The following is a 133,508-nucleotide window of genomic DNA, read 5'->3' on the forward strand; positions in this document are numbered from 1 at the left end:
TGTTTTAACAGCAGGTAATGAGTTTCTCACGGCAAGTGTACCGGAGTGGTTTGCCATTCTCTCCTCCAGTGGATCACGTGTTGTCAGAGCTCTCCGGTGTGACCCGTTCATGTTGGGTGGCGCGGCTCACAGCTTCAGTGAGTCACGCAAGTCCCTTCGCCACGACAAGGCAGTGATCCTTGAAGGGGGATTATCATTACAGATACGGATCCCTGTGTGTATGTTATTCGGGACCTCTGATTTTATCCCTGCCCATTTACTGTTACTTTTCTGAGACTGACTGATTGTGACTGAATTCTCAGCGAGTATTTTGTGTTTTAAATGAGTTCCTATTGATTATGACTGAATTCTCAGCAGGTACTTTGTGTTTTAAATGAGTTCCTTTGTATATTTTTAAAATTTTGCCTGTAAGAGATTTCATGTTATTTTGTCTTCCTCTGTCTCTAGCTGACTTCACTTAGTGTACGATGCTCCAAGGTCCATTCTTTCAGTGCCTGATGGCATAATCTCATAATTTCATTGGTAGCTTTTCATGGATGAGGAATAGCCCACTATATATGTTGCCACATTTTCTTTAATCTTTAATCTGTCGGTGGACATTTTCTCATGTCTGTGTCTCAGCTGCTGTAAGCAGTGCTGCAGTGAACGTTGGGGAGCATGTGTCTTTTGGAATCATGTTTCTCATGGGATATATGACCAGGTGTGGGTATGTCAGATCCTAGGCTTGACTCCTTTGCAAGTTTTTTCCCTTGCATGGGGATGCTATCCTTTCAGTGGCTGTTGCCAATGTCAATCCCACCAACAGAGTCAGGCGGGGAGCAGGGGTGTTACATCTCTTGCCAGCCCACTACTGCATTTATTTGTATCCTTCTTAGTATGACCATTCTGACTAGTGTGATTAGATTTCTTGTTGTTATTTTGATTGGTATTCTTCATGTAATAATTAGGGATGCTGAGCATCTCATCCTGTGTCTTTTGGGGATTATTTATCTTCTTTATTTTTCCTTAAAGTGTGAGAAGAAAATGTACCTGTTGCAGTTGGCTTCTTGAAAGTCAGTTGTGTTTGGACTTGATTTCTGCAATAACTGCCCAAGGACCTTTCCAGAGGGCAGTTGTCATTAGCAACCCCACAGTCCTTGTGAAAGGAGGTACCAGTAAGCAAGGTGTTTAAGCTGTAGTTACAGGAAATGTCCACAAGGCGGCCGCACTATTCCATGTCCAACCTGGTGCTTAGTCCCTCAGTCTTGTCCCACTCTTGGCAACGTCATGGACTGTAGCCCGCCAGGCTACCCTTTCCATGGGGATTCTTCAGGCAAGAATACTGGAGTGGGTTGCCATGCCCTCCTCCAGGGGATTAGCTCAACCCAGGGATCAAACCCAGGCCTCTCGCATTGCAGGAGGAATCTTTACCAGCTGAGCCACCAGGGAAGCCCAAGAATACTGGAGTGGGTAGCCTTTCCCTTCTCCAGGGGATCTTCCTGACCGAGGAATCAAACAGGGGTCTCCTGCATTGCAGGCAGATTCTTTACCAGCTGAGCTACCAGGGACGCCCCCAGTCCAACTCTGGTTCTTCAGACAAACTGAGACTTCAGGAAAGTCGGCTTCCTGGCCTGTGAATAAGAGTAGAATGTGCCTGAAAAACACCACGGCCTTGTGTCTCACTGCTTCTTCCCCTTAAGGCTTCACCCTTCCTTTCAGACTCATCCCGACCTGGGACACTGCTTTCTGCTTAGGTGCCTAGGAGGCTGCACTCTGGAAAGAGATTTCAGCTGGGGACCCCAGAACCAGCAGACCTGGAGGCTAGGTGACCTTTCCAAGATCCTTGTGGCCAGAGCGTCAGGCCACCATCCTTTGGGTGCACTAGGGTCTATGGTCCCAGCCAGAGCAAACCAGATGGTCAGGTTAAGAGGGGCTCATTTCAGGGCACCCACCCTGACTGTGTCAACCCCTCTCCAGTCCAATCCTGGGGACCCAAGCCTGGTCGGATTCCAGGGATTAGAAAGCAGCCCAAGTCAGGGAGATCAGAGGGGATAAAATAGTCAATAGTCTTCTCTTTTTTAAATCTCATGGTGATACAGTATTGACCTATATTTGCTTTTCAGTTTTGTGCTTATTGTCAGTATACAGGCTCCTGATTCAGTTATGACATATCCATACAGCATATCTGTTCTTTTTCAATTTTTTGCCAGAAAGATTATTGAACAAAGTTGAGCAAGCTCCCTGTGCTGAAAATTATGTCCTTCTGAAGTATCCGTTCTGACTGTATGTGACACCAAGGACTGTAACCCTCTGGGTTCCTCTTTCCATGGATTCTCCAGGTATGGAAACTGGAGAATTCCAAGCATGGAAACTGGAGTGGGTAGCCATTCCCTTCTGGAGATCTTTTGGATCCAGGAGTTGAATGCAGGCTCCCACATTCCCGTCATATTATTTACCTTTGAGCCACCAAGGAACCCCTAGTATCTATTAGAGATACAGATTTTTTGTATAGGTAGAAGAAAGGAGGAAGAAGATAATCCTTTGAATTACCTATATTTTGTTGTTCAGTCACTCAGTCATGTCTGACTCTGTGACACCAGGGACTGCAGCATACCGGGCTTCCCTGTCCTTCACCATCTCCCAGAGCTTCCTCCGTCTCACGCCCGTTAAGTTGGTGATGCCATCCAACCATCTCATCAGGTACAGATTTGTGTATATGTGGAAGGAAGGAAGGAGATATTCATTGTGGATCATCTATTACAGATACGATTTTGGGTATATATGTTAGAGATGCAGATTTAAGTGAATATGTGGAAGGAAGGAGGGAAGGGAAGGAAGGAGATAATCCTTGTAAAATATGTCTTACAGATACAGATTTCTGTATATACATTAGTCCTTAATTCATAATTCATCCCTGGCTATTTATTCTTTTTTTTTTTCCGGTAATTCCTTATTTCTCTTTAAATTTTTAGAGTCTCCTTTGTGTTGTAAATTAGTTTGTATATATCACTTTATTTGCCTAGAAGGAACATCATATGCTATTCTCTTCCTGCCTGGCTGAATACAGTTAGTGTATGACCCTCCAAGGTCCATGCTTGTGGTGCATAATTTCATAATCTTCGTGCTGCTTTTGTGTGTCTGACTAATACGAATGCATTTATGTACCACATCTGCAATAAGCTTTATTCTGTCAGAGGACATCTTGTGGTTCTGTGTCTTGGCTTCTGTAAGGAAGACAACAGTGAATGTTGGGGTGCATGTGTCTTTTTGAACGATGGTTTTCTCGGGGATATAGGCCCAGGCATGGATGTCAGATACGAGGCTTTGCTCTCTTCAGTGGTTTATCTTCTGGCATGCTGAGGCTGTCTTCTCTAGGGGTGGTGGCAATGTCCATCCCCACCAACTGTGTAGTGGGGTTCAATGATGTCCTGGCTCTCTCCTGCTTTTACTGTCTGTAGACCTTTGAGGATATCCATTCTGACTGGTGGGATTTGATTTCTTGATATTGTTTTGATTGTCATCCCTCCTGTAATAATTACAATGCTGAACATCTTGTTCTGTGGCTATTTGGTCTTCTTTCTTTTCCATAAAGGGTTTGAAGAAATTTACATGTCCCGATTGACTTCTTGAAAGTTGAATGTGTTTGGAAATTTTTCTGCAGTACCCACCATAGGACATTTCCTGAGGGCAGCTCTCATTAAAAGTCCCTCAATCTTGTGAACTGGACTTGCAATTAAGCACTGCTGGTCAAGTTGTATTTATAGGAAATGTACACAAGACAGCAGCATTTCTTCATGCCCAACTGTTGTTCCTGGAGCACACAGATCCTTAGGAAAGACTGGCTTCCTGGGCTGTGAATTGTAGTGGAAAGTGTGAGCAAACACTCAAGGGCTTGTGTCTCACTACTTCTTCCCCCTAAAGCTCCACCCTCCCCTTTAGACACCTCCTCACCTGGGCCACAGCACCCTGCTGAGGTGCCTAGGAGGCTGAAACTCAGGAAGAAAGCTAGAATTGGGGGCCCCACCATGAAGAGACCAAGAAGTGAGGTGAATTTTCCACGGTCCTGGAGGTCAGAGGACTGAGCCACCATCTTTGGGGTGCCATGGGGACTTTGTTCCCAGCCAACCAATTCAGATAGTAGGGGTTCAAAAGGGAAGTCAATTAAGGACACCCTGCCCAGATGTCTCATCCCCATCTAGTCCAGCCATGGGACCCAAGCCTACTCGGGCTCCAGGGATGGGTTAGCAGGCCAAGATGGGAGTTCGGAGGGAAGAAAATAGGCATTCCTTTTCTTTCTTTCACTTTTCTTTAATCTCTAGTGTTTTGCTTCAGGTTAGTGTACAGCCACCTGATTCAGTTATGACATACACAAACAGCATATCTCTTGTCATGGGACCTCTCAGCAAATGCTGACCACATGTTTGACTATAAGGCTTCTAGGCAGATGCTCAGCTCGTGTTTATCTAGAGACCTCAATGCTCTTGCTCAATTTGTGTGTGTCTATGAGGCCTCAAGGCAGACACTCACCTCATTTGTGACTATGAAGCATCTAGAAAGGCTCTCAGCTCATGTCCTCATCTTGTCGTGTAGGCATTTGGGGTTTTTTTTTTTCCTTTCCTGAAAGGGTGCAAGGAAAGTTAGCTTCTTGAAATTAGCTTCTTGAAAGTCAGTTGTGTTTGGAATTCATTTCAGCAATACCTGCCCCAGGACCTTTCCTGAGGGCAACTGTCATTAGCAACCTCACAGGCCTTTTGAATTGGAGGTGTCAGTCAGTACTGGTGGGCAAGTTGTTGTTACACGATACGTCCACAAGGCGGCAGCACTTCTTCATGCCAACTCTGGTTCTACCTGCAACCAGAGCCTTAGGGAAGGTCGACTTCCTGGGCTGTGAATTAGAGTAGAAGGTGCCTGAGCAAACACCCAAGCCCTTCTATCTCACTTCTTCTCCCTGAAGCTTCACCCCTCCCCCTGGCCTCATGCCTACCTGGGGCACTGCCCCCTGCTGAAGTGCCTAGGAGACTGCACTCTCAGGAAGGAGTGTTGAGCTGGGGACCCAAGCACCAGGAGACTGGGGTCTGGGTGATTTTCCATGTTTCTCAAAGTCAGAGGGTTGGGCCAGTAGGATTTGGGTTCACTAGGGATTCTGGTCCAAGACAGGACAAACCAAACTGTAGAGGCTCAAGAGGAGTGTCTATGATGGGCACCCTGCTGTGCTGGCTCTACCCATCCCCCGCCCAGCCCTAGGACTCAAGCCCGCTCCGGGTCCAGGGATGGGATAACAGCCCAAGTCTTGGAGGAGGCAGGGAATAAAGTAGGCATTACGTTTCCTTCCTTTTCCTTAGTCTCATGCTGATGCTCTGTTGAAGTCTAGTCCATTTTCAGTTTTGTGCTTGTCCTCAGTGTACAGTGAGCTGATTCAGTTATGACAGATATATTCAGCATATGTGTAGTGTTTATTTGTTTTGATTTTTTTGCCATACAGTTTATTGAACAAGGTTCAGTAAAGTTCTCCATTCTGATCTTCAGGTCCCTGTGGTGTATTTATTAGAGATACAGAGTTTTTGCACATGCGCAAAGAGCCAAGGAAGTGGTCCTTGTAGACTATCTATCCCAGCGACAGATTTCTGTGTCTGTGTTAGAGACAGATGCTTCTGTGTATATGTGCACAGACGTGAAAAGTTGCCACTATGAGCCAGGAACGACGTCAGGATTCTTGGCCTCCGGAGGAGAGGAATGCAATCCGGGGCCAGAGACGAGGCTTGATCGCGCAGAGCCTTCGTGTGATAAAGTTTTATTAAAGTATAAAAGAGATAGAGAAAGCATCTGACATAGACATCAGAAGGGGGCAGAAAGAGTGCCCCCTTGCTAGTTTTCAGCAAGAAGTTATATACCTATTAGCTAGCTGCTAATTAAAGAAAGGAAATGTCTCAAAACTCAGAAAGTGGCACCAGGCCCCTCACCCACAACATGCATTCTGAGATAACATTGGCACAAGGTGAGTCATCCAGGGCCATAAAACAACTGATGTGAATCTTGATGAAAGGCAGTTTTCTGAGCAAATACACAGTTTAGTTAACATAGGTTAAGAGAACATTTCCACGAGTAAAACATACTGGTTTGCTGAGCCATTATTGGTTCTGAGTCTCAGGCAGAACTGACTTGAAGAAAGACAGAGTCTGATGTAAATACATAGTACATTAACACATTAACGTAGCTTAAGAAAAGCATTTCCATAAGAAAAAGGCATTGGTTAGCTCCAGGTTTGAGAAAAGTTAAGTTCGGGTGGAACCAGGTGTCGTCATGGCAACACAGAATTTTAAAATAAACCTCTTAATCTTGTAGCGCCAAGGGGAAAACAAAGCCTGACACTTGTGGTTTGTTTCCTCCTGCCACTTAAAAGAGAGAAAAAATGTCTGACACTTGCAGCCCATTTCCTCAGTTTGGTGACCCTAGCCTTCCTGCCTGTAACCCTCTCAGAAGGTAGAAAGCAAGCAAGGAGAGAAGGCAGGAGATAATCCTTGTGGATTGGCTCATACAGATACAGATTTCTGGAGGTAGGTTAGGTACACAGATTTCAGCGCCTATGTGAAAGGAAGCAAGGGTGGAAGGAAAGAGGAAATAATCCTTGCGGATTATCTACTACAGACGCAGATTTCTTTGTATACATTAATACCAACCTCCCAATTCATGCCTGGCCCTTTCCTGTTTTTTGTTTTTATTTTTTTAAACTCTGTGTTTGCAACTGAGAGTTTCTTCTTATGTTGTAAATTACTTCCTCCATATCTCATTCTTTCAGTTTTACCCTCAAGGGACATCATCTGGTATTTGCTTTCTCTGTTGCTAACTTAAGTGTATTTTTCTCCAAGGCCCAGCCTTGTTGGGACTGTTGGCCTAATTTCATAATTTCAGAAGTGGGGTTTCAAGTCTGAGTAATAGCCCTTTATATATATGTACCATATATATATATATATATATATATACACCATATATATCATATATGTATATAAGATTCCATCTGTCAGAGGGCCTGTTCTTGGGTCTATGTCTCGGCAATGGGAGGAACCACTGCTGTGAACGTTGGGTGTGTGTGTCACTTTCAATGGCGGTTTTTCGTGACATAGGCCGAGGCGTGGGTATGAGAATCCCAGGTTTAGCTCTCCTGAGATGTTTCACTCTGGCCTGTGGCTCTCCTTGGGGCTGTTGCCAGTGTGTGTTCGCAGGGAACATGAAGGGGTCCCATCATCCCCCGGCTCTCTCCTCCACGCACTGTTTGCGGACAGTTAGGATGGCCATCCTGTCAGACAGGATTGGATTTCTTGTCATTTTGATCCGCACTGCTTCTGTAATAATTCAGGATGCTGAATTTATAAGTACTTATAAATGTCATTAAAGGTTTTGAAAATATGATTTTAATATCCACACAGTATTGCTTAATATATCATATATAAATAATGAAATTTCAGTCTCAACATAGAAACATAATACCAAAAAAGGTTTCCATTCTAAACTAAAGCTTGCATTTTAATTCAGCTTAATGAGAATTCCTCTGAAGATCTAAAATTCTTATGAAAAGTAAATTATGTGGAGTTCTCTTTGCTTTCATCTGTTATGCCTTATTGTCATTTATTTCTGCGGGGGACCGCCCGTGAAGGGTTAAGTCTTGGGAGCTGCTCGGCAGGTATGCAGAGCCTTAGGCAGTGTTCCTAAGCTCCCTGTCCCGCCACCCTTGAAGAATTTTTATAGCCCTTAAGGTCAGGATGTCTTGCAACATGTCATAGAAGATAGATTACTTAGTATACTCTGTACACAATGGTAAGGGTCTAGTGATTGTATCCTGAGGTTAAAAAATAATCTTGTACATGTCTTAAGTCATGTACATTATCCTATAAATATAGCCTAATAAAAAAAGGCATCAGCCAATTGTGGTCTGATCCTCTCAACCCCATCTTTTGTCTCTCTCTTATTTTTCTTAGCGGGGACGCTCCGTTCTCTCCCTGTGCAGGTGCAACTCTTGCTTGTGCTGGCCGCAGCATATTTCTAAGGACTCTTAGACTTTTGACATTTTGCATTTGACTGTAATTTTTGACTGAGATAAAATCTTAAATTTAGATATTACGAATGTCAAGAAGTAGTCTTGTAAGTGTGAATCATTCAGTCATGTTCAGTTATTTGTGACCCATGGACTGTAGCCCACCAGGTCCTCTGTCCAGAGAATTTTCCAGGCAAGAATATTGGAGTGGGTAGCCATTCCTTTCTCGAGGGGATCTTCCTGACCTAGGGGTCAAACCTAGGTCTCCTGGATTGCAGGCAGATTCTTTACCATATGAACCACCAGAAAACCCTGACTCTGCTGTACATGGATGTAAAAATCCTTAAAAGAATATTAGCAATCCAAATTGATGAATACATTAAAAGAATCATACACTATGATCAAATGTAAGTTATTCTGTGCCTGCAAGCATGATTTATGATCTGCACATCAATCACTGTGATACACAATATCACCAAAATTAAGAATAAAATCACATGGTCTTCTCAATAATTGCAGAAAAAGCTTTTGACAAAGGGTAACATCAATTTGGATACAATCTCTCAGTACAGTGGCTATACATGGAACATACTAAAGGGTATATAAGACAAGCCCACGGCTAACATCCAACTCAGTGGTAAAGAGGTGAAAAGTGACAGTGAAGTCTGTCGGTTGTGCCCGACTCTTGGTGACCCCAGGGACTGTAGCCTACCAGGCTGCTCTGTCTATGGGATTTTCCAGGCAAGCGTACTGGAGTAGGTTCCCATTTCCTTCTCCAGGGGATCTTCTCAGCCCAGGGATCCAACCTGGGTCTCCCACACTGTAGGCAGATGCTTTACCATCTGAGCCACCAGAGGTTTTCCTAAAAGATCAGGAAAGAACAAGGATGTCCACTCTCACCTGTCTTGCTCATCATAGTAGTGGAAGTGTCCTTCCCAGAGTAACTAGGCAAGAAAAGGAAATTAAAGGCATCCCCATCAGAACAGATGAAGTTACACTGTCACTATTCGATAACAACAGGATTTATATGTAACCTTAAAAACTCCACCAAGTAACAACTATTAAAACTAATAAACTCAGCAACATAGCAAGATATGAACCATCAGAGAGAGAACAGAACAGTCCCATATACAAATGCATCCCCCCCCCAAAAAAAAAAACCTAAAATGTATTTCACCGAGGGGCAGAAATACCTGTACAGTCACAAGCTCCAAGACCTAGAGTCTGGGTTCAAATCCCAGCTCACCTACTGACCTGTAGAGTGACCCAGGGCAAATCACACAATGATTTGAGGCTCAACATATTCAACTGTAAAATGAACACAAAACCAGTGTCTCCTCCCAGGGCTGTGAAACTCCAAGGAAATGGTTATTTAGGCCGAGGGGTTGGAGTGTCTCCAGGAGCCTCTCCTTGTATGAAACTCCTCTAGAACTGGGCTCTCCTGATCCTGTGGGCGAGGGTCAAGGGTAGAGCCTGGGAGCGGAATGGGACTGGACAAGGACGAGGACAAACAAATACTAGTTCTGTGTCAATGAGGGAAGCCACCTCCTTTCCAGATCTCAGAGTGGGGCCTACACCAGGGCCATGCACAATCAGAAGTGATAACTCCGAACCCCCCACAGCAGGGATGGAGCCTTCCTGGCAAGAACCTTCTCTCTGGTCCAGGCTCCAGTGTGATGTAGTGTTGCTCCCTGAGTTCTCCATGTCTCCACCAGGCAAAGAGCTCTTGGGAGCTGGAGGTCTATTAAACCACAGGGGCCTGAGGGTCAGAATGACACAAGGACGGACAACATTGAAAACTAGCTAAATTTTTAAAAAATGACAGAAGTACAGACGAGGCAGGGGATGAGAAGCAGAAGGACTGACGACCTCTCAAGCCTTTAGCAGAAATATCTCCACACCAGCTCAGCAGAGCCTACAGGAGGAAAATATAATGGAAAAGCAGGCTATGGATATATCTCTACACTGCTGGACCCAGAGATCCAAGTCCCAATCCACCGACATCGTTCTGCATATCCAGACACCAAGAGAACGAAACACAGACCTTGCCTTAGGAGGTCTCAGCCAGACTTAATATTGGGGTTGCTGAGCATGGTCACATGGTCACTATGGACTCAGACCCTCCTCCATGCTCACATCCTCTGTTCTCACAGAAACATACACGGTTCACTACAGAGAACCCTCTGAGGGTACTTGTGTATACTAGAAACTGGCAATGGTGAAATGCAAAGAAAAGACACAGAAATGGAAACATGCCTCTGGGGAGCTCTACAAATTAAAAAAGATCTGAAGCGCTTGATACTTGGCATTTTTTAAAAAAGCTTTTTAATATGCAAACCCAGAAAGGACATTTCCAGGAGAAAGGACAAAAGAATCATCCCATGGGGGCAATTTGGTATCCATATGGGAAAGTAAGTTGGATCCCTACCTCACAAAACACCACCAAACCAATTAGAAACATACTAACAACCAAATAGATTTAAGGGACTAGATCTGATAGATAGAGTGCCTGATGAACTCTGGACTGAGGTTCGTGACATTGTAGAGGAGACAGGGCTCAAGACCATCCCCATGGAAAAGAAGTGCAAAAAAGCAAAATGGCTGTCTGGCGAGGACTCAGAAATAGCTGTGAAAAGAAGAGAAGCGAAAAGCAAAGGAGAAAAGGAAAGATATAAGCATCTGAATGCAGAGTTCCAAAGAATAGCAAAAAGAGATAAGAAAGCCTTCCTCAGTGATCAATGCAAAGAAATAGAGGAAAACAACAGAATGGGAAAGACTAGAGATCTCTTCAAAAAAATTAGAGACACCAAGGGAATATTTCATGCAAAGATGGGCTCGAAAAAGGACAGAAATTGTATGGACCTAACAGAAGCAGAAGATATTAAGAAGAGGTGGCAGGAATACACAGAAGAAGTGTACAAAAAAGAGTTTCACGACCAAGATAATCACGATGGTGTGATCACTCACCTAGAGCCAAACATCCTGGAATGTGAAGTCAAGTGGGCCTTAGAAAGCATCATTATGAACAAAGCTAGTGGAGGCGATGGAATTCCAGTTGAGCTATCTCAAATCCTGAAAGACAATGCTGTGAAAGTGCTGCACTCAATTTGCCAGCAAATTTGGAAAACTCAGCAGTGGCCACAGGACTGGAAAAGGTTAGTTTCCATTCCAGTCCCAAAGAAAGGCAAGGAAAAGAATGCTCAAACTACCACACAATTGCACTCATCTCACACACTACTTAAGCAATGCTCAAAATTCTCCAAGCGAGGCTTCAGCACTACGTGAACCGTGAACTTCCAGATGTTCAAGCTGGTTTTAGAAAAGGCAGAGGAACCAGAGGTCAAATTGCCAACATCGGCTGAATCTTCCAAAAAGAAGAGTTCCAAAATAACCCATCTATTTCTGCTTTATTGACTATGCCAAAGCCTTTGACTGTGTGGACCACAATGAACTGTGGAAAATTCTTCAAGAGATGAGAATACCAGACCACCTGACCTGCCTCTTGAGAAACCTATATGCAGGTCAGGAAGCAACAGACTGGACAGGGACAACACACTGGTTCCAAATAGGAAAAGGAGAACGTCAAGGCTGTATATTGACACCCTGCTTATTTAACTTCTATGCAGAGTACATCATGAGAAACGCTGGGCTGGAAGAAGCACAAGCTGGAATCAAGATTGCTGGGAGAAATATCATAACCTCAGATATGCAGATGACACCACCCTTATGGCAGAAAGTGAAGAGGAACTAGAAAGCCTCTTGATGAAAGTGAAAGAGGAGAGTGAAAAAGTTGGCATAAAGCTCAACATTCAGAAAACAAAGATCATGGCATCTCGTCCCATCACTTCATGGGAAATAGATGGGGAAACAGTTTCAGACTTTATTTTTCGGGTTCCAAAATCACTGCAGATGTTGACTGCAGCCATGAAATTAAAAGACGCTTACACCCTGGAAGAAAATTTACGAGCAACGCAGATATCATATTCAAAAGCAGAGACATTACTTAGCCAACAAAGGTCCGTCTAGTCAAGGCTATGGTTTTTCCAGTAGTCATGTATTGGTGAGAGAGTTGGACTGTAAAGAAAGCTGAGCACCGAAGAATTGATGCTTTTGAACTGTGGTGTTGGAGAAGACTCTTGAGAGTCCCTTGGACTGCAAGGAGATCCAACTAGTCCATTCCAAAGGAGATCAGCCCTGGGTGTTCTTTGGAAGGAATGATGCTAAAGCTGAAGCTCCAGTATTTTGGCCACCTCATGCAAAGAGTTGATTCTTTGGAAAAGACCCTTATACTGGGAGGGATTGGGGGCAGGAGGAGAAGGGGACGACGGAGGATGAGATGGTTGGATGGCATCACCGACTAGATGGATGTGAGTTTGAGTGAACTCCGGGAGATGGTGATGGACAGGGAGGCCTGGCGTGCTGCAGTTCATGGGGTCGCAGAGTTGGACACGACTGAGCGACTGAACTGAAATGAACTGAACTGAACTGAACTGAACTGAATTGAACTGAAGAACCAACGACTGAAAGAAAAACCTTACAGAATTTCGAACAATTTTGGATGAAGGAATATCTTTTAAGTTCAGGTATTGTTAATTTACAATAATTTGTTTGTTTAAGGTGTATAGCAAAGTGATTCAGTGATTCAGCCTCTCAGGTGCTTCCTTGGACAAAATTCATTCCCTCTGGGAGGCCCGTGGGCCATGCCCTCAACTCAGAACAGCTAAGAATCCTGAATACGCAAAGCAGCATGTGGTGGTGCTTGTGGGGGGTTTTAGACTGAATAAATTATTCTAACATGATGCAAGTACCAAGCCCAGAGGTCAAGAGAGGATCTCATAACCTATCTTCAAACAGAAGGCCCTGCTCCCTTGAATGTGGGTGCGTGAAACAGCGCTTGGGAAAGAAAGAGGTGTGTCATGAATATTTTGCCTGCAGAGGACAAAGTGGTGTGTAGAGAGGATGCGCAGGCACGTCCCAGGACACTGAGCACACGGACACAGTGACTGGACTCTCAGCCCTGCTCTTGGGCATCGCACTGTCCCCACCGCTGACACGGGGAGCAACTCACCCGTGTCCTGGAGAGTATGGTCACATGACCTGAACCTGGCCAATCGGTGTGTTCTATCCCTCCTGGCCACCGTGATTGGCTCAGGACTGGAAGCAAGGGAAGAGGAGCTCGCCTTCTGCCAGAAGGGGTGGGGCTGGGTGAGGTCAGGCTCCAGCAGTGGGAGGGGCGTGAGGTCAGCCTGGGGCAGTTGGTGACCTTCCTGAGCCCATGAGGGCAGAGCTGCTGGCCTGAGAATGAGGGCATTGCTGAGCCCGGGGGTTGAGAGCGCCGGTTCCTGCTGTGGTCCCGGAGCTCCACCTGAAACCGGAGGGAAGCGGTCTGCCTGTGAGTCCTCTCCTGCTTGCCTGTCAGCTTGTTTGAACCATGTTGGGTTTTCTGTCCAGCTGGCTAAGTGGAGACCCTGGAAATGCAGCTGTGTGGGTTTTGGCTGGCTTCAGGGAAGAAATGCCAGATGACACTTGGAGACACCAGTTTAATCTGGATTCAGGTCATATCTCTTGAAAATGAAGTGAAAGTCCCTCATTGGTGTATGATTCTTGTGACCCCATAGGCTATACAGTTCATGGAATTCTCCAGGCCAGAACACTGGAGTGGGTAGCCTTTCCCTTCTCCAGGGGATCTTCCCAGTCCAGGGATTGAACCCAGGTCTCCTGCATTGCAGGCAGATTCTTTACCAGCTGAGCCACAAGAGAAGCCCATGAATACTGGAGTGGGTAGCCTGTCCCTTCTGCAGTGGATCAGGATTCCCAGCCCAGGAATCAGACCTGGGACTCCTGCATGGCAAGAGGATTCTTTACCAGCTGAGCTATCAGGGAAGCGCAGTATCTCTTAAGGCCAGCTATTCATTGATATCTCTTAAGGCCAGCTATTAATTGTAGGATTACCCTAATTAGTCTTCACAGGATTAAGGTAGCAACCTGCTAAGGTAGCAATCGATGTCTTTTTTCTAGAGGACAAAACTGGGGCTCAGAGAAGCGGCTAACAGGTAACACAGCTACAGCAAGGAAGTGTGCACCTAGACAAACTCCCCAGATCCTGCTGTGAGAACCCAGGGCAGCCATATGGTGTGGCTTGTCCATGTGACAGGGGCTAAGGCACCCAGCCCACACTGGATACTGTGGGGACCTGACTCGGTAACTGCCGTCTGGAAGCTCTGAGACTCACAAAAGCAATTTGCACTGAAGAGAGGAAGGACACCTCCCTTCATCCACCCCACCACACCCTCCGGGTTCTGCCATACCCTGCCCCCTTTCTCTTGCTTTGTGAGGGAATAAGAGTCACACTCATGTGACCACATTGGCTGTCCACTGTTCACGAGCTACCAAGTGGAGCTGCTACAGGAGAGGCCACGAGCCTTTGCCCCTGAGTACCTCTCCTTCCTTTGCACCGTGGGAGCCCTCCTCCACACCTGCACACCAGAGGCCTTTTCTGAGACACGTAGGGACCCTCCCTCAGTTTGCAACAGGTTGCATCCATCGCTGTCCTTTCAACGCCTCCCTTGAAACTCAGCTCATGAGCTCCTTTGTCTGCATCGCGGCCCACCTGGCTGCCACGGGAGGGACAGAGCTGACAATGAATCCAAAGCTCGAATCTCACAGCCAGGAATCTGTGTATAAAGGACCTGATCATTCACGCTGTAGAGGCTGTAGTAGGTTGCAGGGATCCGTAACCAGGGCTTAGGCCAAAGTGACTCCACAGCTGTTTTAATGCCTGGCGAGGGTTCTGGCTATAGTGTGGGTGGGGTGAGTCTCCTGAGGTTCTGAAGGCCCCCTGTGTGCAGGTTCATGGTGCAGAGAGAAGAGAAGGTGGAGTCCTTCCCTGGAGGTGGTCACAGCTCATGGACGAGCCAGACAGGCAGGCAGGGCTCGATAGCACCTGAGCTGCCTTCATGAGTGAATGGTGTGGGGGCAGAGGAAGAGAATCAGGTCTGCTCCCTTATGTGGTGCCCAGGGCAGGTTGTCACCAGAGTAAACACTTACTATGGTGATGACCATCACTGCTGTCTGCAGAGGGTTTACATTGGTGTGTGTCTACATCTGAGCAGTCAGGCCGTTGCTAAACCACACTGGCCATGGGCATTGCCTCTCCTTAGAACTTGATATGTTTCGTCTCTTCCTTACTGAACATTCATTGCCAAGAGGGTTTTGGGGCCACAAGGATATTGGCTTTTTCCCTAGCTTTGTCTCATGAGGGATGAGTTTCTGGTTGTTGGTGTGGTTTGTTTTTCCAGCTCCCTTTCTTGGCTTATTTTGTGAATTTGTTTCTGCCAGAGGAAGGGCTTAGGATCTGGCTTCTGGCTGAGATGTGACACTTACCACAGCAATGCCGACCTGGAGATCATGACCACATTTGCCAAAAGGGCTTTGTTTTGCAGAATACATCTCGAAAGTACCTACACTGTCCTTTCAGATACGCAAAGGCTATTTGAAATGAAATAAAAAACAAGAATTCTCAAGTTGACTCTTACAATATGCGGGGAATCAGAAAAATCCCCTGGAGAAGGGAACCACTACCCACTCCAGTATTCTGGCCTAGACAGTTCCTTGGAGTGTATAGTCCATGGGGTCACAAAGAATCAGACAAAATCGGATGACTGAACAACAACAGCAATGATGTCTCACCATTTGTCAAACAGAGATACCAACAGTATTTGCACGACTGTGTGCATGTGCAGGTGCTCATTCGTGTCCAACTCTTTGCAGCCCTGTGGCACCCAAGATCCTCTATCCGTGGAATTTTTCAGGCAAGAATACGGAAATGGATTGCCATTTCCACCTCCAGGGGATCTTCCCCACCCAGGGACTGAACCCAGGTCTCCTGCATTTCACAATCTACCCTGGCTGGCGGGTTCTTTTCTGCTGAACCGTCTGGGAAACAACTCATTACATCACTGGGTTATTCTAAAGTACTTCACTTAGAGTCTGGCACTCGGGAAGTTCTCATTGGTGATGTGAATATTCAGTCATGTATCATTATTGCTCATATGATAATGGAATGGCCACACTCACAAAGGAGAAAGAAGAGCCTTTCCAAGTCCAGTTAAATCCTTCACCACACATATCTTCTTTAAATCTTCTGACTTTGAAATAAACATCAAGCATAAAGACATTGGTTATGGCCACCAGGAAAGATCGAGTTCTGCTAGTAAGTGACGAGGCTTCTTCCAGTTCCAACATGCATGTGTTGTTTCCCCGGCATCACCCAGCACTTCTGTGACAGCAGCTGGGGGTCCTGCAACTTAACTCAGTGTGGACCCTGCCTATCTGGGGGTAGTTCCAGACCCCACAGGTTAAAGGCCCAGCCCTACAAGACTCTCCCCCCACTCCAGCCATCATTTGCAAGCCCAGATTGTCACCTGCGCTCCGACCCACTGGCTACCCGTTCAGAGGTTCTAATGACTTTGGGTTCTATTAATTTTTTGAGTGGTCGCGGAACTCAGAGAAACATGTTGCCTAGTAGATCACAGCCTTATTGTAAAAGGTCATAAACTCAGGAACAGCAGATGCAGGGGGATACATAGGACAGGGCGTGTGGGGGGTGGGGGGAGGCACGGAACTTCACGCTCTCCGAGCCTCACTTTCCCCAAATCTGCATGTGTTCCTCAACCCAGAAGCTGTCCAGACCCTGTTTGGGGATTTTTATGGAGGAGTCATCACACAAGCACAATTGATTAAATCAGTGGCTGTTGGTGATTGCTTCAACCAGAAGCCCTTTTGGCTTTCCCAGACATGGTCAGGGGAGGAGCGGGGCAGAGGAGGGATCGGAAATTCCAATCCTTAACCATGTGCTTAGTTGCCCTGGCAAGCAGCGCCCCCCCTTTGGAAAGGAGGCACTCTCCGGAAAAGCCACCTCATTCACCTAACAAGAGACACCTTGACTGCTCTCCCCACTTCGGTAATTGCCAGAGTTTTAGGAGCTCTGTGCCAGGACCGGGGGCAAAGACCAAAAATGTATTTCTTATTATTAATACAAATCACAAGGTCACGGTGACCCCAAACATCAGTGATAATTTGGTTCTATAGCCTTAAAAGTTTTTCAGCAGTTGAGTGGGCTTTTTTAAACAAAGTTTGGGGGCCACCCCTCGAGGCATGCGGTGATCTTAGTTCCCCAACCAGGGATTGAACCCACTCTCCCTGCATTGGAAGGCAGAGTGTTAACCGCTGGACCACCAGGGAAGTCTCTGATTGGGCCCTTTTTAGGTGAAACTGTTATTGGCATAAACTAAATGGTTCAAGATTTCAAAAAAGCTGGAGCTGAGCATGAGCCATCTTCCTGTGGTGTCTTCATATCATTACCGACTTTTCCATGGCCCCTGCAACCCTCAGCTTTCCCCTGAGATGAATCAGTCCCCAGGAAGCCTGTTGCCTGCCCCTGCTCGAGACCAGAGTCTATTCAGCGGCCACTGGGCACAGGCAGCGTGCGGGGTGTGTGCGGGTCCACACCAACCTGAGTCGTGGAGAGATGTCAGGGAAGACTCATTCCCGGGTGTGCTCTGATTACAAGAAGTGAGAAGGTTTGGGGAACCAAATAGCCTCGGAGAGAGCCCAGTCACACTACCTTGCCCACTGTGAAACAAAATTGGGGCTTCTGCATGCTTCCCCAGGGAGAAAGAAATCCATGGACTCCATTGGATACTCAAACAATGACCTCCAAAAGATGAAGAGTCTTAAAGTGGGATTTCTCAGCCTTGGTGTTGTTGGCATTTAATATCTTGCAGCATTCATAAATGCAACTGAAAATGTCCCCAGATGTCACCAGTGTCCCCCGGGCCCAAACATGAGGGCCAGCTGGACAGGCTGGACCAGGAGCAAGGATGAAGGAAATGAAAGTCGCTCAGTCATGTCTAACTCTTGGCGACCCCATGGGCTATACAGTCGATGAAATTCTCCAGGCCAGAACACTGGACTGGGTAGCCTTTCCCAGGAGACCGAACCCAGGTCTCCTGCATTGCAGGCAGATTCTTTACCCGCTGAGCTCCAAGGGAGGCCCAAGGGAAGCCCAGAAGCAGGGGTGGGGGGATGCAAAAGGACAGGGAAGCAAGAGCAGTGGGGGCAGATAAGCAAGTCTGCCCTCCTGAAATGTCTGCGGGCCCGGTCGTCTGCAGTTATGACTGGGCAGGGTGTGGAGGGCACAGGGGCTCAGAGGTGTGTGACCCCCTTTGCTCCCCCTGGGCCAGCAGGTGTGTGAGGCTGAGCCGCTCTGAGGCAACATGGGCTTTGAGCCCCACACAGATGGGGCCCCTGTGTGCAGCGTGAGCCTTTCTCCCGAGTCAGGAGGTTTATTGTTGAGAAGACATCCCGTGATGACCGGGGGAAGACTGGCCTGGCTGAGGTAGCGGTCGATTGGTGGATCTTAGGGACACAGAACATTGAGTGTCCCAGGTGGGGCTTCTGATACCGACGACCACAAACTGGGGTGGTGGGGAGGCTTAAAACAATACTAATCGACAATCTCCCAGTTCTGGGGGCCAGAAGTCTAAAGTCAAGGGTCAGCAGGACCAGGCCCCCCGACCTGGGCTCTGGAGGAGCGTCACTCCCAGCTCTTCCAGTTTCTGGGGCTCCAGGTGTTCCTGGGTTTGTGGCCACATCCCCTCAGCCTCTGCTTCCTCCTCACATGGCCTCCTCCTCTCTCTGTGTCTCTTCTCTTCTTATAAAGACACCCATCATTCTGCATAAGGCCCACCTAATCCACTGTAACCTTATCTAACTTGATTTCCTCTGCAATGACCCGATTTACGAATAAAGGCCCCCTGGCAAATATGGGGAGTTGGGATGTGGGTGTCTCTTTTGGAGGGCACCATTCACCCCGCTACAAAGCTGAGTCTTGACACACAAGCAGTCATCCCAGGAATGGGGGGAGCTCATGCAGGACCCCTCGAGTACAGCCATGGATGGGTGTGGTTGGAGAGCTGAGCAGGGCAGGTGGTCTGGTGGGGACCAAGCCTTGGCCTGGCTGCCTCGGTGCAGGGTCCCGGGGTGTGCACGGAAGCCCCTGAGGTCGTCAAGATGCAGGTTCTGACTTTTAGCAGGTCTAGGAGTGCCCCACAGTGCGCTTCTCAGCTGGTCCCAGGGTGTATAAACTGCTGACCCTGGTCCATGCTTAGAGGTGCGAGGAGCGTGCAGGCCTGTTTCCCAGGAACTGTCAGAAACTTCCCCAAGGAAGGCCCCCGACTCCAGTGTCTATGCAAGTCCCCAATCCCCTGTCCAGTGCCCCAGATGTACCCCAGACAGAGACCCATACACAGCACTGGGTGCCTGGGTCAGGAACCCAGTGGAGGGGGAAGTGGTGGGTCTGGAAGAAACATGCTCATAACTTTGCGTATAGGATGGATGGAGGCTGAGCCTGGCCAACTGGCTGTGACCACAGGTGACCCACTTGCCCCCCGACCCTCCGCCAGGCACCGTGGGCCCAGAGGACCTCAGCTTAAAAGTTGCTTCCCCAGCCACCAACGAGAGGGGCCCTCATTGTCAAATCAGGATCTGACCCCTTAATCCAGAGACGACCCCCGAAGTCAGTTTCACACATGAGGGTCCAGGAGGGATGTCATGTCAGAGACCCCTGGGACAGCAGACAGGATGGAAATGGGAGGAAAAGGTCCTGGAGGCAGGTGGCCCAGGCCTGCCTTCTGCAGGAGCGCCTCTTCCGCCCGTTCCCCACTGCTCTGTCCCTCCGATGGCTGTGGGGTTAGTGGCCAGGGTTCCCAGGAAATGGACAAGAGCAGCTTGTGGGCCAACATGTTTCCTTGTAACTGAAACCCATCAGCATTTTTCAAGGGCAGACTCAAAGCCAGGGCATTATGTATGTCCACTGGTAATTGCTGAAAAGCCACACAGGAAAATCCCGACTATGTACTGGGGGTGACCGAGGCCCACACCTCCCTGATGTTGAACTTGACTCCGGATTTGGCCAGTTGTTAAGGCCGCGGACATGTGAACCCTACAAGGTCAGTTTGCTTTCAAGCTGCCGTTCAGGGCTCGCCACCGCACCCCACGGCTGGCAGGCTGTAGTTTCTCCTCATTCCTTCCCGGAGTTGGTGTGGGCCGTGGCGGTATCTGTTTCCCGTCTTTTGGATATTGCTTTTTTGAAAAGCAAGCGAGCAACTGCCTACTGGAGGGCGGGAGCCACCTCCACACCAGACTCCAGGATGGCTGGTCAGGCGGTAAGGGTACCTGAGCTCCCAGAGAGGCTCAGACCCCACACAGCCCGTGTGGCCATGTGTGCAGGTCCGGACCCAGCCCGGCCACTTCATGAAGGCTGAGCAGCCTCAGGCAAGTGGCTTCCCCACTCGGGACCTTGGTTTTTCCACCTTAGAATGGAGGGGCTTTCACCTGCTGGGGAGGTGGGCAGGGTTGCCATGGACACGGGACAGGGGAGAGGGGCATGTTTCTTGCAGTTTCCAGCTGAGGCTTTGTGGGCATGAGCTGGTGTCTGAGACAGTTCCCAGACTTGGCTAAGTGTGGTGATGAGCATGGAGTTGGGGGGTGGGGGTCCGTCCCCATAGCCTGGACATTGGAGTGGGGGTTCTCGACTTAGGGGCACCTCAGGTCTAATTTCAACAACTCCATATGTAAGGATAATGCAGCAACAGATGTTCTCAGGGACTTGTCAGCCTGGATGCAAAGCCCCATCCCCACCCCACCTTCTGTGGGCATCCTGACCTGGCTTGTGGTAAAAGGGTCAGATCCCTTTACCCAAGGAAGGAACTGAGGCTCTGAGAGGTGGGGCAAGGAGATCAAGGCCACTGGGCCCAACAGGGGCAGTTGAACGTGGGTGCTGTGTTCTCACATCAGACTCTTTGCCCTGAACCGTGAGAACTGGACTGTCGGGAGGGCTGAGTGCCAAAGAATTGATGCTTTTGAACTGTGGAGTTGGAGAAGACTCTTAAGAGTCCCTTGGACTGCAAGGACATCAAACCAGTCAATCCTAAAGGAAATCAACCCTGAATATTCATTGGAAGGACTCATGCTGAAGCTGAAGCTCCAATACTTTGGCCAACCCGTGTGAAGAGCTGACTCATTGGAAAAGATCCTGATGCTGGGAAAGATTGAGGGCAAGAGGAAAAGGGGGCATCAGAGGGTGAGATGGTTTGATGGCATCACGGAGCCAATGGACATGAGTTTGAGTAAGCTCTGGGAGGTGGTGAAGGACAGGGAAGCCTGGTGTGTTGCAGTCCATGGGATCTCAAAGAGTCGGACGTGACTTAGTGACTGAACAACAACAAAATGTGGTCTTCAGCCTCCATCTCACTCCTACCCCCAGGCTTAGTGCCTATGCCATGAGCCTCTCCGACAGTGAGGCGTCAGGGGCCATTGTCTAGTCCCGAAGCTATTCATGTCTCTATTCATAATTCCACCATTACACATTCATTTCTTTGGTTGTAAAGTTTTTATGTCTTTAGAGTCTTAAGTGCTGAGGCTTTTCTACACCCCACCTGGCTCCCTTTGAGCCTCTCTTGGTTTTGTGGAAGCGTACTTGTTCTAAACTGGAGAAGGAAATGGCAAAGTTATTAAGTGAATTCTGGACATGTTTTAAGAGTCTTGTCTTTAAAGTTCCCCAAGGATGGCTCTTCCCTGGTCCCAGGTAGTCGGGCTGAAATCTGTGCCCCTCTGGTTGCGGTTTTGATGTCCTCCCATGTCTCTAGGCCGGTTGTGTGCTCTCTCTGGCTCATCGGGAATTCTGCCAGCCAGGTGTTAACCCTTTGGTACATGAAACAGGCCACGGCGGGAGTATTTACACCACAGAAATTGGCAAATGATGCAGCTACAGATCAGGGTTTCTTCCTGGAGAGCAGGGGGTTGGGCAGGGGCCTGCATACATTATCAGCATGCCCCTGCTGTGTGGCCACGTGTCTCCTTTTCCTGAAGAGGCCAAGTGTCTTCAAACGCGTCTGTTGTATTTTCGCTTCTCGTTATGACACTGTTTTATTTCTGCTCGTTCTGTTTGGTTCTTTTCCAAGTTGGCTGTGTCATTTTCTTTAATTGTTTCCTGTCCTTTGCAGGACCTTTCTATCTTGAGGTTCATTTCTCTAAATGAGATGAGCTTAGCTGATTTATTAGATTTATTACCCATCAAATCCTTTCAGAATCCCAAAGCTGAGGGGGTCACTTCTGCTGGTTCTCCTCCAGCTGTCCTTCATCCTGGTGTGCCTGGCGCTCTTCCATAACGGCCACCACTCTTCCATAACCCGTGGGGCAGTTCCGAAGCCTGGGAAGAAGGTGTCCTTATCTGGAAAGACTTGGCACTTGCATTCTCCACTCATCTGAGGGTGTTATGGATAGGGTCACCTTGAACCAAGGTCACGGGCTGACATGCCTGGACCCACTGGGGTCCTCACCTGCTCCTTCTCCTGCTCGGCACCAGAACCACCTTCCTTGTCATTCCCGAGGCTGGAGGAGGGAGGTCCTTTCTGGGTCACCTGAAAATGTCGTCTCCTGGGAGTCCAGCTCCATGGGGAGAGAGGGGTCTTCTGTTGGACTCCTCCTCTTGGGCAGTTGCTCCTCTGGGTCTTCTCGGGTCTTCAGCAACTTTAAGGTATGACACGTTTTGATTGTTTTTGTTTTCTATGAGGGTGGATCTGAGTAACCTACCCACCAATCATCAAAGCAGAACTGTGAATGAATACATGTCTTTTATTCCTTCAAGAAGCCAGGCCTTAGGAGCCAGACCCTATGCCGAAGCTGAGGGGTAAATCTGCCCCAGCCGGTCCTGCAGCCCCAGCTCCCTGAGAGACTGCATTCTGGGTCCTGGCTCACTGGAGACAGTCAAGGGTACCATGTCCAGGATGTGGAGAAAGCATGCTTATGCCAGCACCCCATGTGACTGCTCCTCCTGGCGGTGCAGACGTGGTCAGCAGGAACCACAGAGCAGAAATGCCTCCCTGCAGGCCCTTTCCCAGGGACTGAGCACTTTGCTGTCCGCTTCGGGAGCCGTCCAGGTAGAGGGCAGGCGTGAGCAAGTCAGGGTCAGCCCCCAGGGCAGTCCCAGCCTGCCCCCTTGTCCACTGCTACCAATGGATGGCTTCCCCCCGCACAGGTAACACTGGAGTATTGTGACCCCGGACAGAATGGATGGATGGACAAATGCTGTGGAGGAGAAACAATGTCCCCAAAGACCTGCCCTTTACCCAGACCCACCAAGGACACCTATTCTTCATGTCACTGCCAGTAAAAATTTCCAACCTGCAACCTCAATCCAGTTCAGTTAGAATCTGTGGGGGTATGGCCAGCTTTAGGTATTGTTTAAAAGTCCCCAGGTGCTTCTAATGTGTAACCAGGGTTAAGAACTACCAGTCTAGTCCAACCTCCCCATTGCAGAGATAAAAACACACAGCGGGGAGAAAAAAGTAATCTCAGAAGAGTTAAAAGTAATAAAATATTTAAAGGGACAGGCAGAATTTAGTATAAAGTAGGACCCCAAAAATCCAGCACATTCGTACTTAGTCATGTCTGACTCTTTGCGACCCCATGAACTGTATGTAGCCCATCAGGCTCCTCTGTCCACAGAATCTTCCAGGCAAGAATACTGAAGTGGGTTGCCATTTCCTCCTCCAGGGAATCTTCCTTACCCAGGGACTGAACCCTCGTCTCTTACAGCGGGGTTTTGTTTTTTTTTTCCACCACTAGTGCCACTTGGGAAGCCCACCCCAAAGAGGGAACCAATTATTATTTCATTATTTCTATTATTGCTCTAGATAGAGCTGGCATCAGGGACAAATGACTTGCAAAATCACACAGGCCCTCATGCTTAGAAGGGTCCTGTGTTGGTTTAATGCTCTGTTGTTGCTGTTTTGAATTAAAAAAATTTTTTTAAAGGGGTCCCACATTTTTGCACTTTGCACTGACCCTGGCCCAAGATCATACAGCTCTTAAAAGCAGAGTGGATTATCACCCCATTAAATAAAGAGGAGGAACACACTTGAAGCAAAGAGGCTTGTTGGTGTGGGGCTGGTCTGGGTCCACTGCCCAGGGAGGTTCCTTCTCTTGTTCTTTCCATCACAGGGAGGAGGCTGGCCTTGACCCTCTTGGAGGAAGTAGGGTAAGAGCTTCAGAACTTCCTCTTACTAGCTGTGAGAGGCCTTCTGAGCCTCAGTTTCTTCATCTATAAAAGGGAGGGAATAATGCCTGTGAAATATTGCGAGGCGTGTCCCTCTAGATGCATGACCGTCCCTCTCAGTTCAGTCGCTCAGTCGTGTACGACTCTTTGGGACCCCATGGACTACAGCACACCAGGCTTCCCTGTCCATCACCAATTCCTGGAGCTTACTCAAACTCATGTTCTTCAAGTCAGTGATGCCATCCAATCATCTCTTCCTCTGTCATCCCCTTCTCCTTCCTTCAATCATTCCCAGCATCAGGGGGTTTACCAATGAGTCAGTTCTTCGAATCAGGTGGCCAAAGTATTGGAGTTTCAGTTTCAACATCAGTCTTTCCAATGAATATTCAGGACTGATTTCCTTTAGGATGGACTGGTTGGATCTCCTTGCCGTCCAAGGGACTCTCAAGACTCTTCTCCAACACCACAGTTTAAAAGCATCAATTCTTCAGTGCTCAGCATTCTTTATAGTACAACTCTTACATCCATACATGACTACTGGAAAAACTATAGCTTTGACTAGTTGGACCTTTGTTGGCAAGGTAAGGTCTCTGCTTTTTAATATGTTGTCTAGGTTTGGCATAGCTTTTCTTCCAAGAGCAAGTGTCTTTTAATTTCATGGCTGCAGTCACCATCTGCAGTGATTTTGGAGCCCAAGAAAATAAAGTCTGCTTCTGTTTCCATTGTTTCCCCATCTATTTGCCATGAAATGATGGGACCAGGTGCCATGATCTTAGCTTTTTGAATGTTGAGTTTTAAGCCAGCTTTTCGACTCTCCTTTTTCACTTTCATCAAGAGGCTCTTTAGTTCCTCTTCACTTTCTGTCAACTCTAGATGCTGGAAATATATAACTCCTCCCCATGTGCTCCAAGTGCAGCTTTGTCAGGTCCTTTTCTTTCCCCCTGCGAGGCCCAAGCACATTAAGGTCCCAGACTTCAGCTTTTCTCACACAAACTAAGACAGAAGCAATTGTGGGGAAAGTTTTCATTCTGGAGCAGGGTGTGTAGGCTTCAGAGCCCTTAATGAAGTGTTGCTGCTACTGCCCTCTGGTGGTAATATATCTGTATCTGCACAAATTCGTAACATCCTTTGGGGAAGTACAAAGATGCTGATAACATACTGCTGCTGCTGCTGCTGCTGCTGCTAAGTTGCTTCAGTCGTGTCCAACTCTGTGCGACCCCATAGATGGCAGCCCACCAGGCTCCTCCGTCCCTAGGATTCTCCTAGCAAGAATACTGGAGTGGATTGCCACTTCCTTCTCCAATGCATGAAAGTGAGAAGTGAAAGTGAAGTCGCTCAGTCGTGCCCGGCTCTTAGCGACCCCATGGACTGCAGCCCACCAGGCTGCAAACTCTGTTTCCATCCACAATTCCATGAAAAAAAAATTGATGTTGATGTTTGGTAGAAACCAACACAATGCTATAAAGCAATAATCCATTAAAAATAAATAAATTTGAAAAATAAAAGGGAATAGCACAGTAAAAAAATAACTGATTGCTACTCTTCTAGACACTAGGGATGCAAAGACAAATAAAACACAGTTCTTGCCCTCACCGTGGATGTGAAACAAACTCTGAAAGAGATAGCTTAAATACAGTACAACAGGGCTTCCCTGGTGGCTCAGTGGTAAAGAATCTGCCTGCGATGTGGGAGGCCTGGAGTCAATCCCTGGGTCGGGATGATCCCCTGAAGAAGGGAACGGCAAGCCACTCCAGTTTTCTTGTCTGGAGAATTCCATGGATAGAGGAGCCCAGCTGGTTGCAGTCCATGGGGTCAAAAGGGGTCAGACACAACTGATAGACTACCACTTTCGCTTTTCAAATACAGTGCAATGTGATGTTTTAATAAAAACAATGACTCCTGACTTCTGGTTCCAGACAAAATGGAGTAGACATATTTATTCCTAGTCTCTGACTAGTAAAAGCTCAAGTTCCCCTGGACATTCTATATAAACAAACAAGAATATCCTGAGAGTTTGCAAGAAGAGGCAGACTGGCCAGACCTCTTGAGACCCAAAAAATGACATAGCAGTGTGTACTCTGGGTTTCCTTTATGCCTTTCATATCTAACTGGGTACTGGAGAAGTGGCAATCTAATAGACCAAAGGATGTAGGCCAAAAAACCCCAACAGCAACAAAACCAGCTCTCTCTAGTCAAAAGACCAGGAAAGGGGCAGGCTAGTAAGAGAGAAAACTTTTAGGCAATAATAAATCACTTCCGTCTGGCCAGAATTTAAAAAAAACAACCACAAAGTGATGGCTTAGCCCCGTAAGAAAAGGCTGAGTGGGAGTCTACAACTCCAGACTTGGACATGATGAGGTGGCCCCCTCCTTGGTCAGAGTAGCATCAGAGAAGGCCAAGTGGGGAGTGGAATTTTTTTTTTAAGGGTATGAGAGGATGTTTCTTTACTTATTTACTTAGGGCTGCACTGGGTCTTTGTCACTGCATGCAGGCTTTCTCTATCTGCAGCGAGTGGGGACTACTCTGTGTGTGTGGTGCTCAGGCTTCCCATTGTGGTGCACTCTCTAAATATGTGGGCTTCTCTTGCTGCCATATTGTCTTACTATAGAGAGAGGTTGTCTCCCTCCACTCTTAGGTCGATATTCAATGCATGTATTACACTCCTCCTGCTTTAAATACCTAGCATGGTTTCTGAGTCCTGCACTGAACCCTCAGCCCTTCTTTTTCCAGGCTTCCCAGGTTAACCTTCATCACCTGGGTTTTAACCCCTTACAGCTCCGTATTTCCCCTAAGACCCCATCTTCCACCCTTCCTTGACCCCCTATAGTGTTTGCTGGAATGGCAGTGTACCGTGAACAAACTTATCTATGTCCTCAGATCTTCACCTTCCTGCTGTTTTGGAAACCCGGCTAATGCCTGCTGATACTATTTCCAATGTAGTTTCCCCAGGTACAGGCCGTTTTCCCTCTCACACCACTCATTCACCTGGCTTGCAGGTGGGGGGAAGCTGTCCTACTCTTCCCTTCTCCATAAAACCCCAGGCTTTCTGACGTTAAACCATACCCTACCTCCTTGTCACAGTCATCTGTAGATCCTTATCTCGTTCACTGAGCATTTGGGCCACAGGCTCTGTCTCTCTCTACCACTGCCCCTGTCATCATTCTTGGTAACTTCAGCATCTGTGAAAATGATCCATCCAACACAGACCTCTCAGTTGGTCTTCCCAAGTTCCCCAGGCTCCCTCGCAGCTAGAGGTAGTGGTGTGTGACCCACTGAGACTGAAGTCAAAATCTGATGGTGGGATGGATTCTGTGAAAGCTCTGCTTTCTTGCCTTGAGATCTGCTCTCTTCTTCCGACCTTGAATACAAATGGGGTATATTGGCCAACCCAATAAAAGAGTAGAAGACAGGGAGAGAAAGAGAAACAAATATTAAATAAAGAAACTTTAAGGGGGATTGTTGAGTGCAGCGGGGAGAAGAAATGCAGAATAGCCAGATCCCTGTCATTGTTTTAAATGAAGCCCTAACCAATCAACTTTACTCTTAAAAGTATTCTGTAATAAGCCCCTCCTTATGAAGCTGATTTTTCAATCTAGGTTGCAAGTATTGTACCCTGGGAACCTGCTTTTTGGAATCTGAATTTGATCCCATTTGTGATTCTGCTGTGTATAAAATCACAGAGACTCTTCAATTGCTCTGAGCTTCAGTTTCCTATTTGTCAAAGCAAGAGTCTAATAATAACTCTTTAGAAATTAGCTTGGTGAATAGGGAGCAAAATTCTGTCCCAGGACCTTTACACCTGCTCTTCCCTCTTCCTGAAACACTCTGTTCCCCGGTGTTCACAGGGCCTCTCTCCCTTTGTGTCCAAGTGGCTTCCCTGACTGCCCCATTTGAAACTGCATACTGCTACCTACTCAGGTTACTTTTTCCACCTAATTCGACTAGTTTTTATCACCACCTAACATATATGTTACTTCCTTCTTTGGCTCTCCCTACTGGAATGTAAGCTTCCCAGGGCAAGGACAGTTAGCTCTTTTGTTCCCTGCAATGATTATTTACTGAATGAATAATGAACAGGTGTGCGTACTTTTAGTAAGCAAGATCCTCTACAGAAGCGTTTGGCTACCCACTCCAGTATTCTTGCTTGGAGAATTCCATGGACAGAGGAGCCTGACAGTCTACAGTCCATCGGGCCCCAAAGAGTCAGACAGGACTGACTGACTTTCACTTGACACATTAACAGTAAAAAAATGTTTGTTGCTCTGACAGTTGATGGATCGGGAAATGTCCAGGAATGTATCTACAAAGCATCATTGGTGGTCTTTCTTGAGGCAATTGGCTCAGAGACTCTCAGGATTGGAAGACTATTTAAGGTAGCCCAGTTCTAGCTAGAAAGTTTAGATTCTCCTCTGCTGTTAGAACCAACAATAAGAATCTCTAGGATCTAGAGCCACAACTTTGTCTACAATTGAGGATTCTGCTATTTGGAACAGAAGAATCCTTTTAAGAATATTCTCCCTGAGAAGGGACATATGTATACCTATGGCCGACTCATGCTGATGTATGGCAGAAACCAACACAGTATTGTAAAGCAATTATCCTTCAATTTAAAACAAATATATTTAAAAAAGAATATTTTCCTAGAATGTAAAGGCAAAATAAAAAATATAGAATTGTAGAAAACTTGGAAAATGCAACAAAAAAAAGCCAAAACAAATCATTAAAACCATCACCATCTTATTACCAGATACACTTAAATTCTCCCTACACAGTATTAACAGTTTAAAAATATATATGCAGGTAGACAGAAAATTTTGGGATCTCATTGCATGTGTGGTTTTGCGGTCTTTTTCTCCATTTAACATTACGTATAAAAACATTAAAATTTGCATGATGTTCCCCTTGGAACTGTACCATAACTTAATTAATCATTCTCAAGCTGTTTCCTTTTTTTCCCTCAAGTTAAACTTTTATTCCAATCTTCAATTACCTTCTTCAACAGAAACGCCTAGAAACTAGGGCAAAGAGACTGAACTTTTAATTTATAATATTTTTTTCTGAAATTAGAGAAAGCTTGTTTTCGTCTTCAAATCCCACTCCATAGAAAGTCTAGGTGGCTTACAAATCAGTTCAAACTACCCCAAATTGTCTTCTCCTACTATTTTCAAGGTGTTAGTAAATACCTCCCGCACAAGCACTGCTGCTGCTGCTGCTGCTAAGCCGCTTCAGTCGTGTCCGACTCTGTGCGACGCCATAGACGGCAGCCCACCAGGCTCCCCCGTTCCTGGGATTATGCAGGTAAGAATACTGGAGTGGGTTGCCATTTCCTTCTCCAATGCATGAAAGTGAAAAGTGAAAGTGAAGTCGCTCAGTCGTGTCCGACTCTCAGCTGCCCCATGGACTGCAGCCTACCAGGCTCCTCCATCCATGGGATTTTCCAGGCAAGAGTACTGCAGTAAGGTGCCACCGCCTTCTCCGCCCGTACAAGCACAGTGCTCCAGAAAATGGAAACGTAAAGACACAGGCCGCAGGCACCACCTCTTTAAATTTTAAAACGGAGGCTCAGGCCAATGAACGTTAAGTTTTTCCCGGAACAAAGCGTCCAGCCCATAGTCCCGCCCTCCACCAATCAAGCCGAGTTCTTCTCCATCGCTCTTCCAATCAACGCCAAGGATGAAAGTTACTCACGTAACTTACGTAAGACAAGCGACCAATTGGAGCTGAGTTTGGGAGTTAGCTCCACCAATGCCAGCGGCCCTTGGAGAGCGCGGGAGCTTTTCGACCAGAGTCCCTGAGAGAAGCGGAGGATGGCGCTGGTTCCCTGAAGCAAGGGCCTAGGAGAGAGCGGCGCAGGTCCTGTCTCGAACCCTGAGGCAGTGGGGCGGGAGACATGGCCTGCTGCCACAACGTAATGCTGCTGCTGGACACCGCGGAAGGCGTCGCTGGTGAGAGCCTGGTCCGGCGAGCCGCCCTGCGCCTTCTCACTTACCTGAGTTGCCGGTTCGGCCTGGCCAGGGTCCGCTGGGCCTTCAGATTCTTTGACTCTCACGGGGCGCGGAGCCGGCCTTCCCGCGTCTCTGACTTCCGAGAGCTGGGGGTCCGCTCCTGGGAGGACTTTGAGGAGGAGCTGGAGGCCCGGCTCGGGGATGGCGCCCAGGGCGCCCACCTGCCCGGCCCGGCGCCCAGGGCCAGCCACACTCACAGCGCGCTCATGGAGACGCTGCTAGACTATCAGTGGGACCGGCCCGAGATCACGTCGCCCACCAAGCCGATTCTGCGTAACAGCGGGAGGAGACTGCTGGACGTGGAGGGCGAGGCCAGGGAGGCCGAGTCTGCGCTCGGGGGCTTTGTGAACGCCGTCTTCCTCCTGGCCCCCTGTCCTCACTCTCAGAGAGAGCTGCTGCAGTTCGTGTCCGGTTCCGAGGCCCATGCCCAGCGCCTGCCGCCTACTCCTAAGCAGGTGATGGAGAAGTTGCTGCCCAGGAAAGTCCAGGAAGTCATGAGAACCCGAAAAGTCACCCTCTACTGGGTGGATACCACCGACTGGCCAAAGGTAAGATTAAACGGTGAGCTGGTTCTAATGAACCAGAACTTGGCAGTGTCTGCCGAGCAGCCCCTGAACCCAGAAGGAGACTAACATGACCAACAGGTATCCCTTCCGAAGGAAAGTCCTGGAGTCACCACACATCCCTACAGTCATCACACCGGGATACGTAGGCCCTGAATACCTACCGAGTCAACTCATTTGAGGACCTGCACTATTTAGGTCCTGTCTGTCTTTCTAAACTTCATTTTTTTCTACACAGGACTCATGTTCCAGCCTGTCTGAAATATAATCTAGTTGCCCAACAGATCTTCACAGCTTGTTCTGTCTTAGTCACTTGAAATGCCACTGCTCTTTTGTGTCAGTTTAAAGACCCAGGTTCCATCCCTGGGTCAGGAAGATCCCCTGGAGAAGGAAATAGTAACCTACTTCAGTGTTTTTTCCGGGAGAATCTGATGGACAGAGGAACCTGGTGGGTTACTGTCTGCTGCTGCTGCTGCTAAGTCGCTTCTGTTGTGTCCGACTCTGTGCGACCCCATAGACGGCAGCCCACCAGGCTCCGCCGTCCCTGGGATTTTCCAGGCAAGAACTCTGGAGTGGGCTGCCATTTCCTTCTCCAATGCATGAAAGTGAGAAGTGAAAGTGAAGTCGCTTAGTTGGGTCCGACTCTTCGCGACCCCATGGACAGCAGCCCTGGACCAGGCTCCTCCATCCATGGGACTTTCCAGGCAAGAGGACTGGAGTGGGGTGCCACTGCCTTCTGTCTGTGGGGCATCAATAAGTTGGACACGACTGAGCGACTAACAGTTTCAGTCTTTCATTCTTTAGGGCCTTTGCCACATGGCAGCTTACTCAATCTCAACTTCTGAATTTCCAAACACTTTTGTGGCACTTACCCTTTCTCTATTATATGTTCCAGGTGTGCAGTCACCCACCTTCCATCAAGTTTAAAAATAACCTCAGAGGCAGGCACACATCTCTCTCTTGTCTCCTGTGTTAGAGGTGTTCAGGAAATATTTGTTGGCCAAAGGAACAAATTCTTACCTACTTACAGTCCTAAATGGCTAATTTGAATTTTCGGTGAGGCAGTGGATCCCCTGCTGTAGTTAAGTGCTATGATAAGTATATATTTATATGTCCATCATTTTCTTCCGATCACTTCATGTTGTCAATTAATAATTTAATTTGAGGAGTCCCTACATTGTGTACCCACTACATTGTTCTAGCTGCTGGGCAGGTGGTGGTCAGCCAAGTGGAGTTTACCTTCTAGGGGAAGAAATATTACACAGGGAAGGTTAACAGATGAGCAAGTAAGTGATAGGGTTTCAAATTATGCTCTCCAGAGAATAAAGCTGAGTAAGAGGCTGAGGTAGAAGCTGGAGGCAGTGGTACATAGGTGAGTAGTCAGGGAAGACTTTTTTGAACAGAGAATGGAATGGTGAAGGAGGAGGAATGTGATGTTGGGAAAAAACATTCCTGGCAAAGAGAACATTCCAGTGTAAAGATCTGAGTGGAAAACGAGCGTCTTTTGTTTTAGAAACAGGGAATGCCGAAACCTGGTAGGCAAGGGGCAAGCACCAGAGTAGAGGGAGTTAGAAGGTAGCAGAGGCCTATCTGTAGGGCCAAGGTAATAAATTCAGATTTTGTTCTGATTGGGAAAGTGGCTTAACCAGATGAAAGATGTGATTGCATCTATTGGAAACATGTCACTGAGGTAGAAGTGCAAGGCTTCAAATGGGAAATGAGGAGATACTTAACACAAATAATAATATAGTGGGTTAAAATTTCTGAATTACTTTCACATACAAAGCCCAAGAAAGATGAAGCAAATGCCAAATAAGCCAGCAGTGGCTTGTCAAAGAAAAGAAAAAGGCAAAAGTGTTTAAGGGGATGGTAAACATTGATAGAGAAGATGGAATCCTAAAAGTGTTTGTTAAGACAGCAAATTAAGTGTTGGACACAGTACACAACACATTAGTGTGTGATTTGGGATAATTGATACTAAATCACATCAGAGATGAAATTGTATTATATCAGATGTTGGCTAGAAAGAAGTCTTAGCAGAAAGGGCTTGAAGATTCTTTTTCTTTTTTCAGAAATATATTAAAATAAGTAGGTTGACAGTGTCTAAATATTTTTCCAGGTTTTACATCCCATCACCTGCAGAGGTGGATCTTCTCTGAGCCTTCTTGCATTTGTTGTTTCCTGTGAGAAAAAGTCCATCAAACAATCTTAAGCTTTTCTGGAATTTTTTTTCTAGTGTAGATTTAGTTTTTCTTATTCAGAAGCCTCTGCTTCGCCATACTGCAGAGGTGAAAGGGAGACTTGCGTTCTGTCCTTGGGGAGCTCGCACAATGAGAGTAGAAAGAAGAGAAATTCCAGGGCCTGCCTTGTGGAGTTTACAGTCTGGGAAGTAAAACTGGGAGAAACAGACTCAGGGAGAAGGGAATCCAAGCACACAGAATCTTGCAAAGACATCAGTTTGAAGGGAGCATGAGAGGCCCTTATCACATTTTTAACGTTATGCTTCTGATTTACTTAACGCATACCATGCTGGACACAGGAGCCTGGAGGGCTACAGTCCACAGGGTCAGAAGAGTCGGATACAACTCAGTGGCTAAACCATACCACCACCGTATGCTGATATGCTGAATACTGAGTGTACCATTTGTGAACCAGACAGATGTAGTCCCTGCTGTCTTGGAGCTTATAGTCTTGTGCACATTTATAAATTTCTAAGTCTGAAACTGCCACTAGGACTTGTCTATTACTTAGTCCATAATATGCTTAAAAATAAAAACATTGCATATTCTATATGTATACTGGTTGTGTTTTTTCTTTAGTCACGTACATCAGTTCAGTTCAGTTGCTCAGTCATGTCCGACTCTTTGCGACCCCATGAATTGCAGCATGCCAGGCCTCCCTGTCCATCACCAACTCCTAGAGTCTACTCAAACTCACATCCATTGAGTCGGTGATGCCATCCAGACATCTCATCCTCTGTCATTCCCTTCTCCTCCTGCCCTCAATCCCTCCCAGCATCAGGGTCTTTTCCAGTGAGTCAGCTCTTCGCATGAGGTGGCCAAAGTATTGGAGTTTCAGCTTTAGCATCAGTCCTTCCAAGGAACACCAGGACTGATCTCCTTTAGGATGGACTGGTTGAACCTCCTTGCAGTCCAAGGGACTCTCGAGTCTTCTCCAACACCACAGTTCAAAAGCATCAATTCTTTGGCGCTCAGCTTTCTTCACAGTCCAACTCTCACATCCATACATGACCACTGGAAAAACCATAGCCTTGACTAGACGGTCCTTTGTTGGCAAAGTAATGTCTCTGCTTTTGAATATGCTATTTAGGTTGGTCATAACTTTGCTTCCAAGGAGTAAGTGTCTTTTAATTTCATGGTTGCGGTCACTATCTGCAGTGATTTTGGAGCCCAAAAAAATAAAGTCAGCCACTGTTTCCCCTGTTTCCCCATCTATTTGCCATAAAGTGATAGGACCAGATGCCATGATCTTTGTTTTCTGAATGTTGAGCTTCAAGCCAACTTTTTCACTCTCCTCTTTCACTTTCATCATTCAGGTATGATCTAAATCAAATCCCTTATGATTATACGGTGGAAGTAACAAATAGATTTAAGGGACTAGATCTGATAGACAGAGTGCCTGATGAACTATGGACGGAGGTTCATGACATTGTACAGGAGACAAGGATCAAGACTATCCCCATGGAAAAGAAATGCAAAAAAGCAAAATGGCTGTCTGAGGAGGCCTTACAAATAGCTGTGAAAAGAAGAGATATTCCCATTTAAATGCAGAGTTCCAAAGAGTAGCAAGGAGAGATAAGAAAACCTTTCTCAGCGATCAATGCAAACAAATAGGAAAACAACAGAATGGGAAAGACGAGAGATCTCAAGAAAATTAGAGATACCAAGGGAACATTTCATGCAAAGATGGGCTCGATAAAGGACAGAAATGGTACGGACCTAACGGAAGCAGAAGATATTAAGAAGAGGTGGCAAGAATACACAGAAGAACTGTAGAAAAAAGATCTTCACGACCCAGATAATCACGATGGTGTGATCACTCACCTAGAGCCAGACATCCTGGAATGTGAAGTCAAATGGGTTTTAGAAAGCATCACTACGAACAAAGCTAGTGGAAGTGATGGAATTGCAGTTGAGCTATTTCAAATCCTGAAAGATGATGCTGTGAAAGTGCTACACTCAATCTGCCAGCAAATTTGGAAAACTCGGCAGTGACCACAGGACTGGAAAAGGTCAGTTTTCATTCCAATCCCAAAGAAAGACAATGCCAAAGAATGCTCAGACTAAGCACAATTACACTCATCTCACACACTAGTAAAGTAATGCTCTAAATTCTCCAAGCCAGGCTTCAGGAATACGTAAACCGTGAACTTCCAGATGTTCAAGCTGGTTTTAGAAAAGGCAGAGGAACCAGAGATCAAATTGCCAACATCTGGATCATCAAAAAAGCAAGAGAGTTCCAGAAAAACATCTAGTTCTGCTTTATGAACTATGCCAAAGCCTTTAACTGTGTGGATCACAATAAATTGTGGAAAATTCTGAAAGAGATGGGAATACCAGACCACTTGAACCTGCCTCTTGAGAAATCTATATGCATGTCAGGAAGCAACAGTTAGATCTGGACATGGAACAACAGACTGGTTCCAAATAGGAAAAGGAGTACGTCAAGGCTGTGTATTGTCACCCTGCTTATTTAACTTATATGCAGAGGACATCATGAGAAACACTGGGCTGGAAGAAGCAGAGCTGGAATCAAGATTGCTGGGAGAAATATCAATAACCTCAAATATGCAGATGACACCACCTTTATGGCAGAAAGTGAAGAGGAACTAAAAAGCCTCTTCAAAGTCATGTACATATATGTGTATATTTTTAGTATTTCTCTATTAATTTTACTGCACATGGTCTTAGTTGTGACATGCAAACTCTTAGCTGTGGCCTGTGGGATCTAAGCTGTGGCCTGTGGGATCTAGTTCCCTGTCCAAAGATCAAACCTAGGCTCCCTGCTCTGGAAGTGTGGAGTCTTACCCACTGTACCATTGGGGAAGGCCCCATGTACATATATTTTTAACCAAAGCTAATGTCCTTCTGAGCTCCTTTTTAAAGTTTTACTTACTAAGAAAGTTTTCATTTGCTAAGAAAAAAATTTTTTTTCCTGGCTGGTCTTCTGGCTGAAACAGTTTCAACACATTTTTTGTTTCCCTTTGGCAGAAAATCCTAATCAGAATCTATGATACCTGAACTAGCTAGCACTCTCCCCCTTAGCCAGTGAGCAAGGGTGTGGGTGCCTTGGTGGTAACATTAAATAACAATTGATTAGTCTGTCGCAGCATTTTCCAAAGTGACAGGCACAACCAGAGCAAAACATTTGCAGTACATTGCTTAGCTTCACTATATGTGATGTGTTCTGTTATGCTCTGATTATTTTCTTTCATGGTTTTTTCCCTTTAACTACTGATCCTAAACCGTTCAATTGATTCGTCCAAGTCCATCAGGGCCATGACTCCTACGTTAAGAGCGCTGTCAGGAGAGTCCTGGGTTCTTGGACTGGAGTGTCGTTGCCTTGCTGTGAACCTGGGTGCCCTTATGCCCCTCTTTGAACTTTGATATAATGGAAAGTGTGTAGATGACCTGGAAGGCCCTTCTGGTTTTAATTTTTCACATTCACATAGCAATTTATGGTTTACAGTTGTTAGCTCATCTGTGGAGTAGGCAAACCAGCATGATCAGTGTATTCTAGGGGAGGTGCTCTTTCATGTAACAATGTGTGTGCGAAGTCGTGTCTGACTCTTTGTGACCCCATGAACTGTAGCCTGCCAGCCTCCTCTGTCCATGGGATTCTCCAGGCAAGAATACTGGAGTGGGTTGCCATTTCCTCCTCCCGGGGATCTTCCTGACCGAGGGATTGAACTTGCATCCTCTGCATTGCCAGACAGCGGATTCTTGCCACCTGGGAAACCTCATAGTGCCTGAATATTGTACGGTATATTGTAGTTCTGAGTTAAATTTTACATGTTATTGCTGTTTTACTCACCCCATGCTTGGCTTTAAGATCAACAAAGATAGGATGTTTTGCTAATTCATGGAGTTATCGACCTGGGTCCTTGGACTCTGTAATCACCAGAAATTGGTGAGAGGCCAGATGAGAAATTCAGTCTAGGTTTTGTTGGGACTCGTACTGCTCAAAGGAGCAAGAACAAGAAACAGGTGCCCTTAGGAGACAGGCAGGGATCTGGTTTCTTACATGGGGTGCTGTGGGAGCAGGTGGGTGGGTTGGGTGGAGGTATAGCTTGGGTGGACTGTCCACCCCTGCCAGGTGGCACTGTGTATGGGATCATGGTCAGTACCCTGCTTTTGCTCTCAACACCTCAGAAATGGCAGTTGATTTGTGGCCTTTTTGTATCGTGTTGTTCATAGTTGCCCTGGCTGCATACAGCTCCTTTTAGTCCCTCATAATTTCTCTGAATTCGTCTGTCCAGGTGCACTCACTCTAATAAAGGGTCCCAAGTCCTAGCCGGTCTCAGTGGCACATATGGTGGCTCAGTAGAAGTTTGTTAAAGTTGGATGAAGAGTCAGCTATGTGTGATGGAGAAAGGAATGCTTTTACAGCGACAGCGGGGTTTGAGCTAGATAATGAAGTATAATGAGCATCCAGTTGGTGAAAATGGAAGGGGAAGACACAGCAAACAGAAAACATGGAAGCGTTATAAAATATGGCATGTTCAAGAAACAGCAAATGGTTCAGTGTGCCTGGGATGTAGGGACGAGGGAGGGAAGGATAGTGTCTTTGCAAAGGTTGTTTAGAGCTGGGTTTAAAGGGCTCTATCACCATTACCATAGGGCAGTGGGAAGTCTTGACAGAAGTAGCATGATCGAGTACATAGTGTTTAGAATACTTCTTAAAGGAGGAAAGATTGGAGGCAGAGTACAGACTCTAGGCTACAGTAAGAGTCCCAGACTTAAGTGAAAACACTGAAGATAGGACTGAGAAGACCTGTTTGTTCTCCACGCAGACCTGTGGGTGGTAACCCTCTAAGGGAGGTGCTCCTGCCTCACTCTGGTGACACTTGGCTGTGGTTGTGTGGTGGAGGACATGATTGTTCTCTTTTATTAATGTGTAATGGTTTTGTATTCCTTCTAACATTTTATGATTTGTCCCTAGTGATTTGCATCACTTCTATTCCTTGATAGAAGATAGAACTTGAAGTGCTGTTTTCACTGAATAGGTGCTTTCTTAAAGGCCTATTATACTGCAGTTATTCCTGGGCTGTGTACTAATGGGATGTGTGTGTGTTAGTCGCTCAGACATGTCCAGCTCTTTGCGACTCCCATGGACTATAGCCCGCCAGGCTCCTCTGTCCATGGGATTCTCCAGCCAAGAATACTGGAGTGGGTTGCCATTTCTTTCTCCAGGGATCTTCCCAACCCAGGGAGCAAACTTGCATCTCCTGCATTGCAGGCAGATTCTTTACCAGCTGAGCCACAAAGGAAGCCATGGTAATGGGATGCTGGCCATTATTTATGTTTGGTTCAACCAATACATGAATCATATAATTTGATCCTTTAATGTACGTATCTACTTTCTCCCAATTTCCCTTACTTTCATGAATGCCTTTTGTTGTTCAGTCACTCAGTCGTGTCTGACTCTTTGTGACCCCATAGACTGCAGCACGCCAGGCTTCCCTGTCCTCCACCATCTCCCAGAGTTTGCTCAAACTCACATCCATTGAGTTGGTGATGCCATCCAACCATCTTATACTCTGTCATCCCCCTCTCCTGCCTCCAATCTTTCCCAGCATCAGGGTTTTTTTCCAGTGAGTTGGCTCTTTCCATCAGATGACCAAAGTATTGGAGTGTCTGCTGTAGCATCTGTCCTTCCAATGAATATTCAGGGCTGATTTCCTTTAGGAAATTGGTTTGATCTCCTTGCTGTCCAAGGGACTCTCAAGAGTCTTCTCCAATACCACAATGAATACCTAATTTACAATAACCCAACATTCTTTGTAATTTTCATTTTAGCTCTGGGAATCCCCAGACCACCTTGGCTACTGGACAGTGTGTGAACTGTTCTACCATGTGGGAGGCACCATCTTGCCATTTGAAAGTTTCAGCCGGGATTTTACCAAAGCTGGGGAAACACTGCTCAGTGGTGAAAGAAAGCTGTCAAGGAAACCTCACCTCTCTTCATGGATTTCAACTCTGCCAACTGATTCCACTTTAAACTGTTTGCTCTATAATTCTCCTGAGTATGAAGCCTCATTTCCACGGATGGAAGGAACATTATTTTTCCCTGTCGAAGGTAAGCAAATACTGTTTGGGGCAGGGGTAGCGTGGGGATGGAGTGGTTGGTCTGGGTGTCATTCATTTCTTCAAGGCAGGCTGATGAATTCTTTAGAATTTAGAATTTCTAGCAGCCTAGGCCCTCTGTTAATGCTTGTAATTAAAAGATGTCTAAGCCAAATCAGAGATACCACAGGAAAGGACTGAAGTCTGGTATACTGTAAGCCCATGCAAAAAGGACAACTGAGTGATTTTAAAGAGTTCCAACTTTTTGCAGAGTTGTCAGGTGCCCAAGCAAATGAGTGGTAAGGTTTCACTGTCTCATAGATGAGATTGATAAATTGAAGACCCTAGAAAATCAATGATTGACTAAGAAGACATAACAAATTAGTTGAAGTAGGAAATGGTGTTTATTACCATAAAGAGCCAGCATACAGGAATCTTCATAAATTTGCTTTATTATATGATTTGCTATATAGTGAATTGTAATTTCTGAATCATTATATATTCAAGCAATATTATATAGAGATATACATAAACTGTATTTTACATGATGGGCAATTTAAGGAAATTTCAAGAGTATTTAAGCGGGTTTGTCTTACATGGTCTTTAGAATTTAACTTCATAAGATAGGATGTGCTGTGTTTTATGGATTTAAAAAGCAGCAGATTTCGTGTGTGTGTATTGGTTGAATACTTATTTCTAAGTCATAATTATTGAGTTCTGACATTAATCACACCCTTATAATTCCTGTCACATACAGCTTTTCCTTACAGAATTTACTATGATAGCCTGTTGACGGTAGAGTGGGGGTTGAAGTGTGAACTAAGTGATAATACTGGTACCTTAGCTGGCAGTGTAATTTTTTTCTTCTTAACCTTGAATCTCTTTTTAGGAACTACTTCTTTTATTAGAATTTCAATATCCTTTATTCTTCACAGGCAAAGAGCTTCAGGAAACATGGACAGTCACGCTAGAGCCCTTGGCCATGCATCAGAGACATTTTCAGAAGCCAGTCAGAATTTTTCTAAAGGGCACAGTGACCCAGTGGACCCTCCCAACAAGTGAAACTTTGGGCACTGATAGCTGGATGCTGCAAAGTCCCGATGGAGACAGATCAACTCAGAGGATGTTATTTCAGCAGCTGGTAAATAGGCTGACTGCCGAAGAGTTACATCTGGTAGGTATCTTCCAGGTGGTAAGTTATTCTGGTCTAATAACACGGGTAAAGTGAAATGAGTGCATTTATAAAATGCCGGGGAGCCCCCTACGTAATACAGTATCAATGAAACAGATGCTATTTTTTGCAAGTAATATAGAATCATGACAGTGCTTATTATTAAAGAAACAGCATATAGAACTGCATATAACCTTGAATCCAATTAAACTAAATTATATTCACATAGGGAAAAGGTGGTGGGCCAGATGGAATAATTACATTAGGGAAGTGAAATGATAGGTGGTTTCTCATTGTTTTTAATACATTGTATTATGTATTTATTACTTTTACATAAATTCATTTTTTAAAAAAACTCTACATTGTAAAATTAGATATAATAGTGTCCAGTAGTTATGCAGACTTATTAATGTCTTCTGAAGTGTAATTCATGTATACCCAGATTTGATAGAAAGGTGATGGAATTTTTTAACTCTAGCAAATTCCTTACTTTACTTCATGTTTTGCCTTTGTAAGCTCAGAAGGTTTCTATCTTCTGGATTCCATTGTGAAACATTCCAGAGGAAAACTGGGTAGTCGTTTGGACGGGTGGTGTTCTAAGAGTTGTGTGCTCTGACAGAGCACTGGGGTCAGAGTCAGGTGACCTGGATTAGATCTCAGCTCAGCTGCCCACCATATGATCTGAATAAATCCCCTCAAGTAATAGGACTGATTTCTGGTTAAGAGCATGAATTTTGAATTCAAACACGCTTGACTTCTGCCTTCTATTAACTGGGTGACCTTAAGCAGGTTGCTTATTCTTCAACCGGAATTCCTCCTCTATAAAATGGGGATTAGTTTGTTTTTTTTTTTTTGACCACACTGTGCAGCATGTGGGATCTTAATTCCCGGCCCGGGGATGGAACCCAGGCCGCCTGCAGTAGAGGCTTGGAGGCTTAACCACTAGACCACCAGGGAAGTCCCAATAATCATTTTTACTTCAGTGGTTATGAGGATTCTGTGAGTTGCAGTAAGTACATAGTAAGTGCTTAGTAAATACTCCTGATAACCTAGGTTTTTGTCTGTAAATTGAGGGACTGGGATTATAGGATCAGTAAGTTCAGCTCCAGCACCAGTATCCCCCAAGTCCCTTTCAGTTTTCTCCTTTATGTTACTCATTGGATGACACGGTCATCCTTTTACTAAACCACATGCTTCTTTAGACACTTGTTAACAGTATTCTCAACTAATTAGAACGTCTCACGTAGGTTGCCAGTGTGGACCCTGGCGAAGGCTGGCCCCCCATCACTGGAGTTATTTCTCCCTTCTCCGTCAGTGCTACAGTTCTCACCTTGTTCCGCACCAGGGAGACCGAATCTCAAAGACATCTTCTCCAGATGGTTGTGGCAGAGAGCCCCCAGGATTCAGCTTCCCTTTTTTCTGAGGTTGTGGATGGTGTACTGAAACAGATTGACAGTTCTCTTGAAGTTCCTGCTACCTCAGGTAAGCTTCTGAACCGGTAACTACCCTACTCCAGGTCAGTGGTTCACCATCATTTCTAGCATCATAACCTTTTTTTCAGTATGCTCTTAGTAGAACTTAGCATCCGTTATAGAACAGGTAAAAGTCAGCTACAGTATTTCTGGCAATTTTAAATCATCATTTATAAAAATCCTGAAGCACTTCTGAGGAGGCCAACGGCTCTGTAAAACCTTTTTGAAATTGAAAGTATAAGAGGAAACCTAGTTTTTAGTATGTTTAATAAAGTGCATGTAAATCTTAGGGTTCTGTCTGCCTTCTACTTTATTGCATTGTTACTAATAGGGCATAAACCTTATTTATGCCAAATAGATATAAAGAGAATCAGTTTGGTATTTCTTCCATTCATATTTACTCAGTAGATATTTATTGAGTGCCTGCATGTCAGGCTCTGTTCCAGGTGCTAGGAGAACATCAGAGAACAAAGTAAAGCTCTCTGTTCTCATGAAGCTTACCTAGTCAGGGGAGACAAGGCAGTAAACGCCGTAAGGAAATTATGTAGTGTGTTTGAAAGAGTTAAGTGCTTTAGTAATAAAGCAGAGAAAAAGGAATGGGGAGTCTTAAGGGATGGGAAGAGTTACAGTTTTAAACAGGCCTTGTTGAAAAAATGATATCTGAGCAAAGGCGTTGAAGGAGGTAATAGCAGCAAAAGTCAGTCCTGAGGCTTGTGTGTCCAGTGTGTTTGAGGAAGAGTGAGAAAGCCTGTATTTGCACATTGATCATAGACAACAAAGGCCTGTTGGGATCGGTTGTGCAGTTGAAGGAACGTCATTAATGCTGCTGCTTTGGAATTCCTCTGGAAGAATGCAGTCAGTTGAGAGGAGGAGCAAGCGCTTGGGAGTCTCTGCTTTCTTCTAATGCCTCTTCTGTTCCATCTGCTCGTTTCTATAGACCTGCCTGTCCCAGAATGGGCCCAGCAGGAGCTTAGCCGCAGTGCTCCCTGGACTTCGGCTGTTGTGGAGAAGTGGTTTCCTTGCTCTAACCTCAGTGGAGCCAGTTCAAGTTTGATGGAGTCATTCTGGTAAAACTTATTTATTTCTCTGGGTTTTGATAATCGAAATCAGCTCTCAGTTGTCTGCATGTGAGTTTGTTGTTGTTTATAACAAGCCACATTGCCTGATTATAGTCCAGTAATTTTAAAAACTAGTTACAGATGGAGAATGTTGTTTACCGGGTACAGAGTTTCAGTTTTACAAGGTGAATTCTGGAGCTGGATGGAGTTGATGGTAGCACATTAGGAATATCCTTAATACCACTGATCTAGGTGGTGATTAAAAGTGATGAAGATGATAAGTTTATGTCGTGTATTTTACCAGAATTAAAAATTTAGAGAAGGTTAATTACAAAAATAAAATACTCTCATAGATGTCAGAAAATATTTAGTATTAAATCTCAACAAAAAAGAAAAACAGCAAACTGGTGTGATGCAGCTAAATTTATACGTAAAGGAAAATTTACAGATTTAAAGCATCTTCTGAAGAAGTAAAAACTAGTTAGATGAGACACAAAGTCGAGAGCACACCAAAAATTTAAAAAGCAATACTGAAAATAAATAAAACCCTAGCCATAGACTTGGGTGCCTCTGGGAGAAAGGAATGGGGAGAAGTTGGGTTAGGCTTTCTCTGTGTCTGTCATGATTGATCTTCATTTAAAAAGTAATCTGAAGCTCTGGTAAATTAACAGGGAGAAAAAAAGCAAACCTTTCTCACTATTAAGGAAATACCAACACACTTAGGGAGAATTAGGCTTTTTCGGGCCTGCTGCTTGTATGAACTAATTCAACTAATGACCATAACTTTCTCCTACTTTTAAATCAGATGATATTAGATAATAGAAGATAATGAAATAGAAATTATACATTTCAAAAGTTGTGCTATTTTCATTATTTCCTTAGTGACTATAATTTAGCTCTTGGTGGTAAAGCAGTTAATAGCTAATCTCCGTGCTCTACTTCCTTCCCTGCTCATCAGTCCCAAATTAGTTTACTAGAGTGTGAAAGACTTATTCAAAAGTTACTCTGATACTCACTACACGGTATTATATCATCGTGTACTTTAATGTATGGACACTGGGTAAGGACTATGGAAGCCCAGAAGTGAGTGAATTAGTTGCCATAATTAGACATGAACTCTAGGATATGAAGAATCTTATTAATGAAAGTCAGTATTGGGGCTTCCCAGGTGGCTCAGTGGTAAAGAATCCACTTGCCAATGCAGGAAACATGGGTTTGAACCCTGGTTGGGGAAGATCCCTTATGCCATGGAGCAGCTAAGCCTGTGTGCCCGCAACTACTGAGCCTGTGCTCTAGAGCCTGGGAGCTGCAACTACTGAGCCTGTGTGCTGGAACCACTGCAAGCCCAAGCGCCTAGAGCCTGTGCTTCACAGCAAGAGAAGCCACCGCAATGAGAAGCCTGCGTACACAAGTAGAAAAGAACCCACGCAACAACGAAGACCCAGCACAGCCAAAAATAAATAAATAAATTGTGTGTGTGTGTGTGTGTGTGTGTGTGTGTGTGTGTGTGTGTATAAAGTCAATACTGGATGCCCTAATACATTAATGGTTTTGTGAACAGGTAATTTCTGTCCTTGAATTTACTCAAATCATAAATGATAAGAGGTCCCTTGTGGGGACCTCTTTTGAGTAGCTTTTAAAAGGATAATGAATATTGTCGCTTTGTTTTTAAAGCATTTTGGAAAATCAGAATGTTGCCTTTATGCTTGACATCTTAACTTACTCACAGGTTACTACAGGCTGCCTCATCTACTAAGGAAGAGCCTTCCAAAACTGAGAGTGACTTGACACGGGGTCTCTCTGAGCTGTACCAAAGAAAGTCTCGTGAAGAATACAGTGTATCCAATCAGGAAGACAGCAGAAAGAAACGTAAGCATGTAGATAGGCTGTTTCACAGTCTTTTTTGACACTGTATATTGTAAATATTATTTATTTGTCCGAACCGGCTCTTAGTTGTGGCATGTGGGATCTAGTTCCCTGATCAGGGATGGAACCCGGGCCCCCTGCATTGGGAGTGCCAAGTCTTAGCCACTGGATCACCAGGCAGGTCCCAACACTATATGTTTTAAAAGATTGATATTCCCTAAAATGAAGTTGAAATGGTAACTGAATAAAGGTCAAGTTCTTCTATTTAACATCTGAAAATAATTACATTAGTGCAACAGTGATTTTAAAAGTCACCCACAATCCTACCTTCTTAAGGAGTAAACCATTTTTGGTTTTAGTTGTAACAGAAATTTAAATGCAACTTTGTGTGCTGTATAGATACTTGCTCGTCTGTTCCTTTGGTTTTTTTAGTTACTGTTCTATCTCATTGCTTTAAAAAGTGGCAAATTCCTTATGTTGCTGAACATGTAGATTGTTTTCAGGTTTTACCATTGTAAATACTATAGTGTATATCATGCATGTGATTTATCCTCTGAGTGATTTCCTTGGCATACATTTCCATGAACAAGTTACTGTATGAAAAAGTGTGGAAAAGGGAGCTCTGGGTGTAGACTGCTGGATTGCCTTTCAAAAGAGTTTCATTGCAACTCTGTGACTATTGGGTAACACCAAAATGAGTCTGTTTGGCATTAGAGGTAAAAATCATCCAATTATGTTGAGATATTTAGCTCCTAAACTTCAAAGAGAGCTTTCCACCCTATGTTGTAGCAAGAATTACCCAATTCAGATCATTCTGAAGGGATATACTTCATCTCAGTATTCTTTTGCAGAATATTTAATCTGAATTAAAGTAGTTCTTGATCCCACGGAAGTAAAAGTTATTTTACTTTTCTTCCCATGATTATGTTTTGGTAGGAGGTGTCCCTCGCACTCCAGTGAGGAAGAAAATGAATACCATGTGCCGTTCTTTAAAGATGCTGAATGTTGCAAGACTGAATGTAAAGGCTCAGAAATTACATCCGGATGGCAGTCCAGACACAGCTGGGGAGAAAGGGATCCAAAAGACAGCCAATGGGAGAACAGCGGATAGATTGGAAAACAGAGGAAGAACACTGAGAAGTTCTAAACCTAAAGGTATTGCTTAATTCCATTGGATTTTGATGCCTAAACTCATGTTTACTCTTCCATACACTCATATTTTTAAGCTGTAATCATATTCTTCACTTAATGAACATTTATTAGATTTCTGCTACATGTCCACAAGTGTGTTATGGGGAGTAGAGTAAATTCTTCTCCTTAGATTTATGATCCTGTTACAAAGAATAATAACGAATTTATATATATGTGTGTGTGTATACATATACACGTCTCTCTACACAATGAATTGGTAAAATGAATATAAGAACTAAGAGTCTGCAACTGAAAATACTTGTTCATTTTAGAAGTAAAGGCATACTAGGAGTTGATAAAGGGAAGGTCATTGTAGGGAAGAACAGGTTGAAAAGTCTTTTAAAAACCCAGTGGAGCCCAGGTTAGACTTTGAAGAATAAGCAGAGATTAGAAGGCAGAAAGATAAAAAAAGAAGTGTGTGCCCGATGAAGGATTAGTATAAGCAAAGTCACAAAGGAGGTCTGTGGCCTGGCCATAGGACAAGTGGTTAAATAAGTTTTATATTTGTGAATAAAGAGAAAGGGAAAAGTTTTGTGAATAATCTAGGGTTGGACTATTGGGGTCTTTCAAAGTTGAGCAGAAGAACTTTGGGCAATAATTGCATGATGTCACCTCTGAGTTCTTTCGAAAATTCTGGGATAAAAGTTACCTGCTTCTTTAAGCAATTTTTCCCCTATGAAATACTAGATCATAGATGATGGTCAGTTTGAGTGAGATAGAACATCCTTTGTGAGCTATTATGGTATACTGGAATGCAGATGGGAAAGCAAATTAATTGTAATGTAAGGCAATGTGGCATTAGCATAATTTCTGAACTAGATCTTTTTTCTGTAAATAGACTAGCACAGCAGTGCCCCAACAATTCAGCGGGACAAGGATAATCTTCAGTGGGTTTGGAGGTAGTATAGTTTATTTCTTCTCTGTTACTGGTTACCCTTGAATTTATAACATGTACACTTGATGTGCAAACCCTTAAAATTAATCACTATCTCTGTACTACTTCAGCCTTTGCATTTTTGACAATTTGGACTGGATAATCCTCTGTGAACCATAATATGTTTAACAGCATCCCTGGCCTCCATCCATGAGATGCCAGTGGTATCCTTACTCTCCCCACTAGTCACGGCAGCCCAGACAGAACCAGATCTTCCCTGAGCAGCAAAACCTCCCGGTTGACAACCACTGGCTTAAATAAAAGACAACGCCTTCCACTGGGTCTGGTGATCAGTTTCACTTTTCCCCCCCCACAGATTTTAAAACTGAGGAAGAGCTACTATCTCACATACACGAAAATTACCAAAAGACTGTGGCCGCAGGAAACACCATGCTGTATTCATGTGCTCGGAACACTGTCTCAAACATTAAAGCGTTCCTGAAGTCCAAGGGGACCAAGGAAGTAGAAGAAGCCAGTCTGGAGGTTGTCGTTTGTCATAACTATGTTGGTTACTTGTTGTTGGGTCTGGCTCACGTGTCTTGGAAAATGTCTCTTATGCAGTGTACATTTTAGAAATGATGAGGGAGAAGGGTGAGTCCAGTCAGTTCTAGGTCTTGGAAGGTGGATATGGTCCACTGGGAAGGCGAAAATCAAGGAAAGGGGCCAATTAGGAATAATTACATGTACTTCTCTTCAAATGGAAGCTTTGTCCTCATCCGAGCTGCATGTTAGCTGCATGAATTAAACCAGTAGCTGTTAACCCTGACTGCACTTTAGAGTCACCTGGAACATTTCTTTAAAATGTTGATGTATTTTGCTTAGACTTCTCAGTCACTACTTAATGAAATCTTCATTTTATGGAAGTTCAAACATGCAGACTTGCTGTATCCATGCCCACTTGCTCTCAAATGCTTTCAACATTTTAAAAAAATGTTCTTTTAAAATATATAAAAGAAGAATAGTATACTATTTTTCACTCAAATGAAAGAAAGAACATGTACTTCCCTTCTTAGGGCATTAGAAAATTGTGTGAAAATTAGAAATAATGATAAGCATTAATACTAATATTCTCCTATGTAATAATTTTATATTTTCAGATGAACTGCCTGTATCAAGTAAGAAATAACTTCTTGAAAACTAGCAAAAGTCTTCGACAGAACATAGGAAAACTGGATAAAGAAGGCAAAGTCAGAGAGTAATTAACTACCTTTTCTTTTAAACAATTACTCCAAAAACAGAGCTCTCAAGATTTGCTTGTATTGATTTTAATATTTTTTAAATTTTTAAAAATCTTTTCATTATAGGATATTGAATATAGTTCCCTGTGCTACACACTAGGACATAATTGTTTACCTATACATAATAGTTTGTATCTGCTAATCCCAAACTCTCAAATTATCCCTTCCCCACCTCCTCCTCTGGCAACCATGAGTTTTTTATATTTGTGAGTCTTCTCATAGGTAAGTTCATTTTGTGTCATATTTCAGTTTCTACATATATGAGTGATTATGGGATATTTGTTTCTATGGCTGAAAAAGTATCAGTTTAAAATAGATTGCCTATTGCTTGAAGAGGCTTTTGTGGCTGATTCTTTGTAATGTTCTCATGTGCAGTCTTGGAGAAGGAAATGGCAACCCACTCTAGTGTTCTTGCCTGGAGAATCTCATGAACAGAGGAGCCTGGAGGGCTACGATCCATTGGGTCGCAAAGAGTCAGACACGACTGAACGACTAAACCACCACCACGTGCAGTCTGCACCACCTATTTACCTAATAACCCTATCGCTATTTAGAAAGCCATGGCTCTTCTATTTTTTGGTTGTTTCTTCTATAAACAGATCTCTACGTAATGAAGGAGTTTTCATTTTAGTTAGGTGACACTCGAAGTAGATATGACCGAGTGTTTTTTTTCTCTCAAGGTGCCAACTTCAGGTGCTTCTTCGTTTGGAGCTGTGTCTGCAGTGCCCTTCAGTGCATGAACGTGGAGAGGATCTGGAGCAAGTAGTGGATGAGGCAAGTGTACTGCTTAGTGCCACTGGGACATGCTGTATACAGATTGTTTCAGCTTCCCTGAGGAGGCCATGTGGTAATTTTCTAAAATTTTCAGGTGACAGATTTGCTGCGCATGGTGTGTTTAACTGAAGATTCAGCATACCTAGCAAAGTTTCTGGAAGAAATTTTGGAATTGTAAGTTTGATGACTAATTTAAATTTTACATTACTTTACCAAGTACTATATAGGTATTGTCTCAGAGCTGTAGGATTGTAAGGGCTGTTTCTCATCCTAGGTGAGGGAGGTATTAGAGACGGTGGAATGGTGACTGACTGTTCCACATTTAACCAACCTCTTCCACAGGTATATTGACTCAATCCCAAAGATACTGGGAAATCTTTACGACAGCCTAGGATTTGTGATTCCTCAGAAGCTGGCTGGTGTCCTTCCTGCAGATTTTTTCAGCGATGACTCCATGACCCAGGAGAGCAAATCACCCCTTTCTGTGCCTCTTCCATCAAACGCTCATAAGTCATTGTCTGGCGGCACTGAATCTGACCAACTGGAGGAGCTTCGTACCAGATCAGCTAAGAAGAGAAGGTAGGAGTGCAAGGATTTAAAGGTATTTTCTTGCACTGTTACCGTCCTGGCATAGGGCATGTTTAAGCCCACAGTCCAGTTGTCTTTGTCTATAATTTATTGAATTAATAGTTACCTTTGTGTCTGAATCACAGAAGCCAATTATTAAGAGTTCTTAGCAAGGAGCATCTGATGCGCTTTATATTATCTTGGGAACATACAGTGCAATATGTATTGTGTAGCCATAGTCTTCTCTTGACTGTCCATATGAGGTCTTCAAGAACTAGGAGCCTTCCATGAGATAAGCTTAGGCTTTTAGCTTTTTATTTTCCATGATGCTATTCACTGTTCTTAACCACTTAAATTTGTAGTTGTTACTTTTAGAAATCGGGGGTTGACTTGTTTTGCTGTTAAGTTCAGGCCACCCTTAAGATAATTGACTTTTATTTAAATGTTTTATTTTAAACTCTAGTTCCATTCTAATCTAACTAGTTGTCACCTGTATTGAGTGTATATTGACTGTTACTTTCTATTTTTAAAAGGAAAAATGCAATCAGACATAAAAGCATCACAGAGGTTTCACAAAATCTGCGACAAATTGAAATTCCCAAAGTTGCCAAGAGAGCTACCAAAAATGTAAGTCATTTCCAGGAGATAGAAAGTGGTGCTATGCCAGAGTTGTTCCTTTGGGCATGAATTGATGCAATAAATAAGAATGAAAGGCAGTATCTTCACTTTTAAGAAATGAATGTTAGTGGATACAGAACTAAAATTAGGTATTTTTATGAATGTGTGGTCCACAACCGTGGTCTAAGGAATAAAGACATATAAATTTGTTAAAGATTAGTCATTTTTCCCAAAAGTGAGGTAATATTAAAGGGAGAAAAAAAAACACTAGTAAAAGTTAGGAATAAGTTAACTAAAAATCTTTAACGTAGTTAAGAAAACTCATGAAATGATAACTAACATAAGCAAAGAGGCCATTGAAAAAGTAATATGCAATCATATTAGGACTCTGTGTACCAGAAAGTACTTTTCAGTGAATATCTGTTACTTCAATAACAAGTTAAAAAAACAAAACATGTGAAGCCAGGTGGTAATTATTTTTCTGTGTCAGTAGATTTAGGACTTGTTGGTTACCAAAAAAAAAAAAAAAAAAAATTCAGCTGGAGTCTATTTACTAAATAGAATTAATGTCTAAGAAGAGAGAGACAAAGAATGCATTGAAACTTTTGAACTGCATGAATTATGAGGAGAGTTAGAATTCTAGGAGAACTAGCTCTGAAGCATTAGTTATTACAATAGTGGTTTGTTTGAGATTTATAGCTGTGCTTTAGAATAGGAGGTGGGGTTTCTTTTGAAGAGTTAATGGTGTTCACTTTGTTGTTGTTTAGGTGCTAAAAATTCATCTCTGACTCTATTGTGATGCCATGGACTATAGCCCTCCATGCTTCTCTGACAGTGGGATTTTCCCAGGCCAGAATCCTGGAGTGGGTTGCCATTTTTTCCTCCAAGGGATCTTCCCAACCCAGGGATTAAACTGGCGTCTCCTGCATTTGGCAGGCAGGTTTTTTACCACCAAGGAAGTCTGTTCACTTTCTTAGTATACCTTAATACATATAAGTGAGTAAGATTCAAATCTTAGATTTTGTTTGGAGAGTGTGAAGTCCAAAGTGTCAGAACATCTCTGTCAGAAGATTCTATATGATAGGTCTCCTTTCTGAAAACTTTTGTTTCAGATTGGCCTAGAAAGTGTATTTCTTTAAGGCCAGGTTTATGTGATCAGGATTTGATTTTGGTTAAAGAGTATCATTTGTTAAGTTTTTGCTTTACTATGACTTTCCATCTTCAGTGATTACAGTGGCATATTTGAGAAAAAGCAAGAAAATCTTTAAAAACATTTCTCTCATTTAGATGCCATTTGATCTTGGGTACTTGAATCCTCTACTGCAAATAAATAGCAAGAGTGTTTTTTGTTTTTTGGCAACACCACATGGCATGTGGGATCTTGGTTAATTCCCTGACCAGGGATGGAGCCCAAGCCCCCTGCAGTGGAGGCGAGGAGTTGTCTTAACCACTGGACCGCCAGAGAAGTCCTCAAATAGCAGTTTTATATGGAGACGTTCCTCAGAGTATAGCCATCCTCTAATGAGATTTCCCTTATATTTTAGTTATAAGAGATATACAGAAACATTGTTTAAAAATTGAAATTAGGGACTTCCCTGGTCCAGTTATTCAGACCCCAAACTTCCACCACAGGGACTGCAAGTTCAACTCCTGGTCAGACGGGTAAGATCCCATCTGCCGTGCGGCCAAAATACAAAATAAATGCATTTTTTTAAAAAAAAGAAATTATATGAAGTTAAATGCTAGTACTTCACCATCCATTCTTCGGAAGTAGTCACCGATGGCAGTTTGTTGTGTATATTCCCAGACTCTGTTTTTGTCCATTTTACAGCTGTTTCTGTTACAGATTCCTACAAGTGAAATTGCAAGGATCAATGGGTTTTTTTGTGGAATTCCTGTTCTTTTAAATGAGTACCTATTGAAGTTTTCTAATTGGATTTTCTCATCTTTCAGGAGAATTCTCACCCTACCCTTCAGCAGCAGCCTCCTCTCCCAGTGAAAGACACAGTACAAGGTATGCTTTGGTTTCCTTGTCATAGCCAATGACAAGTTTATTTTGATTATATATATTTAAGCAGCTGCATGTAGTATATATAGTTTTGTAGTATATATAGTATATAGTTTTGCAGTTGCATGTAGTATATATAGTTTTATAGTATGTATAAGTATATAGCTTTGTAGGTGCATGTTGCAACTACATGTTGCAGTATATGTAATACATAGTTTGGTATAATTATTAGCTAATGAAACATGTCTGTGTGCTAGGAGACTAAGATGTTCACATGGTCTCAGAATGCTGCATTTTGTAAAATAACTGGCTGAAATATACATATATTTTTAAATGCCATTCACATGAAAGCCCAAAAAGAAAAGAGGCATCAGAACTGGTTTAGATAAAAGTAGTTCAGGTGTGGCATTCGTGTACCACGTGACCCCTGCTTGGATCTTAAATTTAGGGCAGAAAAGCTGTGAAGGATGTTGCTGCATGATGAGAGAGGGTGGGTTAGATAGTGTGCCCTTGTTCTTCGGAGATACCTGCTGAAGCACAGGAAGCTTCAGAGTTGTAATGTCTGCAGGTCACCCCACAGCGTTTTGGGATGGACAATTGGATAAACGTAGAGAGAGAGGACGAGGGAGAAAACGAATGTCCACAGTCGATAAATTTTAGTGACGGTTCTGTTTGTTGTATTCCTTTTTGAAATTTTCTATCAATATTAAATTTTTCCAAAACTTGGGAAAAACAGAAAGTAATAGATCAAATTTGGCAGTCAGATCATAGATTAGTTTCATAGAACAGCCTAAGGCAGATAACAGAGGCTTTCATAATGGAGATAGAGAAACACTTTTTGGAAACTTTGTGTATTATTGATATTCTTAATGTTTATGTTGTTGATGGGTAAACAAAGAGGCTTCTTCCAGTTTGTGAATCCTCGTTTATTTGTTTTTTATTTAGATGACTTGCTCTTAGAAATTTTTTTTAAGATAATTTTATTTATTTTTATTTTTGGCTGTGCTGCATCTTCCTTGCTGTGCACGGGCTTCCTCTAGTTGTGGCGAGCAGCGTCTACTGTCTAGCTGCCGTGTGCAGGCTTCTCATTGCGGTGGCTTCTCTTGCGGAGCACGGGCTCTAGAGGGCACTTGGGCTTCAGTAGTTGCGGCTGGCAGGCTCTAGAGCACAGACTCAATAGTTGTGGCACAATGTTTTATTTGCTCTACCTCATGTGGGATCTTTGCAGATCAGGTATCAAACCTGTGTCTCCTACATTGGCAGGTGGATTTTTTACTGCTGAGCCACCAGGGAAACCTGGTCTTAGAATTTTTTTTACCCTGAGTGAATTTTTGAGTATAATCCACTAGGCCATCTTGCTTAAGTTTAAGATGCCATCCCACTCGCCTTGTCAAGTATTTCTTGACTCTTAAGCTTTTTTTTTTTTTTTTACTAACTTTGGGTTTAGGTGGTTGCAACTCTTATGCTCTGGAGTTAGGAAGAGGATTTCAAATACAGTAGTTCCCCCTTGTCCACCCTGATGGCTCAGACAGTAAAGAATCTGCCTGCAATGCAGGAGACCCAGGTTCGATGCCTGGGTCAGGGAGATCCCCTGGAGAAGGGCATGGCAACCCACTCTAGTATTCTTGCCTGGAGAATCCCTACAGTCCATGGGGTCACAAAGAATTGGACATAACTGAAGCAACTTAGCATGTACATAATACATGCCTAGGATAAAATTTAACTTATGAATTAGCCACGGTAGGAATTAATATCTTATAAACTAGAACAGTCATAACAAAAGTTAACATGCCTTTGGTCTCTTGCTGTCAGAATATCTTGTACAGGTTTAATGCCTCTTCGATCCTAACTAAACACTTTCATGCGTAATTTTTGCAGTTTGAGATGTGACAGCAAAACTAGCATGAATTTTTCCTTCACCATTTCACAGATGATTCATTCTTAATCATAAATCGTAGCAACCTCAGCATATAATTTTTTTTTCTTTCCTGAAGTAGAGAAACTTTTCATTTAAAGAAAGCACTTTGCAACTTCTTTTCGGCATATCCCAATTGCCAGCATCACTACTTTGTGCTTTGGGGCTCAAGAGATATTTGGGTAAAATAAGGGTTACTTGAATACAGCACTCCTATATATTGCGATAGTTGATCTGATAACCCAGATGGCTGCTAAGTGACTATCGGAATGATCTATGTTTTGTGTGGGACAGAGCAGAATGGCATGAGATTTTATCATGCTATTCAGAAAGGCACACAACTTTAATCTTATGAATTGTTTATTTCTAGGATTTTTCATTTGATATTTTCAGACCATAATTGGCTGTGGATAACTAGAAACTTGGAAAGTGAAACCGTGAATAGGGTGGGGCTACTGTTACCCAGCAAACTAGTACAATACTCAAAAGAAGAAAAATGAAATCTTTTCTAATTTAAGTGATGTGGGCCTTCCGTGTATTCCCAGAAGATTGGGTTTAAATTAAATTTATAAGAGTAAATAGTTTTGATATGCCATGTGAGTGTACTATTTAAGGAGATCCTATTACTAAATGTAAATATATAATAGCAGTCAGTCTGTAAAATAGTTTCCTCAAGCAGATTCTCTGTTTTGGATATCTTTCTTTTCTCATGTGTGGCATTTATTAATGATAATGTTTGACTTTTTCTTTTTTTAATGCTTTCAGAAGTAACCAAAGTTCGAAGAAATCTCTTCAACCAGGAAATGATTTCTCCTTCAAAGAGATCTGTAAAGAAGGGGCTGCCCAGAAGCCACTCGGTGTCAGCTGTGGAAGGTCTGGAGTATAAATATGACAACTTGAAGAGGACCAAAGGTACCGCGCTGCAGGGCAACCAAGAGAAGGGATTCTCGATCTCAAGCCAGTCTCCAGGCTCTGCGTTGCAGGAGCTCATTAATCTCATGTTTTCCTCTCCTCTGTGGTTACCGTCAGTTAATTTTCCACTTGGGATCTCTCTCCCTCCAAGCTTAGATGAAGAATTAATCCTGGTATTTTTCTCATTCCTCCCTTCAGAAAGACAACAGACAAATACCTATTTTATAAAACCAGTTAAACAGAAATGAAAGATGGTGACTAGCTGTTTTCTAATCTTGCGGTGTGTTTATTTTTGTTGTTGCTTGTTTGTTGTAATTGAGGTAATTCATGTATCATAAAATCAACATTTAGTGGTTTTCAGTATGTTCCCAGAGTTGTGAACATCATGACACATTCCAGAACATTTTCATCATTCCTGAAAGAAACCCTGAACCCGTTACTAACTAGTCACTCTCCATTTCTCCCAGTCCTTCCAGCTGAAGGCAACCACCAGTCTGCTTTGTATTTTTATAGATTTCTTATGGGTATTATAAGAGGAATCATATGGTCTTTGTAACTGGCTTCTTTTACTTTTGCATAATATTTCCAAGGTTTATACATGGTGTAGTGTGTCTCAGTATTTCATTTCTGTCTGTTGGCAATAATATACCATTGTATGGATAAGCTCCATTTTACTCATCCATTCATCAGTTGGTCATTTAAGTTGTTTCTACCTTTAGCTATTGTGAATGATGCTACTCTAAACATTCATGGACAAGATTTTGTGTAGACATGTTGTTAATTCTCAGGCATATGCCTAGAAATGAAATTTCCTGGGCCACATAATAGCTCTGTTTAACTTCTGAGCAATTAGCAGACTGTTTTCCAAAGTGGCTATATTCCCACTAACAACGTGTGAGGGTTTTGATTTCTCTACATCCTTACCACTGCCACCCATTGACCCTTTTTGATTCTACTCATCCATTGGGTGTAAAGTGGTGTGTAACTGTGATTATGAATTGCATTCCCTTGATGGCTAATATTATTAACCTTCTTTTCTTGTGCTCGCTGGCTACTTGTATAGCCTCTTTTTTTTTTGGTCTCACCACTGCACGGCATGCAGGATCTTCGTTTCCTGACCAGGGATCAAACCTGCACCTAGTGCAGTGACAACACAGATTCTTAACCAATGGGCGGCCAGGGAAGTCCCCGTATAGCTTCTTTGGAGAATCTTTGCCCATTTTTAAATTGGGTTGCTTTCCAGTCCTTTATAATGAAAAGGACATCTTTTTTAAGTGTTAGTTCAGGAGGTCTTGAAGGTCTTCATAGAACTGTTCAACTTCAGCTTCTTCAGCATTACTGGTTGGGGCATGCTGCTGCTGCTGCTAAGTCGCTTCAGTCGTGTCCGACTCTGTGGGACCCTGTAGATGGCAGCCCACCAGGCTCCCCCGTCCCTGGGATTCTCCAGGCAAGAACACTGGAGTGGATTGCTATTTCCTTCTCCAATGCATGAAAGGAAAAGTGAAAGTGAAGTCGCTCAGTCATGTCTGACTCTTAGCGAACCCATGGACTGCAGCCTACCAGGCTCCTCTGTCCATGGGATTTTCCAGGTGAGAGTACTGGAGTGGGTTGCCATTGCCTTCTCCAGGTTGGGGCATAGACTTGGATTATTGTGATATTGAATGGTTTGCCTTGGAAATGAACAGAGATCATTCTGTCATTTTTGAGATTGCATCCAAGTACAACATTTCAGACTCTTTTGTTGTCTATGATGGCTACTCCATTTCTTCTAAGGGATTCTTGCCCACAGTAGTACATAAAATGGTCATCTGAGTTAAATTCACCCATTCTAGTCCATTTTAATTCACTGATCCCTAAAATGTCAATGTTCACTCTTGCTGTCTCCTGTTTGACCACTTCCAGTTTGCTTTGATTCATGGACCTAATATTCCAGGTTCCTATGCAATATTGCTCTTTACAGCATCACACTTTACTTCCATCACCAGTCACATCCACAACTGGGTGTTGTTCTTGCTTTGGCTCCGTCTCTTCATTCTTTCTGGAGTTATTTCTCCACTGATCTCCAGTAGCATACTGGGCACCTACCAACCTGGGGAGTTAAAACTCAACATTCAGAAAACTAAGATTGTGGCATCCAGTCTCATCACTTGATGGCAAATAGATGGGGAAACAATGGAAACAGTGAGACTATCTTTTGGCCTCCAAAATCACTGCAGATGGTGACTGCAGCTCTGAAATTAAAAGATGCACTTGCTCCTTGGAAGAAAAGCTATGACCAACCTAGACAGCATATTAAAAAGCAGAGACATTACTTTGCCAACAAAGGTTCGTCTAGTCAAAGCTGTGTTTTTTCCAGTAGTCATATATGGGATGTGAGAGTTGGAGTATAAAGAAAGCTGAGCACTGAAGAATTGATACTTTTGAACTGTGGTATTGGAGAAGACTCTTCAGAGTCCCCTTGGACTGCAAGGACATCCAACCAGTCTACCCTAAAGGAAATCAGTCCCGAATATTCATTGGAAGGACTGATGCTGATGCTGAAACTCCAATACTTTGGCCACCTGATGCGAAGAACTGACTCATTAAAAAAGCCCCTGATGCTGGGAAAGATTGAAGGTGGGAGGAGAAGGGGACGACCACAGAAGATGAAATGGTTGGATGGCATCACCGACTCAATGGACGTGAGTTTGAGCAAACTCTCGGAGTTGGTGATGGGTAGGGAAGCCTGGCGTGCTGCAGTCTGAGTTCACAAAGAGTCAGATGAGACTGAGCGACTGAACAGAACTGAAATTGGATTGTGTGTCTTTTTACTATGAGTTGTAAGAGTTCTTTATATAATAGTCTAGATACTAATCTCTTATCAGATGTGATTTGCAAATATTTTTACCCCAATTTGTTGGGTTTGCTTTTTGTATTCTTTTTGTATTCTTGATAGTGTCCTTGATATATAAAGTATTTTTAATCTTGCTGCTATCCAGTTTAACTAACATATTTTTGTTGTTATTTGTGCTTTCGGTGGCATGTCTAAAAATCCATTATTCAACCCAAGTTTTATGGCTTAAAATCTTAAATTAGGTCTTTGACTCATTTCCAGTTAGTTTTTATGTATTGTGTGAGGTGAGCACAGTGTCATTCTTCAGCCTGTGGTTATCCAGCTGTACCAGCCTCATGCGTTGAAAAGACTGTTCTTTCCTCCTAGAGTTGTCTTAGGTGCTTTTTGAATTGCTTAGGTGTTGCTGCTGCTGCTGCTGCTGCTTCTAAGTCTCTTCAGTCGTGTCCGACTCTGTGCGACCCCATAGACCGCAGCCCCGCAGGCTCCCCGTCCCTGGGATTCTCCAGGCAAAAACACTGGAGTGGGTTGCCATTTCCTTCTCCAATGCAGGAAAGTGAAAAGTGAAAGTGAAGTCACTGAGTTGTGTCCAACTCTCAGCGACCCCATGGACTGCAACCTACCAGGCTCCTCCGTCCATGGGATTTTCCAGGCAAGAGTACTGGAGTGGGGTGCCATTGCCTTCTCCGGCTTAGGTGTTAGGATGTTAATTCTTGTTTTAATGTTAGATAGAATTCATCAATGAAGCCATCTAGTCCTTTTTTTCATTCTGCTCAGATTGGAGGATTTTGGTTGTCTTTAGCTTCAAGTTTATTGATTCTTCTGCCTGCTCAAATCTGAGGGTGAACCTCTCTAGTGAACTTTTCCAGTTATTATACTTTTCAGCTCTGAAGTTTCTGTTTGGTTCCTTTTTATAATTTTTGTTACGTTATTGATATTCTCACTGTGTTTATCCATTGTTTTCCTTATTTCTTTCAGTTCTGTGTTCATTTTTTTTCCTTGAGCTCATGTAACATTTTTAACCAGTGATTCCAATGTCTGGGATTTCTCAAGGGTACTTTCTGTCAAATTCTTTTCTTCCTTGACACACTTTCCTGTTTCTTTGTATGCTTTGTAATTCTTTGTTGAGAGTTAGGTATTCTGAATATTATAGTCTGTTGACTCTGAAGATAAGATTCTCCCACTCCTGTGAAATCACTGATCTTTGCTTATTGAGACCCTGTCCATTTGTGCCTTTTCCCAGCTCTTTTTACAAAGCATGCATTCCCTCTTGTGTGGTCCCTGAAGTTTCTGTTGTGTTGTTTCTGTGATTAGCTGGTAACCTGAGAAAGATTTCCTTAAATGTCTGGCTCCAAAAAGGGACAAACAAAAGGTGTTCCTGTCCCTTTAAGTCACCTGTTGGACGCAGTGGAGGAAAGCTGCTGGCGCCCCAGGGCAGAAATCAGGGCAGATGTCTGCTCCGGCCCAACAGAGCTCCACTCTCCAAGCACGCTGACTGAACCTTATAACCCAGAGTTAGAAGACAGGGTCCCCACTGTCTGCTCTGCCACCTGCCAGCTGCTCCTAGGACGTGGGCCACTCCCCCAACAGCTGCAGCAGGGCTGAGGAAAGAGGGCTGGTGGCTGTTCCAGGCACATCATCCCCTTACTAAATATCAGGGTCTCCATTAGGCTCTTTCCTGGTTGCCATTAGTGCCAGTTAGGTTCTAGAAATTCCAAAATAGTTTACTCTGATCATTTTTTTCCTAGTTTACTGGTTGTTTTAGGGGAGGGACCAAACCCTAGAGCTTCCTACTTCACTGTTTTGTATGGTATTTCTTTCCATGGGGGTTGCAATTAATTTCTTAATTTATCCAGTCGAGGTTAATATCAACTTAATTTCAGGAGTGCAACAAAAACTTTGCTCCTCTGTATAACTATTTTCTACCCCCTTTTGTGTGCTGTCTTGTCATACCAGTTACATCTTGATACATTGTATGCCCATCAGCACATTTGTAATCTTTGCTTTATCTTTAAACTCAAAGGAGAAAGATACAGAAATAACAATACTTTTATTCTGTTGTTGGCATTTACTTGTATGATTGCCTTTACCAGTGCCTTTAATTCTTCGTGTGGACTCATGTTACTCTTGCCCCTCCCTTTCCACCTAAAGGACTCCCTGTAGTATGGGTATTACTTTCAGGGCTAGTCTGCCAGTGTCAGATTCTCTCGGTGTTGCTTTTTGGGTGTATCTTTGAGGGTGGGGAGGATGTGCTCATTTCTCCTTCGCGTTTGAGTAATAGTTTACAGGATTTATTGGTGGTGGTGGTTTAGTCCCTAAGTCGTGTCTGACTCTTACAACCCATGGACAGTAGCCCTCCAGGCTCCTCTGTCCATGGGATTCTCCATGCAAGAATACTTAAGTGGGTTGCCATATCCTTCTCCAGGGGATCTTCCTGATCCAGATATCAAATCCCCATTTCCTGCTTTGCAGGCAGATTCTTTACTGCTGAGCCATCAGGGATTTCCTTACAGGGTATGTTGGGTGGGCCAAAATGTTCAGTCGGTTTTTTCTATAAGAGGTTATAATAGAATTCTTGATTAAATCTTTTTCTTTCATCCCTGTGCCTTTTATCACCCCGCATTTTTGTCATCCTGTGTTTCTGAGGAGAAATGGGCTGTTAATCTTATCGAGGACTGCTTGTACATGACAGATCGCTGCTTTCTTGATTCTTTCAAGAGTCTCTCTTTCCCTTTGACTTCTGATGATTTGATTGTGATTTGTCTGGTGCGGATCTCTTTATCCTACTTAGGTTTATTCAGCTATTTGGCTATGGAATGTCTTTTATCAGACATCGGAAGTTTTCAACCAGTATTTCTTCAGTTTTCCACCTCTTTCTCCCCTCTTTCTCTGGAACTCCCACTATGTCTTATGTTATTATGTTTGATTGTGTCCCATGGGTGTCTAAGACTTTGTTTTTCTTTCTGTCCCTCAGATTGGATAATCTCAATTACCTGTCTTCAACTTTGATTCTTTCTTTTGCCACCTCATATCAACTTCTAGGCCCCTCTAGTGAGTTTTTTATTTTAGGTAGTGTACTTTTCGATTTTAGAATTTCTACTTGGTTCTTTTTAACGACATCTCTCTTTATTGATATTCTGTACTTGGCAAGTCATCAGGCTTGTACATTCCTTTAGTTCTTTAGATATTATTTTTTTCTTTTTTAGTTCTTTGAACATATTGCAGATAGCTCATTTAAAGTCTTGTGCTAATGAATCCATGTCTGAACTTCTTCAGGAATGCTTTCTGTTGAATGGGTTCCCCCACCCCGCCCGTGTTTATGGGCCATACTTTCTTATTTCTTGTCTCATATTTTTTGTTGACAACTGGACGTGTTAAATATTGAGTCAGCTCTGACAATCAGAGTGCCACGGCTCCAGGGCCGAGTTTGTTTTTACTCTTAACTGCTTTTGTTTGTTTACTGAACTAGTTCTTTCAAGTCTGTATTCTGTCATGTGTAGCCACTAAAATCTCTGCTTGGTTAGCTTAGTGGTCAGCTAAGGGTTGGACAGATTTCCTGCCATGCCTGGAACTAGTAAGTTTCCCAGCTTTTGCTGAGGGGCCCTATGTGTGCATTGGCTCATGTCTTCAATACTCAGCCAGACATTTTACAACTCTTTCTGTTTTCTAGAGCCTTGGGGTCAGCCAAAGGTGACAGCCAAGAGGAAATGTAACCTACTCCAGTATTCTTGCCTGGTGAATTCCATGGACAGGGGAGCCTGAGGGCTGCAGTCTATGGGGTCACAGGGAGTTGGACACGACTGAGCACACTTGCAAGGGCTTTCTTGGGTCCATCCTGGGTGTGCACACAGCCCTCCCACACGTGGACTTGCAGGTTCCTGGGGCGTGCACACAGCCCTACCACACATGGACTTGCAGGTTCCCGGGAGTGTGTCAGAAGTTAGCAGAGGCCCTTGTGGAGGTCTCATGCCCCAGTTTTCACATCCAGACTTTTGGTTATCTTGTCTGCCCCAAGAGTTATCACCACCTCAGGCAGCTGATGTTTACAGTTGCTGCTGATTGTAGTAAATGGCTCCCCGGGAAAAAGTTGTTTGCATTGGATGAATTCTGAGTCAGGTCAGATAGAGACCGGCCAAGTGAGTGGGATTTTCCAGGGAACCACCAAATAGGCCAAATAGACCGTTATCTGGGAATGGGGCTGTGGAGGAGCTTAGGCACCATTTGTTCATCCAGGGGCCGCTGGGCTGTTGGTTCTCAATGCTGCTGTGGGGCCAGAGAAGTTAAAGTTGTGCAGGGCTTGCTATTCTTAATGAGATACAGCTGTTTTTGTTGAATAACTACTCCTTGGATTACTCCAAACTGGTTTATTTCCAGAGTTCTGGAGAAATTGATGTTCACTTTTGGTCAGTGTTCTCATTTCTTTTATGGGGGAGTTTTCGCAGAGGTCCTTACCCCACGTTCTTGCTGACATTAGTCCTCTTCCTAGTCATTTTTGTCTCACTTAAAACCATTCCTCCCATGAGTAACTTGTCTGCCCTACACTATTAAGAAAATTTATGCCAGAGCATAAATTAGATTTATCTTTGTATTAAATATCTTAACATTGCATGACAGATCAGCATTTTCACATGCCTTATTTAATCATAAATGCAATAATTTAATCATAAATAAAAGAACCACCAACTAGGTGGACAGAAGTATTAGCCCTAATAAGTAAGAACTTTTTTTTCAGGATCATTATTTTAAATTTTCATTATATTTTATATTGGATTATTTATTGTTAAACTCTAATAGTGCTGATAAACTGTAATGTTATGTTAAGTCAAATCTTATGATTAGACCTTGGTCCATGAGACCATTAAGAGTCACTCTGGCTAAATGTTAAACCGTATTTAAGTTCAAATTGCTTCCATTGCCTTGCTGTTCCTGCTTGATAAGATTATGTGAAATTTATCCTGTTTACATTTTAGGTTATCGCAAGCTGCTGACCAAGAGTGTGGCCGAGACGCCAGTACACAAGCAAATCTCCGGAAGGCTGCTTCATAGGCAGATCAAGGGCAGGTGAGCAACATCCTTGTCTAGCTTCTTCATGCTCCCACACAGCCCTCCTGATCTTATGGGCCATGCATACCTTCTCATGACATTTGTGACCCGGTCTCAACCTTGTTGCCTGTCACCAAAGAGCATTCTGAAAATTCTGGGAGGGCTGGAGAACCATACAGAATGCACTCTGGTGTCCAGCCTCTTTCATTTGGCACAGTTATTTTGAGATTTATCTGTGTTGTTGTATATATCAATAGTTCGTTCCATTTTATTGCTGAGTAGTATTCTATTGAATGGATATTGCCTCATTCTAAAATCTGTTCATGTGTTGACCTTGGGAAGGAGGGAGTCTCGCTGCCAGGCCTGGGATGATCCCAGCTGGGCCTGTTCAGGCGTGTGGTGAGGCCACAGGTTTCCATGGCAATTGGTTGGAGTAGGGCAGCTCTTGCTGAATGTTTCTGTCTTACTTGGCTACCCCTTTCCTGGTTCTTTGTCTAAAGAGAACTAACTTTGCTTAGGGCAGTTTTGTCTGCACCTCTTGGTGTACTGGGGTTGTCAGCTTGTTGAGCACCTGATCCAGGATCTATGAAGCACAACAGGGAGTTCCCAGAGCTCACTGCCCTGTGTCTCTTCAGGTCCTGAGGTCCTAAGTCTTCTCTCCACCTTTGAGAGCCTTCTGGTTGCTCTGTATGTAACACACCCAGGGTTCTTAACTGTACATGAGAGGATGAATGGCGAGAAGTATATCTACTCCTCCTTGTCAAGGCTATATCTGGACGTTATTTGTGTGTGGATTTTACACACTTGTTCTCATTTATCTACAGGATAAATTGTAAGAAGTGAAATTTGTGAATCAAATGGTATACAAATTTAACTTTGTCAAACTGCTTTCAAAAAAAAAGTTCTTACCCTTTCACTCTTGACAGTAATGTCTGAGAGTGCCTGCCTACAGTGATGTCATCAAGACCATTTGTGGTCTTTGTTACCTTGTGAGGTGAGAACCTGTAGGTCTGTGATGTGCATTATTTATGAGTGATGCTGAATAGTCCTTGTACCTGCTGTTCCTCAAGGTCCTCTGATCCTGGTCCTGATATTGACGTCGTTGAAGAGTCCCCAGAGAAAGGAGAAGATGGTATTACCTACTTTTGTTTGTCTTGGGGTTCTGGGCTTTTGTGTTTTCTCTACTTTCTATGAAAACTTTTCTGGACTTGTATTCTTGCTCAGCATATCCATTATGACAGCTCTGGGCCCACAGTGTGTATCAGTACATGTTAACTGGTGAATGATCTGTTACACAGAGTGTACTGAGAGTTTCTGGAGAAGAAATAGAAATGGGATTCAGAGTGAACGCTAAACAACTACGTTAATATAAGGTACTGTGGGGCTTCCCTGGTGGCTCAGTGGTAAAGAATGTTTACCGCAGGAGACATGGGTTCTATGCCTGATGGGGAAGATCCCACATGCTGCGGAGCAGCTAAGCCACATGCCACAACTACGAGCCTGTGCTCCAGAGCCCAGGAACCACAAGAGAAGCCTGTGCAGCGCAACTAGAGAGTGGCCCCCGCGTGCTGCAACTGGAGAAAAGCTCGTGAAGCAGCAAAGACCCAGCTCAGCCAAACATTTAAAAACAAACCAACCTGTGGCTTATTTTTAAAGTATACAGGAAGGAGGGGTTTCCAAAAACATATTTTTTTAAAATCAAGTAGTTTATTCTAGAAAAATTAGAAAACATAGAGAAGCCAAAAAATTAACCCTTGGTAATCCCACAAATCAGAAATACGTTTAGCTTTAATAATACTCTTTCAGGTGTTGTTTCTGTACAAATATTTGTAACATAAGTATGAAAACCGTGATTTAAAACTTTTTAATGAAAGTCACACTCTACAAACCTTTTTTATCACTCTACATAATGCTTCAAGGTGGCAGTTCATAATACTTATGCAGATTACAGTCTGGAGGGGTCTGGTTTGTTTGTTTTTTTGGGGGGGAACTTTGCTGGGGCCACATATGATAGCCCTCTTGGCTTTGTCACACTTAAAGGATCTCCAAACCAAGAGCTTGTTGGAAACCAAGTTTCCATCTTGTACGTGACAGTGTTAGTTGCTCAGTCATGTCCGACTCTCTGCAACCCCACAGACTGTGGCCCACCAGGCTTCTCTGTCCATGGAATTCTTCAGGCAAGAATACTGAAGTGGGTAGCTATTCCTTTCTCTAGGAGGATCTTCCCAACCCAGGGATGGAACCCAGGTCTCCTGCATTGCAGGTGGATTCTTTACCAACTGAGGCACCAGGGAAGCTCCTCTTGTACATGGTGTCCCATAGATCTTACCCATTTCATACGGGAAACACTGAGCTTGCATTTCTTCTTGGTTACTAACGGTGATTCTGGTCTTACAGTGGTGAGTTTGAGACGAAGTCCTCGAATCAGGCAGTTGGCACTCAGCAGGGCGAACTCTGCTTCCTTCTACTCTGTGTCTCAGCCAAAGTCTCGAAGCATACAGAGGGTCCACTCATTCCAGCAAGTGAAGTCAGGTAACACACTTTGCCTGCCTGTCTTCAGAGGTCCACACAAACTTGGTGGGAAAAGAATGAAGTTTCTTGGGAAAAGAATGAAAGTTGATATTGGAGAAACAGGCCAGGTACAGAAAGTTGCCTATGTGTGAACCTTCAGACTGTGAGCTTTCAAAGATGCTAACATGCGTTAGAATGTCCAATCATGTAAGTCCACGTGTCTGGTATACGTTGTCATGTGCGTGCATCTTCTACAAGTGGTTGTATTGTATGTACTTTACAATACTGTATAGGGTGTAATAGTACAGTATCTTTATTTCAAGCCCAGGATGTCTGGAAGCAAGCATAAAAACAGTGGTGATATAGCTGGTAGTTGTTGCTTGCTGCCAGCTGTTGTACTGTACTTTGCACGGTACTGTACTCCAAGGCTAAGAATATTTTAATTTTTGTGTGAAAAATATTACAAACCGATTATAATACAGTACCACATAGCCAATTGTGTTAGCTGGGTACCTCAGCTGACTTTGGACTTATGAACAAGTTGGACTTAACGAATGCGCTCTCAGAATGGAACTCATTTGTATGCGGGGCACTTAGAGCATAAGTAGTTGAGGTTCAGAGTGATGCCCAGATGAACAGGTGACTGCGGCCACCATATCAGAATCACCCCTTTGGCTTCCTCTGGCTGGCTGTCCACACTGTCCTTGTAGGTACTTCCATTCATTCAAGAGGAAATGACCTGTAATTTCCTCCATGCATTCAGATACTATGGGAAGGTATCCCCAGGTTGAAGGTACTGTATGACCTTCATTCTTCTATCCATTGTGAACTTAGCTCAGATGTATCTTTTTATACTTGTCTTTTCAAACTAGTTGCCCACACCTCCTCACATAGGGTCTGGGCTTGATGATGCAGTCTCACAATGCAATAAAGCAGCACTTGTTACCACTGCTGTCATAACTAGGTGGCATTTCCCCCCATTTGCTCCCAAATTGTCATCTTTCTTATAGAGACTGGCTGTTTTATGAGTATTGGGTGGGGGGTGAGAGGGCAGGAATTGAGAAAGAATTAAATATTGTCACTGTTTTTGACTTGCAGACCAAAGAGAAAATTCTCCAGTCCAAAGTATTCGGTCTCCCAAGAGACTTCTATTCGGAGCAATGTCTGAGATGATCAGTCCCTCAGAGAAGGGCTCAGCACGGATTAAAAGGCCTTCAGGAAACACTCTGGGTTCTGCAATACCTACAGCCTATCAGGTATAAAATTACTATGATGTTTAAAATAGTATAGTTTGGGGAACATGTAGACATGGGCAAGGAAAGCCGCTGAGGCCAGTAAGGAAGAGAAGATAATCATAGAGATTTGAGGTGGTTGAGGCTGACTTGATGAATGATTATCGGGTATATGGGGACTTAAGGTAGCAGCTGGACTGAGCAGATAGCTCTCACCTACCTCTTGGGTTATCTCCATTTACACTGGACACTAGGTCTGTCTCTGAAATGTGCAGCAGCATTCTCACCTGTTCCGTTGATTGCCCACTCGATCCAGCCACCCATGTTAGAAACCTGGAAGTCATCCTGGACTCCCTCTCCTCAGGCCTGGCTAAGCCGTCGGTCCTGCCCATTTTATTGGGAGCCTATCTGATACCCATTCCCTCCTCTCCATCCCTTCAGTTCCTACCCCAGTCCACTTCTGCCTGCAACACTTCCGTAGCCTCTTCCCTCTCAAATCCGTCCCACCCCCAGAGGTTGGCGGGACCTCTGTGACCCCATCGGGTGCTCCTCTGACTACCTCACTATGCTGGAAGATCTACAGACTTTGCCCCAAAACCACTTAGGGGATTGGGGAGACACAGGAAGCTGTGGGGAAGGGTCCATAGGACCGTGTTCCGTCTCCCCCCTGGACAGGCACGGACCTCCGTGATCTGATCCCTGCTTGCCCATCTCTGCTTCACACTCCACCTTCCCGGCTGCCTTAGGATGCACATAGCTGCTGTTTTTCACTTTCGTGCCTTTGCTTATACTGCTGTCTGTGCCTCAAGTTCCCTCTCCCGCACTATCCGCCTTGTCTTCACCTGCCGACACCCATTCTTTGAAGACCTGACTCACTGTCTGTTGCCTCCCCAAGCCCCAGCTGGGTTAGACAGCCAACCCTTCTGTGCTCCCAAGTGTCCCGTGCACGCCCCGTCATTACATCAGCCCAAGTGTATTATCATCCGTCTATGTGCTAAGTTGCTTCAGTCATGTCTCTTTGCGACCCTATTGACTGTAGCCCACCAGACTCCTCTGTCCATGAAATTCTCCAGAGAATACTGGAGTGGGTTGCCGTTTCCTCCTCCAGAGAATCTTCCCCTCATCTGTCTATACGCCACATGAAATGCCAACTGGACCAGGACTGTTGAGATAATAAGATTAACTGCAGTTTTTGCAAGAAGGGAAGTTTTTTTGTTGGGAAGGTTCCTCTCTGAGATGTTATCTTTGTTGCTGTGTATCCATAGGGTCCATGTTTCACCTCCTCCTCCTCCCCAACCCCGGCCTTCTGCACACATTTTACCTGACGCATATCAGGTACTTAAAAGCACATATTGAAGGCAGGTGAATAGCAGGTGACGTGGCTCGTAAAGGTTACTTCAGGCAAAGATCAGAAATAGTTTTCTCCTTAGAGGAAAAGACAGCTGTGAGTAGTGAGTGCAGTGATACAGAGGCAAAGCATATTTTCACTGTAGTGTGCAAATTATTAAAACAATTTGTCTTAGAAGAAATGAAGCTTGGATACAGTGCTTAGTGCTAGAAAAAGTTGACAAGTAAAATCTGGGTCATGTTTTGGAACTGGAAACATGTCACTGTATGAAATCCAACTTATCATTCCTTTGGCTGATAAGAAACCTCCCACTGGAGTTTTTAATCTTCTTAGAGATCATTAAAACATTTCCGAGACTATGGGTTATGATGTTCAAAGCACTGAAATAAGCATCTTTCTTTACAGACGCCTGAGAAGAGTTACTGGAAGTCTCCAAGTTCTTATAAAGCCACACCAAGAAAGGTCCCTCGGACACCACAGACTCCACTGCGCACCCCGGAAAGGCTGCAGAAATCCCCTGCGGAAATCACCCCTGCCAAACAGGTCATTTTTAAGGAATTCTCGAAAGACTTCTCTCCACATGGCTGGGATTCACCATCACAACCAAAAGTCACCCCTCGGAAAGGACACTCCCTGGCAGAAGGTGCCTCTCCTCTTGAAAAGGTACCGAGAACTCCCCAGAGACAAGGTGGTCAGCCCCCCAGATTTTTGCAGGATTCTTCTTGGCCACGCTTGGCGGACTCCAGTCTGGAAAGCACCTCCTGTCCAGCAGCCCTGGTTTCATCAACAGCCCAGACCAGGAGTGTCTGTCTGACCCCTGGCAGATCCTCTGCTCAAGCACCTCCCAGGACAGCAGCCTCGGGGCTCCAGAGACAAGCCGCTTCCGAGGGCACATCTCCAAGTCAGAAACACCAGCTCCCCCGAGGCTCTGGAGCACCCCAGGCAGAGAAGCTGCCGCAGCCTTGGAGTAACAAAGCTGTCAAAACCCCAGAGAGACCAGGGAACGCAGCTCTGACTTTTCCAAAAAAAGCTATTACCTCTCCTTCACGTGGTATTTCCAAGAAGAGTTCACTTGGGGAATTTCCCATGGCATCTCCTTCGTCTGGACAAGTGGGCTGGCAAGAGGTCCAGAAATCACCCAGCGTCACCACACCTCCCTCCTGTTCTGCTCCCTTGACACCCCCCAGTGCCTCACAGGTAGCTCCGTCTGACCTCTGGCCCCCTCCGCCCCCTTCCAAACATGGGAAACAGCATAAAAAGACCTCGGGAACAGAACGAGACTTCCTGGAGGGCCAGCCTGACAGCTTGGCTGCTCTGAGGGTTGCCATAACTGACAACCCAGCTGCCATCACAGATGCTGGAAAGAACCAGAAGGCAGCGACCCTCTCTTCTCCAGCTTCGCCTGAACTTCCACCTTACCCTGGAACTGGCTTTGGGAGTGACTGGCATACATCCTCTCCTTTGCTTATTGCAACAGACTCGGACTGTCTCACTCTCCTGGATGAAGCTGAGCACCATGGCCATGATAACTTAAAAAGCAGCATTTCACCCCTGGACGAAGGTGAGGGGTCAAGGACGGGTACGTGTGAGAAGCCGTCTCCGTGTGACCCCGGGATTCCTCCCACCTCTCCTTCCTCTGAGCCCCGCTCTCCCCTGATGCCCCACTACGACCCGCACTGCATGGCAGACACAAAGCAGCACCAGGTGGCCACGCAGCTAGAGGACCAGCAGGCGTCAACCTGGCCCTGTAGAGCCCCTGCCAGCTCGCAGGCCTATGAGGTTGAGCTGGAGATGCAAGCTTCTGGCCTTCCCAAGCTCCGAATTAAAAAGATAGACTCCAGCTCTTTGTCAGAAGCCGAGCCCCCGCCAAGGGAGGAGAGCTCCCTCCTGGGTCCCAGTGTGCCCAAGGCCAGCAAGTCCTCAGGCAAACCCGAAGCCACCTGCCTATCGGCCCCCTGCCTTCGTCCCTCGCACAGCACCCCAGGCAAGAGTGGGGGACAGACCTATATCTGCCAGTCATGCACCCCCACCCGCTGCCCCTGCGGTACCCCCTCTCCATTCCAGACAGAGGTTGGGGTTCCTTGGACCCCATCCCCCAAGCACAGTGGGAAGACGACTCCTGACACAATTAAAGACTGGCCCCGCAGAAAGAGGGCGGTGGACTGCAGCCTCGGCCCCTCTGCTGGGAGGAGCGAGGTCAGTGCTGACCTTCCTGGGCGACTGTCACCACTGGAGTCAGAGGGCAAGGAGCGAGGCCTGGAACTTGGCATCGGCAGGCCCCCCATCCTGGGGGATTTTGAGCTAGAGGGCGTGTGTCAGCTGCCAGACCAGTCGCCTCCCAGGGACAGCGTGCCCAAGGCTGAGGAGGCCTCCTGGGGACAGTTTGGGTTGGGGTCTAGGAAGAGATGCCTCTCTGCTAAGGAGGAAGCTGAACGACAAGTGAAGAGGGCCTGCGACCCACAGGGAGACTTGGAAGAGCGGTCTCCAGGCACAAGCATTCGCCAGTTGCACTCTGCGGCAGACGACGAGGCGTCCGTCCCAGGTGAGTTTGCTGTGTTGAGCTGTGTGGGCATGGCGGCACCAAGGGGACGCGGCGGGAAGGCTCGGGCTTCCTTGTCGGGGCCGTGGGCTGCACTGACCGTGCCATCGCTCCAGGTGCCACCCCGCCTCCCGGCTGTGCCATGTGGAGCTGCCTCTCTGCCAGCGGGCTGCAGGCGCTGACCCACTCTCCACTGCTGTTCCAGGGGAAGACACCCTCCTCTCAGCGTAAAGATGCCAGAGGTAATTTGTTGGAGGTCTGTCCTTTGGTTAGCTCGATCTCAAGTTACCTCCGGGGTTTTCAGGCAGTTGAATCTCGGAGGGGTCGTAGGGTTAGGGTGGTTTTATCCCCCGCGTTGTCATGGGCTCCCAGAGAAGTACCACTTTAGAACTTAACGTGCTTTGAAACCACCACCACCAAAAAAACAAACCCTCAAAATCCTACCAGATTACTTTAGCTTCTTGAAGACAGCGACAGAAGTGGGCACACAACCACTTTCTGCTTGTCTGGGTCCCTGGGGTCGGAGGGGCGAGCAGCCCAAGTGGCTGTGTGTCGAGCCAGCCAGCCGTTTCTCCTCAGAGGTTACACCCCTGGGTTTCTGTCCATTTGGTCTGAAAAAGGACTGGCTATTATAATCCCCCTTCAGACTCGAGGATTCCCCTCGACCCCACCTGGGAAGAATGGGATTGAACCTGCTAACTGCATCGCGTAGCTAGAATTGTTCAGGGGGGTGCAGGAGGCGGGGGTCTTCAATGGTTCTCCTCCCTCAAGACCATGATACAAATCATGCGAAATAGCAAAACCTCCACAATCTGAGACAAAAATAAGGTGCAGAAAATGGGAGCGCCACAGGTTTTCTGCATTTTCAGTTACTTGTTGCCATTTGCTCAGTGCTTACATTAAGAGTAGAGGGCCTGATAAACAATGTGGGTAATGAATGCTTCCACGGGTGAGAGCGCCTACAAGCAATGTTGGTTTTCTTAAGTCCATCTTCATGCGTAACCCTCTGCAGGTCAAGCCCACTTTCCTGTTGTGTTCTCGGTTACGTCCTGCATGCTAAGTCTTTCCACCTTTTTCTAGATGAGGATGTGGATGTATTTTCCCCCACGGCAGAAGACTCTCCTTTCAGCCGAGCATTCTCCAGGAGACGCCCTATCGGCAGAACTTACTCACGGAAGAAGCTGCTTAGCTAGTTAGGATGGAACCGTCTGGGGGACGTATAACTACAAACACTACCGACTTTGCCCAGAGCCACTGCACTTCCTCACAAAAGTGCTCTGAGAGCAGTTTTCTCTGGACACGCACGGAATTCCAGACGTGTAGAATAAACGCATTCTTAGTCATGTACCCAGAAACCTGGTCCATCTGAGCCAGGGCCCTGTGGTCCACTCCTCATATGTAACCCTCAGCTTGCTGCACAAAAACAGGAATAACCAGGGCTTAATGGAACAGAGGAAACGTAAAACATGAAGGTGAGGCCAGCCAGGTCCCCACAGGCAGAAAGAAACTGGTGGCCTGGTCCCAAGCCTCTTTTACCAGGATCAGCTTTCAGAGTCCCAGTAGAATGCCTTCAAGTTTTCAAATCCCCCCTTTGGAATCCATCCACCCCCAAGCCCAGCCCTAGTCCACCACACCTGCCTGGCCTTAGTGAGGTGGTATGCTGCTGCTAAGTCGCTTCAGTCATGTTCAACTGTGTGACCCCATAGATGGCAGCCCACCAGGCTCCCCCATCCCTGGGATTCTCCAGGCAAGAACACTGGAGTGGGTTGCCATTTCCTTCTCTAATGCATGAAAGTGAAAAGTGAAATTGAGGTCGCTCAGTCATGTCCGACTCTTAGCGACCTCATGGACTGCAGCCTACCAGGCTCCTCTGTCCATGGGATTTTCCAGGCAAGAGTACTGGAGTGGGGTGCCATTGCCTTCTCCATATGAGGTGGTATAGCTGGTAGTATAACTCAGTGGCAGCCTGGGTGTCCAGAATCAGACAAGGAACTGTAAGGCAGGATCCCATTCCAGCCCCATGTCAACAGTGACCATGGCGAATTCAGAACACTCTGTCACTTGCGAAATGGGAGAAGGACCCCTACGTCAGTCCCTCCAGTTGCTATAAGGCCAGGACCCCAAGACAGAGGCAGCACTTGGAAGCAGCATGCACAAAACAGAAGGCTGAGTTACAGGGGTAGAATAAAGGTTTACATTCCCTGTGTAACAATAAAATCATCTCTGGCTATTTAGCATTTGGTGCATTTCTGTGTAACATTCCAGCCTGAGGTTAAATTTAACCACAGTCCAGCTCTAGTGGTTTCCAGAGCAGCCATATCTCAAGGTCTGCCCTGGGAGCCGGCCAGTCCCCAGCACGGTTCCTGTCCTTCACAGGGAAACTCGCCTTAGTCATGGAGCTGTCCAGGGCACCCCACTGCCTAGCTGGCTGTCAAGTCCAGGCCAGGGCCTTGGCTAACAGAGCTGATTCAGAACCATTTCATGGTCTCTGAAAAGCTTTCAAGCCTGTTGTATTTCCAAATCTGAGTCCTACTATGATCTTATAAATAAAACCCATTGTTTATTCCCTCCAGAGATTATTTTCATTTATTATAAAATGATTTTCTGAAACTCAAGCCAAAAGGTGGCAGAGAGAGAGAGACAGGACGGTGGAGTAGAAGGACTTGAGCTCGTCTCCTCTCGAAAACACCAAAGTCACAACTGCTAAACAACCATCAACAAAAAAGGCTTGAACCTACCAAAAAAGATACTCTACACCCAAAGACCAAGAAAACCACAAGACAGGAGGGCCGCTTTCACGATGTAATCAAATCCCACACCTGCTCAAGTTCTCCCACAGGAGTGAGTTCTGAGCCCACGTTAGGCTCTCAGCCTGGGGGTCTGGCATCGGAGGGAGGAGCATTTGGCTTGAGTGCAGGAGCTCCACAGGGCTGGGGGAGACGGGGGAGACAGACCACTCTTGAGGGCACACACGAGGTTTCATGAGCACTGGTGCCCAGGGCAGAGCCATGACTCCATTAGAGCTTGAACCAGACCTACCTGCAGGTCTTGGAGGGTCTCCTGGGGAGGCAGGAATTGGCTGTGGCTCACCATGGGGACAAGGACACAGGTGGCAGACACCTCAGAAAATACTCACTGGTGTGGGTTCTGGAGGTCACCGCTTTTGCACCAAGACCTGGCCCCACCTGACAGCCTGCCAGCTCCAGTGCTGGCACGCCTCAGCCCAAACCAACAGAGTAGAAACAGTGCCTCCCCTCAGCACACAGGCTGCCTAAAACAGGAGCCAGCAGCCGCCTACAAACACCCCTCTACAGGCAGGGGGACAACCCCACTCCACCCACCAGTGGGCAGGCACCAGTCCCCCATGGGAAGCCTGCACAAGCCTCTTAGACTGGCCTCATCCACCAGGGGGCAGACACCAATTGCAATCCTGCAGCCTGAAGAACGGAGACCACAAACAAACACAAAATTAGACAAAAGGATATGGCACAGAAATAGTTCCAGATGAAGGAACAAGATAATAAAACTGCAGAAGAACAGCTAAGTGAAGCGGAGATGGGCAGAACAGTCGAGGTGATGGCCTGTGTTTTATAAAACTCTTAGAGGAAAGCACAGGCAGAACATTCTTCGACATAGATCACAGCAGTATCTTTTTAGATCCACCTCCCAGGATGATAAAAATAAATGGTACCTAATTAAAAACTTTTGCACAGCAAAGGAGACCACAAACAAAACAAAGACAACCCACAGAATGGGAGAAAATACTTGTAAATGAAGCAACTGACAAGGGCTTAATCTTCAAAATACACAAATAGCTCATGCAGCTCTGCATTAAAAAAAAAAAAGACAACCCAATCAAAAAATTGGGTTGGCAGAAAAACTAAATAGGCATTTCTCCAAAGAAGACATACAGGTGGCCAGAAAACACAAAAAGATGTTCAACATCGCTAGGTATTACAGAAATGCAAATCAAAACTATAAGGCATCACCTCACACCAGTCAGAATGGCCATCATCAGAAAGTCTGCAAACAGTAAATGCTGGCGAGGGTGTGGAGAGAAGAGAACCCTCTTGCACTGTCAGTGGGAATGTAAGCTGGTACAACCATTATGGAGAACAGTATGGAGGTTCCTTAAACTAAAAACAGAACTACCATATGATCCAGCAATCCTACCCCTAGGCATGTATCTGGGGAAAACTATAATTTGAAAAGATAAATACACGCATTCCAGTGTTCACTGCAGCACTATTTACGCTAGCTAAGACATGGAAGCCACCTAAATTTCCATCAGCAGAGAAACAGGTACAAACATGGTACATATACACACTGGAATATTACTCAGCTGTAGAAAATGAAAGCCATTTGCAGCAACACGGACCTAGAGATTATCCTACTGCGTGAAGTGAATCAGACAAATATGTGATGTCACTATATGTGGACTCTCAAAAAATACAGATGAACTTATTCACAGAAACAAACTCATAGACTCTGAAAACAAACTTACGGTTACCAAAGGGGAAAGGGAAGGGGAGGGATAAATCAGGAGTTTGGGATTAACATGTACACACTTGAGCTTCCCTTGTAGCTCAGTCGATGTACACACTATTTATATAAAATAGATAACCAACAAGGACCTACTGTATAGCAAAAGAGCTCTACTCAAAAACCTGTAGTAAGCTCCATGAGAAAAGAATCGGAAAAAGAGTGCACATACGCACATGTATAAACATTCTGCTTCCCATCTGAAACTAACAATGCTATAAATCACTATAAAATTTTAAAAACTGTATTAAAAAAAAAGCCAAAACATGGCAACTGGGTGCTGCATCCTAAAGGAAGCGACTGGTAGAAATGTTCACCTTTTTTAAACAAGTGATTCAAGTCCAGTTCTGGGCAGTGGCCCGAATTTGTTGACTAACAAGAAAGATCAGGACCTGATTTAGAGCTTGAGGTAAGGACTCCTTCACAGAAGGGAGCGTCAACACCACACCTTTGGGCAGGCCCTGAATCTCCCAGGTGTGCCTACAGGGGGTTTTTCCTGACGTCGATCATCCCTGGGCTGACCCTCCGCAGTTCCCGCCGGGGCTTGGCCAAGGGCCCGAGGTTCCAGGGCAGACCCGCCTCGCCCACAGGCAGCACCCGTCCCACTGGGGGCTCAGCGGCCTCCCGCTGCTGCAGCTCCTCAGGGGAGCCCTGCTCCTCACTGCACAGGCTCGAGCGTTTCCACGTCAACGGTAACGGGGCATGGACCAAGTCCCGCATCTCCTCCCGTGGGCGGGGGGCCCCCTCCGTGCCGGTGGGCTTCCAGAGAGGCTCAGGCGCTGGGTAGAGCTCATCCTCGCTTCCAGGGGCTTGTCTGTTCTCCAGGCACGGGGTCCTCTTCTCCCCACCCATCACTGGCAATAACAACATGCTTGTCAGAAATGGAGGTAGCCAGCCACCCCTTCCTGAAGCCCTAGCCTTCTTCCAACACCCCCGGTGCAATCAACAACATGTGAAATGACCCAAGAGCTGAAGGCAGAGTGGTTTCTAAGCTTTGCCCAGAACAAAGAAGACCTGGCATCAGGGCTGAGCCCCGGCCGGCCTGGTGACGGCACGCAATTACCCCTGCTCTGGCCGGCGGCACTCAGGCTACTAAGCTTCTGCTTCAGCTCCTGGTTCAGCCGCATGTGGCGGCCCAGCTCCTTCTCCAGAGCTTGGATTCTGGCCTCGTACTGCCTCCTGCTGTCCGCCAGCCCTTCGCCAAGATGGTCTGGAGGGAAAAAAGCAGGAGGAGGTGGTGAGGCGCTGCGGGGCAGGCGGCGGCCCCCGTGGCGGGCTCGGGCCCCACCTCGGCTCTGCTGCAGCAGCAGCTGCACGTGCTGCTCATGTCCCCTCTGCTGCAGGGTCAGCTGGCGGTCCATCTCCAGGCGCTGCCGCTCCAGGGCCGCCTCCAGCCAGTACACCAGCCTCTGCTGCTCCTCCAGCTGCAACTCGAGCTCCGAGAAGGCCACCTGCTGCTGGTGCTGCTCCTCGCGGAGCGTCACCACCTGTCCCCAACAGCCAGGCTCAGCCCCCAGCGCCAGCTCCCTTCACCCGGGACTGTTCACACAGGGGCAGCAGGCGTGTGGCCGGCCCACCACCCGCGCCGTCCACCTCCCCCGACCCCGGTGGAGGCGGTGGTCTGCAAGCTCCGTGACCCACCTTGTCGAAGTACTTGCAGAGCAGGGCTCGCGTCTCTGAGGATGAGAGGTAGCTGAGCTTGGCCATGAGGTTCATCTCGCACTGGGACAGCAAAGAGGCCGAGGCCCGCAGCACCCGCTGGCGGCACGTGATGGCCTCGTTCTTGTACTCGATGGCAGCGTCCAGGGCCTCAATGGCCTCATCCAGCTGGAACAGCGTCCGCTCCTCCTGCGGGAACACGGGGACGGGTGGAGGGGGACACCTGCCCCCTGAACACTGAGGTCCTGGGCAGGGTCATGATGGCCACATGCAGCCACAACCCAGCCCTTATGCGCCTGCTGTCCTCAGAGCCAGAGGCGCCCCGCCCACTGCAGCAGGAACAGGGGCACATCCATCTCAGCCTCAGCTCGGGTGGGAGAGGCCGGGGCTCCACTAGGAGGCTGCTCTCTGAAGCTCACAGCCTCTGGAGTGACCTGTGCTTGGGAGACCCTGCTCTAAAGGGAAGGCGTGGTGGGGCTGTAGAGGCACCCAGGGTCTGCTGGGGTCCATTTCCCCTTCTTTTAAATTTTAACTTTTTGGTTACACCATGCAACATGTGGGATCTTAGTTCCCCAACCAGGGATCAAACCTATGCCCCCTGCAATGGAAGCACAGTCTTAACCACTAGACTGCCAGGTAAGTCCCCGGGGCTCCGTTTCTCTAACACAAGCTCTCTCTGCTGGCAGGAGGGCAAACCTGGCTGTGAGGTGTGCTGACATGGTCCCGACTCGCGTCCCATGTTGGGAGTTGAGAGGTGTGAGCATGTGCTATACGCCTGAGGTCAACGTGATGCAGGACACAGGACGAGTCCCGAGTCCAGCTGGGGCAACCGAGGGCAGTGAGGCCCAGCTGTCTTTCCCAGGCCCGGGGGCTGGACCAGCGGCGGGAGGGCTAGTCCTGCACCTTCTGTGGGGACTGACACCCGGGAGGGATGTGTGTCCCGAAGCAGGGAGGCCCACACCCAGCGGAGAGCCGGGGCCAGGGGTGGAGGGGAGCAGGTGGCCGGGCTGGCCCGCAGGGCGCACCTCAGGCGAGAGCAGGCTGCCCTGCCTCAGCTTGCTGTCGATCTCCAGCCGCTGTTTCAGCAGCGAGTCCTTCTCCTGCCGCAGCGCGTCAATCTCCCCACGGATCTGCTGCTGGCTCTGGGCGCTGCCCTGCTGCAGCTGCCCGCTCTTCTCGGACAGCTCCTTCTCCAGATGCTCCAGCCGGCTGGACACTCGCACAATGTCCTCGTTGAGGGCCTGGGGGCGGCACCGCCGGCGATGAGGGAAGGGGCAGGCCCCACCCTCCCAGGGGCCACAGGACAGGCCAGCCCTGCCACGGAGGCTAAGGAGGTGTGCTGTCCAGCAGGAGGCCTGACTCGGTTCTGTACAAGCTGGGGAGTGGGGGCCTAGGGGACCCGAGCCTCTGAAGAGGGGCCCCCAGAGACGGCCCGGAAGGAGGACACAGAAAGGCTAAGGACAAGAGGAGCAACATGGGCAAAGGCAGAGCAGGGTGGTGGTGGCCTGTCACTGAGATGACCTGACTCCAGCTGGTGATGGGACGGATGGAGGGTTAGTGGCCAAACCCCAAAGGCCCTTGGGGAACCTAATGTGGAAGGAAGTGAGGGTTCTAATGGCCAAGGGACATTCCAGAAAATCCAGCTGAAACACTCTAGGACTCCATGACAGCAGAAGAGGGTCTGGAACCCTGCGGGCGTCTAGCCTAAGCACTGGCTCCTGGGACAGCTCTGGGCTCTGTGTGAAGTGACGGACTCCTTCTCTAATCCTCAGGGCAACACTGGTTCCATCTGAGAGGAGGGAATTTGGCTCTGAAACTTGCTACTCAAGAGGGAGGGAGCAACGAAGCCAAGTGGAGCTGGGTGGGTGGGGGCAGGCGCAACTGCCTCCAACCCCAGTGAAATCTCTTTTTCTCTGGCCAAACGACCTCTCTATACCTGTGGTTCCTCGTTCTGCCTGCACAGAGCAGGTGGTTAATGAGGTACAATGCATTGGGGGTAGATACCTGGAGAGGCTCTTCTACCCACACATCAGAGCCCGCATCACAGACACTCTGAAGATGCACAGGGTAGAGCCCAGGAGGACAGAGGCCTGGCTGGAACTCACCTGGCAGGGGCACCACCTAGAAGAGCCTCATCCGTCTAGAGCTCACCCGGCAGCATTGCCAGCTGGAGACATCTCACTTGGAAGGACCTTATCTGATGGCATCTCACCTGGCAGGGCTTCACCCGGCTGGACCTCACCCGGCTGGATCTCACCCGGCAGGATCTCACCTGGCTGGCCCTCACCTGGCCGGGCCTCACCCGGCTGGATCTCACCCGGCAGGATCTCACCTGGCTGGCCCTCACCTGGCCGGGCCTCACCTGGCAGGATATCACCTGGCCGGGCCTCACCTGGCAGGGCCTCATCTGGCAGGATCTCACCTGGCCAGCCCTCACCTGGCTGGACCGCAGCCGCTTGCTCTCCAGCCCTGTCTTCTCCTGCATCAGGGCCTCCTTCTTGGCCAGGATGGCCTCCCGCTTGTGGAGCTCCTCCCCCAGCTCCTCCAGCGCCCGCCGCTGCTGCAGGACCTTCTCCATTTCCTGGTCCAGCCACTTCTTCTGCTCCTCAATCTTCTGAGGGACAGCGGGGGAGGCGAGAAGGAATTCAGCTCTCCCCTCTGGCCACATGGGTGGTGTGGATGGCCACCCGGCTCAGAGGGGTAGAATGGTGTGCCCACTGGCTGACCCCGCAGGGCACTCTAGCAACTGGCCAGGCTGCCCGGGCAGGCTACGGGTGACCCGGGGGTGCAGTTCAGCCTGGACCCCACCTGCTGCTGCTCCAGGCTGACCACACAGCCGTTGCTGCCGCTGCGCCGCTTCCTCTGAAATGCCGCGATCTCTTCTGTCTTGATCTTTAGGATTTTCTGCTGCTGCTCGTGCTTCAGCTCCAGCTCCTGGGCATGAAATTCAGGGTGAGTCCAGTGGGCAGGGCCCTGTGGGGTACCAGTGTCCTCCCAGAGCCCACGATCCCCAAAGCCCACAGGAGTGCCTGTCCTGCTCCCAAGACAACCCTGCCCAGCACCCCCCAGCCTCGCAAACACAAGATTGCTGGACCCCTTATCTGGTTCATCTCACTGAATTCTCACCCTAGCCCTGAGTTTCCTCTAATTCTCACTTTCAAGTGAAGAAACAAACTCAGGGAGGCCACGTGACCAGCCTTTTACAGTTGCGTGGCGGTACGCGCTCCCCTCGGCCTCCTGGCTGGGACGCAGGCACCCCGCCAGCCAAGCACCCGACCTTGACACGGTGCTGCCGCTTGCTCATCTCCGTCTCCAGGCGTCGCTTCTGCTCTGTCTCCTCGCGAAGCCGCCTCTGCAGCTGCCCCTGCTGCTGCCGCATGAGCTGCACGTTCCTCTCCAGCTCCTGCAGCCGCTTCTCGCTCTGGGCCGACAGTGATGCCAGCCGCTCCGTCGCCTGCTTCTTCTCCTTCAGTACCTGGACCAACACAGCTTCCGCTGGGCTGCTCATGACAGCTGCCAAGAGCCGGGCATGGCGCCTGGCACTCAACAAGGACAGGCAGGACAGAAGGACGATGAAGAGGGACAGACAAAAGGGAAGACAGGCCAATGGACAATAGACTAATAAAAATAGCAAATTATAAAAATGTCAAAATACTGTGACATTTACTACATACCACACAGTACACCAAGTGCTCTCGGTATAGTAAGTGATCCTTAGAACCCTACGAAACAACTTTAAAGCTTTCCTACTTAACAGATTAGGGAACTGAGATGCAGAGAGGTTAGGAAACTTGACCCAGGACCCACAGCTAGTACATGGCAGAGCTGGGATTCAAACGCAAGCAGTCAAGGCTCCTGAACCTTCGCTCTTAATCACTCTACTCTAGTGGATGGACAGGCGCAAAGATGAAAGGATGGAAGGGTGGGTGGACAGACAGACGATGCGATCATATAAAGGCGAAAAACAGGGGACTTCCCTGCTGGTCCATGGCTAAGACTCTGAGCTCCCAAAGCAGGGGGCCTGGGTTTGATCCCTGCTCAAGGGAACTAACGGAGAAGGCAATGGCACCCCACTCCAGCACTCTTGCCTGGAAAATCCCATGGATGGAGGAGCCTGGTGGGCTGCAGTCCATGGGGTCGCGAAGAGTTGGACGCAACTGAGCGACTTCACCTTCACTTTTCACTTTCATGCATTGGAGAAGGAAATAGCAACCCACTCCAGTGTTCTTGCCTGGAGAATCCCAGGGACGGCGGAGCCTGGTGGGCTGCCGTCTATGGGGTCGCACAGAGTCGGACACGACTGAAGCGACTTAGCAGCAGCAGCAGCAAGGGAACAAGATCCCACATGCCTACAACTAAAAGGATCCTGTGTGACACCTAAAGATCCTGCATGCTGCAACTAAGATCCAGTGCAGCCAAATAAAAAACATTTTTTTTTAAAAAAGTAAAAAACAGGATGAACAGACAATGCGAGGATCGATAAACAGAAACAGAAAGACAAATGAACAGGCACATAAATAGTCACTCAACTGATAAAGGGATAACTGGATGGCTGGATTAGACAGGCACCTGGACTGGTGGGTGGATGGACAGAGGGATGATGGGCTGGAGGGATGGATGAACAGACAGCTGGAAGGGTAGACGGAGGGAGGGGAGGGCTACAGGAGGGAGGGTCGGTTCCTTCCCATACCCTTGCCTCATCCTCGCTGGCCTCCTGAGGTGACCTTCAGGCAGGGCCCACCTCCCTGCCTCTGCCTCTGCTGTGTTCAAAGATCCCCAGCACTGCCAGCTCCTACCTAATACCAGCCTCACTGTGGAAGGCCAGGAGGTCATTCGCACCACCAGCCAGGGCTGGGGCAACCCCTGGTTCCACAGTGGGCGTGCGCTCTGGGGCTCACACATGTCTTGATCCCAGGACCCCAGCCTGCGAGGCTGCAGCCACCACACCTGGGGTCCTGACACTGACCTGCACTTGGTTCTGAGCAGCGGCAACCCTCTTGCGGAACTCCTGGAGCTGTGAGCGCTCACCGGCGTCCTGGGGCTCCCTGCCCTCGAGCTCCCGCAGCTGCCTCTGGCCCTCGCTCAGCTCGGCCCGCACCCGCTCCGCCTCCCGCTCCAGCTCCTGGATGCGCTGGCTGTGCTGACGGTTCAGGGCCTGGGCGGCCTTCCCTGGAAGAACCGGGGTGCAGTCAGCACCGGAGACCCCTCCTTGAAGCATCACAGCTCCTCCCCAGTAGCTTTCCCAGACCTGTCAGTCCCCGGCACCTACAAGGATTTCATGATGACTGCACCCTCCAGTACTGTGACCATTTACTACTTTTCTTTAATTTGACTTATTTTTTAAAATAGCCTTTTCCATAGCAGTAACCCAGAGAAAATACAGGTTAACTAGTTTTCCTGTTACCTAACACATGCTAAAATAAATATGTAACTTGAAGCGGCATACAACTAAGCCTCTAGAACTAACTTCCATTTGTAGGAGACAGGACAAAGGAACAAGCTAAATGACACCACAAGGAAGCTAAGAGGCAAACCCAGAATATCTGGGATCTGGAACATTCTACAGGATGACTGTGAAAAGGTGAGAGAAGGGAGATTTCAGAGACCTAATGAGCAAATGTGTGGACAAGCCCAGAGCTGCACACAGACACTGTTGAAGAACTGCTTCTGTTCAGAGCACTGTGAGGGCATCAGTTTAGTTAGATATGCTAATGGCATTTTGGTTAAAATATCCAAAAAGAGGCATACTAAAAGGTGCAGGAATGAAATGACATGAAGTCTCGGATTTGCTTCAGAATATTTCAGCAAAAAAGGACTTCCCTGGTGGTCCGATGGCTAAGACTCCGTGCTCCCAATTCAGGGGGCCCAGGTTCAGTCCCTGTTCAGGGGGCTAGATCCAGCATGCCACAGCTATTAATGAGTTTGCAAGTTGCAAGCAAAGATCCGGCACAGCCAATAAGTTAGAAACAAAAAATTTCAGCAAAGAAAAAAGGGAGAGATGCAAATGTGGGCCAAGCTTGGAAATGCTAAATCTGAATGATGGGTATGTAGGGACCCTCATGTCTGTCTGCAGCTGTTCCCAATACATTTCATAGTAAACTCATAGCTATTAAAATTAAAGAGCTTGACCAGTCACCACCTGAAACCACCCCCTGCTCACTCGCCTGTGTCACCAGTAGCAGACGTGCTACTATGACTGGGGGATGCTGTTTGCTCCCCAGGACCGCTGTGTGTGCCCTGTGCAGTGTCTGACACACAGCAGGCAACTGATCAATCACAGTAAGAAAGAACGCTTCCTGAAAACCAGTCTAAGCACTTTACCTGAATTAACTCATTCCAACAACCTATGAAACAGGTGCAGTTACTATCTCCACTTCAGAGCACACAACGGTTATCCTACCTGCTCAAGGCCACCCATCTGGAAGAAGCTGAGTGGGCAAACATCTGGACCCCGCTCCTAACCACCCACCCTCAGGCGGGAGGCCCGGCCCAAATCCCCTCCCTCACCTGTGCGCACCAGCTCGCCAATGAGCTCCTCCTTCATGCGGATGTTGATGGCCAGCTCACGGATCTTCTGCTGGGCTTGGGCCAGTCGCCACTCAGAGGCCATGGCTGCAGGGGCCTGGCGGGGCTGAGCCAGGGCCTGGCTCCCACTAACCACTGTAACAGGCTGACGGTCAGGGCGGCTGCCACGACAGCTAGTGGGGGAAGCGGGGGTGGGCGGAAGGGAGGGAAGGGGAGGAATGCCCTGGCCAGGGGCAGCCAGGGATGGTATGTGGACTCTCTAGGGTGGCCAGTCCAGGACCACGAGTGGGTAAAGGGGTCAAGACCCTCTCTGTGCCCCACCCAGCTCACCTCTGGATCCCGGGATAGCTGCACCCAGCTCCTCCAGGCGAAGCTCTGGGCCCTTCCTGTTGAGTGGACTCCCTGGGCAGGCCCCCATCCTCTGGTTCCACTTGCTAATCCCATTCCTGGAGGGCAGAAGGGGAGTCTGTACCCCTCCCCAGCCCTGCCCCAGCCCAGCCACCTCCCAGGCCCGGAGGGGAAGAAAGAACCCCAGGCCTTCCATCATCCCAGCATCACCTTGACCCCAGGATGTCTGTCTGGTAGAACTCAGAGGCCAGCGGCTGAGCTGAGAGGGTGCAAGGCACTGAGGGCCACCTTGGAGGCTGAGAACCAGGAGGCCGGGTCCACCCCTCAGCACACCCGCCCCAGTGAGAACACTTAATTCGAAGCCCACAGCCCCGGCCTGCTCTCCCCAAGGGCTGGCCAGGCCAATGGAGGCAAGGGCACCCTGAGACTACAGTGGGATCCCCCTCTTGCCCAGCTGAGGCCCTGAGCCGGTCCTTGTCAGGTGGGCCACGGGTCCCACTCACCTTCGTGGGTGCAGGCTCTGTCGGGGCAGCCCCTCCTTCTCCCCCTCCTCTTCCTCTTCTCCTTCCTCTTCCTCTGATGCATCTGAAGAGCCACTTCCCAGTCTGTCTCCCTCTGTCAGAAACTTGGCTCCAGCCTCCCTGCCATTCTTCATCTGCTGGGGAATGCCAGGGTTTCAGGACAGGCTCCCGGGGCCTTCTCCATCAGCCATCTCCCCCAAGCCAGTCTTCGGCCCACCTTGCGTGCTCTTCAAGCCCGACCTTAACCTTCAGGATCTAGCTCCAGTGATATCTGAGAGGCCTTTCCAGTCTCAAGTTGAAGCAGAAACTTCTTCCCTCCTTGTTCCTTCCTCTACTCCTCCTGTTCTCTTGCCCCCCACCACCCCCACCCTGCTCCAGCTCCCACAGCTGAACTAGCACTCCTCAGGGGACAACCTCCCCTTTCCACCATGTATATAAGTCATCTGCAGCAAGTCTTATCTCGCCAACAATGCCCCACCAGAGTCGGGGGTGGGGAGTCCGTAACAGGCTTCTTCCAAACCCACGTCCTCCCACCCCTCAATGCCTCTGGCCTTTAGAGCTCAGATGACCCAGAGCTTTCAGGCAGATGCAGGAGCAGCCTTTGTCCAAAAGGCCCCAAGTGACAGAACTAGAAACAAGAGACCAAGTGCAAGGAGATCAGAGCTCATGGAAAACTGAACTTGCAGAGGAAGGCATCCAAAGATGGTGTGTGTGTGTGCGGGGGCGGGGAGGGGGGTGACTTCAGAGGTGATGAGCTCCCCACCCCTGGAGGCAGGCAAGCATTCCATTCCATACTGGAAGCCAGAATCCCCTCTGTAATCCTCACTCCAAGCAATCTCCAGCTACTCCAAGGATGCTCCATGGCACCAGATCCTTCTGACAGGCCCTACCCAAATTTGGGCCATTCCTCCAGGAACACCAGAAAGGGGCATTTCATAGCTGGTCCCGTGAAACCACGAGGTGAGTGACACATTCCCCAGGATTGCCCCTCCCCTGCCTAAGCCTGCCCAGGTCAACCAGCAGACACCCAGCCTTGCCATCGTCTCACCTCTCCCCAGTTCTCAGGGCCAACTTCATCTCCAGGAATGCAGATGGGAGGAACCATGCCCAGCACACGGGTGTGGGCACCTCCCAGGGGGGCTGTGTGAGGCCGGGGCACAAAAGACCCTGGAGGTAAGCCCTGCAAGATCCCTGGGGCCCCCCAGCCTGGCCGCACCAGCTCCAGCCGCAGTCGCAGCTCCGCCATCTCCTCCTGCTGCTCACGAAGACGGTCACTCTGCAAGACACGGTCCAGGTGCTGATGGGAGACGTTCATGAGAGAGAGGTGGGGAGCCGGGGTGCTGACAGGCAGAAGTGCAGGAAAATGAAGAACACATCTGAGACCACCCTGCCCTCTCTGTGCTAAAATGGAGGGCCAAATGCCTCTGACCACCTCTTGGTGTCCCTCTGAAATACACAGAACATTAGCTCAGGTTTAAACTCTCCCACCAGCCACATCACTGACTCGATGGACGTGAGTTTGAGCAGGCTCCGAGAGTTGGTGATGGACAGGGAGGCCTGGTGTGCTGCAGTCCATGGGGTCGCAAAGAGTCGGACAGACTGACCAACTGAACCGACCCTGCCCTATCTATCACTCCCTCCATATTCATACCACTTACTGCCACCAGGGGGCACCAGGAGCATCGCTGACCTGGTTTTGCACAAAAGGAAAAGCAGGGCTCAGGAGTCTCATGGGGCTGCCTCTCCAGTCCCAATTCCAACTTGCCCCACACACCCACTTGCACCAATCTGTTCCTTTCCTCTGCACTTCTGCTCCCACCTCTACCCAACCTGCCAGAACCCACTCCTCTCACTCCGACACAGCTGTTTCACCTCCCGGCAGAAGTCTCCCCTCCCCACCATCAGCGTGGCAAGGGGGCACCCACCTGAAGTTTGTACTGCTCCATGGCATCCTCCAGAGCGGCCAGAAAGTCTCGGTTCTCCTCCTGCAGCCGGGCCACTTGGCTCTGCAGGGCCAGCAGCTGCAGCGGCCCCTCATCCTCCTAGTGGGGCAGGGAGCGCAGCCTCAGGGGGACAGTCAGGACGAGCCTACCTGTCCCTGAGTCACCCCGCCGGCCCTGCTTGCTACTCTGCTCCAATGCCTGCCTGCAACTGGGAAGGGGTCCAGACCCGACATGGCCTGCAGTTCCCTCCACAAGCCATTGGGCTATCTCTTGTCATTATTAATCATATTTTCATTAACAGTAATATCACCACCACAATTATTAAGAACTAGCCTTCACCAGCACTTATGACACCCTCAGTCCTTACATCCCAAGGAGGTAGATACTCCTGTTATCTTTAACAGATGGAAACCCTGAGGATACATCAAAGGTCATCAGCAGAAATGCCTCTGAATCCCAGTATGGAAAACCTTCCTCCTCACTTCCCCGCCCCCGCGCCCACCCCCAGGCGACCCCCGGCCCCTGGTCACCTTTCGCACGCTGGGTCCATGGGTGGCCTGCTCCTCAGCAGAGGCGCTCTCGATGCCGCTGTCGGGCCCGGAGGCGGAGCTCAAGGCGCTGCGCTCGCCCTCGACGGCGCACAGCCAGTCGCGCACCTTGCGGGCGGCAGCGCCGGGCAGCCCAGGTTCGGCCTGCAGCTCGCGCAGGAGGCTGTAGGCGGCGTCGGTGCGGGCTCGGTAACGCGCGCACTCGGCGCCCAGGCGGGCAGCGGCCGCGGCAGGGGCAGTGGCAGGGCCCAGGGCGCGCCGGCCCCGGTGGATGATGCGTGTCTCCGACCGATGCCTAGGCGGCCCCCGGGCGCTGGCCACGGCCTCCTCGGGCCCCCGCTCAGCCTCAGGCCGCCAGTTGACAGTGGCGCGGTTGCGAATGTTCTGGGCGCGGCTGGCATAGTTGAGGGTGTTGAGGGTCTCGTCAAAGTCGGAGGAGGAAGGGCTGATGCAGGCGATCATCATCGTCTTGGCGTTCCCGCCCAGGGAGTCTTTGAGGATCCTGAGGGCACCAGGGACATGTGTCAGGGGCCCCACAGTGCCAGAGCCAGAAGTTCAGACCCCAAAGAGGGTTTGAATCTCTGTGTGGCTCCCTGTGGGCCCAAGGCTTCAACCAGGTGTAGACTGCGGCCCAGAAATCAGAGGGGGACCCATCTCTTGTCACCTCACCCCAGCCAGAGACCAGATAGGAGCCAGGACAGACTAAGGGGCTCATGGGGCCTCTTTTCACTGGGCCAGCAGCAGCGGCAGCTCACCTGGTGATCTTGGAGTCCCGGTAAGGGATGTGGCTGCCCCGGCGCTGGGGATCACCCAGGGCACTGATGACGTTGCCTAGCGCCAAGAGGCTGCTGTTGATCTGGATGCTCTCCTTGAGTCGCTCGCCTGTGCTGCCTGTCTTGAGCACCCTCTCTGAGCCCGCCAAGTCCACAAAGTGGAACTTGGAGACAAGCAGCTGGCCGGCCGCAGGTCGGGGCAGGCGGCTGGGGGCGCGACCCCGCTGCTCCAGGGTCACGGTGAAGATGGTGTGGGAGCGGCTGGAGAGGCGGTTGAAGTGTGTGGCTCCCGTGTGCCGGGCTGCGTTCCCCATCTCCAGGAGGCTCAGCACCTCGTCCAGGCCCTCCACGTCCACTTCCTTTACCCCACACAGCACTGTGGGCACAGAAGGCTGTGAGCCCAAGGCAGGGCAGCCTGAGGCTGATCAGCTAGGAGGGCAGGCTGAGCAGGACTGGTCCTCTAGAGCTCTTCCTGACTCAGGGGCCCCTTCTGCATGCCCAGGGGGTCCTGCCCAGCAGCAGCAGCTTCCCTGGTGGCTCAGGTGGTAAAGAATCTGCCTCCAATGCAGGAGACCAGGGTTCGATCCCTGGGTTGGGAAGATCCCCTGGAGGAGGGCACAGCAACCTACTCCAGTATTCCTGCCTGGAGAATCCCATGGACAGAGGAGCCTGGCGGGCTATAGTCCATGGGGTTGCAAAGAGTCAGACATGACTTAGCAACTAACACTTTCACTTTTTTCAGCTTCTCCTGTGCCCACCTCAGTGACTCTCACTCCGGGTACACCAGTGTGTACTGAACTCACTCTGGGTACACCAGTGTATACCGAACTCAGCAGAGACTGGGAAATGAAAGCAAAACTTCCCAGAGCTTGCGTTTCCTAGTTAGGAGGTACCCCCCTCCAGACAGGGTATCCACCCTAAGCAGGTGAAGCCTCCCCAAGCCAGGTTCCCCACTCCCAACCAGAGGAGGACCCAGGAGTTTCTTACCAACATTCCCACGATCGTCCTCCCGGAGCTGGATGTCCCGGCTGGCGGTGCCCACCTCCAGCAGGTCTCGGAACTCCTCCTTGTACACTTCCAGGTAGGACACGTGCACCAGACAGTCCAACAGGTCATTCTCATCAATCAGCTTGAAGGCCTCGGCCATGGCCCGAGGGATGATGCCCTGCTCGTCCTCGTGAAGGGAGGCTGGGGAGACACCGCAGGGCCACCCACCATGGTGCTTTCAGCTGGGCATGGTGCCCACGGGGCCCAGAGACTCCTGCCAGAAGCTGGCGGGTGGGGCTCCAGTGTGGAGAAGGTAAAGGCAGAGGCCAGCATGGGCTGGGCAGCCAGGCCAGGCTCCAGGGTGCTCAGGCAGAATTTTAGAGTTGGAAGCAACCCCTCAAGGTTCAACCAACCACTTTCATGATGTAAGCATCTCCACTACACCCTGCCAGACAGTCAGATACCCTTTGTTTGATGACTCCTGGGGACTCATTATCATAATCTATACTCAGTTATCTAAAGAAGCCCCTAACTTTATGCCAAGGAAGTAATAAAAGGATGTTCAGAACACACTCTTCCTCATAACTTAAAAAAACACAAAACATAAACACCCGCAGTGTCCATCGCAACATCCAAGAGGGGGTCTGATTAAATAAATTACCTTATATCCACAATGGCATGCTAAGCAGCCATTAAAGTTTTTGCTTGAATAATAATTAATGATATAGAGAAATGTTCATGATATTAATATATTGTTAAGAAAATAAAACAGGATACAAAAGAATGGTACATTGGTACCATATTTTTTTAAGTATAAAAATTTTCACCAGGAAAAACTGAATGCTAACAGCGTGAGTGAAAGGCAATTATCAGAAAGTGTGAAAGTGTTAGTCCCTCAGTCGTGTCCAACTCTTTGCAACCCTACAGACTGCAGCCCACCAGGCTCCACTGTCCATGGAATTCTCCAGGCAAGAATACTGGAGTGGGTAGTTATCCCCTTCTCCAGGGGATCTTCTCAACCCAGGGATCAAACCTGGGTCTCCTGCATTACAGGCAGATTCTTTACCATCTAAGCTACCAGGGAAAGGCAGTTATCAAATAAGTCTTCTTTTGTGGATGTGCTTTTCTGTATTTCCCTAATTTTCTACAACAAACATGTACACTTTTCAAATCATGCTCCTTAGAAGCGGGCAATCCCTTCAATTGGCCCAAAGCATCTCTTGCAAAACTCTGCTCCAGAGCCACATGGAACCAGCCTGCTTCCCTGTTATGCAGCCCCCAGAGCATGTCTCTTCCAGGACAGTCTCCCTTCCTGCCATCCTGACCCTTGACAACGATCCTGACAACCTCCAGAGACAAGACAACTTCCCATGCCCTTCCTCCCCGTGAGGTCCCCAGAACCAGACAGTATGATTCCATCTCTATGGACTTTAGAGGGCCACTAACCTCCGAGGACTCTTCTTCCTGCCCGACCCAGTCCAGTGACACAGCTGATCCTACCCTGGGCTGCAGATTGACTTAGGAAACCCGCCCTCCCTCCTCCAGCCTCCTCATCTTCAACAGGAAATGGCAGAGGCAGAAATTCAGATGTTTGAGGCCCCTCAATGAACACAGGGGGTCTCAAGTCAGGTCACTCACCCACACTGGCCTCCCCCATGGTGTATGTCTTCCCAGAGCCCGTCTGACCGTAGGCAAAGACGGTGACGTTGAAGCCTTCAAAGAAAGCCTCGAGGAGGGGCTGCACACAGGCCTGGTACACAGCCTCCTGCCCGGCGTCCTCATCCAGCACCACGTGGAAGCCAAAATGGCGGTCTCGGCCCAGGGTGACCCGGCTGCGCCCCGGCTCCACCGTCAGGCAGCTCTGGTGCCCGTGCAGCAGCTCCTTGCGCAGGAGTGGGCGCACTCGAAGGGCCACCCTCACGGGGGCCTCCTCGGCCCCTGGCAGCCTCTGGGCCTCCAGCCCCATGTTGAGAGACTGATGCTCCCAGCCCTGCGGAGAGAGGAAAAGGCCCCAGCTATCAGCACCCGGACTCACCTTGCAGGTGACCTGGAGCCAGTTCCTGCAGCTCCTGACCTTAGAGGGATTAAAAGGGAAGGTGGTCAAAATTCAAAACATCCTCTGTGCCCTAACTTGATGCCCAGATGCTGCAAGGGCCACAACAGAATCCTACATGGTAGCATTTCACAGCTCCCATCACTGACAAAATGAGGCCCTAACTCCTCCACTCAACACCCAAGGGCATCTGTGTTCTCGCTGGGACCCCCATCACCTCATGGCAGATAGATGGGCAAACAGTGGAAACAGTGACTTTATTTTCTTGGGATCCAAAATCACTGCAGATGGTGACTGTAGCCATGAAATTAAAAGACACTTGCTCCTTGGAAGAAAACCTATGACCAACCTAGAGAGCGTATTAAAAAGCAGAGACATTACTTTGCGAACAAAGGTCTGCCTAGTCAAAGCTATGGTTTTTCCAGTAGTCATGTATGGACGTGAGAATTGGACTATAAAGAAAGCTGAGTGCCAAAGAATTGATGCTTTTGAACTGTAGTGTTGGAGAAGACTTGAGAGTCCCTTGGACTGCAGGGAGATCCAACCAGTCAATCCTAAATGAAATCAGTCCTGAATATTCATTGGAAGCACTGATGCTGAAGCTGAAACTCCAATACTTTGGCCATCTGATGCGAAGAACTGGAAAAGACTCATTGGAAAAGACCCTCATGCTGGGAAAGATTCATATGGTTGGATGGCATCACTGACTCAATGGATGTGAGTTTGAGTAAGTTCTGGGAGTTAGCGAAGGACAGGGTAGCCTGGCGTGCTGCAGTCCACGGGGTTGCAAAGAGTCGGACACGAGTGAGTGACTGAACTGACTGCCTTTGTCACCTCACATTCCCCGCTCCACCTTCTTAAAAAGTCAGCACATCCTTTGAGGCCAAGCCCCTACCACCAGATACTGCCAATTCCATCTCCTAAATATCAAGTATACCTGCTTCTCTCCATCCTATTACCCAAGCCCGGATCCTGCTCACTGGACAGAATATTTACCAACCTCTTCACTGGCTTCAGCCTCCCTGCACCTTCCTAGGTGACAACCAGGGGCATCTTTCAAAAATGCAAATGTGACCACACCACTCTCCTGCTTAAACTGCCCCCCAAACAGGCAAGAGGGGCTCCCTAATGCTTTAGATTCAAAACCTTAACAGGAAAAACAACTTTTAATGGACCCTGCCTACCTTGATGACTTACCCACTAATACCCCACATTTCCTCACCTTTCTCTGCCTGCAGCACACTCAGCTGTTATCAGGGCCACCTCAGGGAGTGCCCTCCCCTCCAAAGAGGGGCGTCTGCTCTGTGGCCCCCACCACTCACCCAACCACACACACCGCTCTAGTTCTCCCATCAGCCACTGACCACTCCCTCGTCTTGCAAAAGCCAGATTTAGCCATTGGTCTCCCCTCACCTCCCAAACTGGGGGCTGGGAGGCAGGGACCCACCTGTCTCCTTCACAGTGTATCTCCAGTACCCAGCACAAGGTCCGACGCTGAGTAGCTGGTGAGTAGTAGATGGGGAAAGGGAACTTTCCCCATGCCCACTCCTCGCCCCCACGCCGAGGGTCACAGCTCTTTATTTTTCACTACTTCTCTCGGCACCTGTAATCGCGCGCTCGTTCGTTCAATCAACAGTCCCAGCTGGGTGTCCGGCCCTGGGGCAGCAGCGGTAACTGCCACGCACTACTACAGGCGCCTTCGGGCATCCCTGAGTCACAGCTTTTCCAGCCCCGCGGTCCCGGCTTCTCCGCGCCCGGGCTCGGGGCCCAGTGCTCTGCGCACCGAAGGCGCCCGGACAACACCGAGGGTTCCGGAGTCGGAGGCGCCGGGCACGGGACAGGAGCTCCGGGAAAGTGGGAAAAGTGATTACAAAGGCGAACCCGACTCTCGCAGCGTGGGTGCTCGCTCCTCCTGGCCAGGCCCGGAATGCCAGCCTCAGGCCCCGACTTAAGGAAGGGGAGTCTCCAGTCCACTCGGAGAGGGGCCTGGAGGAGGTTAGCAAAAATGGGGAGGGAGGGAGTGGTCCTCGTGCTCGGTCAAGGGTCTCCGGGGTTCCGACGCCCACTGCCACCCAACCGAGGCCTGCACAGGCAAGGGACGAGCGCACGCCTCCTCCCTCCCACCCTCCTCCACCCCTCCCCGGCCCACATCAACCTGCTAGGGTGCGAGCGTCGTCTCCCCGCGGGACACTGAGGCTCTGAGCCCCAGCGCGGCGCGGTCGGATGCCGTCACCGGGACCCCCGCCCACCGAAACATCCCGCCCCTCATCCGCAACTCCTCCCGCCTGGGCGCTCCGGGGCGGAGGCGCGGGCTGCGAGGCGCCGCGGAGTCTGTCCGCAGACGGGGCGGAGCGGGGGCCGGAGGGGCGGGGAATCGGGCGTGGCCTGGGCTGAACGGCTGGACCACAGGCCCCGCGACCCCCAGCACCGCCCCGAGTCGCGAGCGCTGCGCGCTATTAGCATCTACTCGCTTAAAGCTGGAACACAGCAAGCAACAAGGCCGCCTGGATTTTCCGAGCTGGAAAAGCCCACCAGCTGGTGGAGCGGAGCATCTAGGTTTATGATGCAAGTTGTAACAAGTGGTAAATGAATACTAACTAGGAGACTGTTTCGTTCCACAAGCATTTTCTAACCCTGAGACTCCGGTTAACAGTAACCTAAAAATCAATTCCTGCAGAAGGAAACGGCAACCCACTCCAGTATTCTTGCCTAGGAAATCCCATGGACAGAGGAGCCTGGCGGGTTACAGATAATGGGGTCGCGAAGAATCGGACACGACTAACAGACTAACACTAACTAAAAATCAACTACTGTAGTTCGATTGTTCATTCAGGCGCAGAGACCTTCCCCCTTCCTTTCTATTGCAGCCCTCCCCACGCCCCGTCAAAGCTCAGCAAAGCTCACCCTTCCTAGACCCCAGGAAGCCTCCAGCCTTGTTTTCATCTGATTTCGCTACCTCTTCTAAAGCCGAGAAGGACTTATCCGCTCTGAGATATTCGGGATTGGGATGATGTGGCAGAGGCCCTGGCTGCTCCTTGGGCACTCACACCAGGAAGTCATCCCTGGGCCCCTTCTCTGCTCCAGAGCTGGGGTGACCTAGGGGTGGATGGATGAAAGCACTAGGGAGCTCCTGTTCAGGCCTTCTAGCAAGCTGGGCAGAGAGCAAGATGGCCTGAGAAATCCCGGCCCCACAGTTCTGGCTCATAAGTCCCCAGTTTGGAATGGGCATGGGATTCACTGGTGGACCACACTGCCCCCCAGCCTTGGGTTCCTGGCTGGACAACTGGCCCTAGAAGAGGCTAGCGGGAGGTGGGGGCTGCCACTAAGTTCTTAGCCTCTCCAGTTGGGGAGGCAATTTTGTGGGTGAACAGTCAGTGGAAGTCCTGCAGAGGGGGCTCATCATGCATATTCCTGAGCAGGAGCTGTCCAGGAAACCGCCCTCAAACATCTCTTCCAGCATGCCCCGCACCATCCACCCCATCACTCAAGCCACATTTGACTCTTGTCTTCTCCAATATACCACCAAGTTTCAGTGTTTAGGAAAACTATGCTTAATACCATGAGCATTAAAACCCAAGTTGTAGGACTTCCCTGGTAGTCCAGTGGTTAAGAATCCTCCGCCTGCGTTTGATGGATATGCATTCGATCTCCGGTCTGGGAAGATCCCACATGCCGGGAAGCAACTAAGCACGAGCGCCCTAGAGCCTGTGCCCTGTGGCAAGAGAAGCCACTGCAATGAGAAGCCCAAGAGCCACAAGGAAGACCTAACACAGAAAAGAAAAAAAAAAAAAAAACATGATAAATGCATGTTATTAAGTGTAACGACTGTTTTTCCATCTCCAAAACTGTGATTCAGTTGGAGATGCATTTTGTGAGCTGCAACAGAAGAGAGGGAACAATGTATTTCTCTGGAGAGGGACCTTGGCATCCCAGCATGAAGGGGAGGTCTTCCTGAGGTCCAGAGTGTGGGTGAGCCATCGCACCCACATGAGCAGGAAGGCCAGCCAAACTGATGTCTCTCAGGAGAAAAGCCCCACATCCAGCCTGGAGCTAATGAAGCAAATTTCTGTCATTTAGAGAAGATGCTTCATTTCTCATTTCTCACCAGAAAGTATTCAGAAAGACAGGGCCAGGCTCAGAGCACTTTGCTATCTGTTTAATGATAAAAACAGAATTTTGGGGACAAGCTGTTTGCCTCCTGGGCTGTCCTGTGCCATATGCTAGTTCCAGCACCCTGGTTGGGATCCAGGACAGGGTGAGGGGTCTGGGTCTGGCCAGTGGGTGTGTTGACTTCTATGGCTCTCCTGGCAGGAGGGGCCCCAGGGCTATGGAGGAACAGACAGTAAGGAGTGTGGATTCCAGAACTCCAGGAAGAAGGCGGTGTGGACAAGTGATGCCCAAGAGAGCTGGGTGTTTCTATCTACACCATCAGGCCTGAGGCCAGGTCTCCCACAGCTGCCCATGGGGGCCCTGCCAGGGCTACGCTGGACTCTGTCTTCTTAGTCACATCATATAAGCTTCTAAAGGCCTCACTTGCCAGATCCACATCCCCCCTCCCCAGGAAACTGCTGAGTGTGCTGTGGATTGTGAGCGTGAGGTAGGGGGAGAGGGTGAGGTGGGGGTTGAGGTGGGTGAGCTTGACCCCAAAGCTAATTCAAGGTCCTGACCATGTCCACCTGTGCATGTCCACCAACACTCCCCTTTCCTCATTCTGGACATCCCCAGATTCCAAAACCATGGATCAAGGCCAACGACTCTTTACACCAAAGATCTGCCAGGGTCTAGAGTCAGTGTCAGGGAGAGTCAGGGAGCTGGACTCTTAGGTGTGGGACAGAGTGGAGGCCAAGAGGGCACTCATGGGTGAGGGGATGAGCGTGTGTATACAGATGTCAAACAGGATGGACAGAAATGTCAGAATTACCTGTGCAGGTACAGATGACAATAACAAGGAAAACCAAGTTTGGTTTGGAAAGCTATTTGCTATTGTCTATCAATATTTTCTTTTATTTATAATTTATTTATTTTTTGGTTGTTTTGGGTCTTTTTTGCTGCACAGGCTGTCTCTAGTTGCAGTGAGGGGGCTACTCTTTCTTGAGTGCTCGGGGTCCTCATTGTGGTGGCTTCTCTTGTTGTGAAGCAGGGGCTCTAGGGGTGCAGGCTTCAGTAGTCACAGCACTTGGGCGGCAGGGGTTTCTAGGGCCCGAGTTCAGTAATTGTGGCACATGGCCCACATCCCACGGCATGTGGGATCTTCCCGCACCAGAAATCGAACCCATGTCCCCTGCGTTGGGACACCTACAAATTATCCACTGTACCACCTACAAATATTTTTTAATGAATGTGCTCTTTCACTCAACATGTCATGGTTTCAAGTTATAAATGTACCCTATAGATACAGGGACACATCTACATGAAACATTGTTGCATAAATATATTTATTGCAGCCCTGTTCCTGGTAGCAAAAAAAAAAAAAAAGGAAATAACAGAAAAGTTCATGATTAAGGAACTGGTTTAATCAAATATAGCACGTATATATTATGAAGCACTTATTATGTGGCTGTTAAAAACAGCAAGGAGGATTTATGATACTGCTTACAAAAATACTTCTAAGATGTATTGCTGAGTGAAAAAGCAGCGAGTGTAACACCCACAGTGTGTATAAAGAGTGGGGAGGGCACACACGTGTGCTTGCACACCCTCAGTCTGTAACGGAAAGGGTGCACAAGACTGGAGCCAAGAGTGCTCTGGGAAAGGGGAACCAGGGAACTCAGGGAGGAAAGCACACACCCTTTTGCAATGTTTGAATTTTAAATTATATGTATGCATTTCTAAATGTACCGAACATTAACGCTTTCAAACACAGGTTTGGAATGAGCTGTGGCTATAGGGTCCATGCTGCTGTTGTTCGGTCCCTCAGTCGTGTCTGACTGTCTGCGACCCCCTGGACTGTAGCCCACCAGGCTCCTCTGTATAAGGGATTCCCAGGCAAGAACACTGGAGTGGGTTGCCATTTCCTACTCTAAGGGATTTCCCAACCAAGGACCAAACCTGTATCTCCTGCGTTGCAGGTGGATTCCTTACCGCTGAGCCACCAAGGGACGCCCCATGGATTCTATATATATATTGTTTATATAACTAACGTTCTCTATTGTCTCCTAGGACTGGGGGTGCCAGCACTCAAAACGTGGAAGAAGAGTGAACATTAGGTGTAAAACCGGAACGGTGCAAACGGCAATGTAGCTGGGAACAGAAAGGTGGCGCTACAGAGCACAGGCGAGGATTCAGCCTGTGAAGAGGGCAGGGTTCTCAGAAGATGATGCTAATATGTATCTAGGTGATTCCCAGGCGGCACTAGAGGTAAAGAACCCGCTTGCCAATGCAGGAAACATAAGGGACACTGGTTCAATCCTGGGTCCGGAAGATCCCCTGGAGGAGAGGGCATGACAACCCACTCCAGCATTCTTGCCTGGAGAATCACATGGACAGAGGAGCCTAGTGGGCTACAGCCTATGGGGTCGCGAAGAGTCAGACACGACTGAAGCGACTTACCACACACGCACGCTGTTCCCTTTGAAGGAGTCAGCTGAGAGCCTGTGTACTCACAGGAATCTCTGCATTCGGGGCCTGAACATGTGTCAGGATCGCCTGCTTGAACCCTTGGCGTGGTGATACTTTACTCGCTGGTAGCATATATTTGTCTACAGAGGATGGATGTAAATATTGGAAATAGTTAAATGTCAGCGGGCCACAAATTTGGTGAAAGAAGTGAGAGATAAGTTAGGCAATTAATCTTTTGGTTAAAAAAAAAAATCAAAAAACCAAGGCCTAGAATCAGACTGCTACTCTGATGTTTCTCAAAAATGGGCTCTGATAGCTAAGCCCAAAGAGAATGCTGAAAAGATTGCGTGACTTGGCAGCATCCTTGGAAGGAGGCTCGGGACCCAGCGGGGCTACTTTGAGGAAGCCAACGCTCACTTCTTCGTAGGTTCTGTTTGCTGGCGACAGCGGCCCGGCCCGGAGTGGGGGATGAGCGCCGGGCCGGGAGGGCGGTGGGGAGGCGGCTCAGCTCTTCTTGCGCAGCTGGCTGTACTGCGCTCGGCCCAGGATGGGCTCCATGACGCTGGGCCGGAAGAAGCTGTCGCTGACCCGGCGCGTGGGCTTCTCGCGGGGCATGAACGGGAAGGCGGCGCGCGGCAAGGCGGCTGCGTCCACGCGTTCCTCCGCGCCCGGGCCCCGAGCGCTCCGCAGGCTGCCGCGGGGCTGCGCAGGGCGCGGGGCGGGCTCTGGGCAAGCGGGCGGCGCGCCGGACCCTCTGCGCTCCGCTTCCCGGCGCTCGGCCTCGGCCGGAGGGTTGTCGATGTCCCGGAATTCGCTCTCGGGTTCCATCAGCGACAGCCTGGGGAGCTGAGGGCCGGCAGCCACTTTAGGGCCCTCAGCTTAGCCCTTGTCCCCGCACCTCCCACCGCCGCCTTGTCTGCGGCCCCGCGGTCACGCGCGATCCGGAGAGCACAGGCGGGAGTGGGACGGGGATGGAGGATGCAGGGGAACCTGCCGAGGACGGCCACCCCTGCGGGCGCGCAAGTGCGGACCCCCAAGGCAAGGCAGGCAGCCACCCTCTAGTTTCCGGACCCCGGGATCCCCCTCAGAGGTCCCTCAGTGGGAGGTCAGGGGCTCTCCTGACCCTTCCTTGGCCCAATTCCATAAGCTAAGGACAGCCCACACCTTGCCCCTGCCTGGGTCAGGGTACCCACATCTGGCTCCATTTTGGGTCCAAAGTGAAGGGAGCTCTCTGCCAAGACCCCTGTTTAAGCCTCTTGGTGTGAATCAGTGACTAGTAACCCATTCCCCACCCCTACCCTCCCAGCCCTCTCTACCCTCAGCTTGAAGGGGCCTCCTGCTCTGACCTGCTCTCTAGAGCCTGCATGACCTGTTAACTTGCTCTGGGAAGGGACCCAGGGACCCCCAAACTGATAGTAGTCACCCCTGGGGTTTTCCTGCTGGGAACAGGTATTGGAATTGGGATGGGGGCAGCTGCTGTCCCCTGAAACACAGCCCACCCCCCAAGGGGTCCTGGAAGCCTCCCTCCAACACTTCCCCAGGGAGCAGCATGCAAACCTGCCAGGCCCCTCGGTCGGGAGCTGAGGGGTGAGGGCTGGGCCAGTGGGGGCCCCAGACGGATGACTGGTGGCCTCTCCAGCAGCAGGTAGGAAGGATGGATGTGGGGGAGGGTCTCAGGCCAAGGCCACCGGTCTATATTCTTGGGGCTGCAAAGGCCCCCAGTCAAAGCCACAGTATGTCAGAATGTTTCTGGGACACCGAGGATCAGAGACTGGGGAAGGGAGAGCCGCTGTTGCCCCTTCAGTCTAATCTGCTGTTTTGGGGGGTGGGCATTAGCCAGAAGGGTGGGGGGCGCTCACCGGCACGTAGTGCACCACTGTGTCCACCACGTTGTCAGTGACACCCTTCAGGGCGTCAGACAGGGACATGGCCCTGCCCTTGGTTGAGGAGGTGGCCTGGGCCGGCGTGAGGTGCAGCATCCTCCCCGCCGTGCCCAGCACAGCCGCCGGTGCCCACATCACGACTGAGACGGTGCTCTGGAGGGCCTTCTGCAGGGTGTGTGCCACGCTGCCCAGGAGGCCCTGTGGGCCGGGCAGGGCTGCTCCCTGGTGACCAGAGCAGGGTCAGTGCCTCCACAGCAACTCCCCTGACCCGTCCCCTCACCATCCCCGGAGCCAGAGGCGAAAGAATCTGGACACTAAATCGGAAAAAGAAGGAACTATAGGCCTGGCTCTTGGGAAGGTCACTTCTGTGCTCTGAACCTCAGTTTCTTCATCTGCAAAATGGGGATGACAGTCTCTGTCCTATTTTATGGGGTTGTTGTGAGGATCTGCTGAGAGAACTATGAGCTGGGTGCTCAGGGGTGAGGGGAAGAGTGCTGCACCCACGCACACGTCCCTGGGCCTGGGGGCAGAGACCCTGGTGTCACCCTGTGCCTCTGCTTCTCACCCCCTCAAGGGGGCCGCAGGACCCCCAGGGTCCTGCACACCCCCTCGGCTGGCACTCTCCCCTCACCTCGCTGAGCTTGCTGTCCTCGGTCTCTGAGTCCTCCTCCTCCTCGGTCTCCTCCCCGTCAGTGTCCGTGTGCTCCTCGTGGTCCTCCTCCCGGGTGGCGGTGAGGCTGTGCAGCCAGGGCACCCGCACCTCACTCCGCCGCCGCAACACCACCTGCCCGGCTGCCGCCGCGCCCCACTGGGCCAGGCTGCTCTGAGGGCGGGAAGGCGGTGGTCCGCTCGTTTAACTGCCCCAGCCAGAGGCCAGGCAGCCCCAGCAGGCAAAGCCCCGCAAGGTCAGGGTAGGGGGAGGCAAGCAGGGCCTGGCCCCAGGGGGACTGTCCAACTTTTTATGGAGTGATAACTTACACCCACTGAGGTGCGCACGGCTTTAGTGTACAGCTCTGGGAATTTTTAGAAACACACGTGAGTGTGACCAGCATAGATCAAGACAGAGACCATTTTCAACACCCCAGAAAACCCCATGCCCCTCACCCAGCCAGTACCGCCTCAGGGGACCACACACTGGCCTCTATCACCAAGCATTAATCCCGCCCATTTGTGAATGGCCTCACACGTGTTTTCTCCCATGCATAGCTTTTGTTCAATGTCATGTTGTAAGATTCACCCACAATACTGTCTGAACAGTTCCTCCTTTTTCATTTCTGTGTCACACTCCACTGAATAAATATACCAAAATTTACCTATTTCAGCGCTGATGGACATTCGTGTTGTTCCCTTTTCTTAGCTAAGGATAAAGCTGATAGTAACATTTCCAACATGTCTTTGAGGGATATAAGCTCTCCTCTCTGTTGGGTAGAGTTGCTAAGTCACAGGGGATGTGTGTGTTTAGCTTTCAGAGGTACTCCTTGCAGTTCTTTAAAAAGTGAAAAAAATCAAGAGGGCCAGAGGGTCCCATGGGAGGAAACTGACCTGGGCAGGTGGGCAGGTATCCACTGAGGCACAGCCCAGCTCATTTCAAACCCCTAGGGGGCCCCACAAACAGAGTCTCCTTGTTATACAACCTTAGGGGACACCATTATTTTCTATGTAAATGGTGGTTTCTGAGGTTGTGCAGAGTGGCCTCCGTCCGCTATGGGCTAGGCTAGGGCACAGGAGTTAGTCTAGCCCCCATGGGGAAGTGACCCCCAGCATAGGAGACAGGGGAGAACTACTGCTCCCTACAGGACCAGGCATGTGGTGGGCTCTCAGCAAACACTTGCTTAAATGAATGAGCCAGGTTTGACAGTGCTTTTAAAAGTGCCACCCTCATGATGACTGAAAAGTGGTTATCTTGTTCACTGACCTTTATGCGGTAACGTTTTTATTTCCTTTTTTAGTGGGGGCAGGGGGCTTAGTTTCTTATTAAAGTTCCTATGAAAAAAATCCAGGCTATCTCTGCTAAAATACACAGAGAGTGTGGCGTTGGGGGGAGTAAGCCCTATCTGGGGCTAGAAAAGACAACTCTACCAGAGGTGCAGTGGGATGCCAATTAGAAGCCTCTAGAAGGGAAACCAGAAGCCTGCGGGAAGTCAGAGATATGGCCAAGCAGGGGCTCTCTGCCCCACAGGAGGGGTTTGGTGCCTTGCACCTTGCTTATTCAGAGGTGACACTCCCAAGTGCCTACAGAGAAGATGGGTGGGGGGAGGTTTCTGCTTTCTCCCAAGAAGGTTGGGGGATAGAGTGGAACCTAGAGGGAGAATGGGAGAGACAGAAGGGGGTGGGGTGGGGCAGGATGATCCTAACAAGCAGGCCTGCCCTCTTCTCCCCTTGCATCCTAGAGGGTTAGCCCTCCACCCCACCTAAGGTCTCTTATCCTTAGACCTAATGTTCCACACCCCCCGCCACCACCTGGGCCCCCCCTCCCCCCCCGGCTGGAAGACAGGATGTTCTCAGGACAGGAGGTGGAATTGGATAGGGGATGGGAGGGACCAGGAGGTCCACAGGGTTCCCAGGCCATGGCAACTCAGGGCAGACACTCACCAGAGGCGCCACACCTGGGATCCACATGGCCAAGGCATGGCCCTGTTTCAGTGCCCGGGCTGTGGTCTGGAAGGTGTGTCTAGAGAGAGTGTTGGCCAGGGCCCCAACCCTGCTCACGAAGCTTGGCTTGGCCTTGGGAGGTTTCTGGGCATCCTGCAGTCCTGGGGCAGGGGCTAGGTGGGAGTTGTAGGGGGGAAGGAGAGGAAAGCAGATCAGAGAGGGGCTGGACAAAGCTGGGTTGTGTCTAGAGTTGGAAAGGGATCACCCTACTCCAACACAAGCTCACTGGAGATTTGGGGAAGTCACTTTCTCCACTTAAAAATGGGGAGAGGGGCCAAATGAAAATGGAGCCCTCTGGAAATCTTGCTGGGCCTTCCCTGCTCCACAGCAGTGGCCGTGTGCTCAGTCACTTCAGTCGTGTCTGACTCTTTATGACCTAAGGAGTATACCCAGCCAGGCTTCTCTGTACATGGGATTCTCCAGGCAAGAATACTGGCGTGGGTCGCCATGTCCTCCTCCAGGGGATCTTCCCAACCAAGAAACAGAACCTGTGTCTCCTGCATTGCAGGCAGATTCTTTATTTAACCTCTGAGCCACCAGGGAGAGCAGTGGCTAGATGAGCCCTGGCTGCTTCTTCCTAATCCACAAGCAACAGGGCAAGGGTGGGGGGATCTCCCTTTCCAGCAACCCCCACAATGGCAGATACCTGACTCTTCGTTGGCTGGAGGGAGGAAGAACTCTACCATCTTCTCGACACCACCTAAGGCCAAGTCAGCCCCTCCAGATGCCAGCCGGCCAGCTCGGGTGTTTGCAGCGTACTCGGCAGTATCTCTGGCCATCCCCCAGGCGAGCTCACAGCCGGCCAGAGCGGCCCCTAGGACTTTGTCTGAAGTGCTGGCAATGGGCACACTGATGCTGTTCCTGGCGCTGCGAAGGCGGGTGGAGATGGTGTCCTTCAGCTCAGAGGCGATCTGGTGGAAGAAGGGATGGGGAGTCAGACATGAGGCTCTGGCAGGGCCTACATCCCGCTTCAGGAAAGTCTCATTTAAAGGCCCAGGGGACTGGTGCCAGTATTGGGGCACCTTGATTAAGCTGAACTTTAAAGGGAAAGGGCTCGAGTCCTTTCTGCGCCAACCACTTGGATCTCTTGGCTTCTCTGTACCCCATTTCTGCCTGTTGAGATGCTAATCATCCTTCAAGAATCACCCCAGTGACCAAAATCTTGATAACACTTGTCCTTATATCCTCAAAGCACCTCCTCCACTGTTTCTTCTGTCCTGCCCTCAGAGCACTCCTCACATTCCCATCTGTAATTAGGTGATCGTACGGATGTGGCTGGCCTTTATACAAGTTCTGCACTAAAGTAATGTCTTTTTCTCCTTTGACTTTTTGCCTTTTAATACAGTTCCTTGGGTTCCTGAATACTCCTTGGAAGGACGGGTGTTGACGCTCAAGCTCCACTACTTTGGCCACCTGATGCAAAGAACCAACTCACTGGAAAAGACGCTGATGCTGGGAAAGATTGAAGACAGGAGGAGAAGGGGACGACAGAGGATGAGATGGTTGGATGGCATCACTGACTCAATAGACATGGGTTTGAGCAAACTCCGGGAGACAGTGAAGACAAGGAAGCCTGGTGTGCTGCAGTCCATGGGTCTCAAAGAGTCAGACACAACTGAGCGACTGAACAACTCCTTTGACTTGGGAGCTTCTTTGTGACAAAGGCATTGCCCTTTATCTGGAAAAATAAGTGAAGAGCAAGGCCTCAGAGCTGAACAGCCCCGCTCTCCTGTGGCTTCCACTTCAGGCTGTGTGGTCAAGGGGAAGTCACTAGTTTTCTCTGTCAAATGGGGATACCACCCCTATCCCAGAAGGTTTGAAAGTGTTAGTCGCTCAGTTGTGTCCAATTGTGACCCCATGGACTGTGGCCTGCCAGACTCCTCTGTCCATGGGCTTCTCCAGGCAAGAACACTGGGGTGGGGTACCATGCCCTCCTCCAGGGGATCTTCCAACCCAGGGATCGAACCTGGGTCTCCTGCATTACAGGCAGATTCTTTATGTCTGAGCCACCAGGGGGAAAGAGGATTAAAGGAGAGAACTCTATAAATCACGTGTCATGACTCCTGGCATAGGCTAGGGCTCACTCAGTAAATGTGAGATGAGTGGTAGTTTATCAGTGAGATGGATGAGGTCTGAGAGTGGAATGTATTCCCCTGAAGCACCAGACCTGGCCATTAAGACGGCAAATACCCAGTGAATAGGTATCCAGGTGAAATGACTTTTTCAGTCTCATGGTTCATAAGGTGTTGGATTGTGAAGACATGGGACTGCAATCCTGAGATCTGGTGAGTGTGACCCATGATCTTAGGCATCAGTAGTCACCAAATCAGAGAAGGCAATGGCACCCCACTCCAGTACTCTTGCCTGGAAAATCCTGTGGATGGAGGGCCTGGTGGGCTGCAGTCCATGGGGTCACTAAGAGTCGGACACAACTGAGGGACTTCACTTTCACTTTTCATGCATTGGAGAAGGAAATGGCAACCCACTCCAGTGTTCTTGCCTGGAGAATCCCAGGCAGAGGGGAGCCTGGTGGGCTGCCGTCTGTGGGGTCGCAGAGAGTCAGACATGACTGAAGCTACTTAGCAGCAACAGCAGCAGTCACCAAATGGTCTGATGTAGGCCCATGGGGTATGTCACAGAGGGGGGATCAGGAGCAGTGGCCCCCACTCCCAGCTCCTGTATGAGTCTGCCTCTGGGCTGTGCCTGCTGGTTTCAGAAAGCCTGTCTTTGTTTGCTCCCACAGGGAGAGGAAGAAGCCCGTTGTGCAGTTTTAGGGGCAGGCAGTGGCCACCAGCCTGGGAAGGCATAAGCCACGCCATCCTACATCATGGGCTCATGCCTGTTCCTCCACTGAGAGGCAGTGACAACAGAAGGTGGACGTGCAGAGAAGAGGGGAGGGGCTCACCTTTTCAGGAGGATACTGGAGGGCAGGGATCTTTTCCTCTAGGTGGTCCAGGCCTCGGCAGGCCAGCTCGTTGGCAGCTACAACTGGAAGCAAAAGGCCGTGGTGGGGTGAACCCTGCCTTTACTGTGAGGACCTACCAGGGGCCTCTGTGCCAAGGAAGGCACCTTGGAGCCCTCAAAACCCCCAGCCCTGCCACCTCCAAAGCTGTGGGAAGCCTGAGGCCCTCTGCCACCACTGGCCCCCATCTACTGTGACTCCTTGACACCAGGATGTCTCCCCTCTGGGTAGCTCTGCAGTCATGCACACCTGCTCTCAGAGCCAGGCACCTGCATCTGCGGTATGACTTCAGGCAAGTCTTAACCTAGCTGAGCCTCAAGGTCCTTATTTGTCAAGTGTGGATTAATGTGGACAAACCTTGCAGGGTTGTCAGGAGGAGGAAGTGACAGAACCTATGGGAATCACCAACGGATTTTGGCCTCTCATCCTCCTATGACCCCTGTCTGGGTGAGCGCTGGGTGAACATGAGAGGGGAAAGCAGAAGTGGCAGCAGGAAGGAAAGGAAGTCGGGCCCTCAGGGAAGACGTTGCTGGGAGCTGGCCTGGCACTGCTTAGGGCCAGAGATGACAGGCTGGTCTAGAGTGCCAGATGGTCCATGACCCTTCATTTTAACCTTGAGGAGTGAGATGGTCAACAGTGGGAAGAGGGTCACAGGGAAGAGAAAGGGGCAATTGACAGAGAATGCCAATGCTCCTGGAAGACATGGCCCAGGGGCTACTGAGGACGTCAGCTCTGCACCCGTGATCATGGAGATCACAGTTTCAAAGGATACCTACATCTTCTCTTTCACATATTCTTCCTCCAGGTATCTTAGGTTTTCACAAAATTCTCAAGCAGCAGAGAGAGTTCAGATGACTCAGCTGACTTCTGATACTGGGCCAAATGAGACCCAGGGAGATTACTTAAGGAGCCTGCAGGCAGGGAGGTGGGCCCAGGCCCAGGTCTTGTTTGTATCTGTCCTCTCCTATTTGCTGTGCCAAATCCACAGGTACCCATAACTCTCTTCAGGATGGTGGAAGGTCCTAGACTTCTGGAATTTCCCTCAGTCCTGTCAAGAGCTGTGCCAGGGAGACCATATTTTCAAATGAGGCAGAACAAACTGAACAGGGGCAGGCCTGGTAAGCTGTCCTCCACCTTCAGGGCCCTGGCTGGCAACTCTCTTCTGCCACTGCCTGTCATGGGGCCAGGAGCATCAGCTGCGGGACCCAGAGGGCTTCCCCTTTCCCTCCACTCCCCCGAGCCCTGCCAGGCCAGCCCTCCTGCCCACTGGCTGTGTGCCAGACTCTGCCAGTTTCTGCTGCTGCTGGATCTGGAGCTAAACTGTGTGTCTGGTCTGCCCCACACCCCCCACTGCCCACCCCATAACTCTGTCCACCCCTTCTCCTGCCAATTATCATCCTAGGAAAATGCCAACTGGATCAGAGATGAGGCATTATAGATGAGATGAGACCTATGTCTATATCTGTCTCTCATCTCTCAGTAACATACTTGCACGCTAAGTCTCTTCAGTCATGTCTGACTCTTTGTGACCCCATGGACTCTTTGGGACCCCATGGACCCCATGGCTCCTCTGGCCATGGGATTCTCCAGGCAAGAATACTGGAGTGGGTTGCCATGCCCTCCTCCAGGGGATCTTCCAGACCGAGGGATTGAACCTGTGTCTCCTGTATTGGCAGGCAGTCTCTGTACCATTAGTGCCACATATCTGCATCTAAATCACCTGTATCTATAAATGAAACAACTATGTAATGGGATGTAGAGAGTTAGGAAGGTAGTCAGATACAAACAAAAGGGCAAACAGACAAGCTGGCTATCAGACAGACTGGCAGACAGGTAAAAGATTGGCAGGCAGTCAGCCTCCGAGTGCCACGAGGACTCACACTGGGTGGACAGCCTGCGGACCACTGGCTCCATGCTCCAGGCCGCCAGGCTGCTGGCGCCCTGCACACCCTTCTCATAGGCATTGCATACAGAGGCCACCAGGGGGTGGGCTTCCTTGGTGCTGGCGTAGGTCTTCTGGAAGCACTCACAGGTGCCGCTCACCACCGGCAGCTGCAGGACCCGCTGCAGCACATTCTCCTGCTCCTGGCGTGGAAGGAAAGCAGCGAAAGAAATCAGCCCACCTCCTTCTCCTACCTCCTGGGGAGGCGGTCTCAGAGCTGCAGTACCCACTAGGGCTGGCCTGGATCCAGATGACCTAGGAGGAATCCAGAATAGAGAGGCCTCTGCAGGCCTCACAGGAAACGCAAGAGCTGGGTGGCCGCGCTCTCCTGGTCACAGTCCTGGTTCTGGAGAGCTCCTGAGGCAGCCTCCATCCTCCAGGGGCCACCCCACCCTGCAGCCACTTGAACTTCATGGCCAGGAGTGAGGAGCCGGTGTACCTGTCTGGAGCTTCAGTCCACCGTGGACTGGGAGCTTCCCCTGAACATCTTTTGGGTCTTTCTGGGACACACCTCCCTGCCTCCAGTGCTGGTCCCACTGCCTGGGGTGCTCCCCTTCCCTCCCACAGCCCTTTCTGTCTCACAGAAGATGCAGCTTGAGCATTGTTTCTCCTGAGAAACTTCCTGACTCTCTCTCCTATCAGAAGTCACCATCTCCCTCCCTGGGATGTGTCTGGACTTACACATGGTGCTGTGCTTGTGCTGATCACCTGTGTGCTTGGCTCCATCCCAGGAGACTCCCACCAATGTACCTCCAGGGCCTCACCTAAAGCCTGCAGAGTCATGTTAGCTCAACAGGTGGCAGGGCTGCACCTAAGGTGTGTAGACCTGCCCAACTGGACAGAATGGCAGAATCCTAGGCCTCCAGGGGCCTCTGAAGCAAGAGTGCTTCCCATTCTCCTCGAATGGAGCTCACTCCTCATAGAGTGGCCTATGCCCCTTGTTGGACAGCGTGGCTGAATTGGAATCCACCTCCACCTACTGCTCCACCCGCTGCCCTGTGGAACAATGCTGAGCACATCTATTTCATCATTCATGGGCTGGCCTTTCACACACTTGAAGATAAGCATCTCTGCCTTTAGCAGTTCCTTCTGTATTCTAAATAGCTCTAGTTCCTAACTTAGCTTATAAACTTAGCTTATAAAATCAGTGCCCTGATCTGCTAACTCCATCCTCTGCACACAATACATTTTGACATAGCCTTTATAGCACTCAAGCTTGAAGACCGCATTCCAGGTATGATCTGAATGTGTGAGGTCCAGTGAGACCATCACCTCTCATTACTGGGATGCTGGGCTCTTATTAATGCATTCTAACTTTGGCAGCAGGCATATAATTAAATTTTGGATCACCTAGGAATCTTAGTTAAAATTTAAAAAGTGGTCTTTGAGTAAAAAAAAAAAAAAAATGCAGATTCTAATCTTGCAGAGAGAGACACTATTTATTCAGCGCCATTATGCTCCAGGCACTGATTGAGGTGCTTTGGTAACATAACCTCATGTAACTCTAACAGCAACCCTCTGAGGTCAGCATTGTCACCATCACTTTGCCACTGAGGAGAGAAAGACTCAGCGATATGAAGTGACTTACCCAACAACACAGAGCTAGTAAGTGGCAGAGCCAGGCTTCCAACTCAGGCCTGAGATGGCAAATTTGTGGTTTGCTTCAAAATAACATAAGATGGGTGAAAGGATGGCTGAGGAGAAGGCAGAATGTCCATGGGATTTGGTTACTGTGGCTAGTGAAGGGTATTGTATTTTTCTGTCTGTTCTTAGGAATATTAGGAATTCTCCACATAAACATCCCAAGTCTGGCTCAGATGTTCAGGTTCTTTTTGTAGTTTTGAATTTGCACTGCTGCATAGTTTTTCTCCAGAGGGGAAGACCTAGCTTCTTCTGTTTGTAGGAGACTTGCACGTACACCAGACCGTAGGCTACAATATTTCAGGTTTTGGCCTTGCAGATGAGTTTGACAATTTGAACTAGAAAAAGGTTATGACTGTAAACAAGAAAAATTTTCTTTAACATTTTGGACAAAGCCTTCGGGAGTTGATTCAGGCAAAGCCAAAGAAGGAGAGAGTTCCTGGGATGAAATACACTACCATCTGTTAGGGTGGCTTAATTATGCACGTGACCATTTTATGCCCCTCTGTGTTCTATGATGAAATACAACACATGGCGATTCCTAGTGCAAAGGTGAGTTAAAGCCTAACTTGGGACAAGATGGATATTAGATGGGCTCACAATTTTTCAGCTTCATTATTTGAACTGTGCCTAAGTTGGAGAGGCCTTGCCAGGAGGCATCAATACACCTATACGTGTTAAACCTGTCTGAGTCATGCTGAAGACCAGGCTAGACAAACAGTACTAGACACACTGCCCCTGTAGTCCCTTCTCACATATATAACGTGTGCTGTGTAGCTCTAAGAGGTGCCATTTACATAGACTAACATATCCAAGATGGCTCTGGAGTTACAGAATGCAGAGTCTTGGTCCTGAGAATTCAGTTTTGCCTGGATGGACAAAGCATGGACTTCTGTGTCAGGCTTTAGAATACAGTATTTGCCTTCCTCTCCTTGTCCCCCACCAGCCAATTTTTTCTCCAAGGTGCTTAGTTTTTAAAAGGCGTCATCCCACCCCCCACCCCTCACATTCTCTAACAGCCTTCTGCAAAAGCAAGAATAATGAAGATGTAATGCTCAATGAATTATGAATATAACCTAGACATACTTTGCTCTAAGCCCCCTGAGCCCTTCCTCCCAGCTGCTCCCTCCCCCTAGAGTTGTCTACTCTTCATATAAGCCCAAGTTACTTACAGGGAGGTCTCCATCCAGCAAGGTGGGGCCCTTGTTAACTGCCATTGGAGCTCTTCAAACTGCAAAGCAGAAGGTTTTAGGTCCATGAGAAAGTCCTCAGCCTGAGATCCACAGGGTCAGTCCCTATCCCTCAACGCCATCAAGGGACCCAGGCTTCAAGTTCCCTGAAGAGAAGGTATTTGGAGGATGAATTTCACAGACAAGTGGCTAGTCCTTAGAGTCCTACAAGGATGAGGCCTGGCAGCCTACTTGTCGAGACCGAAGTTTCTTTTAAGTATTCAGGGTAAGAAACAAAAAATGAAAGTAGCTTCTAAGAGATAAGAGGTTTTAGATGAAGTTTGGGAGCTCTTAGATGAGGGTCCAAGAGACTAAAAGAATGAATTTCAGGTTTAGTCTTTTTTTTTTTTTAATGAAAAAGTTCTGCATTAATTCCTCTCTTTTTAAGCAAGCATAGCTGCCAGTCGTTCCTCTGCTCAGCCAGATAAGAAAGTAGCCATTCGTAAAACCAGCCATTTCAGTTGTGTTCTGGAAAAGCCAGTGGCTGCAGAGTATTTACATTCTTGGTCATTCACCCTCAATAACCTCTCCTTCAGGGGTTTCCCTGCGGGCCTCTTCATCCTCAGCAAAATTCCCAGAAGACCCTTACCCTCAATTTCTTTACTTCTCAGAAACCAACCAGGTAAGGTTGTCTCGGAAGCCCCACACTCACTCCAGCTGATGTTGTCTCAGTGCCACAGAGCCCAGGCTGCCGAGTGTCTCGTCCGGAGGAAACAAATCCAATTGCTCCTGAGCAAAGCTATTAACACTTCCCAACTAGAGGAGGGCAGAGAGGAAGAGAAAGTCCGATCAGCCTGTTGTCATGGTTATTTGACCCAGGGTCCCCTGGGCATATCCTGACTTCTGTAAGGAGATTTAGCCAACTAGGGGGTAGAGAGCAGGGCTGAGGGAAAACCAGACTCAGAGGAGTTATTATTCCTGAGCAATGAAATATCTGCTCTGTGACCCATTTCTGACCCTCAATTCTCAAAAAAGCTGTTTTCCAGAAAGAAGATATTGGGGTATATGTCATTAAACTCATAACCTCTAAAGTTTTATAATCTTTGACTCCTTTTCCATAGAGGGTCCTGTGGAATGGTTTTTAATCCATTTCCCTCATCCTTATTTTTTACTATAAAGAATGACTTTTGAACAGTAAGATTTAAACCCACACAGGAACACAGTTTACCTGAACGTGTTAGTCTTTTGATTATGAAGATAAATTACTCTCAGTGAAGAAGAGAACCAGAGCTGGGGTAGATTCCTTGACAATCTAGGTTTTAATGGAGCTATTTTAATCTCTGTAAATCCCAGATTTCCAGAAAGTTTATTGAACTCTGCCTGATTTAAGATGCCACCAGAATATGCAGTGAGAAAGCCAAATGGATTTTGTCAAGTCTGGAAAAGACAATGTTGACCAAGATTCAGTTACTGATCAATAGCATCCAGAGAACCACTGATCACCTCCCCTCCCTTCCTTAGTAATGAATCAGACAGGACCCCAAGTGCTAATTCCTGGCTTCAGAGATGCTGGAGGGCTGTGATGTAAGCCATAGGTTTCAGATTATCTAAGAAGGGCTTTTTAATTAACACTGGTAATAGAACAAAACTTATTTCCCTTATTTTTTGCAAAATCGTACCTACTGTTGGCTCTCTGCTAAGCTGTACACTGTGGGCGATCAGAGAAAGAGGCAGCAAGTAGAGAGGAATGGAGATGTGTAACAGATCCTCTGTAATCAATTCTATGTCTAGGATATGATAAGGCAAGAAACTAGAAGTCAGGAAGGGGAGGAAAGAGTCAAATGGAGTCTCCAAAAAGAATAATAAATATGTGATACCACCAATTGATGATAAAAACTCTTCAGAAAGTGGGCTTAGAAGGAACCTACCTCCACATAATAAAGGATATGACACATAATAAACATACGACACACCCAGAGCTAAAATCAAACTCAATGGTGAAAGGTGAAAGTATTTCCTCTAAGGTGAGGAATAAGACAAGGATGTCCACTCTAGACACTTTTACTCAACACAGTTTTGGAAGTTCTAGCTATGGCTATCAGAGAAGAAAGAGAAACAAAAGGAATCCAAAAGATTCCAAACAAAAGGAATCCAAAATGGAAAGAAGTAAAACTGTCTGTTTACAGATTACATGATACAATACCTAAGAAATCCTAAAGATGCTGCCAGAAAACTACTAGAGCTCATCAGTGAATCCGGTAAAGTTGCAAGACACAAAATTAATACATAAAAATTTCTTGCAATTCTATACACTAACAATGAAAGACCAGAAATATAGATTACAGAAACAATCTCATTTACCATCACATAAAAAAAAAAAAGATACCTAGGAATAAACCTACCTAAGGAGGCAAAACTATAGGATACTGATGAAAAAAATCAAAGATGACACAAATGGAAAGCTATACCATGTTCTTGGATTGACAGAATCAATACTGTGAAAATTACTATGCTACCCAAAGCAATCTACAAATTCAGTGCAATCCCTATCATATTACCAAGGGCATTTTTCACAGAATTAGAACAAAAAATTTTACACTTTGTATGGAAACACAGAAGACCCTGAATAGTAAAATCAATGTTGAGAAAGAAGAACAGAGCTGCAGGAATGAGGCACCCTGACTTCAGACTATACTACAAAGTTACAGTAATCAAAACAGTATGATTCAGGCACAAAACCAGAAATATAGATCAGGGAAACAAGATAGAAGTCCAGCGATAAATCCATGTACCTGCACCTATGACCACCTCAGTTCAGTTCAGTTGCTCAGTCATGTTCAACTCTTTGCAGCCCCATGGACTGAAGCATGTCAGGCCTCCCTGTCTATCACCAACTCCCGGAGTTTACTCAAACTCATGTCCATTGAGTCAGTGATGCCATCCAACCATCTCATCCTCTGTCATCCCCTTCTCCTCCTGCCTTCAATTTTTCCCAGCATCAGGCTCTATTCAAATGACTCTATTGTTTGCATCAGGTGGCCAAAATATTGGAGTTTCAGCTTCAGCATCAGTCCTTCCAACAAATATTCAGGACTGATTTCCTTTAGGATGAACTGGCTGGATCTCCTTGCAGTCCAAGGGACTCTCAAGAGTCTTCTCCAACACCACACTTCAAAAGCATCAATTCTTTGGCACTCAGCTTTCTTTACAGTTCAACTTTCACATCCATATATAACTACTGGGAAAACCATACCTTTGACTAGATGGATCTTTGTTGGCAAAGTAATGTCTCTGCTTTTTAATATGCTGTCTAGGTTGGTTATAACTTTTCTTCCAAGGAGCAAGTGTCTTTTAATTTCATGGCTGCAGTCACCATCTGTAGTGATTTTGGAGCCCCCCAAAAATATAGTCTCTTACTGTTTACACATCTATTTGCCATGAAGTTGATGGGACCAGATGCCATGACCTTTTCCTGAATGCTGAGTTTTAAGCCAACTTTGTCAGTCTCATCTTTCACTTTCATCAAGAGCCTCTTTAGTTCTTCTTTGCTTTCTGCCATAAGGGTGGTGTCATCTGCATATCTGAGATTATTGATATTTCTCCTGGCAATCTTGATTTCAGCTTGTGCTTTTTCCAGCCCAGCGTTTCTCATGATGTACTCTGCATATAAGTTAAATAAGCAGGGTGACAATATACAGCCTTGACATACTCCTTTCCCTATTTGGAACCAGTCTGTTGTTCCATGTCCAGTTCTAACTGTTGCTTCTTGACCTGCATACAGATTTCTCAGGAGGCAGATCAGGTGGTCTGGTATTCCCATCCCTTGAAGAATTTTCCACAGTTTGTTGTGATCCACACAGTCAAAGGCTTTGGCATAGCCAATGAGGCAGATGTTTTTCTGCAACTCTCTCGCTTTTTCAATGTTCCAGTGGATGTTGGCAATTTGATCTCTGGTTCCTCTGCCTTTTCTAAATCCAGCTTGAACATCTGGAAGTTCATGGTTCACGTAATGTTGAAGCCTGGCTTGGAGAATTTTGAGCATTTTCTATGACAAGGGAGGCAAGAATATACAGTGAAGAAAAGATAGTCTCTTCAATAAGTGGTACTGCAAAAACTCACTTGTACAAAATGAAAACCACTTGTACCACATGTACAAAAATGAAATCAGAACATTCCCTAACACCATACACAAAAACAAAATAGATTAGAGACCTAAATGTAAGGCTAGGTACTATAAACCTCTTAGAGGAAAATATATGCAGAACATTCTCTGATATAAGTCAAAGCAAGATCTCTTTCAATCCACTGCTTAGAATAATGAAAATAAAAACAAAAATTAAAAAATGGGACCTAAGCTTAAAAGCTTTTGCACAGCAAAGCAAACCCTAAACAAAACAAAATGACAGCTCTCAGAATGGGAGAAAATATTTGTAAATGAAGCAACCAACAAGGGATTAATCTCCAAAATACACAAATAGCTTATGCAGCTCAATATCAAAAACAAACAAATAACCCAATCAAAAAATGGGTGGAAGACCTAAATAGACATTTCTCTAAAGAAGACATAGAAATGGCCAACAAACGTCTGAAAAGATTCTCAACATTGCTAATTATTAGAGAAATGCAAATCAAAACTACAATGAGATATCACCTCACATCAGTTAGAATGGCCATCATTAAACAGGCTATAAACGATAAATGCTGGAGAGACTGTGGAGAAAAGGGAACCCTCTTGTACTGTCAATGGGAAAGTAAACTGGTACAATCATTATGGAGAACAGTATGGAGGTTCCTTAAAAAACTAAAAATAGAACTACCATATGACCCAGCAGCCCCATTCCTAAGCATATATCTAGAGAAAACCATAATTCTAAAGGATTCACACACCCTGTTCACTGAAGGACTATTTACAGTAGCCAGGACACAAAAGCAAGATAAAAGTACATTGAGAGAGGAAAGGATAAAAAAAATGTTGTACATATATATATAATGGGATATTAGACAGCCATAAAAAGAAATGACATTTGTAGAGATGTGGGTGGACCTAGAGGCTATCATACAAAGTAGAGTTATGTCAGAAAGAGAGAAACATTGTATAATATCATTTATATATGGAATCTAGAAAAATAGTAGAGATGAACTTGTCAGCAAAGCAAAAATATTTATAGAGTCACAAATGTGGAGAAGAAACTTATGGTTATCAAAGGGGGAGGGGGTAAAATGAGTTGGGAGATTGGGACTGACATATATTTATACTTGATACAATTCATAAAATAAGTAAATAATGAGAGCCTACAGTTTAGCACAGGGAACTCAGTGCTCTGTGGTGATCTAAACAGAAAGAAAATCTAAAAATGAGTGGATATATGTATAACTGATTCACTTTGCTGTACAGCAAGAAACAAATACAGCATTGCAAAGCAACTACATTCCAATAAAAATTACTAAAAAATTTTAAATATGTGATACATTTAATACTTATTGATCCAACCTGGACTTTGAAAATATAAGACAGTAATAGAGAGACAGGGAAGTACCTGAAGAAGTGGCCTCTGCCTTCACCTCACTTCAATGTTTAGGTCAAATTATCTATGTGTCAAGAGAGCAACCTGGGCCAAAGGGCAGTGTTAAGACTTTGAAGTCATGGCTTTGGGCCAGAGGGAGTACAGGGCTCTGTGCCTGAAAGCTCTGTTGACAAAGCTGGCTCTTTGGCCGTGTCAGCTGGGCATCCAGAATGTGGGTGAGAAGTGAGAAGTGGTGAAAAGGGTCTAACAGAGTCCCATGGGAAGAGTCCACTTTCCAGCAGCAGCTTGAAGGACATAGTTATTTCCTTTTATTCCCCGTCCCTATATGCCCCGCCCCCAACTCTGTCCAACTACCCCATGAGCACAGGGACCTTGGTCATCCTGTATACAAATGGATCCCAGATCTAAGCACAGCACTCAAACATTTGTTGTTGAATAAACAAATTCTAGGCAACAATGTTCAGCTGTGAATGTGCTGGTCTATATATCTAAGAAATGTCTTCAGACAAATATTATATGGTATCACTTAGTGGTACAGAACCTGCCTGCTAATGCAGGAGACATAAACGATGTGGGTTCAATCCTTGGGTTGAGAAGATCCGCTGGAGGGCACGGCAACCCACTCCAGTATTCTTGCCCGAAGAATCCCTTGGACAGAGGAGCCTGGCAGGCTACAGTCCATAGAGTCACAAAGTTGGACATGATTGAAGTGACTTAGCATGTATGCACATATGGAATCTAAAAAATAATACAAATGAATTTATATACAAAAGAGAAACAGACTCACAGACATAGAAATCGAACTTATTGTTAGCAAAGGGGAACAGGGGTAGGGATAAATTAGAAGTATTGGATTAACAAACTACTTCAATCGCACCCCACTCTAGTACTCTTGCCTGGAAAATCCCATGGATGGAGGAGCCTGGTGGGCTGCAGTCCATGGGATCGCTGAGGGTCGGACACGACTGAGTGACTTTACTTTGACTTTTCACTTTTGTGCATTGGAGAAGGAAATGGCAACCCACTCCAGTGTTCTTGCCTGGAGAATCCCAGGGACGGGGGAGCCTGGTGGGCTGCCATCTACGGGGTCACACAGAGTCGGACACGACTGAAGTGACTTAGCAGCAGCAGCATACATAAAACATATAAATAAGGATTTTTTTGTATAGCACAGGGAACTATATTCAATATCTTATAATAACCTATAATGGAAAATAATCTAAAAAATACATATGTATCACTGATTCACTTTGCTGTACGCCTGAAACTAACAATATTGTAAACCAGCTATACTTCAATTTTTTTTAAAAGAAAAAACAGAAATACAGTTATTAAGAATACTTACCATTTGAGGTGAGGGTATGGGGTAAAAGAGCAGATAGGTGAGGGAGATTAACAAACTTCTTACAGTTATAAAATAAATGTGTCACAGGTATGGAATGTACAATGTGGAAAATTTAATCAATAAATATATAATACCTTTGTCTGGTGACAGATAACTAGATTTATTGTGGTGATCACTTTGAAATGTGTAGAAATATCGAATTACTATGTTCTGCACCAGGAAATAACACTGTGCTGTAGGTCACTTTTACTTCAAAACCAAACTTGTAGAAAAAGAAATCAGATTTGCGGTTATCAGAGGCAGGAGATGGAGAGAGAGGTAACTGGAGGAAGGCAGTCAAAAAGTACAAACTTCCAGTTTATAAGACAAATAAGTACTAGGGATGTATGCACAACATGATAAATATAATTAACACTGTTGTATGTTATTTATGGAAGTTCTTTAGTGAGTAAACCTTAAGGGTTCTAAATGTAAGGAAAAATTTTTTTATTTCTTCAATTTTGTATCTATATGAGATGATGGATATTTACTAAACTTACTGTAGTGATCATTTCATGATGTATGTAAGTCATTATGTAATCATTATGCTGTACATCTTATAAGTACTGTGTCAATTATATCTCAGTAAAACTGAAAGAGAAAAAAACATCTTTGGTTTTTAGAATCCTCCTGAATGAATATGGAGGACTGAAGGTGGGGATGGTTAGTTAGAAAGGAGAAAAGTGCACAGGGAAGGAGGTACCATTAAGGTTTTCACAAATTCTAGAAGAGGTGGCTTTTCCCAAGCTCCCCATCACCCACTCTAACTTGCAGAGGACAAAACTACCAAGATGGTCACACTGTTAAAATGCCATTAGAGTCAAGCTTTTCCAGGCAGAGGCAAAACACCACTGATAGGGATAATATACGGGACCCTCAGCAGTCTGGACAAGATTGTCTTAGAGGTCTCTTTCAACCAGGATGTTCTATACTTAAATCTTTCTTCATCCTTCTCCTGCACTTGGACCTTCCAGCCAAGAGCTTATTTTACCAGAACTCACTCTATCGACTGTGTAGACTGCTTATCTTAGGACCACCTTACTTTTAACTCTTGTCCATTCCCAGAACACATTCACAGATACATAAGCAAATTTTGTCTACAGATTTATTATACATAATTTATTACAGTAGAAGATATGGACAAAGTAATTATAGTTAATATTTTTTATTTGCCCCAATCTAGCAGCTTTCATTTCTCTTAAAATTCTCAAAATGTTCTTTGTCAAATCCTGTATCTTGATTGGTTACTCAAAAAATAGACAGCCAAGTGCCTGAATCTATTTTTTAAGAATCTCAATTATGTTTATGGAAAATTTACTGAGTGTACATTTCTCATTGCTGTTCAGATAAATGTGATGGCTTTACTGGTAAGGCTGACACTGGCCTCTTATCTAATGCTACCCTATTTCTCTACCTCACTTGCCTCAAATTAAGAGGATCTTCAATCACAAGAAAGAACTCAACATCCTGCTTGAGCAAGTGGCATCCACTCAGTATTCTGGTGTCTTCCTCACTCATGGCTCACTGCCCTTTTCCACTTTTCCCAACCACTCCACAAATATGAAGTCTGACTTATAGAATGTTATGATCCTTCTACTTTATAGTATTCATGAAGTTTCTTAACTTCATAAATTTCAATGAAAATTAATGTATAAATGCCCATACTGTTATACCGCTTTAAATAAAACAATCCAGTTGTTGGATCTAGATATCTATAGAACAGAATATAAACCACTAGCCAACAAATGTTCTTAAAAAAAAAAAAAAAGGGCTTTTTGTACGGGATTCTGGAGAGTCTCACACTTCTACCCAATCAGGAAGACAGTGACACATGGAAAGAGCACTGGATTGAGAGTCAGAGAAACAAGGTCTGGCCTCAGTTGTTGTTGTTGTTTTAATTTGGCTGTGCTAGGTCTTAGTTGTGGCATGTAGGATCTTTAATTGCAGCATGTGGGATCTAGTTCCCTGGCCAGGAATTGAACCCTGGACCCCCTGCATTGGGAGCACAGAGTCCCAGCCAGTGGACCACTAGGGAGGTCCCTGTCCTCAGTTTTAACCTTAGTCTCCTCATCTGTCACAAGCTGACCCACAGGTACCAACCGTAACTTTCCACATTATTTTTACTTCATGTCCTTTCTATCTGCTTTTTATTTGTTTTTCCTTGCTGCATTACCTAAAGACACAATTTATACCATGAAGACACCTGATGCATTTCTGATTTTACTCCTGGACAAAGGAGTGCAGTGATGTGAAAGGTAAGTTAAGAGGCTAGCTCTTAAGAGGAGCAGCTAGCTCTGCTCCTTCCTGGCACTGACAGCTATGGAGGAAGAGGGGTAAGTGACCAGATCAGGGGCCTCTACTAGGTCTGAGAGAGGGCTGTGCATCAGACCTACTGGAGTTGTGCAAAAGCAGCCAGGCACAAGGACTCAGTCATGTCCAGCTCTGTGCGACCCCGTGGACTGGAGCCCACCAGGCTCCTCTGTCCATGGGATTCTCCAGGCAAGAATCCTGGAGTGGATTACCATGCCCTTCTCCAGGGATCTTCCCTACCCAGGGGTCGAACGAACCCAGGTCTCCCGAATTGCAGTCGTTACATATTAGTGTCCACTTGTTAGTTTAGATCTTTTCAATTTTTCTTTTTCAATTTTTATTTACTTAGCAAACACTGAGCTCCTAATATGCACATAAGAGATGCTCAATAAATGTGAGATGAAGGGAAAATATACAGAAATTTAGAAGTCACTCCCACACTCTAGAAAACACATAATCTTCAAGCTCTCCCCTTCACCATCCTTGGCCCCACCTCTGTTCACATCACAGTCACTAAATGTTCATGTGAATAAGTCCTCAAGCACAGTATGACACGGCTGTGCCTAGTGCAAATGTCCATTTCACTTACAGCTTGTCTTCAAAGCAGATACTTGTCTTCAGCCTGAAACCATGTCAATGGGTCTTCAGTTTCATCTGAGGATACGCCACAGTGATGATGCCTGCTACAGAGGACACGAGGCCTCCGAGGCCTATGATGCCAGGATTGGACTTATAGATTCCCAACTGGTCCAAGGGGTTCAGGATGTCACAGAAGTTCTTCACTGTGTCCAGAAACAAGGGAGGATGCCTCTTCAGAGAGTGGAATAAGAGAAGAAGAAGGGACTGGAGCCACTCTGTCTCCTCGTCAGCCACACTGTACCTGAGGGTATCCTGGGATGCTGACTTCTCCCTCTTTGCCCTGTCGTGTGCAACCTGTTTCATCTGCAGGGAGACTTCATACAGATCCCTGACCAGGCTCAGCAGAAGAGAATAGTAGTAATAGCGGGCAGCCCACCTTCGCCATTTCTCTTTGTTAACACCAGAGGCGAGCCCTGTACTCCTCACAAAGAGGACGGTGTCGCAGACGAAATACATCACGCGGTTCAAGCTGGCTAATGTTAGGCATACGCGAGGCACCAGGTCAGTGGCACGAATGCTCTGCTGTGTCGCCTGGAGAGCATGCACCACATTGCCTAGTCTGAACCCTGCAAGAAGAACCCACAAGAATTCATGGTTATTTAATCAGATGTAACAGGATTTTACAGGCAGAAGCCCTGTATCAGGGTGAGAGGTCAGCACTGCTTTTTTTAACAACTGACTGTCATCTGTGGCTCAGTCTTTGCTCAGGAAAGGAAAAGCACTTTACAGTAGGTTAAGGACACCTAAGATGATCCTGGAAGGCAAAAAAAAACATCAACCCTTTAAACTTATTGTCTCCATTTGAATGACAACATTAACAAATGACAACATACTTTAGGCCAGGTCAATCATAAGTGTGGGTTGTTACAATTTGCATATTACCAGCTATACTTCTTTAGAAGGAAGGTACTGCAGTAACATGAACTCTGGAATACAACTTTCTTTTGGAGAGTCTGATGCCTTACACTTATTTACTTTCCAGTTAAAAGACTGCTTTTTAAAAAACTCTTTCCTTGGTGGCTCAGCAGTAAAGAATCCACCTGCCAGTGCAGGAGACGCAGATTCAATCCCTGGGTTGGGAAGATCCCCTGGAGAAGGAAATGGCAACCTATGCCAGTATTCTTGCCTGGGAAATCCCATGGACAGAGGAGCCTTGAGGGCTACAGTCCACGAGGTTACAAACAGTTGGACACAACTTAGCGACTTAACAAAACATCATCCTGCAATTTCTCTGGTCCAAAGCTCTTATGGCTCCCTACTGTCAGAAAGCCAAAGTAGAGATAACAGGATTTAGTGGGTAGCACAACTAAAAATACTGTCATATGTGACGCCTGGTTCAACTAAATCAACCATTGCCAGGGCATTTCCTTTATCAGAGCACATAACTCGATCAGTGATGCACCAATCAATAAATATTTGTATATATTACAATCTGAAACATTATGGAGGATACAAAAGAAGTATTTTCCATACATGAATATACCTTAGACCCAGTAAATTCTCAGAAGTAGCTACTCTCAGGAAACACTGATCTCAGAAAAATGTTTGGTATTGTTTTATAAAAAATAACACAAAATATGCAATGAATAATCCAGGTTTCCAGTTCTAGCTGTTGCACTAAGTAGCTTAGTGACCTTGGGTAAGTCCTTTCTAAACTTCAAAGACCAATAATTTTTAAAGGACCTTTGAGCCTCAACATTCCGAAGAGGGAGAACTTCTAATCTTGGCTTTCCAATCCACCCAGAAGAGCTCCTTCCCATCCCTCTGCGTGACAAAGTAAGTCTTCTGCTCATCAAACTAGTTTCCTCATTGACCTTCCAACACAGTGGTTTGCTCAGAGCAGTCCTGAGCCTCCACTAGAAGAAACTACCCTTCAAGAATGCTCTCCTAATCCTTCTCTCTCTTGCCACACCTCAAGTTCCACCTCCTCAAAACAGCTTTCTTTTTCTCAACCAACATATTTGGTACTAAATCTTATATCATTAGACCATGTGATTTTAGTTCTTCCATAAAGCTCAGAACTATACCTACATGAAGCAGATACTCAAAATGAATTAAATGAGTACAACACTGACTGCTTTTTGCGTTTTACATGAAAACAACCCCACAAATGACTTAAGAAAAAGTATCCATCCATTTCCTCTAGCAATCCCTTAAGAAAAAGGAAAAGGGAAGGGGGTCAAGGATATAGCTACTGTATTCTCTCAGGGCTCCCAGGAGCCAGAAGTTCATGTCAGAGATTGCCAGAATATTTTGTGATTCTAAGAACTAAAGGTGAACTAACATATTGTATGTCCCACTGGTTACGATGAAGCAGAAAGACAAGATGTCACACCAAATGTGAACATAGGAGAGTGTTTGTGAACTGTTTGCAGCAAAATATTCCATCTTTATGGCCTATCATTCCATGAGGGCAGCCTTACTAGTGATATTCATCAATAAGCTTGACTGACTAGAAATTCATGACCTAGGAAGTATTTTTGTGAATTACAAGGTCTGAGGATTCTAAACCAGGAGCCACTGTCCCTCAAGGGACAGGGTACTTACATTTACGGCCAGTGCTCACACTGGATTCCAGTTTCTTGAGCTTCATCACAACCTTCTCATTGTCAGCTTTAGGCTCTAACAAATATCTAAGCAACATGCATGTGTACTGAGTGGCTCTGAAATGGAAAAGAAAAATGAGGAGAATGATTTACAAGCCAAATAAAATGTGATTCATGAAGTAAGGGAAAGAGAAACATGTCTTGCCGAAAACAAAGTTTCCAAGACAATTTCTCATGCAGCAGCTCTTACAAGAGCAAAATTCTGCAACATTCATTTCACAGGGCCAAAGGGTAGAACATGTGATGAAAATGCAACACAAAGGTAACGAAATAGAAATCTGCAAAAATAGAGTGAACAGTTCCTCAGAACGCCTGTTGCTGGCACAGACAAATCCACCCAGTCAAAAGAGTAAACTGCAGAAAAGTCTACCTCATGTTAAGTCTGCAAAGATCCACATTCTTTATTTTCTCCAGTGTAAATTTCTAAAAGATTTTCAGATTTCTAAAAGGAAATTTTTACCAACTACTTAATGTGACAGGTCACACACACAAACCAGAACCAATGAAAAGTCCACCACTGGCATACTGTTTAGCTTTTTATAAAAGAAGCAAATGCAGACCAACACATAAATAAGTATAGATTTGTCTTTCAAACTAATTAGCATTTTATATAAAATACAGACTCCTGTTTAATAATACTAAATATTCAATAAAGTGATCACTGTTGTGAGTACAAACAGCAATGCCTTACTGACAGAAACATAACAAATGAAAAAAAAGAAACATAACAAATTAAAAATTTTATATAACCAAACATCTAAATGCATTTGGCATTCTAGTAAATAAAGTAGATAGATGCCTGTTTCCTACTGTAACTGCATCTGAATCCCCTTATGCTATAAATATTATTCTCAATAAAAATGGTGAGTGTGTTACTATGCCTGAAGTAACAAGAAACAATCTCTCTTTCTCTTGTAAGTATGTTTCCTGGCTAAAGGGCTCAAGCTGGTCAGGTCAATGAATCCCTTTTTCTCAGATCTGGCCTAATAATAGGAATGTGTCCAAAAACAAGACATTATTTTCTGAATGCCAGTGTATTCACAAAAGCTGTAGATCACCAAAGGGATTAGGAAATGAATACTAGAAATCTCAGACCTTGAGATAAGTACATGCTGAGTACATATAATAAGTATGTACTACGCAATTATTTATTAACCAACCTCATTGATAAAATTTGCAGGGTATATTCTAAGCACCCTGGAACTGGAGGCTTCTGTTTTAATGAAGTTTGTATATAATGTGACCATTTTGAAAATCTACCAAATTAGTTAGAAAGATAGTATGGCTTGATAGTTAAAAGAACTGGGTCCTGAAGTCAACTGTGTGGTTTTAAATCTCTCAGTTCAGTCACTTAGTCCCTATTAAACTCCTTCTGCTTCAGTTTCCCCATTTCTGTGAAATGGGAATGATTTCAAGAATTTAACCTAATAGGGTTGACAGTTAAGTGGGTTAATAGTTGTAACTGAGAAAACATCTGGCATTAAGCCCGGTTCCAAAAGTTTCATAATTGTTGGGGTGGTTACTATTCATCTGTATGTATCAGCACTGTACACTCAGAAGAAGAAAAAACTGTTAAATAAAACTGCAATTGTGACTAATTTCTTTTTATTAAGCACGACTCAACCAAATCCCTAAAAGAAACGTTAGGAGCGAGTATTAAAGCCACAATCTCTTTAATATTTTCAGCAGCACGGCGTGTACCTCGGAAGGGTGGTCAGTTCTTTCTGAGGCTCTCCACACTGCATTTTACGGTTCACAAAACTTTTTCACAGGCGGTATCTCGCTGAGATACGGATGACAAACACAATTCCTCCCCGTAAGTATTTCATGGAGCTTTTCAAGACACTACCAAGTGCTCATATGTCAACCTCGAGTTTGAAATAATTCCTTGGAGGAATATTGAGCGGAGAAAACCCACTCTTCCTGGGGTGAGGAGAGAGGGTTCGTCGGCTGGTTTACCGCAGCCGGCGGCCTGGAGATGCGGGACCGGACAGGAAGGGAGGTGTGTTCGGCCCAACCTCATTGAAGTTAGGGTGAGGAGGAGCTCCTGGGCCACGCTCCCGCCGGGAGCCGGCAGCGGCTTTCCCGGTTTCGTCCACTGGTCTACTACCGCCCTCTCCGGGTGTGGAGAGCTGGGAACCGTCGACCCGGGTGAGGCGACCGGGGAAGGGGTAGAGGCCGCGGGCACCTAACTCACCTGAAGAGTCGGTCCCGGCCCTGGGTCTGATTGGTGAAGCGGATGAAGGCGTCCATGGCACCCAGCCCAAGGACACGCGTCGCACCGGGCTCTGTCACTAGTCCTCAGGGGCAGCCGACAGTCCCCCGCGGGAGCGTCGGTTTCTCCACCCCCGAGGGACCGAGTCTCCCCGCCCCCACGGGGGCGTGTACACCTTCCAAAGAGGGCTTAGTGGACGTCCGGTTGGGACCGGAAGTTGTGGTTACTACGGCGACGCCACGCTGCTGGTCCAGGTGAGAGAAGTATCGGCTTCTGATCCGGGTGCCGCGGCTCCTCACATGTCCCAGGACTCCCCTTTATCTCTAGGATCTCTGAGCGGGGGATCTGAGGGGACCTGTCTCCTCAACCTCAGGCGTCCCTAGGACGCCCTGCGCCTCCCCGCAGATCCTGGGTACCCAGGGACCTCCACAGCGGAGTCCTGAAAGGAGGTTTCCCTGAACTTTTTGCTTGGGGACTGAGGTGCCTAGGCATTTCCCAGCTCTGTACTTCTGTTTTCCCTTGAGCAACACCAGTTCCAGATCTGGGGAACGAAATGGTTAGAGCAGAGATAAGCCAATTCATGGGGTGTATTTTAGCACGAGAGCTAGGTAGAGTGAGAGAATTTTTTGTTAGGATTATTGAATGAACACTGAAAGAAGATTGCTCCTCGAGGGAATTCTGAAGGGTTAATATGAAGAAAGTGGGGGCTAAAAGAGATTACAATAAAACTACACCACTGAACTTTCCTTTTTGAGGCTTGAAGACATGAATCCCTACTCTTCCATAAACAGTAATTTTATAGAATTCTCCAGTATTCTTGGACTTCCCTTGTGGCTCAACTGGTAAAGAATCCACCTGCAATGCAGGAGACCTGGGTTCAATCCCTGGGTTGGGAAGATCCCCTGGAGAAGGGAACCGCTACCCACAGGGTCACAAAGAGTTGGACACGACTGAGTGACTTACTACTCACTTATTGTCACAAAGTAAGGGCGTCAATTTTTTTAAACTTTATTCCCATGGTCAGGTCTGCCCCTCTCATTTGTAGGCCCTGGATGAAAGTACAAATAGAGACCCACAAACCATATGCTTAAATATTTAAATTTTAAGTCAAGGTAACAATTGTTGTATGAGATATGTTCTTTTCTCCTACCTTGACAATGTACCATCATAATGATCTAGAAGACCAGTTTCACGTTCGGGATTCTTGGACTCCTTGGAATACCTGGAAACCCAGCTGGAATATGGCCCTGTGGAGAAAGCTGGTCTCTAGTTCTTTCCCAGCTGTAACAGAGCAGGATGAGCACAGCCCTTCAGTTCAGTTCAGTTTAGTCGCTCAGTCGTGTCCAAAGCTCTGTGATACCGTGGACTGCAGCACACCAGGCTTCCCTGTCTATCACCAACTCCTGGAGCTTGTTCAATCTCATGTCCATCAAGTCAGTGATCCCATCCAACCATCTCATTCTCTGTCATCCCTTTCTCCTCCGGCCTTCAATCTTTCCCAGCATCAGGGTCTTTTCCAATGAGTCAGCTCTTCACATCAAGTTGCCAAAATATTAGAGTTTCAGCTTCAGCATCAGTCCTTCCAGTGAATATTCAGGACTGATTTCCTTTAGGATGGACTGGTTCAATCTCCTTGTCATCCAAGGGACTCTCAAGAGTCTTCTCCAACACCACAGTTCAAAAGCATCAATTCTTTGGGGGCTCCTCTTTCTTTATGGTCCAGCTCTCACATCCATACATGACTACTGGAAAAACCGTAGCTTTGACTAGACGGACTTTTGTTGGCAAAATAATATCCCTGCTTTTTAATATGCTGTCTAGGTTGGTCATAGCTTTTCTTCCAAGGAGCTGCAGTCCTTAATTTCATGGCTGCAGTCACCATCCTCAGTGATTTTGGAGACCAAGAAAATAAAGTTTCTCACTGTTTCTATTGTTTCTTCATCTATTTCCCATGAAGTGATGGGACCAGATGCCATGATCTTCATTTTTTGAATGTTGAGTTTTAAGCCAGCTTTTTCACACTCCCCTTCACTTTCATCAGACGCTCTTTAGTTCCTCTTTGCTTTCTGCCATAAGGGTGGTGTCATCTGTGTATCTGAGGTTATTGATATTTCTCCCAGCAATCTTGATTCCAACTTGTGATTCATCCAGCCAGGCATTTCGCATGATGTACTCTCTGCTGCTTCAGTTGTGTTGGAATCTGTGCGACCCCATAGGCAGCAGCCACCAGGCTCCCCCATCCCTGGGATTCTCCAGGCAAGAACACTGGAGTGGGTTGCCATTTCCTTCTCCGATGCATGAAAGTAAAAATTGAAAGTGAAGTCGCTCAGTCATGTCTGACCCTCAGCGACCCCATGGACTGCAGCCTTCCAGGCTCCTCCGTCCATGGGATTTTCCAGGCAAGAGTACTGGAGTGGGGTGCCATTGACTTCTCCGATGTGCTCTGCATATAAGTTAAATAAGCAGGGTAACAATATACAGCCTTGAGGCACTCATTTCCCAATTGCTGTGCCTCATTTACTTTGTACCATTATTAGGCAACAGGTCTTGCTCAGCCATTGGACGGTGCCTCAGTGGGCCTTGACCACAAGCAACCAACTGTCAGTGAGCCACAGTTAGTGGTCCTGCCCAGCTATTGGTCAGCACCGCAGTGGGCCCTGCCCACTGGTAACTGTCAAGAGGGACAACTGGAGAAGAGACTGAGTCAGCGGTTGGTGGTGTGGTGGTCATCAGGTGGAGACTGAGGTAAGAGGCAGATTCAGGCTTTCTCTTGGAGGCCTCCCAGCTTACCACCATGTGCTAGTGGGTGAGCTGGAAGGTCCAGGGAACAGATTGGGAACTACGTCCTGAGAGCTCCAGAGCCCTCACTAAGGCCTTCCACTAGCCTTGGCCCAAGGAGGAGCAGTGAACCTCTCCCCGATCCCTGTCTCTGTGACCCTCTAGCAGTGGTCATCTGTCTGGGTCACAGTCTGTGAGACCTGGTCTCCCCATTTGGGCGGCCTGAGGAGCCTGAGAGCTAGTTGGGTTGGATGCCTGGCTTTCTCAGGGGTGACAGCTGGGCAGGATGTGAGAGCCTGGCCCTGAAGCAACTAAACTGTACCACCCATTGTGCTAAGCTCTAGGCCTATGGCAATAGATTTAATGAGGGATACAAGAGAAGAGCAAAGTACAGCGCAGATATGTTAGATTATAGAGATGAGCATAGAGTGCTGCTAAGCACAGATTTGTGTAGTTTGTTTTGCTATACCTACAATTCTGCCTTTTCCACAGTATCATAAATTGGATCATTCAGTATGTAGCCTTTTTTTTTTTAGGCCACACTGTGCCTAAATCAGGGATTGAACCCATGCCCCTGCCTTGGAAGTGCAGAGTGTTAACCTCTGGACCAAGAAAGTCCAGTATGTAGCTTTTCTATTTGATTTCTTTCACTTGGCATAATGCATTTGAGTTTCACCAATGTTATGTATATCAGTAGTTTGTACATTTTTAATCACTGAGTAGTATTCCATTGTATGGATGTACTATAGTTTATTGTCTCTTTATCCACTGAAGTACATTTGTGTTGTTTCCAGTTTGAGGCAGTTATAAATAGAGCTGCTATAAATATTTAAGTACAGATTTTCATATGAAACATTTTAATTTTTCTTGCATACACATGTAGAAATGGCATTGCTGAATCCTATTAGTGTGTTTTCAACTTTGTAAGAAACTGCCAAGCTGTTGTCCAAAGTGACTCTACTATTTCGTGTTCCCACTGATGTGAATGGGATGTGAATGTGTAGGAGTTTGTCTGTTCACCTGTTGGTAAACATTTAGGTGGCTTTCAGTTTGGGGCTCCTGGAAGTAAAACTATAATGAATGTTCATTTACAAGTCTATGTATGGACGTATGATTTCAGTTCCCTTATATCACACCCAGGAGTAGAATGACTGGATATTGTGGTAGATGTAAATTTAACTTTTTAAGAAAATGCTAAACTGTTTCCTAAACTGTAGTGTTTTACTTTCCCAGCAGCAACTGGAAGAGTTCCAGTTTTCCTCATCTTCAACAACATTTGTTATAGTCTAACTTTCTAACTTCAGGCATTCTAATACACAGGTAGTACTGTCTCACTGTAATTATAATTTGCATTTCCCTAATGATTAACCATGAAGAACATCTTTAGTATGCCTGTTTCCCATCTGTATATCTTCTTTTGTTAAGTGTCGATGCAAATCTTTTGCCCATTTGAAAAAATTGTATCATTTTCTTATTATTGAGTTTTAAAAATTCTCAAAGTATTTTGAATACAAACATTTTGCCTACAAATATTTTCTCCTAGTCTTTGGGCTACCTTTTATTTTCTTAAATGTTTTTTGAGGAGCATAAGTTTGTTTTTGAAAGGTATAAATTATCAGTTTGTTCTTATGGAGTGTGTGCTTTAATGTCATATCTAAGAAATCTTTGTCTAACTGAAGATTGCATAGGTTTTTCCCTATGTTTTCTTCCAGAAGTTTTATGGTTAGTTTTACATTTAGGCCTATGGTCTACTTGGAATTCTTGCCTGGGAAATCCAATGGACAGAGGAACCTGGCAGGCTATACTCCTTGGAGTTGCAAAAGAGTCGGACATGACTTAGTGACTAAACAACTACTTTGAATTAATTTTTGTATATAGTGCAAGGTATTGATCAGAGTTCTTTTTTCCCCATATAGATATTTTACCAATGCAACATTATTTATTGAAAGGATTGTGCTTTCTTCACTGAATTATCTTTGTCAAAAATAAACTGTCCATATATGTGTGAATCTAATTCTGTCTTCTCTATTTAGTTTCATTGATATATTTGTCTTTTTTTTTTCTGTACCTCTCCGTCTCCCTGACCTATTTTACATATCTCTCCATCCCCTACTACTTCTGGCAGCCACCTGTTTGTTTTCTGTATCTGTGACTATTTTGTTTTGTTTGTTCACTTGTATTTTTTTAAGTATTTTAAATTTAATTTATTTGGCTGCACCGGGTCTTAGTTGCAGAGTGTGAACTCGTAGTTGTGGCATATGGGCTTTAGTTCCCTGACCAGGGATCAAACCCAGGCACCCTGCATTGGGAGCATGGAGTCTTAGCCCCTGGACCACCAGGGAAGTCTGTATTGTTTTTTAGATTCCACATACAAGTGAAATCATATGGTACTTGTCTTTCTTGTCTAACTTATTTCACTTAGCATAGTTCACTCTAGGTCTAGTGTTAGTCGCTCAGTCATGCCCAACTCTTTGTGACCCCATGGACTACAACCCACCAGGCTCCTCTGTCCATGGGATTTTCCAGGCAAGAATACTGGATGGGTTGCCATTTCCTTCTCCAGGGTATCTTTCCAACCCAGGGATAGAACCCGAGTCTCCTGCACTGCAGGCAGATTCTTTACTGACTGAGCTACCAGAGAAGCCTCTAGGTCTATCCATGTTGTTGCAAATACAAGGGTTTATTCTTTTTTATGGCTGAGTAATATTCCATTGTCTATATCACATCTTCTTTTTCCATTCATCTATCGATAGGATGCTTAGGTTGCTTCCATATTTTGGCTATTGTGAATTACGCTGCAATGAACCTAGGGATACACATATCTTTTCGAAATAGTTTTTTTTTGTTTGTTTGTTTTCTTTGGAAAAATGTCCAAAAGTGGAATTGCTGGATCTTTGGGATTGGACTGAAAACTGACCTTTTCCAGTCCTGTGGCCACTGTTGAGTTTTCAAAATTTGCAGACATATTGAATGTAGCACTTTAACAGCATCATCTTTCAGGATCTGAAATAGCTCAGCTAGAATTGCATCACCTCTACTAGCTTTGTTCCTAGTAATGCTTCCTAAGACCCACTTGACTTCACACTCCAGGATGTCTGGCTCTGAGTGAGTGACCTCACCATCCTGGTTATCCAGGTCATTAAGACCTTTTTTGTATAGTTCTGCAGTCTGTGGTGTTGCAGAGTCAGACACAACTTAGCAACTGAACAACGACAATGGTAATTCTACTTTTATTTTTTTGAGGAACTTCCGTTCTATTTTCTGTAATGACTTCACTAATTTATATTCCCACCAGCAGTGTATGAGGGTTCCCTTTTCTGCACATCCTCACCAACATTTGTTATTTGTTATCTTTTTGTCTTTTTTTTAAAGTGCCAATATCACACTGCTTTGATTACTGTGGCTTTTTAAGTCTTGAAGTAGGTAATGTTAATTTTCTAATTCTTTCTTTTTCTAAGTAATTTTGGCTATTCTAGGTATTTTGCGTTTCCATATAGAGTATAACATCAACTTCTTAATTTCTAAAAAATAATGCCGACAGGTATTATCATAAGGATTATTTTAATTTTTTATAAATCAATTTGGGGAGAATTGACACCCTAAAAACATTGTCTTCCAGCCCATGAATAAGATCTCTTTCTCCATTTATTTAGGTCTCTCAGTGATATTTTATGGGCTTCCCTGGTGGCTCAGACAGTTAAGAATCTGCCTGCAATGCAGGAGACCTGGGTTCGATCCCTGGGTCAGGAAAATCCCCTAGAGAAGAGAATGGCTACCGACTCCAGTGTTCTTACCGACTCCATGAATAGAGGACCCGGGCTGGCTACAGTCCATGGGGTCGCAAAGAGTCAGACATGACTGAGCGACTAACACACACACACACTCAGTGGTATTTTGTAGCTGTCAGGGCACAGGTCTTGTACATCTTTTGTCAGATTTAACCCTAAGTATTTCATATTTTTGGAAACAGTGTCAGACTTTATTTTTTGGGGTTCCAAAATCACTGCAGATTGTGACTGCAGCCATGAAATTAAAAGACGCTTACTCCTTGGAAGAAAAGTTATGACCAACCTAGATAGCATATTCAAAAGCAGAGACATTACTTTGGCAACAAAGGTCCGTCTAGTTAAGGCTATGGTTTTTCCTGTGGTCATGTATGGATGTGAGAGTTGGACTGTGAAGAAAGCTGAGCGCCGAAGAATTGATGCTTTTGAACTGTGGTGTTGGAGAAGACTCTTGAGAGTCCCTTGGACTGCAAGGAGATCCAACCAGTCCCATTCTGAAGGAGATCAGCCCTGGATGTTCTTTGGAAGGAATGATGCTAAAGCTGAAGCTCCAGTACTTTGGCCACCTTATGCGAAGAGCTGACTCACTGGAAAAGACTCTGATGCTGGGAGGGATTGGGGGCAGGAGGAGAAAGGGACAACCGAGGATGAGATGGCTGGATGGCATCACTGACTTGATGGACGTGAGTCTGAGTGAACTCCGGGAGTTGGTGATGGACAGGGAGGCCTGGCGTGCTGCAATTCATGGGGTCGCAAAGAGTCGGACACGACTGAGCGACTGAACTGAACTGATTTCATATTTTTATACTATTATCAATAGCATTTTTAATTTTAATTTTTGATTGTTTGTTGCCATTATATAGACATAGAGTAGATTTTTGTATATTAAACTTTTATTCTGCAACCTTGCTAACTTTATTAGCTCTAGTAAAAATTTTTTTTAAAGATTCCATCAGGTTTTCTCTATAATCATATTGTCTTGGAATAGCTCTGCAGAGCTCTTTCCAATCTGAATGAAAGAGTCCCACTATCCCCAAAATTCCTTCATGCTCTTCTTTTTAAAATAACATCACTCCTCCACCTATAACTCATGACAACTACTGTTCTGTTCCCCATTATTCATTTTGATTTTCAAGAATGCCTTATAGATGGAGTCACTGCACATAAGTTTTTAGACTGGTTTCTTTCATTCAGTATAATGCCTTTGAGGTTCATCCATGTTTTTGTGTTTATCAGTAGTTTTTTGATTTTTATTACTGAGTAGTATCCTGTAATGTGGATATACCACAGTCATTTTTTAATTGGATCATAGACATTGTGAATTTTACTCCATTGGATGCTGATTATTTTTGTAACTGAGCAAGGGCTCATATGTCCATGACGCAGAAAGCCAAATTCTGACAGCAAGTGTTTACAGCAAAGTAAGGGTCCCATCACTTCCTGAGAAATAGATGGGGAAACAGTGTCAGACTTTATTTTGGGGGGCTCCAAAATCACCGCAGATGGTGACTGCAGCCATGAAATTAAAAGACGCTTACACCTTGGAAGAAAAGTTATGACCAACCTAGATAGCATATTCAAAAGCAGAGACATTACTTTGCCAACTAAGGTCTGTCTAGTCAAGGCTATGGCTTTTCCAGTGGTCATGTATGGATGTGAGAGTTGGTCTGTGAAGAAGGCTGAGCGCTGAAGAATTGATGCTTTTGAACTGTGGTGTTGGAGAAGACTCTTGAGAGTCCCTTGGACTGCAAGGAGATCCAACCAGTCCGTTCTGAAGGAGATCAGCCCTGGATGTTCTTTGGAAGGAATGATGCTAAAGCTGAAGCTCCAGTACTTTGGCCACCTTATGCGAAGAGTTGACTCATTGGAAAAGACTCTGATGCTGGGAGGGGTTGGGGGCAGGAGGAGAAAGGGACAACCGAGGATGAGATGGCTGGATGGCATCACTGACTTGGTGGACATGAGTCTGAGTGAACTCCAGGAGTTGGTGATAGACAGGGAGTCCTGGCGTGCTGCGATTCATGGGGTTGCAAAGAGTCGGACACGACTGAGCGACTGAATTGAACTGAACTGAACTGAACTGAAGGATTTATTGCAGGGCACCAAGCAAGGGAGTGGGAAATGAGTCTTGGATCCACTCCTTCTTGGTTTTTGGGTTAGGGATATTTTAACGTGGAAAAACAAAGAAATTGGGATTATCGTTGTCTTGTGACATTTCTGTGACATATCTTAGTCATAGTTTTGGGAGCTCTGGATGACCCAGTGCATGATTCTCTGGCCAGGTAGTCCATGGCTCGGGGATCTAAGAGCTTAACCTTGCCCTGGAGAAACAACCTGAGTTTATATGTTAATGATGATGTCTGTAACAGCAATCTTAGTACATCTATGATGTTATCGGCAACTGCAATCTTAGTCATCTGATTCTGGTTGACTAGTGTACAGGATTGAGGTCAGAGGGGAGAAGAAATGGAGTGAAGTCAAAGGAGAGAGGCAAGGGAGTAAAGTTTCAGGTAGAGAGATTAATCACAAACTCAGTAAGGGAACTTAGTTTTATCTGGGCTTGGTTTCATATTTGTATTCCTATAAATATTTGTTCTAATGTGTAGTCAAGTTATTTCATTAAGTTTGATCTTCTGACTTCCAAGATTCATCAGGCAATACCAGAACAGTATTTGAATAGGATTAATTTTTCCCACTACTTGGCTAGATTCTCCTGAGTACTCTACCCGGTATTTGTGAATAATGAAGTTTTCTGTTCTTGCTGGTGGAAACAGGCATTATTCCTGGCCCTATGTGAGCTCAGTTTAGTGTTTCCACTGCTAATTTCAGATGATTCTTTCCTTTCAGACTCAGACCCAGATAGTCTCTTCTCACTTTGCATGGAAACATCACAAATGTACTCTCACAAGTGAGAAAAGATGATGGTACCAGGGCCTTTATAAGGCTTCCAGGGCCCCAAAGCACTTCAACAGTGCAAGACCCTACTCCACTACCTATTAAACATCTTAAAACGTACCCCGTGTTCCACATTAAATGCCTTTTATTAACTGTAACATTTGAAAACCTTTTTTACAATTGTACAGTTTTGAGTCTTATAAAATACAGACTGCTTGTTCTTTTCTTATAGACTTAGACATTATGTACACACAGTGGAGTTGATATGCTGTCAATGTTTTCATAAATATTTATTTTGATTTTGTGGGATTTTCTTTTTCAGTCCATTTCTTTTCAGGTCTCAAATATTTCGGTAAGCCCTTGAAAAATCTCATAGGCTCTGGGCACTGTGCCTACAGAGCTGGATGGCAGCAGAGGGAATAGAGAGGAAGGAGTA

The 133,508-nt window shown here is 46.9% G+C and overlaps 4 protein-coding genes across 5 annotated transcripts; 1 reads left to right on the top strand and 3 right to left on the bottom strand.

Annotated features, from left to right (window-relative positions):
- The first annotated feature begins 30,018 nt into the window (after positions 1-30,018).
- TICRR (TOPBP1 interacting checkpoint and replication regulator) lies at positions 30,019-71,422 on the top strand. Its single transcript, XM_068990945.1, has 22 exons — positions 30,019-30,681; positions 38,736-39,015; positions 39,938-40,176; positions 41,421-41,655; positions 42,583-42,712; positions 44,433-44,572; positions 45,506-45,724; positions 47,011-47,177; positions 47,792-47,889; positions 48,613-48,706; positions 48,801-48,880; positions 49,049-49,285; positions 49,807-49,900; positions 51,845-51,905; positions 54,580-54,726; positions 62,527-62,617; positions 63,670-63,731; positions 64,997-65,131; positions 66,209-66,366; positions 68,096-70,232; positions 70,346-70,471; positions 71,310-71,422. The coding sequence occupies exons 1-22, from the start codon at positions 30,019-30,021 to the stop codon at positions 71,420-71,422; spliced, it is 5,706 nt and encodes a 1,901-aa protein (XP_068847046.1).
- A 3,593-nt stretch (positions 71,423-75,015) lies between these two features.
- KIF7 (kinesin family member 7) lies at positions 75,016-92,395 on the bottom strand. Its single transcript, XM_068991155.1, has 19 exons — positions 92,284-92,395; positions 89,714-90,065; positions 88,076-88,276; positions 87,071-87,464; positions 86,298-86,817; positions 85,750-85,866; positions 84,873-85,100; positions 83,807-83,961; positions 83,286-83,401; positions 82,938-83,090; positions 81,397-81,599; positions 79,708-79,905; positions 79,239-79,364; positions 78,868-79,044; positions 77,456-77,671; positions 76,413-76,619; positions 76,060-76,258; positions 75,835-75,981; positions 75,016-75,625 (listed from the first exon to the last, which is right to left on the bottom strand). The coding sequence occupies exons 2-19, from the start codon at positions 90,039-90,041 to the stop codon at positions 75,252-75,254; spliced, it is 4,059 nt and encodes a 1,352-aa protein (XP_068847256.1). The 5' UTR covers positions 90,042-90,065; positions 92,284-92,395; the 3' UTR covers positions 75,016-75,251.
- A 4,795-nt stretch (positions 92,396-97,190) lies between these two features.
- On the bottom strand, positions 97,191-108,983 carry PLIN1 (perilipin 1). The gene is made up of 8 exons (XM_068991570.1): positions 108,939-108,983; positions 106,064-106,268; positions 104,127-104,209; positions 101,868-102,132; positions 101,162-101,334; positions 99,201-99,392; positions 98,546-98,791; positions 97,191-97,532 (listed from the first exon to the last, which is right to left on the bottom strand). The coding sequence occupies exons 1-8, from the start codon at positions 108,981-108,983 to the stop codon at positions 97,191-97,193; spliced, it is 1,551 nt and encodes a 516-aa protein (XP_068847671.1).
- A 9,672-nt stretch (positions 108,984-118,655) lies between these two features.
- On the bottom strand, positions 118,656-123,700 carry PEX11A (peroxisomal biogenesis factor 11 alpha). Of its 2 annotated transcripts, none has more exons than XM_068991488.1 (3): positions 123,597-123,700; positions 121,341-121,456; positions 118,656-119,266 (listed from the first exon to the last, which is right to left on the bottom strand). In XM_068991488.1, the coding sequence occupies exons 1-3, from the start codon at positions 123,650-123,652 to the stop codon at positions 118,788-118,790; spliced, it is 651 nt and encodes a 216-aa protein (XP_068847589.1). In that variant the 5' UTR covers positions 123,653-123,700; the 3' UTR covers positions 118,656-118,787. The 2 variants fall into 2 exon arrangements, with proteins under 2 accessions (XP_068847589.1, XP_068847588.1); XM_068991487.1 differs by having other exon boundaries at positions 118,656-119,359.
- Positions 123,701-133,508: the final 9,808 nt, after the last annotated feature.

This window comes from Capricornis sumatraensis, chromosome 19 (genome assembly GCF_032405125.1).
Source record: "Capricornis sumatraensis isolate serow.1 chromosome 19, serow.2, whole genome shotgun sequence".
Lineage (NCBI taxonomy): Eukaryota > Metazoa > Chordata > Mammalia > Artiodactyla > Bovidae > Capricornis > Capricornis sumatraensis.

Bases quoted from the DNA above. Each gene is read 5' to 3' on its own strand.
- KIF7 (XM_068991155.1), bottom strand. From the start codon at position 90,041: ATGGGGCTGGAGGCCCAGAGGCTGCCAGGGGCCGAGGAGGCCCCCGTG. The intron at 83,962-84,872 runs GTGAGACGATGG...GGCATTCCCCAG, and splicing joins GCCCTGAGAACTGGGGAGAG to CAGATGAAGAATGGCAGGGA. The intron at 76,620-77,455 runs GTGCGCCCTGCG...GTGTTCCCGCAG, and splicing joins GCAGCCTGCTCTCGCCTGAG to GAGGAGCGGACGCTGTTCCA.
- PLIN1 (XM_068991570.1), bottom strand. From the start codon at position 108,983: ATGGCAGTTAACAAGGGCCCCACCTTGCTGGATGGAGACCTCCCT. The intron at 104,210-106,063 runs GTGAGTCCTCGT...TTTTGCTTCCAG, and splicing joins CCGCAGGCTGTCCACCCAGT to TTGTAGCTGCCAACGAGCTG. The intron at 97,533-98,545 runs GTGAGCGCCCCC...GCCGGCCCTCAG, and splicing joins CAGTGGTGCACTACGTGCCG to CTCCCCAGGCTGTCGCTGAT.
- PEX11A (XM_068991487.1), bottom strand. From the start codon at position 123,652: ATGGACGCCTTCATCCGCTTCACCAATCAGACCCAGGGCCGGGACCGA. The intron at 121,457-123,596 runs GTGAGTTAGGTG...TTTCCATTTCAG, and splicing joins GGCCGGGACCGACTCTTCAG to AGCCACTCAGTACACATGCA. The intron at 119,360-121,340 runs GTAAGTACCCTG...TTCTTCTTGCAG, and splicing joins TGTGAGCACTGGCCGTAAAT to GGTTCAGACTAGGCAATGTG.
- TICRR (XM_068990945.1), top strand. From the start codon at position 30,019: ATGGCCTGCTGCCACAACGTAATGCTGCTGCTGGACACCGCGGAAGGC. The intron at 44,573-45,505 runs GTAAGCATGTAG...ATGTTTTGGTAG, and splicing joins GGAAGACAGCAGAAAGAAAC to GAGGTGTCCCTCGCACTCCA. The intron at 66,367-68,095 runs GTATAAAATTAC...CTTTCTTTACAG, and splicing joins CAATACCTACAGCCTATCAG to ACGCCTGAGAAGAGTTACTG.